This window comes from Protopterus annectens, chromosome 17.part0 (assembly GCF_019279795.1).
Source record: "Protopterus annectens isolate FY-2018-M chromosome 17.part0, PAN1.0, whole genome shotgun sequence".
Lineage (NCBI taxonomy): Eukaryota > Metazoa > Chordata > Ceratodontiformes > Protopteridae > Protopterus > Protopterus annectens.
In genome coordinates, this window is record NC_056751.1 from 399,108,577 (window position 1) to 399,252,755 (window position 144,179).

Sequence of the window (144,179 nt, forward strand, 5' to 3'; positions counted from 1 at the left end):
CTAATCAATGCTGAATCTAAGATGACAATGAGCTCTGGATGATATTCCTTCTGCAGTTATTTTTGCTATGTTGAAGGGCTTCCTGATTGCCATCCTCACACTGTGATCAAAATGTGGGTCTTGATGCAGCTATTATAGATTTTGATCTATTTTTAATAAAGATTTTTACTATTTTGTCTGCTAAACTTGTAAAATGAATATCATACATAACTGATGTAATGATAAGATAATTACATACTGAGAAGAACAGGCACATCTTTCATATGCCTTTTGTGGTATTCATCTTTGTTTCAGTGCTGATTATTTGCTGACATATATAGCAATGCTAGCCAAGCTGAAGGAATTATTTCATGGTAGTATAGAAACAAACCCAGAACATAATCATAATGGAATCCCTAAGCTTTAATTATGCACTTCCCCATTTGACAGAAGGGTATTGTTTTTAAAGAGATCAAAGCAATATATAGATTTTTTAATGGTATAGTTAAATGTTATGGCTCTGTACTCTTAAGGTATGCTTAGTTTTATTACCCTCTAATATCTTTGGTGTTATAAGTTCAAAGAACTGTCAACGTAATACAACTCACCTATAATCATGATTTAGTATTAAATTTAACACAGCTAGCATTAAATTTCTCTTCTAAAATGTGAATTAAGAAAACAGCTTCACTTGTTCTCTGCATCTGGAAGCAATAAAGGCCCAACGTTTTGTTTAGCTACTTACATTTTGTACAGTTAGAATTCTTAGCCATTTCAGTATGTTATGACATCACAATGTACTGCAAACAAAAACCATTAGACACTGAACTGTGTAAAGGACATTGCAAATCTTTACTGGAGCTACTAGAAGTGAATAGGAATCACAGTATTCTAAAGGTGTCTCAAATACTTTTTGACAAATTATTTTCCCTAGGTGAGACTAAACTTTAACTGAAGTAAGGCAATGCAGTGTTTGTCAAGTAGGCGTTACATTTTCAAATTTTCTTAGACGTCTTTGTATATGAAATATGTGGGATGCTTTCTTTTTCACACTGAAAACGAGAGAGCAAAGTGCAAACTCACTGAGATTTTTTTAGCCTGTTCTTGTTTTACTGCTTTTTTATGCTCATTACGTTTCTTCATTAAGGCAAACAGAGCTATTTGTATATTTGTAGCAGTAGAGGTGTGTGTGCGTGTGTATGTTTTTAATATATAGGTATCAGGGCAACATTAAACATACATACATATGCTGTCAGTGAAATATATTGAAGAGCCTTTCCTTTATAACAACTAACTTTGGAACAATATTAAACAAAAAAATGTTACGACAGCAGATGATATGTTTTGAAGAAGTTCAGAGAATTTATGAATTCCCTGAACCAAAACTAAAATGAAGAATATTGACTATTTGGATATCTGGTACACAACTAATTAAACTATTAGAAAACATTCTAATGAACAAACTGAAAAATGATTTGATGTTTGTTTTTGAAATTAGCTGTTTGTAACTGGCTTTAGAATTAGACAAGAGCATAGTTGCTTGAAAAGTTTTTATAAGACAAATCCAGACTTAAAATCATGTCCCCTAAGGCTTGTAAGAGAGATTAGACTGAAATAATCCTAACAGAAGACAGGAAGACGTTATTAGTCACTGAAACTTTTATGGTGTCTTTCTCTTGCTCTCTGCAAGGCAGGTTTGAATAGTGTCAAACTTCGTGAAAACATAAAATTTTTGCACATAGTGGTCCTTTAGTTATACCTTGTGTGTGTGTGTGTGTGTGTGTGTGTGTGTGTGTGTGTGTGTGTGTGTGTGTGTGTGTGTGTGTGTGAGAGAGAGACAGAGATCTTCATGGCTATGGATTAATAGATACTCCAAAACCACTGAGTCTTATGACCATTCATACCTTGCCAGTATCCTCCCTCAGGCAGCATCTCCTTTCTCCAGGAGGGCCGAACCAGTCCCTCCTGAAATAAATTTGTGGATACCTGTCTAGTCAATAGTTTATGTTTAAAGAATGATAATGACTCATATTGCTTAACATTATAGCTTTTAGTCATTTATTTTGAATATCATATGATATAATAATTTAATTTTATCACCCCATATATTTTCTCAAACATTAGAAAAACACCTTTATAATTAAAAGAATATGCATCTGCCATTAATGAGACAAGGAGAGTACAATATATTCATGGATAATGTTTAACAATTTACAAAATAAATAGTTATGTGGCACTGTTAGTCACTAAAATGTTTTGATTTTTTATATTAACATTGCTTACTACTATTAATGCTAGTTGTAGAAGCATTCTGCAACTAACATCAACATTGACTATTTTGGCTATTCTTTCTCTTAATTTTTGTTTTATTATATCATGCAGGAAATACCAAATGGGCATTTATAAATTAGAAGGTTTTAATTTGAACTGCATATCCTGTTAGCAAAGATGAAATTAGACTCAACATCAGCAAACTAAAGCAATATGGAACGTCATTGTGCCCACTGCATACAGGTTACAAGCACAATAATGACTGTCTATTGCATTGCATTGCTCTAGATTTGGAAACCACCAACAAAATGTAATTATTGAAAACAAAACTAGATAAGGTGAATAAATAATTTACACAGAATTAACATAAGCATCATCATCAGCAGCAGCATCAACCCCACCTTCCTCCCATTTTTTCTACATGGGGTTGGCGTGTCAGATCAGCTGTTGCTATCTCTCATGTTTCAGTCCACTCTCCTACCTTCTTCAACAGTCAGATTTGACTGCAATAGTTCTTCCTTCATGGAAACCATCCATCTCTTGGCCGGACATCCTCATCTGTTCTTACCTTCTAAGCGCCTGTATCTAGCAAAATGCTATCTGAGTGGCTTCAATGAAAGAACAATTTATTGATATTTTGACATTAGCAAAAATCTGAGCAAAAATGTGAATATACCAGAATATAAGCAAATAGAAGACTGTAACTCCTTTTTCTTCTTCCTGTCCCACCAAAGAACTGTAGTTCATTGGTGGAACAGGAAAGAAGAAAAAGGAGTTACAGTCTTCTGTTTAAAGAAAGAGATAAAACTAACAAATCAGCAAGCAAAGAAAGAAGGCATTATAGATCATATTGGAGATTGAAAATGGCAACAAAATCCAAACAAAGCTATCTATATAAAAAGTGACTCCTCGGTGGGATGAAAAAAAGATAACCTGTGTTTTTCAATATCAGATTGCAGTAATATGGTAGGAGGGGAAACAAGGAGATAGTGAAAAGGAAGCCCCGACCAGATAATGACTGCTTAGAAATTATTTTGGAGTTGTTTACCTCTCTTGATTCTACTACTGCTTGCTGTTTCTACTTCTGTTACAAATAGGACGTGCATATAATATTGTTTCTTTTCTGGTGCTTTGTATGTCAGTATGTATTATGACAAATTAATCTGGGAATTGCTTACAAATGTTGCATGGATATAAAAAGCAGGACACACTATTGTCTATAAGAAGCACCAAAATACAAAATAACCTGTCACTTAGATACCACCGTCTTGTGGAATGGTCATTTTCTGTTGTTGAGTTTCTTACCAGCTCATGCCACCCTTTGACCATACAAATAGAAATAGTTCTGCATAAGTAAGGATAGGTTCATAGGTATATACTAGGCTAAGGACTTGTCTTTATAAGATGAGCCATGTAATCCAACCCAATTGTGTTCCTATGTATCATGGACATTTATTTGGATAGGCGTGTTAGTTAGGAAGTTTCTAGAGGTTGTGTGTGGGATGGCATATTAGTTTAGCCATTATTGTCTGCCTCTGTCTATCAAAGACATGGAGGCCAGACTTGAGGTGAATTTCTGATTTCCCATCCATTGGTCAAGGTTACGCTTAAATAGGATTAGGAATGGACTCTGCTTCAAATGGATGGGGAGCCTATTCAAGAGCATGGAGATCCTCAGATACATATCTGTCATGCTACTATGTTTTATTTATGTCACAAGCAAAATTTAAATCCTTGGATCTAGTGGTTCTGATGCTGTTCATTTTGCAGATGTTCAAAAGATCCATCAGAACTGGCTCTGAGGATGCCTTTTATGCCAGATAGATCACCTCTCAGTAACCTGTAGAGAAAAAGTAAAGAGGTAAGGCTTTGGAGCTAAATTGTCAATCGGCAAATTCTCTATGTCACTCTGCTCAGTGAAGGTGGCCCACTGACCACCAGTTCAGCAGACTGGTGTGTGCTGCCTGTGATAACCCTCCACTGGACCAGTAATCAAGGAATCTCAATCCTCACCACTGGCAACAGTGGTGGACATTCACTGAGATACACACATAGATGCATAGAAACACACAGTATTTCCAGATGCCACTCTCTATACACACACACACACACACACACGCACACACACACACACACACACACAGCTGGAAAAGGCTGGCACAGATTTACTAGCTATGCCCTCTTCTGCTCAGACTATAAGGTAGTTTCCACTGCCACCAGGCACTCCTGCCAGCTGCCTTAAGGCCCTTAACAAATGATGTCCAATCTTACTGTGTAATATTAATACAAATAAACTTATGTAATATTAATATTAACACAAATGGTAGTTTTACCAAGAGCAAGGATGTTAGGAGTAGCCCACACAGTGTCATCGAATAAATATGCAAGTACTCTCAAAACTTAAATATCTCTACACATATCAGCCACAATGAAAGGTTTAAATATATTTAATAATAAGAGAACAAAACAACACTAAACATATATTCACAGTGGCATCAGAGTTCAAAACCACAGGAATTAGTTAAAACAACATTGCAAGACAGTCTCAAATAAATAAAGAAAAATATCTAAACTAAGCTTCACTATATTCTTGACTGAATCTAACAGAATTATACTATACTCTAAGAACTTACTAACAGAGCAAGGCAGATGTGTTGAATGTATCAACTAGTTGTTGTCAGGTCCAAGACAGAATGTAGAATGTTCTGTCTCACTAAGAGGCTTCTCAGATTAATATCTAAAATATTACTGCTGGGATGGTTTGCAGAACGAAATCACTTCTTGTCATCTGACTCCTAGTTCCTAGGCAAAACAACCATTGATGGCAGCTGGTAGCATTTAGCATCCACCTGTAAAAATACATAGAAAAAAGGCTTTGCTCAGATCTTTGGCAGATGTTGGAAGTGTAAAACAATCACATTCCTTCATGCTTTCAAGACTAGTAATTAGTTCACCCTAAAGACAATACAGAAAGCTTCCTAGCACAGACTTTATGTCTCTTGCTGCATTGAGAACTGAAAGATACCATCTTTTATGGCCTAGCCTATTAAGTAATTTAATTTAAGATATTTTCCTAAAGACATAGCTGTAGAAGGCCTTGTGATTGTCTCCAGCATGTGAGACTGTCTGACCTTGTACATGGCTTTGTTCAACTTAATTAGTCCTCTTAGTTTCCTGATAAGTTTAATTAGAGAGCATCTTTCATTGTGGTAGTTGCTTTTCCTGATTTTAGCCATGACTTTTTTCCTTTTGTTATGTACCCTATTAGGGTTAGTATTCCATCAGTGTGGTTTGTTTTGGGCTTACATCTAGCATGTACAGAAGCCATTTACATGATTGTGCAGGGTCTCTGTGAACAATTCCATATAGGTTGCTGTGAACTCTAGATTGGGAGGGCAACTGAATTTTGGTAAACTATCTCTTAATAGGATGCAATTTGCTTTGGAATAGTTCCTGTTACATGGTTTGCTGAAGTTAGAGTTCTGTTTTTAATTTCAAAAGAGATGGGAGGGTGCTCTCCCATATTGGTGAATACCAGGTCCGGTACATTTGAACCTCTAATGGGTGTGAGACTATCTGGTCAAGAGTATTTGTATTAATGAAGCCCAAGAATCATTGTGCCTGCAAGTATGAGGCAGTGCATGTTTCCCAGTCTATAGAGGGGTAGTTAAAGTCACACATGAAAAGGGTATTTAGTATAATGGAGAGTGTATCTAGCAGGTCTAAGTATGAGCTATGACAATCTAGGGATATAGATGAGGACGTATGGCTTGCTAGGATATGGCATGAAAATATGTCTATGGCAATCTGCACATGCATACATTTTAGAACATTGTCCTGTTTAACCATTGTAGAGTTATGCTTGCTGCTAAAATGTATGGAGACACCTCCACCTTTTGTCCCTGTCTGTGCAGTTGATGGTCTAAATGTGTGGAAGGCACTGAAGCCAGAATACTTTCTGTGAATTTAAACCATGTCTAGTCTAGGTAACAGCACTGATATCTATATTCTCCAGAGTGAAGAGGTCTTCTAAGGTGTAGAGTTTCTTGTTTAGGCTCCTGGCATTTATTTGGGATTTATTTGTTATATTAGTAGGTTTGGCAATTTGACATTGCCTAAAAAAGGCTTTTAAGGAGTGGATAAAGTTTTAGACTATATTCAGAACCATGTCCCTCCATGCTGATAAATATAGAATCCCTGTTGAAAGACTCCAGAGACTAAACCAATTATTGAAGTAAGTCATTATCTTGTTGTATGCCCACATGGACTAAGATAGAATTGCAATGGTACCTGTGGTGTGGTGACTTGAGTGCCTGTGTAATTTGGCTGATCCTGGCTCCAGATAAGCAACTAACTGTCATCTTCTCCTTGTTCAGTCTGATGAATGAGGCATCTGTCTGTCATACAATGGAATCCCATATGACAAGAGTCATGGGTAATGTGCTGGCTTGCCTTATGGGCCTTGTTCTTGGGGCACCACTGGGTGAAGTGACATTCATCTGCAGAGAAATATGACTGTTTGCAAATTCCCTGTGGGCAAAGAGAAGAATATGTTGCCATGCCCACAACTTCAATAACCAATGCACAGGGGGAAAGCAATGCTCATGGTTCCCAAGGGAACATGAGACAGCAGGCAATATGGTAGGCATCAGCAGCAGGCTGACCGGAGGGCATGTCAGTGGCAGTAAAAATGCAGTGCACAATGAGCAGTGCCTTTATAATGGGTGACTGTGGACCACTACCCCTTCACAGTGTCTAGGGAACATTACCTAAAATGTATACTGGAGCATAAATGTGACTACAGTAGCCTGCAGGATTTCCGGCATGCTGTAGCACACTTCTCCATGTTGTAGTTACATAAGTATGTACTGCACACTGAGCACAACACTCATACTTCTTCTGTCTCTATGCATTTGGTTATTAAAGCTGTGAGCATGGCAGTGTGTGCTTCTCTTTGCCCACATGGAATTTGCAAACAGCCATATTTCTCTGCAGCTGAATGTTACTTCAGCCATATGTCCCCAGCCAAATGTACCACAGGGGAGTGTCTCATTGCCTAGGCACCTGAACCCACACAGGTCACTATAAGTGCAACTTGAAATATTGAAGCAGAATTTAAATACTCTGTAGCCCATGCTTGGAACTGACTCCCTCTCAACATAAGAAGCAGTCAGCATAAATACCTGTTTAAGAAAGAACTTAAACTTTTTTCTCCTGATGACTTTGCCATGCCCTTGTCAAACATCCACTTGAACTAGTCTCCTCTCTTCTCATCTTTCTGCTTCTCCCTATAAACTCTTTTTCCATCTTGTACTTGCTCTAGCAAACTGTATTCATACTGTACTCCTTTGTGTAATATTCTCCAAACCTTTTAATTGTTATTTGGCCTATGCTATGTACTGTTGTTCTCAAATTTTGGAAATTGTACTTGTTAACAGTTATTTTACCTATGCATTGTACTGCTGTGCCCAAATATTTGACTTGTACTATATTTCTGTGACCCTCCTTTAATATTTTGTAAATGTCATACTTACTTGTATTATTTCTGGAGCTTTTCTCCTCAGGTCTCCACTGAAAATGGGCCCCTGGCTCAGCTAGACTAACCTGCTTAACAAATGTCTATAAATAAAAGCTTTTTTTCTTACCTTTTGTTGAAAACCTTGTATCTCACATCTCTCAGAGTCTTGAACAAAATACCCTGGGTAGATGTAGTCCTATGCTAAATATAGCAGACTTGCTAAAGAGGGATCTAATCAAACAGAGCCAATACCGGAGCCCAAGTCCTCTGGTTAGAACTTTAGAAACGTTTAGTGTAATATCTGAGTGTGAGTTGGGTAGACTCAAAGAACGGGAGGAAAAAAACATTATCGAGATACTGGAATGCTTCATTAAGCAGGTATATACTGCTATAAAAAGTACTGAAGAATAAATTCTGGAGTAGAGTTCACTACCACAGACTAAGGCACCAGACTACTGGAACGCAGGGGTCTATATTAGAACATCGAAGTTTCAGAACTTCGAATGTTCTAATATCGACACCTACTAACCGAAAACTGATAAGCCCGAAAATCGAAAACAGCAAATTTTTTACTAGGGAAAAAATTTACTAATCCAAAACACATACACACAACACAAACACACCAAACAAGCAGCAATCCACACACATACACCTGACATTTTACATCTAAACCTACACTAAACTGTACATACACCACTATTTACCCACTTACCTTAACCCAAACCCTAACCCTAAGGTCCGCCACTATCGCACACACACCTCACCCGCGCCCTAACCCTAACTCACCTATCCCACCCTAACTCTCACATCCACACATTCGCACAATTACCTGACCCGCGCCCTAATCCCAACTCACCTATCCCACCCTAACCCTCACGTCCACACAATTGGACACTTACCTAAACCCGACTGTAACTTTCCACTACAGAGCTGAAAATAGTGAAGCGACAGGAACGGACAACCGAATTCTTTCCCCAGGAAAGAATTTGGTTATCTAAATTTTCGCTATTTTCAGCTTTCGGTTAGTAGGTGTCGATATTAGAACATTTGAAGTTCTGAAACTTCGATGTTCTAATATAGACCCGAATGCAGCATTAATCAACATAAAAACTGCTACTAATGCAATGATATTTCTCAAAGCTGTGTAAAACAAAAAGAAAGAGACAGCGTGATCAAAGTAATGTTTTAAAAGTAATTCAGGCAAACAGGAACACAGATAACTCGGTTTCAAGTTCTGGAAGATGTCAAGAGACATTTCTGAATGCCACTGATATGAATGGAGTGGATACTGTGACAACAGAAAAGGCAGATGTACCTGAATGCAAAAGAAAAATGAATCAGAAGCCTAAGAAACTATGCATTAATATAAAGACTATTAACTTTAAAATAAAGCACATAAATTAAGCAGAGTAACTCAATGGCTGTATCCAGAAGCAAAGAAGATTTATTGGTAAACTTAGCCGCTTTCACAGTTCCACAGACTGCTTCATCAGACGTTAAACATCATAACTTGAACTGCAATTTATATACAAGCATCAACAATCAATCAATCCACATTTAAAGGAAACATTTAAAAACCAATATGAAGGAAGATAATGTTAGAAATCAGTAAAACAAAATATATACCCTTAGATACAAAAAATACAATTTTTATAATCTGATCCTAATAATATCTATATGTTATCTAAATGATACTAAGAATAAAAAATTCATCTACGTAAGGGTCTAAATTTTAATATAGGCTTTAAGAGAACTTTATCATTCCCTTTATTGGCTCCCATTCTAATAATACATCTAGTCTCCCTTTCTTCTGTTTTGTTGACAATGTCCCCAAGCCTTTCGCTCTCCTCCACCTTATCCATAACAAACAATTTAAAATGGTGCTTGTTGTTATGATTCATGACATGTTTAGCTAACGCATTAGTAGTTATTTGCCTGGCTATATTATATTGATGTTCCCTTATTTGGTCTCTAAATGTACGGTTAGTTTTCCCTATGTAAAAGGACCGACATTCTACAAAATACGCAAGATAAACTAAATGCATAGTGTTACAGTCAGCATCCACTTTAAAAATAAAATTCCTGTTCATGTCTGGATGTAAAAACTAACCAGTATCATCAATGTGTCCACAAAAATGACATTTCTGACATGGTCTAGTGGTCCCTATAACCATAACCACATCCGGCCTTAGGCACAGGTGAACTACGCAACCGCCTAGGGCGCTGTACTGGCCACCCTAGTAAAGGGCACAGTTTGTGTTCATTTATTTATTTTAATTCATTTACTTTTCTTCAGCATGCAGATATATATATATCTGATGAAGTTCAAATGTAGATGAAAATGCGGTGAATAAGTTAAGGCATTTATGTGTGGACTACAATCCTTGTGAAGATAATTTTTTGTACTGTTTTTATTGTGGATTAATAAAGAATTTGGCTGACACTTTTGCTCTATCTTTGGAGATTGCCCTTACAAGTACTTTCATCTTTTTAGGTTTCAACAACTACCAAAAAAAAAAAAAAAAAAAATCTTCTCTCCACTGCCTTTAAGGAGAAATATATGCGCATCATACGAATGTACGCCAACACTGGTGTAAAGACGTTCTATGGTGGTGTGTGGAAATTAAACTAGCACTTCAAGAGAGGGATTCATTCTGTGTGTATGTGTGTGTCTGTTTCACTTAAAAAGGAGGTAAGTGTATTTATATGTGTGTGTCTGTGTAGTTTAAACCAGGTTTCTGTATACGAGAGAAAGTATGTGTGTGTGTGTGTGTGTGTGTGTGTGTGTATATGGAATTTAAATTAGTCATTCTTTTTGAATGAGAGATAAAGTGCACGTGTTACTGTGTGAGAGAGTAGGTGTGCGTCTGTGTGCTGTATGAGAGAGTAGGAGTCTACAGAATTTAAGCTAGTTTCTGTGTGAAAGAGAATGTATGTGTGTGTTGCTTTGTGAGAGAGTAGGTGTATGTGTGTGTATTGCTATGTGAGAGAGAGCAGCTTCATGTGTGTGCAACATACCTCTCAACTGCCCTCATAAAATTTGTAGTTCTGTGATTTACCACTTAGTCACCTAAGATAATGATTATATATATATCAACGAAACGTAAATTCGCTAGTGCACTTCTGCGAAAGTGCATGTTGTCAAAAATGCACTTTCGTGTGAGGATAAAAATAAGAAAAAAAAAAAAGAGGTTGTAAAAACATGCAGTTTGCATGTAATCTTAGTTGTACATCAACATTTACTGTTGATGTACAACTAAGCAAACTAGTGCTGAGATCGTGGTACAGTGGGGATAAGGGACTATTCCCTTTTCCCCACAGTAGTGCTATCTCAGAGTGAGAATATTAAAGTGGGGGGTGTGGGGGTGCAAGGCGGCTTGCCCCCTGCAATAGATTTTTTTTGTGTGTTTTTTGTTTGGGATACCAATCTGGCGACTATACTTCAGCGAAAATGCAGTTTCAATGAAGTGCACTTTCGCTGAACTGGGGTTCTATTTTTCTTTTTCGAACAAGTGTAATTTCGATGAAAAAAAGTAGATCCATATATATATATATATATATATATATATATATATATATATATATATATATATATAGTTTAAAAAAGCAGCTTGGTTGTGTTTACTTTAAGTGTGTGTTTGTTTTTTTATACAAGTTTACATTGTTCGAATACTGAAATTAGTCATATAATCAATTCCAACAATTGGCTTAAGTATTTCAACAATTATATATATATATATATATATATATATATATATATATATACATTTAAAAAATTTCAACAATTGGCTTAAGTATTGGTGTCATTCAAAGGGGATCCAATGCCTGTCACCCTGGGATGACATGCTCGACAAGCCACGATGCTTCGCTAGGGACGACTTGCACCTGTCACCCCTGGGCTTTCGGATATTGGCAAAGGCTCTTGCTACCCCCATAGTGCCTTTTTTAGGCAAGGCTCAAAAGACAAACCCACCCTCATAGGTATCACAAGGGATAAGAAACTAAGAGTAATGCTACTCAATGCCAAAAGTCTAAACCTCAAGATGCAAACACTTGAAACTCTCCTTAGCATGGAGAACATTGATATATGTGCAGTAACAGAAACCTGGTTCAAGGCTCCCAAGAGCACCCCAGCACTACCAGGTTATACCTCATACCATGCTTTTCGGCCCCAAAACTTGGACCGAACCACAAAAGAAGGGGGAGTATCAATATTCGTCAAAGAAACCCACACCTCCAGGTTGGTGGCACAGCACGAAGCATCAGAGACTATCCATGTGCAGCTAACAGTGGGTAGAACTGCCTTCCAGTTTATAGCCTGCTACAGACCATCCTCCCAAACCCAGGAACCCCACTCGGCCTTCCTGAGAACACTGGAAAATATGAAGGTCTCTCCAAACACCATTATATTGGGTGACTTCAACTACCCAAACATAGACTGGGAGCATTACTCTAGCTCCAACACCCTAGCCCAAAGGTTTCTAGAATTTATAAACTCAAATGCTATGGAACAACTTGTTACCACTCCCACAAGAGGGGAAAACATACTGGACCTGATCATCACCAACATGGGGATTCTATGCTCCAGACCAGAAGTGTATCCCTCACTGGTAAGATCAGACCATAAACTAATCTCACTGGATATTCACATCCTGACCCCACCCCCTGCCCAGAAAACCACAGTGAAAAACTTATCTAAAGCAAATTTCACACTCCTCAAAACCGAGGTGGAATCCTTCAAAGACCCCGGGCCTGTGGAAAATATGGCCCAGACCGCAGAATCCTTTATAAACGCATTCTATGAACACCTTCAGGAATGCATGGATCATGCAATCCCAAATAAAACCAAGACTCAATCCTCCAAAGGCAGACGTCCTGTCTGGTGGACCCCAGCCATAAAAACTATACAATAGGAGGAAGCTACTACATGATAGAGCAAAATCCCAAAAAGGGAAAGCATCTCTGATCAGTATTAGCAAAAAACTACGGGCACTCATAAAATCATCTAAGGCCAGCTCTGAGAGAAAAATTGCACAGGACACTAAGGATAATCACAAGGCTTTCTTTAGTTATGTTAGGAACCTGGGTGGGAATTCCCAGATATGCTCAGAATTAGTCCAAAATGACAAAAAATACACCGAACCCACAGACATTGCCAACAACCTAGCTGACAGGTTCAGAGCAAACTCCCCCCCTCCCCACTAAAAGGGCAAATATCTATCCCAGCAGAGTGCTGCCCCCCTGACATCTTAGATGCTCAGGTAAGAGCCACCCTCTCCAAAGCAAAAAACACAGCATCAATGGGACCAGACGGTGTCCCGGGCTGTGTCCTACATGAACTCCAAGAAGAGCTACACCCAAACATAAAACTACTGTTCAATCTCAGCCTTACTACAGGATATGTACCCAAAGAGTGGTGTACAGCAACAGTGGTCCCTCTCCACAAAGGTGGTGCCTCAATGGATCCTGGAAACTATCACCCCATAAGCCTGACTAGCTTGGTCTGCAAAGCTATGGAAAGGATCATCATGGACCTCATAAATAAAGATATTGGGGACCTACAGACACTGGATCCTACCCAGTTCGGCTTTGTTAAGGGCAGATCCTGCCTATTAAACCTGGTCAATTTCTTTGAAACAGCCACAAAGGCCATTGACGAGGGGAAGGTGGTCCACACAGCCTACCTGGACCTCAGAAAAGCCTTCGATACAATATCCCACTTGGGCATTATAGATAAGCTCACTAGATGTGTTGCAAACTGGCTCAAGGACAGAACCCACATGGTTAGAATTGTTGGAGCCATGTCAGACTCCAAACCAGTTACAAGTGGCGTCCCACAAGGCTCAGTCCTGGGACCTCTCTTGTTCGGTATATATTTCTCAGAGGTACAGGCCAACACAGAAAGACTGTGGCTGACCAAGTTCGCAGATGACTGCAAACTGGGCACCATAATCGACTCTCCAGCCGACACAAGCATCCTCCAAAAGGGCCTCATAGAAACAGACAACTGGGGCCAAAGCCATGGCCTCAAGCTAAATGCCAAAAAGTGTATAGTCATCCCCTTTGGCAAAAACAAAGTGCCCACAAATTACCACATAGGTGGTAATCCATTAAGTACAGAAGAAGTAATTAGGGACCTGGGGACCCAAGTTGATAGCAATCTCTCATTTGACAACCACGTGGCCAAAGTGGTTAAAAAACATTTTATATAGCCCACCTAATCATGAAGGGATTCACATCTAGATCAGGGGAGGTCATCGTTCCTCTTTACTCATCCCTCATCAGGCCCATAATTGAGTACAATGCCCCTTTTGGGATGTACCTTACCAGACACCTGCAGCAACTGGAAATACCCCAAAAGTACCTCACCAAGAGGATCAAAGGGCTCAAACAGATGCCATATGCTGCCTGGTTAAAGAAACTCCAGCTCTACTCAGTGGCATACCGCCTGCTCAGAGGCGATCTGTGCCTGACGTATAAAGCCATGTCCAACCCGGAATTAATAGACATGCTGCACCTCAAAAAATCCAAATCCTATCGAGCTATGCACTCGAGAGACTTGAACCTCAGCACGGAAATAAATAGGACATGCTGGAGGGACACATTCATAACCCAGAGGCTCCCTTCACTCTGGAATAAAATCCCAGTCCAGGTTAGGCAGAGTCCCTCATTGACTCTCTTCAAGAGGAATCTTGATGAGTGGATGGGAGATCGTAGGTTTACCCTGGGTATCACTTCTGTGTCACTGTTAAACAGAGCCACAGTATACTAACCTCAAAAAAGGGCATAGCAAAATTAATTTAAAATGGGTGGTGAAAGCCAAACACACACTGGCTAGGCTTATAAATGCTCTAGGGCAGATAGCCTAGTATGAACCTATGAACCTAATACCCATGTTTTTTGCAGGCCATTTTAATGTAGGAATGATCTTAAGCTAAGCAGTTTTATGTTACTGTTTTGGTAGATCAAAAAAGTCACAAAAATGTGTTTTATTGATAACAGCAAGACAGGTCATGATACACTGTTTATGGTACAATGTTTAGAAAAGTACAAAAAAGTTAACCTACGGTGTCTTTTGAGCACTGTTTCAGACTTCATTTGAGCACAAGCTTTGGCTGTTGCTGTATATGAAAGGCCTATGTGTGCTGATATATTAAATAAAAATACCCTGATAACTGAATGTTATAGTTTTTTAACCTGTTTTATTGTAGGTTGAAAGTTTAAGTGAGTCTCCACCAAAAAGCCCCTTATTTATTTTGTTTGTTATCAATGTGGCCTTTTTTAGCAAGTGGTAAGGTTAGTAAAATACAGTGTTACAACCCTTTGTAAATTTAAAGAAAAAATGTATTTACAGTCCACATTTTGGGTCAAGGGTGTGTACTGTTTCACTGAATGGAGAACTAGTCATGCAAGGCAGTTTAATGTTAAGCTTGCTTATTCTCTTTCCAGTCATGGTGTCAGTCTAATATTTTGCAGTCTTGTAGGAATCTTTAATTATTCAATTTGTCGGTGATGATAGAGTATATTCTAGACTGTTTTCCTTAGATGGAAGTGGAACTGCCGCCATGCCTGTCCTCAGAAGTCTAGTTCAGTCAAAAATTTGTCTAGCTCAATAGATTAAAAGCCACATTTTAGTTTGGCACTAGGAAGTATGCAGCCAGCCCCTTAAATTTATCAATTATGCTTTCCCAAGGTGGAGAGAGCATTTTTGATGTTGATGGACCAGGTGATGAGATGTATTGTTGGACAGAAGCAAGTGACCATGAACTTCTTAGTCATTTCCTATTGCAATATTACCAACTTACCAATTTTTTAATGTAATATAGGCAATTAATTTTTCAAGGGCAGCAGGCACTGAATTTGTAGGTAAAACACTGAGATGTAAAGTTGTTTGCCAGTAGCATCCTCTTCATTAGTTACACATTTCTTTAATGTGGAATTCAAATGATTTTACTTCTGCAGAGATTGTGCATGTGGAATTATATTGGTGGATTGTAATGACAGAAGTCGAGTGGTCCTTTATTGTTGAAATTTTCTGAAAATGGGTAGTTATTGGTTCATACATTTTGTTTCAATTGCTTATTAAAAGAATGTTTAAAACTACAAATTTAAAAAATATTTTAACAAGTGGTTCTGTATTATACAAGGAATATAATTCAATACAATCAGGAAAGTTAATCAAAAGATAAATACATGTATGCATGGCCCTAAAAAATGTGTGCAAGGAGTCTGTTTTGAAAACAGCCCAAAGATAAACTTAATTCTCCAAAAAACAGATGCATTTCTATGATTATGGGTTTTCATGCCATTTCAATGAATGTGAGTTTTGCCATTTCAATGAATGTGAGTTTCAAAGGCAGAAAGGTTTACTGCTCATGCCAAGTCTGTTTTCATTGTGAGACTGGATTGTTTGTTTAGCAAATGGCTATATGTGTTTGTGCTAGTTTATTTCAATATCTGTAATCATTTTAGAAGCAAATAATAGAACAGTATGCATGTTAACTGGTGAGGTAACCAAATAATGGAACACTGGAATGGCTGAGGAGGCGGCTGCTGCTGGAAGTTGCTGCAGGAGGGGCTGCTCTGGGGTGATGGTTTATTATCCTTCCTAGGACCATATTTGACCATGATCTGGCTCTGGTATTTCAAGTACAAAATACATATACAAAGGTAGCTGCAGTTTAACTACATTACAAGGTATCTTTTTCTTCCTATGCATTTAAATAATTTAAGGAAATGATTGGAGTGGCTTTCTTGGGGAATGACCCAGTGGGTGTGGCTCAAATAAGGGTGTTTCATGAGTGTGGTATGGGTGGGGCTTAAGGGGCTCCAGAGCACTACTTCGCCTAGGGTGGCATTTCGGCTAAGGCCAGCCCTGACCTTAGCATTGCTATTTCTTATTTTAGGATAACATCTCTGGTTCAATCCTCAGCTGGGGTGCCTTCTGTGTGGAGTCCACATGTCCTCCCTGTAGTTGCGTGGGTTTCCTCCAGGTGTTCCGGTTTCCTCCCACATCGCAAAGACATGCTGTAGGTCGATTGAACACTCTAAATTGGCATGAGTACATGCACGTGTGTGCCTTCTGTGGAAGGTTGGGCGCCGGGCTGGCGATTCAACACCGTAAAACTCCACTATCAATCATGAGCAAACAGGTGGTCCATTGTGGTGACCCCTAGCTGGGAAAGGCTGAAAGAAGAAGATTCTTAAAAGTAAAAGTTGGTTGTGATCCCACTATATCATTAATTTTTTTATCTGTTGTTAAAACAGACCAAGATTTTTTATATATATCTAAAACTTAGTTGACATTACTAGAGTAATATACTGGCATTTTCACTAAATTGTTCTTAACATGTTGTCTAGTGCTTGCCATGCCATGTTCAGAAAAATAGGGTCTGGCTTGTGTGCTTCTTAACTCTTTTGCCTGTGTCAAAGTAGCATCTACTTTATGTGACTGATAACTTCTATCTATAACTTACTTGATAGATCAGTCATCTCTTCCTCAAAATTGGCATCATCTGCACATAACCTTGTGACCCTCATCCCCTGTCCTTTAACAATGTTGTTGAATATATGTGTGGGATGCATCCTTGTTCTATGCAATAGATTATTTCTGAAATGGCTCTTTCTATGAACTCTAGTATTTATGCCCTTCACTGTAGCTCTTGTAATGCTCATATCTAAATAATTAATCTCTTAAGAGAAATCCATAGTAAACCTAAAAAAAACTGTGCTGCTATTAATATAATCATAAAATACTTTTAACATATCTTGACTACCTTCCCATAACAAAAATAAATCATCCACAAACCTACGACATAGTATAATTTGTTTCTGAAAAGGATCTCTTACAATGTATTCTTCTTCCCACGTTGCCACCAGGTTGGCATAGATATTGACACATGACGTGCCCATAGCTACACCATCCTTTTGTAAATAAAATACACATGCTCATCCAGCTCTTGCCAGATGTTAATTTCTTTCCACTCAATCCTTCTAGTGCATGCCTGGATCTTATCCGGATATGACTCCATAAAAAGGTAGACCATTATCAGGGTCTCCTTGCCCGTCCCTCATTGAGGGAAGCCTCATGCTTTCATGGGTGCTGCCATCATTCAAAAGTGCCAGAACTAGAATGAATAAAATAAGAGCAGGGCTGTGATTCACAGGTTTAGAACCAACCCCTCTGGGGGTGTGACATCACTTTAATCAAACCTAGTTAACCAGCTGGGCATTAGACCAGGCACTGTTATTATTGTCAAGTTTAGAGTAGCGAAATCTATTGTGACACAGAATTAATTAAAGGAATACATTACACATTTCATTTATGTGGTAGATAACAAAAATGATCAGTTTTCTTAGTCGCACTTGCAATTGCTGGGCATCGTCTTAGCTACCTTTTTTGGGGGGGTTGCAGAAATACCTGTTCTTGTGTTTGTGATTACCTGCTTTTATTAAGTGTTGAGTGTCTTGAGGCGAGAAGATGTGCCAGCTGATATTAAAAGGGCAGAGATTGTTATTTATTCATGCAGTAGTGCAGCAGTTTTTTTTTGGGGGGGGTGCATAAATATACATTACTATGATATTACTATGTGTTTGATTACCATATTTTATTAAATGTTGAGTGGTTTGAGGTTAGCAGGTGTGCCAGAGGATATTAAGATGGGTAGAGATTGCATTTCATGCGTGTACTGTCATACATATGACTCCATTTTGTTTTATCCAATTATGTTTAGCTTTAGACATATGCGAGGCTATCTGTGCATTCCTGTGGCATGTGTGGGACTGTTTCCACAATCTGCAGTGTGTTCACATCAAGCAGAGGCAGCCAAGAGCAATTTATTTGCATAAGTGACTGTACACACCCACGTATTACTGCAGCTCCCAGAGATAAATGTAGAAGAGCTTAATTGCATACAACATGCATCAATGGAACAGAACTTACATGAAAAAGTTTAACACTGCCAGATTAACTTGTGGTTGCTTGGGTTAGGAGGCAAATGAATTAGGAAACTTCTTAAACTAAGAAAAATTAATAAAAATATTGGAACTTAATATGGAACACTTCAAAACTATGTAAACTTAATGTTACTTTGCAGAAATTATTATTTTACTGATATGTTGAGCATATTAGCATAGCTTTAGTGAAGAGTTTAGAGCCGTCATTAGCAAGTGGAATATTATTACAGTAGCAGTGGAAATAATGAATAATCATGGAGAAAAATAATTTACTTTGGTGTCATTTACTGACTGTGCTTACATATGTGTTTTAATTGTGAAGTACTGAAGTTGTAAGGATGACGTGTTCACTGAACATGCATGTCTTTACTTCAAGATTTCTTAGGGTATCACTGAAGAATGAAAAATGACAGTGTTATGAATACATGACAATGGTTGGGCTGGGGGAAAAGCTGAATTTGATTAAAAAAATATGGATTTACAATTCTGAATGTAAACTTGGGGACTGAGTGCCTTTATGGCATATGATATCCTGGCATTAAACTTGGGGACTGAGTGCTACTTTCCACAGGCTGCTTCATAAATAGAACTATGTTATCATCATCATCTTCAGCCACAATTCTGCTGCTGATATCCTCTGAATTTATTGCTACAGTGGAATTGTTATTCCTGCTGCTGACCCTGCAAAAATTATTTGAAAACATTGCTAATACAAAAATCGACACTACTGTAGGCTTATTAGGGAGGTGTGGGGGACACTTACCATGCACACTGCCTTCATTGTCATTCTGTAAAGATGTAGAAGGTTCACCTATTAATAGTAATTGTCATGAGTTTAATGTAATCATTCCATGTCAACATTCAATTCCATATATAAATATGTTACTATTTTTAAACCAACCTTCCTAAGCTGACAAGGTTGCTGCTGCTGAAATTGGTAACAGCCAGTGTCCATACCACCTCTGATTATTCCAGTGCCATCATCTTCTATGTCATAGTCATCCTCACGGATTCTTCACCTGGTGTTAATGGGAGAATTATTGAGTTTGGTATTGTGAATGGAGATCACAATACAGTGAGGAACAGGGAATTTACCCATTTCCTCACTGTAGTGTGATCTGGGAGTTGGCATATATAATTTGCAGGGGGTGTGGGGGCATAGCCCCCAACTTGAGGGGTGCAGTGGGTTTGCCCCCCCCAAAACAGTAAAAAACTTGTGCCATTGACATGAAAATCTAATGGCAAGTTACACTGAATAGCTTGGGTGACTGACATCACCTAAAGCTATTTCAAATTACGTCAAATGCTGATAACTGACATTCAACATAGTGTAGGACTTGTGATGTCATTTCCAACATTATTGTTCGTTGATGTAAGCAAACAAGAAAAGTGCATTCTTCATTTCAATAGTAAACCATATATATATATATATATATATATATATATATATATATATATATATATAATTTATTTATATGGGTCTTCTTCAGTAGACCGAAATAACACATGATCGAAATTTAAAATACCGAGCCCAAATGAACGAACGTACAGAACACCGAACGTTCACATGAGCAAAATGCCATTTCACCATCAAGTTCCCCCTATGCACCACTAGAACAGTGGATTTGTACAAGTCCACCTTGTAAGTTTAAACAGCAAGTACAAAATGAGTGTAGTCTGCTCACAGTAAGATTGTAATACAGGGAGGATCGGAAAATATACCCATTCCTCACTGTAGTGCGATCTCAGAGTTTATATATATAATTAGTGGTGGTGTGGGGGTGCAGCCCCCCACAAGGGTAGAAATGGATTAACGGCAGTTTATGAAATTTTGTTTGTTTATGGTAGGTTTTGTTAATGTAATATAGGTACTATGGATTTATGGGATACTTCAGTTTACTGAGTAATGGCGCTGCAGGAGGTTCTGGTGTTGGGAGATGTGCTTATTTTGTAGCTGTATTGTAGTTTATCTTGTATGTATTACAGTGTAGTAGGTAAGGTTGTTATTTAAGTTTATTATCAGCAAAATAAGAGTAAATAATCTAGTAGAGGTTGTGGGGAGTATTTTTGTGCTTACTGATGGCATTGCGAATGTCATGTAGTATTTTATTCTGCTTTGTGTGGACTACTTGTATGTGTCAGTGTTCTGTAAGTCGCTGTTTTGATAGTCAGTTTTGTGAACTTTCAGTGTAGAGTAGTTTAGTTCTTTTGGGCTTGGTGTTTCGACTGTTGATGATGTGATATTTCAGTCTTCTGAAGTAGACCCATACATACATACATATATATATATATATATATATATATATATATATATATATATATATATATATATATATATATATATATAATATATATATACATATATATATATATATATATATATATATATATACACACACACACACACACACACACACACACACACACACACACACACACACACACACACGTGTCCTTAACCTGAATTTTTATGATTAGCCATTTACTGTCAGTACGTTTTGAGGCATTATTTATGGCTAGTACTTGGGATGAGACGTTGGTGTTTTGTTTTTTTTAACCCCTACCCCTTTCTCATCTGACTTTTGGATGCAGATCATTGGAGGTATGATAGTTGTTAACTGTCAACTTAAGACTTCTATTTTGTTTCAACCAGAAAAAAAGAATAATGAAACTGAAATACGTATATCAGCCTGTTAAAAGTTATATGACAGTGTATGACAGAATTGGAATAATCGGTTAGTTTCTAAAAGGAAAAAGAAACAAAAATAAATCAAACAGCAAATAGCCATTTATTGGAATGTTATTGAAAACATTAGCATTACAGTCCATTTTTAGTGGTGTGGGTGGATATGGTGCACTTCTTTTGACCGTGGAAATTTTTTTTTTTTAGGTTATAGAACTTACTCTAGGATATCATTATTTTATATGAACTGTGCACTGTTTCTTCTATATATGCTTGGAAATCCAGTACTGATAGTGAGTTGACTTGCTGAAGGAGGAACTTGATACATCTGGTACAGTGAAGTTCCCTATGAAGCTTTAATAAGTTGGATTTTTGTTAAAAATCTTGTGCTTCATACAAAAATAAGTATGTAATTCTTCAATAATCTGTTAATCCTGACTCATTTCATGAATTATCTGACAGTTCCTGCAGATGATTAAGGCACTGAGCTGTTAACAAGCTACTTCTTGTACCCAAGAACAGAATTTAATTTCTTCTACCATTTCTCTACTGTGCAACTTTGAGCAAGTGATTTACATTAGGCAATCAGTCTGTAGACCACTTTAAGCCCAGACAAAAACCCTATTCAGAAGTTCCCTTTAGCTTCAAAGATGGCAAGACAAGATATAGCATGGAGAATTTGATGTTGCCCATCCAATTATCTGGGTTTGCCTTGAAGGTGGCAAGCATGCTGCTTTACTTCACATGTAGTGAAATTTGTTAGAGAGATAAGGGATACATTGGGATTTGACTCCAGTATGCCAATATGTCACATTTATCTGCTGAAAAAGGTTAGTTCCATTAACTGGAGGTACCATTAGTTTTGCAAAGGAGCAGGAGGCCAAATAAGGTTGGATCTTTGTGGCTCCAAAGGCTAGACACAGATCTCCATGGGGGAGTCTGTAAGGGACAGAGTAAGGGCTATCAGTCTGTAAGAGACAGAGTAAGGGCTATCAGTCTGTAAGAGACAGAGTAAGGACTATCAGTCTGTAAGAGACAGAGTAAGGGCTATCAGTCTGTAAGAGACAGAGTAAGGGCTATCAGTCTGTAAGAGACAGAGTAAGGGCTATCAGTCTTTACGAGACAGAGTAAGGGCTATCAGTCTGTACGAGACAGAGTAAGGGCTATCAGTCTGTAAGAGACAGAGTAAGGGCTATCAGTCTCTCCTAATAACTAAGAATTTTGAGGCCACTGATCTTTTTATTTATGAATCTCTTAGGTCTGTCAAGCTGTGGGATATGTTTAGACAAATACATGCCAAAAGGTGCATAACATTAAATAATGGTTCTGATAAGATACAAGTAAAGAGGAATTCAGACTTCTTTGGATCTAGTGGAGATGCATTTGGACATTAGATGAGCCAGATAGAAGGCTTTCTGAACTACTGTGGAGATACAATGGTCAAATGATGAGGAATTATCAATGGATCCCTTACAACAGTGTTTGACTGGAGATGTGCATCACCTACATGGTAAGTGAAAATGGTTTGCTTACCAAAATAAAGTATGCTACATATTTTAAGTTTCATTTGAGATCATTGTCCTTGCATCAATTGTTAACATGGTCTAAATGATGTTGGAACAATTGTGAGTCAAATGAAGGTCAAAATAACTACACTCAATTTACAGTTTTCTGCAAACATAGTTAACCATAGGCCAAGAGTGCTGACCTGAAGGTCTGAGAAACACATGCCAAATAGGAGATAGACCAAAACTGAGCCCTGTAGTGGACTAATGGTTACATTTTTACTTTCGGTAGTGGCACCTGTGACTCTAATCACATGGGTTCTGACAGACAAATAATTAGCTGTTGGCTGCACAATAGAAAGCTTTATAAGTTTATCAACAATTCCTGCATGAAGAATACATTCAAAGACCTTGGCCAGGTCTAGACATGCTGTATGTACTGCATAGCCACTGTCCACTGCCATGTTAAAAAAAGACTGAAACTGCATTTCACTAGACTTGATATTACTCCCAGGTCAGACTTGAAAAGGAACATGTATGTCTAGTGGGAATACCAGATTAACAAATGTACATATTGCTTCATTGGTAAGTACAAGGCTAGCTGCCCTTGTGGATCATTTTACACCTAGCCAGTTTCCCTTTCTGTTCTCTAATTTACCAATCTCATTTGGTTATAGGTTGACTTTACCCATCCCATGGTCAATAATTGTATATATTACCCCTAATGAGAATAACTGGGAGTGTGTGAGTGTGTGTGTGTGTGTGTGTGTGTGTGTGTGATACAGGGAATTCAGTTTATAAGATGTTCACAGAACATTTGGCTCATATTTTTGGCCTGTTCCTCTTAAAATGTGCGGTTTTCAGGCAAATCGATGAGAACAGAATTCATTAAATAATGAAAGCCTTTTAAGTTTCAGTCTTTCTATCTTTTATGGAAACATACAGTAACACAAAACACTATTTTAGCAACTTTCTCAGATTATAGAAGCAATATTTAAAATGTGTCCCTGGTTTTGTTCCTTTACCCTCTCCAAATAAATTTTGGCTATTTTCCAGATTTCTTTTGCTGTGAAATTGAGACATCTAATTTTGTCAAGTGGATGGTGTAGTGGTAGTGTTGTTGCCTCACAGCAAGAGGTTCTCTGGTTTGATTCTTGGCTGGGGTGCCTTCTGTATGTCCTCCCTGTGTTTGTGTGGGTTTCCTCTGGGTGCTCTGGTTTTCTTCCACATTACAACGGTATGCATCTGGAGCATTTCTCCCTATGCCTCTGCTGAAAATTGGCTTTGTTCCAAGTTGGAATTTTCTGGTATGCAAATGTTCAGAGGAAGAGAAGTTTAGTGCTGCTTATTCCAAGTCTGTTTGCATTGTTAGTTGTCAATCTCCTCTCCGGTCCAGCTGGTGAATCTGGGAATCTTGAGGCAATGCTACAACTGCCTCATGTACACAGACTACCCTCTCCTCCTCTCAACAAATTCCAACACATGTGAGAGATGCAACCATATAGCCAAACTGGAGGCTAAGCTCTCTCAACTCAGTACTGGCGTAACCAGTCAGGAGAAGGAAACCAAACTCACTACAATTCCAGTCTCGCATAGACCTACCACGACAGCAAACCAAACACATAAACACACAAAAACATACTCGGAGGCTCTAAATAAAAATCTGCCTAAGCAGCAGAGACCTCCAAAGCAGACACCCAAGCAACCGCTAGGCTTGTAAATGCCCTCGGGCAGATAGCCTAGTATGAACCTATGAACCTAGTATGAACCTATAAAACAAAACACGTGCAACACATAGCTCACAAAGCCAGTGTGCCGAACAGTCACAGCCCTTAAGGCTAAACAACACACCTGATACACTTGTAATAGGTGACTCTGTCGTCAAGCACACTGACGTCCTGCTCACCAGGCTGAACAAGGAGAAGGTCATGGTGAGCTGCCTGTCGGGTGCTGGGATCCGCCACATAACACAAGCACTCAGGTCACTCCAAGGCAAGTACAAATATGACTCAGTCATTGTCCATGCTGGTGTGAATGACCTGAGACGTACCTCCCTGGACTACATGAAAAGAGACATAGAGGAGCTCTCTGAGCATGTAGCCCAGGCCGGTATGATCCTGACCTTGAGTAGCATCTTACCCTCACCAAGAATGATGCCACAAGATGAAGACAAGATGATCAATTTCAAAAATTGGCTTAAGTATTGGTGTCATTCAAAGGGGATCCAATGCCTGTCAGCCTGGGATGACATGCTCGACAAGCCACGATGCTTCGCTAGAGACAGCTTGCACCTGTCACCCCTGGGCTTTCGGATATTGGCAAAGGCTCTTGCTACCCCCATAGTGCCTTTTTAGGCAAGGCTCAAAAGACAACCCCACCTCCATAGGTATCACAAGGGATAAGAAACTAAGAGTATTGCTACTCAACGCCAGAAGTCTAAATCTCAAGATGCAGGCACTCGAAACTCTCCTTAGCATAGAGAACATTGATATCTGTGCAGTAACAGAAACCTGGTTCAAGGCTCCCGAGAGCACCCCAGCACTACCAGGTTATACCTCATACCATGCTTTTCGGCCCCAAAACTTGGGCCGAACCACAAAAGGAGGGGGAGTATCAATATTCGTCAAAGATACCCACACCTCCAGGTTGGTGGCACATCACGAAGCATCAGAGACTATCCATGTGCAACTAACAGTGGGTAAAACTGCCTTCCAGTTTATAGCCTGCTACAGACCACCCTCCCAAACCCAGGAACCCCACTCGGCCTTCCTGAGAACACTGGAAAATATGAAGGTCTCTCCAAACACCATTATATTGGGTGACTTCAACTACCCAAACATAAACTGGGAGCATTACTCTAGCTCCAACACCCTAGCCCAAAGGTTCCTAGAATTTATAAACTCAAATGCTATGGAACAACTTGTTACCACTCCCACAAGAGGGGAATACATACTGGACCTGATCATCACCAACATGGGGACTCTATGCTCCAGACCAGAAGTGTATCCCTCACTGGTAAGATCAGACCATAAACTAATCTCACTGGATATTCACATCCTGACCCCACCCCCTACCCAGAAAACCACAGTGAAAAACTTCTCTAAAGCAAATTTCACACTCCTCAAAACCGAGGTGGAATCCTTCAAAGCTCCCAGGCCTGTGGAAAATATGGCCCAGACTGCAGAATCCTTTATAAACGCATTCTATGAACACCTTCAGGAATGCATGGATCTTGCAATCCCAAATAAAACCAAGACCCAATCCTCCAAAGGCAGATGTCCTGTCTGGTGGACCCCAGCATAAACAAACTATACAATAGAAAGAGGAAGCTACTACATGACAGAGCAAAATCCCAAAAAGGGAAGGCATCTCTGATCAGTATTAGCAAAAAATAATGGGCACTCATAAAATCGTCTAAGGCCAGCTTTGAGAGAAAAATTGCACAGGACACTAAGGATAATCACAAGGCTTTCTTTAGTTATGTTAGGAACCTGGGTGGGAATTCCCAGATATGCTCAGAATTAGTCCAAAATGACAAAAATACACGAACCCACAGACATTGCCAACATCCTAGCTGACAGGTTCAGCGCAAAAATCCCCCCCCCCACCAAAAGGGCAAATATCTATCCCAGCAGAGTGTTGTCCCCCTGACATCTCGGATGCTCAGATAAGAGCCGCCCTCTCCAAAGCAAAAAACACAGCATCAATGGGACCAGACGGTGTCCCAGGTTGCGTCCTACATGAATTCCAAGAAGAGCTAAACCCAAACATAAAACTACTGTTCAATCTCAGCCTTACTACAGGATATGTACCCAAAGAGTGGCGTACAGCAACAGTGGTCCCTCTCCTCAAAGGTGGTGCCTCAACGGATCCTGGAAACTATCGCCCCATAAGCCTGACTAGCTTGGTCTGCAAAGCTATGGAAAGGATCATCATGGACCTCATAAATAAAGATATTGGGGACCTACAGACCCTGGATCCTACCCAGTTCGGCTTTGTTAAGGGCAGATCCTGCCTCTTAAACCTGGTCAATTTCTTTGAAACAGTCACCAAGGGCATTGACGAGGGGAAGGTGGTCCACACAGCCTACCTGGACCTCGGAAAAGCCTTCGATACAATACCCTACTCGGGCATTATAGATAAGCTCACCAGCTTAAATATAAACCCCTATGTCACTAGATGGGTTACAAACTGGCTCAAGGACAGAACCCACATGGTTAGAATTGCTGGAGCCATGTCAGACTCCAAACCAGTTACAAGTGCCATCCCACAAGGCTCAGTCCTGGGACCTCTCTTGTTCGGTATATATTTCTCGGAGGTACAGGCCAACATGGAAGGACTGTGGCTGGCCAAGTTCGCAGATGACTGCAAACTGGGTGCCATAATCGACTCTCCAGCTGACACAAGCATCCTCCAAAAGGGCCTCATAGAAACAGACAACTGGTGCCAGAGCCATGGCCTCAAGCTAAACGCCAAAAAGTGTATAGTCATCCCCTTTGGCAAAAACAAAGTGCCCACATATTACCACATAGGTGGTAATCCATTAAGTACAGAAGACGTAATTAGGGACCTGGGGACCCAAGTTGATAGCAATCTCTCATTTGACAACCACGTGGCCAAAGTGGTTAGAAATACATTTTAGATAGCCAACCTAATCATGAAGGGATTCACATCTAGCTCAGGGGAGGTCATCGTGCCTCTTTACTCATCCCTCATCTGGCCCATAATTGAGTACAATGCCCCTTTTGGGAAATACCTTACCAGACACCTGCAGCAACTGGAAAGACCCCAAAAGTACCTCACCAAGAGGATCAAAGGGTTCAAACAGATGCCATATGCTGCCCGGTTAAAGAAACTCCAGCTCTACTCCGTGGCATACCGCCTGCTCAGAGGCGATCTGTGCCTGACATATAAAGCCATGTCCAACCCGGAATTAATGGACATGCTGCACCTCAGAAAATCCAAATCCCATCGAGCTACGCGCTCAAGAGACTTGAACCTCAGCACTGAAATAAATAGGACATGCTGGAGGGACAGATTCATAACCCAGAGGCTCCCTTCACTCTGAAATAAAATCCCAGTCCAGGTTAGGCAGAGTCCCTCATTGACTCTCTTCAAGTGGAATCTTGATGAGTGGATGGGAGATCGTAGGTTTACCTCGGGTATCACTTCTGTGTCACTGTTAGACAGAGGTACAGTATACTAACCTCAAAAAAGGGCATAGCAAAATTAATTTAAAATGGGTGGCGAAAGCCACACACACTCTGGCTAGGCTTATAAATGCCCTAGGGCAGATAGCCTAGTATGAACCTATGAACCTATGAACAGGTAGTTGCCTTACTTTTGATGGAGAAGGCTGGGTGTTCTACTCCCACAGTATGCAGATGGATCACTGGTACTTGACTGTGTTGTACTTTAAAGGGAGTGGATGCTACAGTCTTATGAATGTCCTCCTTTGGAGGAATTACCTAGTAACTATGCGCCTGTTAATTTGTCATCCATTCACTATTGCAATATTACTAGCTTATCATTTTTTAATGTAACATAGACAATTTATTCTTCAAGGGCAACAGCCACTTTATTTGTAGATGAAACAATGAAATATAAAGTTGTTTCCTAGCAGCAATCTCTTCATTAGTTAGAGATCCCTTTAATGTGGAATTATTTAGATGACTTACTTCTGCAGACATTTTGCATATTTACTGATAATTGGTGGATTGTAATGACAGAACTTTGAATGGCCTTTTATGGTTGAAATTTTCTGAAATGGGTAGTTTTGTCAATATTGCTTCACACATTTTGTTTCATTGCTTATTAGAAAACTGTTCAAAACTACAAATTAAAAACCCATTCTAAAAACTGGTGCTGTATTATACAAGGAATATAATTTAATACAATCAGGAAGGTGAATCAAAGAATGCATACATGTATGCATGGCCCTAAAAATGTATTGAAAACAGCCCAGAGGAAAGTGTGAAAGGCTCAAAATCATGGACAATTTTTAAGATTTACTCTTGTTACCAAAGCAATGGATGAAGGTAAACAATTCATACCACATTACCTTGATCTGGCCAACCCTTTTGACACAATCCCCTACTCAGGTGTAGTACAAAAGATGAATAATGTAGGAGCAAACACTTGCATCACTAGCTGCATTGCCAGCTTGCTGATAGGATGCAGGAGATCAAAACAGGGGAAGAAACCGGTCATTAATGGAGTCCCCCAGGGCTTTGGCCAGCTTAGGTTTCAGATGACTGCAAGCTAGGAGCAGTTATTGAATCCCTAATGACTTAACCATCATGCAGGAAGGTTTGTCCCAAATAATAACTGGTGTCAAAATCAAGACAATGCCCCCTGAGAACTGACCCAATTATTTGGAGTTTGGAAACTTGTGTGTACAGTGACCTAATTTTTGACCAGCATGTGCCCAGAGTCATAAGAAAGCCTTTCTATATTGCACAGCTTATAAGCAAATTGATTGTGACTAGATCTAGAGATGTTGTTGTTCCGCTCTACAAAACTCTCATTAGGTCAATCATTTTGTATAATCCTCACTTTGGCATGTATCTGTCCAGCCCCATGCAACAATTGGAATACCTTCAGAGATACTTTACTAAAAGGATACAAGTCCTAAACAATATGTTTTGCATGAACCACCTCAAAGATTTATTATTATACTCAGTATCCTACAGAGTGCTTAGAAGTGACATGTCCTGCATACAAGGCATCCTCCGACCTAATACAGATGGACCTACTAAACATCAGCAAGTTAAATGTCATCAGAAATACTCAGTCCTGGTATCTAAACTGAATGTTATGGAGAGCTGCATATATATCACAGAGACTACCACTGTTCCAGAACAGACTCTCCATAAAAATAAAACAAAGATCATCTGTCCATATTCAAATGCAACTTGGATCTAAGGATGGGTAATAGAAAATGTACTCCAGGATTGCCCCTCATGCCACTAATGGACAGAGACAGTTCTTAAATGCTACATCCGTTACATGGGTCCCCTCAGATTATCTATGGTGTAATCACTGTTATTCTCACTAGGGCTAATATACAATTATCAGCCATAGGATAGGCAAGACCAATCAGAAAGTGTTAATTCAAGCACCAAAAGAGAACTGACAAAGCTTAAAATGTCCTCCAAGTGAACCTATGTTGTGGTAGTAAATAGTTATAAAAAATTGCCCTTTTTAGATCACTAAGTGCCTCTCTCACCCTCCACCCCCCTCTCGTCTTCAACAGCTGCTGGCACCTATGTCTAGTGCAATAACTACTCACCAATACTATCCTGTAATTCAACAGGAATAGTAACAGAACCAATATAATACAAATGGGAATGTAAATTAAATGAAAAAAAAAACAATATTATACATGATTAAACACAGGCATTGTGCAATCTGACAAGTGATGTGACTTTTGTGACATATCAATGGGATGCCATAGGTCACAGTAACCAAGCTTTTGCAAGTGTGGTACAAAAAAATGTATTTGTGTTTATATACAGACTGCTTTCACAAATAAGATTCATGGTTTGTGCTGCAGCTCTTTAGATACACATCTATAAAAGCCTGCTTTTCACAAATATACAACAATGAGCATCTTGTGAGCAGAGATGGCACCACTGAGATGTGAGGCAGGTCTGGGACAGGATGCACTAGGTAGAAATGAAATGGGTATGTCACCATGGGCACCAAACTCCTTTGCCTTAGTGCTGATATATATTCATGTGGACTTACAAATGATGGTTCACTATACCCTATGTAAAATACTGTTTATATCTAATTACATTCTTGGAAAGCAACTATTGTTTTACAAAGCAGGATATCTTCTTTTTAATTCTTGTATTCTCTAAACTCTGTTAACCATAAAACTTGCTATTATATGTTTATCCATTTTCTAACCATGTAGCTCCAAAAGGATTATGCAATATACTCAGTTATTAAATGAATTCTTAAAGTGCCTTTTTTAAGCATTGCAAACCTGATAAACCTTCCAAAATTGCAAAACCAACCCAAGAAAATCTAAAGTTGTTAATGCTTAATGCCAGGAGTCTAAACAACAAAGTCTGCTCCTTACAAGTTCTCCTCACCTTGGAGTATGTAGATACCTTGGCAGTTACTGAGACATGTTTAAAAGCCACAGAGAGCACTCCAGCAGTGCAAGGGTATAATGTCTTCCACCATACCTTTCAACCTCTTAGTGCAAGAAATCCAGACAAAGCTAAAAATAATGTGTTTGTGGGGGGGGGGGGGACAAACACCCAAAAATAGAGACAGATTTTAAATATTGCTCTTATACGCTTAGAAAATTGCTAGAATAACATGTTTTGCTTTAGTATACATTTTATGAAGGATACGAAGTCTGAAACTCAAGTATTTGACATTGTTTAGTGATTTAAATATTCAGTGATTTGCCAGTAAACCACAGATTTTATGAGGAACAGACCAAAAATATGGACATTCTGCAAAAATCTGGACCCTTGAGATGTATGCCTTCCACACATTTAGACCAGCTACTGCACGGGAAGTGGCAAACAGTGGAGATGTTTGAATTTACATCAAAAATAAATACACCTCAATGCTGGTCTAACAGTGTGATAATATTGTGTTTCTCCATGCCCAAATTACCATAACATAATTCCTAAAACTTCTTGGGTTAGCTGGGGTCCATGGTTTTATTTTTATTCAAGGTAAATAGCTTTATGGCCTGATCTGACCAGTGAGGTTATTACTCTGGGGGTGGTGTTGGAATATTCTCCCATGTTTGTGAGAATTAGGTCAAGGATTTTAGTGCCCTTAGTGGATGTCTGGGCTATATGGTACAGAATGTTTGTGTTGACAAAGTCCAGGAATCTCTGGGCATTCTTAACTGAGATCATGTATGGTTCTTAGTTTAAAGTGGGGTATTTGAGGTTGCCCAAGGATATGGTGCTAGGATGAATGGGAAGTGTCACCAATACATTAAGGTATGCATTGCTGGTTTCCTGGGTTATAGCAGAGACCTTTAGCATGCAAGAATATTGTATTGGACTTTGCCCAAGGCAAACTTCTTACTGTTAGGTGACACTTGCAAAATTTCAAGCCTCCTCCAAACTCTGAGAACACTGCTCTCTATGAGGAATTGCTCATGGAAACAATGTACAGTCATGTCAATGGCTGCATAGAGACTTTGTCTACCTGGAATAAGCACAGGACAAACTCATAAAACAAGCTAACCTGGTAGAATCCTGAAATCAATGGGATGTATAACAAAGGGGAAAAAATCATGGTACATGTTAGGAAGTGCAATAACCAGCAATGTAAAAACTCCCTGGTAAGTCTACACAAGCAGCTCAGGGGGATGGGCTTAATGAAGTCTACCTAAGCCAAATTTGAGGAGAAAATAGCCTCCCAGGACATGGATAATTACAACACATTCTTCAGCTATGTCTGCAACTTCAAAGGCAATATACAACAGTATGCCAAACTAATTGTAAATGGTGCCATCTATATTGAGACTAATTTCATGAACTTTAATCAAACTTTGACTTAGGAATGGGGTCCATTCCCATCACAGCATTAGAAACCCAAAAGACTTGGAGAAATTAAAAAAAAGATAGATGACATATCAAATCTACTGGCTGACAAATGTAGCTCTAATTTGACTCCCTTCTCTACCCTAGACATCCCTCAAGAAATACCCTTGACCAAAACTCACCATACTTTTACTAGGAGATCAGGTCCTCAATCACTCTACAAGGCTAAGAACGGTGCATCAGTGGTCCCCAGTAATATTCAAGGATGCTTCCTTGATAGCATGAAATATCAGCTATTAGAACCACTAGAACTGCTATTTAACTGTAGCCATCAGACAGGCTATGTGCCAAGCAAATGGAGGACTGTATGTGTTATCCCTCTTTACAAGGATGGGCTATCTATGGACTCAGGAACTGCAGACTCATAAGTCTGACTAGTCTCATATGCAAAGCCACGGAAAGAAGTATCAAGGAAATGACAACAAATGACACAGGAAACCTTCAGACACTGTATCTATTTTAGCTTGGTTTCATCAAGAGCAGATCATGCCTGCTCAGCTTGGTGGACTTCTTTGCGAATGTCAGAAAAGCAATGGATGAGGACAAAATGATGCATACTACCTATTTTAACTGAGCCAAAGCATTCCACACAATATCCCACCATGAAATTGGGTATAAACCCCTATGTCGCCTACTGGATAGCCACGTGGATCACATATAGAACCCAAGAAATTAGGATAGAAGAACTTACCTCCACAAAGAGGCTAGTCACTACTGGAGTCCCTCAAACTCAGTTCTGTGGCCACACTTTTTCGGCATCTGCTTCTCTGAAGTCAAGGCCAATGTCAAGGGCCTCTGGCTGACCAGGACTGCAGTTGATTACAAACTAGGCACTGTCACAAATCTTCCAAAGACAAAAACACTCTCTAATAACTTAATTATGTTAAATCTCTAATTTGTAATTTTCTGGAGCTTTTCTCCCCAGGACTCCATTGAAAACAGACTCCTTGTGGCCCAATGGACTATCCTGGCAAAAAAACTATAAATAAATAAAATAAATAAATACTCAGCCCTCATTATACCAGTTTTTGAGTATAACATCCCCTTTGGTTTTTACCTGACCAACATATGCAGCAACTGGAATATCCACAGAGCTTCCCCAGAAAAAGAATATAGAGTGTAAACAAAATGTCCGATGCAGACTACCTCAAAGCCTTATCCTGTACTTAGTCTCTTACAGACTGCTAAGAGGTGATCTATGCCTGGCATACAAAGCGTTCTCTAATCCCACCCTGATGGACCTGTTCACACCTACAAAACAAATAGCATTATAATTACCTAATCTAGGGACCTAAACATCATCTGCAACATAGATGGGATATGTTGGAGGACAGGTATGTGTCTCAGGGACTACCTTTTCTCTGGGACAGGCTTCTCATCAACGTGAAGCAGAATTGTTCCCTAACCTAATTCAAGCATAACTTGAATCAGTGGATGGGGAATTGGAAAGTTACCCATGGTCTGGCACCTATGTCTCCAGTAGACAGAGAGTCAACCTGTAAAATGCTTGACTACCCAAGCCCAAGGCTATATATGTCCCTTTAAATAACCCTAGGGTATCCAAACATGTCAGATACATTTGGGATACAAGGCTAGGTAACCATCTATGAGCCTGTAATTAGCTTCCTGCAGATATGTATAGAGCTTCTCTTCCTCCTTGCTCATTGTAATGTCATAGCTTTTACTTTTTCTCAGTTCATCCATCTCCCTGGACTCTGTATCCATATCACTACTTATTTCTTGGTTTGTTCTCTAAACACCTGGTGTTATTCCCTACAATTTCCACAGCTAAACCTGCTTCTTACTCTTTTCTTATTCTACTAATGATTTTACTGTTCTGCTTGTAACATGTGCACCCCAACATGGTGAAAAGTTTGTACACAGTATTGCTTTTTTCTTACTAGTTTGTATTACCTTTGTGTTACATTACAGGTTGCAATTGTTACATTTTTAATGCTACTATTTTCAATGCAACCCAGATGCTCTACCCATGTAATCAAAATGTAAATACAATTAAAATAAAAAGAATTGAGCATCTAATTAGTTAATTAATATGCTTTGATGGAAAATGTGACAAACTCCAAAGTATTTATTGAAAATAATGTAACATGACACATTAGTTGAAATAATTAGTTTAAATAAAACATAAAATATGTAATTATGTGACTCATTCTTACCGTAACCTTAAATAAATAAGTTAAAATTGTTATTTACATTTGCTGAGTGGCCTCAGGAAATTCTTGCATGTGCCTTAATAAGGTAATATTAAACATCTGTTTTAAATCAAATATATCCATCATTCTGTCAAAATCCGCATGTTGCAGTAGCATCATATCTCACCCTAATATGCAGAATCATTTACAACAGTTAAAGCTCTTGTTTTTAAATGTGGCCATAGACCTTGTTAATTTTTATTTATGAGCTTTTTCAGCTCCATGTTCAGAATCCTTCTAAGAATCAAGATTGACAACTTGCCATTTCACACAATAAGTGAGATGCTGCATATTTTATCATACTATTACAAAGTAATTCAAAATTACCATTTCAGCTTCAGTCATACAAAACAGTAAATGGACTATTAATAATAAATGTATTGTATTTTGCTATAGACGTATCAGAAAAACAAAATGAGAGAGTAATCATTTCAGCTATGATGCAAAAACATTTCAAATGTGATGCTGCACTGTGTGTTGTTTCCAGTAATAAGTTATTCTTGTTGCCTAAGACATATTCATTCTGTAGGTACACTTTAGTATACTACCAGAGAAAAATAAGCTGTTGAAATTAGTACATACATATATAGTGACCTGATCTGTTAAGTTGACAGCATATGGTCAACTAGGCATCTGACTGAAAAGTGTCAGAGATTGCACAAATCCAGAGGTTGGAAAAATTTGTTTGTGTGATCTTGGAGTTAGTATTTATAATTAGCAAGAGGTGTGTGTGTGTGGGGGGGGTGCTGACCTCCACATGGGGTTTGTCTCCCCCTGGACAAAATTATATTTAATCTAATATTTTAATACTGAAAGACTGTATGTACCAAGGCTGTTTCTTGGCAACCATGTACTAGTGTATCGACATCTGCATTTTTGACATTTTAATGTCGACATTCTGCTAGTCGACAATGGGCGTTTTCACTCATTAGTGGTACACCTATATAAATATATATATATATATATATATATATATATATATATATATATATATATACACACACACACACACACACATATATATATATATATATATATATATATATACACACACACACACACATATATATATATATATATATATATACATACATCTTTATATGCGCACACACAATATGGCATAGTGCACAGCTGTATATAAATGTAATTCACCTGTAACAGCAACTACTGATGACTATTCTTTAATAATAAATGGAACAAAAAAGATGTCATGGTACCATTTACATAATCTTCAGCAGTTGAATGCATTTATCTTAATCAGCAAGTCACATCTTCATTTCGATAAATTAGGTTTCACTTGTTATTGCAGCACATGCTTACCACATTGTAGTCTATCTCCTTGAAGGCAAAGGCAAACAATAATCCTATCAAGTTTGCTCTTTAGATAGATTTAACTTTCTACCTTCCCTCTATAATTTCCTGTAGTAGCACAATTTTGTTTCGACTATCCCAGGTTTAGATCTTCACCTATTCTTTTTTTAAAGTATAGCCATGAATTAGACTAATCCTAAAAAGTAAACTTGTGTTACTGTGAGATGTTATTTTAATAAATAGAGGACAGCATCCTTCATGAAACAGAGTAGAAGATTATTATATAAAAACATTGATCTTTGCTTTCTGTGGCTGCATACAATTGAGCTTGTGTGTGGAGTTGAGCTCCTTTATGGCCTTTGGCCCCATTCCCAAGGATAGACTCAAAAGCACTGCAAACACCTCTGTGAATGTTCTTTGAAGAGCTTTTCAGTGAAGTTTATGTTACAAGTTTCAAATAACAAAAACAGTTATGTTATTAAATCATGACTGAATGAATAGAGCTGTGCACACTATATACCTATAAAGTGCCATATGCACCTATATCCAGTTCAGTGTTTCAAAGACTACATTCTTTCATGAGGAAAAACAAACTGAATTACTAGCTTATAAATCTGATAGTTTTAAAACTTAAAGAGTTAGGATCCTAAGTGTAGCAGCTACCAATCAATCTTTGAAAAAGTTATTTGTAAAATGTAACCATTTTAAGCAAACATTTATTTAAGCTGAATAAACTGTGTAGAGGTGGTGTTAAATAAATTACAGGTTTCTCAAATAAATAATCAATATATAACAAATATTAACCAGGATATTTTACATGCTACTGTACTCTAATTAATGTGGCCTTGATGTACGTTTCTAACAGGCAACTACTGATTGCCTGCATGGTTAGAATATAGAAAGGTGAGTACTGCTAGCTATAAGAGCTTCTCCTGCAAAGGCTGCAGATGTGGTAAAAGGGAATGCCCCACTTATTTCACTACTTTTTTTATTTTAATGATAATAAAGAAAAGCACCACTCTGATCCACTGACAGAAACACTTGAGCACAGAGTTGATGTCATTCATTCATAAAACAAAAATAGGTTTTACACCATAGCCAACTCAAGATTTCAGACTACAGAAGCCTTTTAAAATAAACTGATAAGATATTGATGCTGTCACTGTATTCAATATCAGTAAACTATTAGCACTTATCAAGGGGTTCCTCCACTCAATGTTTTTCTAAGCTACTTGTTCTGGCAAGGGTAGCAGTTGTATCATGGTGACTAGGACAAACCAAACTTTTGAATCCAATTCACTCTACAGCTCATCCTGGGGATATTCAGGTGCTTTCAGTCCTTTGACATAATCTTTCTGACATGTTCTGAGTCTTCCCACAGGCCTTCTCACACTGGAAGAAAACTAGGAACCAACCTTACTAGGTACAGAAACTACATTAAGAGTCTCCTCTTGACCCAGATGTTTAGTGTCTCTACTCTGAGATCATCCTGGTTTACTGAGTTCCTCAAACTGTCATGGAGAGTGAGTCCAACAACTCTGTGAAGAAAGCTCATTTCTGGTGCTTTCACATATGATCTCATCCTTTCTGCCACCATGCAAAGCTTATGACCATTGTTTAAGATTTGGATGCAGACCGGCTGACAAATTGAGAACTTCATCCTAGGAATCAGCTCCTGCTTCAACACTATGACCGGGTAGAGTGCCTGCTTGCACTTCTGCATCCATCCACTGGTCAGTCTCCTACCCTCTCTTATGAGCAAGGTCAAAAATACTTGCATACCTCCCCTCACATGTATGTAACAATACACTCATTCCTAAGACTGAACCATGATATCCAATTTGGAGGTATTCATTTTTATTCACACTGAGCAGTAAACTACTCCATTGCCCACTCTGTATCACAGTCATTTGAAACCAATTGGAAAAAATGGATCTAACCTCACATCTTGAGCTGGGCACTCTCCAAACCTTGGTTACACCTTAATATCCTGTTCATGAAAATCACAATCAAGAGGAGAGAAGTGATGCTATTGGTGGAGTCCTATGCCCACTTTGTTTAGCTTAATACATAAAATGTGGCTACATCTGCCACTCCACAAACCTACAGACCAAATGGCACATAATAGCAGTCCTAGAAGCCTATACTACTGTAGTATCTCCCACAAGATGTTCCAGGTTATGGTGTTATAAGCCATTTCCGGGTCCACAAAATATATAGACAGACTTGGAGAACTCCAATGACCCTCTTGTTATCTTTGAAAGAACAAAATGTTGATCCAGTGTTCTAGCCAAGGCAGAATCTACATAGCTTATCCTGAATCAGAGACTTAAATATTGGATGGTCTTCTTTACAGTGCCCTCACAGTGTCTCTTCCATGAACTCTGAGGCTTTTAACCACTCTGTGTTTGTGACACACAGACTGTTCTCTCAATTTCTTTCTTTCTTTTTTTTGAAAGAGGGACCAACACCCCAGTTTGCCAGTGCAACAGTTCTGTCCCCACCTTCCACACAACTTTGAAAAAAGATGCATTATCTGTGATACCCTAACAACAGCCAGTGTTTTCAGCATTTCTAGCCATCCATTCACAAGCTCTTGCAACTGCAGAGGTATTTAATGACTGCACTGACCTCCTCTACAGAAATGGACCTAATCTAACAAACTGTTTCTGTCACTTCCTCACCAATAGAGAGTACATCTATAAAATTCAGGTATTTGCCGAAATGTTACTTCCACCTCTTAATAGTGTCCCTGGTTGATGTCAGAGTTTCTCCACCCTTGCTGAGAATAACCACAGTGAAGCACTGGCATCTCCACCTCAGCTGCTGGATGTTTTCTGAGTACTTCCTCGAGGTTATCCAAAAGTCATTCTTCATGGTATTTACACATATTTCCCACATCTAGGCCTGCCTTAGTTGTTGTCTTCACAGTATCTATTGTTACATCTATAAGTATATATCAGTCCAATCTAGACCCCCTTCCCACCAGTACTGCATAGAAGACCTTTTTTGACTTGATTGTTTTCCTCACCACTGGTGTGCATTATGGCAAACATTGATCACCTTTCAGAGACAACTCCTTGCTGCCACCTCAACTACTGAGGTCTTGAACACGGTCAATCATTATATGGGAAAGCTTGTATGGACATGAAAATTGAACTTTTTGTGCTCTGAAGCATCTTCTAGGAATTTTCAGGACACCTTCACTACCATGTTTGCATCTCAGGGATTGCCCCATTATTACTACATCCATCTAACCCTACCTACCACCAAGTGGTGTTCAGCTAACAGCTCACCAGCACTCTGCACCTGAGTATTCAGAATGCATGGCCTCTGGTCTGATTACACATCTATAAATTTGATCATGAACCTTTGGCACAAAGAGCCCAAGTAAGATGTATACTGGTGAGAAGCCTCATGTCTGACATTGGTGTTTGCAGCTTTCAGGTCTCTTGACATGATCTTGTGAACCAATATCATGTACTACTTTTTTGTGTGTAAAGAACTTGAGGTCTATTATGAGTTCTTTGTATTTCTTTCATCTGGGACTACTTCCTATAACCTGATGTTTTTCTCCTTTAATGGCCTCCAGAACTCCACATAAAATGAAGTGTGTGGCATGAACAAAGCCCAGAAGAATGGAAACATTACCTGTTTCCATCTTTCCATCTAGACTATTTGGTAAGGATATACCCAGCATTCTGTTTGCTGTTGTTGCCACTGCCTTCTTACTCTGCCCCTTAGGGCCCTCATATTTAATTCTCTTATTCATGAAGATTACTGTTTCATCTGAATTTTTTCCTTCTCTGTCATTCCTGGAACTAATGTCTACCCCCATATTCTAACACTTCTGCCACAGGCTCATGCATCTGCGATATCAGCATTCTTCTCCTTCCCTGCCCCTATATCACTGTCTGCTCCTCTCCTGTATTCCTACCCATACTTCTTAGATTATATGATAATGATATACATGATAATAATCAGAGCTCATTTAGTGCCCAGTGCCACTCTGTGAGCTATTGCTGGCTCATCTAGTGCCCAGTGCACTCTTTGATATAGCAGCCTTCATGCCTTAGTTGGGTCTGTTCTTCCCTGATCTGTGCAACTGAAATCCAAAAAAAGACATTCTACTGTTAAAAACTGTAGCACTGTTTGCTGCATTTGTAGCAAACTTATACCAGACAGAATGTGCTGCCTACAAAAGTAGTGCCAGAACTGGTGAATCAGCATCTGCCAGTAATACTTCCTAAATCCTTGTACCCAGGGTGGCTATCTGCTTCGCCACATCCCAGCTATGCTTCTGATAATACTAATAGTACTATTACTACTGCTACTACTAGTAATAATAATAATAATAATAATAAAAATAATAATAAACCATACTTGTGGTCACCTTTGTTTATTCCTTTGCTTCAGCTACATCCTTCTAGTTCTTCTGTGCAATACCTGAATAACTACCACTTTTCTGCTTCTGTGACACCACTTTTACTGTTCCATCTCAGTTTAAAGGTATGGTAACTGAAATGCACCTAACTTCTGTATGATAGCTGTTTTTTTCTGTGCTAAGCCTGTCTTTATTACAGAGCTAGTCATTCTGTCAGGTCTTCTCATTTTTCTTCAAGACAAACTGTTTGCCCCTGCCAGCTGTTGCAGTGATTCATTATACTTTAAAATCATATCCTTACTTAGTGCACTGACTGTTGGCACAGGTTGTAATTTTGAAACTTTGCTTTCCAATGTCCTATTGTAGTATTTCCCTGTTACCTCCCTGGTTATGCTTGCTACCATCTCAACCATCTTCCTTAACAGGTTATTGGTACTGTGATACCACCACCTGTACTACAACTTGCATCCACCTTGGTCACCTCTTCCTATGTTTAAATCCCAAGACCCATTTCAATTTGATAACATTGCCAAAACATGTAATTTGTTTGGCATCTGAGCCTCTAGCCACAAAATCTTTTCTTTCTTTACATTTGTTCTAATGTCCTTCATTTCCTACCCCATGCCACTAGCCCTCCTGTATGAAATGTTGTCCCCTCCAATTAATTCACATTAATTTTATTGCCCATGCTTGCTGTTTCCTTAACTCCAGTGTATGTAATTCATTCCCCATCCCTCCTGTACTGTTCTTACAAGCCCTTTAACTATCCTGTCTCACTGACCTGGTTGATTGTCTCTCATTTCCTATTTCCTTCCTGCTTTCCTTGTGGTGTTCTTTTTCTCCTTTTTGTCTTTTTTTTCATGGCTACATCTCCCATTTTCTCCCTTCAGCTTATTTTTGGTACTATCAAACAACTTCTTCTCAAGTCCTCTTATCCCCTGCCTTTTAGCCCCTGTAATTTTTCCATCGCCGCCATACCTATTGGTTTTTTGGTTATTTTCTCTTCTCCAGGCCCACTCTGCTCTTTCTTCCTTGATTAGCCAGACCTCCAGAAATTGGATATCCCATATTGTTCTCTGAATCTCCTCCAGTCTCCTGCACACCCCTGATCCTCTTCCACCCAAACCTCCTTGAGTCAAGAACTGTTCCACATAATGAGAACATTATCAATCTCTCTCTCTGTCTCTCCCCCCATCTCTTCTAATTCTTCTCATACAGCCCATCCTGCTACGTTCATGCGGTCACATTTTTGGATCTTTAACTTTTCATTTTTATTATTGGTATTAGGGTTTTATTTGTTTATTTTATGTAGATGTATCATTTTACAAGTTCCTTGCTAGATCTTTCTACCTCTCAGACTTGCAAAGCAAATGCCAGTCAAGTGAAAATCTAATCAGCAAACACAGAGAGACCAATCATTTTAAATGAAGTTACCTTACCCAAGAAAGATGTGAAAACATCACACAGCAGCACAGTATTAACTGAGGCAAATTCACAAGTTTAATAAACAATCAATTCACACCTCATTCTGTTCAGATACAGGTAGCAAAAAAGGTCACATACAAATGCACATACACATGCATGTGTGATTACTACCATAATATTGAGATAGGAATTAAAATGACAAATTGTGAATGTTGAAACTTTGATTAGACAGGCAGGAACCTTGAAAGTAGCATATGCATGTATGTGTGTGTATATATATATATATATATATATATATATATATATATATATATATATATATACGCGTGGGTCTACTTCATAAGATTGACAGACCATTCGATCGACATTCATTTGGTCGAGAGCTCATTTGGTCGACAACCAGTATTCAAGGCAAAAACCTGGGATTTGCCCCTGTCCCCAATGTTGTGCAACCCTGGAGTTGATATATATATAGTTGGGGGTGGGGGGCTGTGCCATGTTTTTGTTTAAAATGTGTAGTTTTTGTTGTATTTTCATGTTTTAAATGGAAATAGTTGGGGGGCTGTGCCCCCCACACACCCCCAACTATATATATCAACTCCAGGGTCGCACAACATTGGGGAGGGGGGCAAATCCCTGTTAAGTGCCTTGAATACTGGCTGTCGACCAAATGAATGTTGATCAAATGGTCTGTCGATCTTATGAAGTAGACTCATATGCACACACACACACACACACACACACACACACACACACACACACACACAGGGAATATATAGGCCTCTGAGGTATGATATATGCAATATCTTCTGGGTTGGATTAAAGGATGCCACAACTCGGGGAATTAAATTTTCCTATATTACAGTACAAGATATTCCATAAGGCACATCAGACCTCACTGAATTCCATTTATCTAGGTTTTATGGTAGCACAACTGAATGGCTGGGGAGGTAATAATATATAGAATTTAAGTGTGAATAAGGTAATATAAACTAATACCTATCCTGAGGTATCTTGGAGTATTCCTCCTTTTCCAAGATACACAAAATCTGTGTTAGCATATTTTAAGTATCAAAGGTATAGTGGGAGTGGCGTTCTATGATGGCTGCACACTGATCAACATCTTGACTTCAGATCTCCCAGTGTGAAAACAAACTGAGAAACTGCAGTCAGAGGTACTGTCAATTTAAGTAAAAGTCAGTTACTGGCTAGTAAGCACACTGAATGGATGCCTGCAAAGAAGAAACTGAGAGAGCCTGAAAGATAATCAACTAGAAAAGGTGAAGAGAAAATACTGAATGGGTAGACTATTCGAGCTGTTCAGCAAAAAGGAGTTCAAGCAGCAGATTTAGTGCAAGACATGACTTCCAGTAATCTAGAGTAAAATAAGTCAAATGTGTTCAGAGCTGATTAAAATAAATGAAACCCTGAAGGAGTTTAGAAACTCAAATAACAAAAGGCTAGAAAAATAGAAGAAGCTTTAAACAGATATACAGATGAGCTAATAAACCTGCATAAATCAGAGGCTGAAATGAAGAAGAGGCTGGCTGAGTATGAGACTGCTCAAGAAGAGATGTTTCAAAAATGGTAGAATTAGAGGGCAGAGCATGCAGGAAAACCTAAGATTTTCTGCAATACCAGGAAAACTAGAAGGAACAGACTATTGATTTTATGAAGGCACAAATAAGCAGTTGGACTGGTATTCCACAGCAGGAACTGTTAATTGAAAGGGCACACCATCTGTATGCTCCAAATATGGCCAGAAGAAAGACCTTTATTAGTAAAGATGCAAACCTACCAGCAGAAAGAGTTGATCCTGACAAAACTGTGGCAAAGGGGCAAAGTATTAAAAGTTGGAGACAGTAGAATGTTTGTGGGAAATTATTATTCAGTGTGCATCAGGCAGAAGAGAAACACATTTATTCCAACTATCAGGGAATGTCAAGAGACAGATGTAAGATTCAAGCTGCTGTATTTAGCTGTCTTCAGAATATTTTTTTCCTGGGGGATCAAAGTCATTCTTTGATGCAGAACAAGCTAAGGAGGAAATGTGAAAGTTTGTCTAACAAAAAAGGAGCCATCAAGCAGAAGGGGACTCTCTCTCTCATTCTTCTGATAATAAAGCGCTCAGAGAGACTTTACCAGTGAAACCTTTTCCATTGTTCCCAAGGGAAATGCTCCAGAAACCAAGAAAAGCACAAGATTTGACCAGGAGAATCAGGAGTACCTTGCAATTGAACCAGAATCTGAAGCTGGGAAATGCAGATGAACAGGAAGAAGACCACCAACATGGAAATTAATGAATAAATGGGAGAGTGCAAAGCATCAATCACATTTATGAAATACAGCTGTATAAAAATAAGTGGAAAGATTGGACTTTTGCTGGCCTTGTTAAACTTGTCTGGAACTGACAGACATTTGTCTCACTTAATGTCTTTACTGTTTGGAAGGACTCTGGGTGGGAGTCACAATATAAATTGCATATTGTATACTAAAGTATTCTAGTTGTTCTTGTATGGGATGACGTTATTAGAGTAAATGTGTGCTTTTTTACCCTTCCTTTTCTCTTTCTTCTTTTTTGATATTAGGAAATGTAGGCATTTCAGTGCAAAAAGAGAAGAAAAGGTAAACAAAGGCATGTTTAAATTAATAGGCTGTAATCTTGATTTATTGAGGTGGCTGTGAAAGTATACAGATCAGATCATAACATATGTACAGCTAATATATTTTCTCTTGCTTCTGCATGGGTGAATGTCTGGGCTGCATACTTTTCAACCTTTTAACAAGCATAATCTGCACAAAGCCAACAATAATGGGGGGACAAAAAAACAAATATAAGGACAAATTTTAAATTCTGCTCTTATAAACTTAGTAAGTTTCTAGAATAAAAGGTTTTGTGTTACCATACATTTTAAGAAGGATACAAGTCTGAAACTCAAATGCCTATCATTATTTAATGATTGCGGTGGTGGTGCTGCGGTAGCGTTGTTGCCTCACAGTAAGACGCTGTCCAGTTCGATTCTCAGCTAGAGCGTCTTCTGCGTAGAGACATGCGTGAATGGGCATACCTTCATTGAAGGTTGTGCATCAGGCCTGGCAAGCTGGTATGTAAAAATCAACTGCCTATCATTAGCGGACCGGAGTTACGCTGTGGCGACCCTTAACCGGGAAAAGCCGAAAGACACAAACAAACAAATTCCTCACTGATTTGCCACAAAAATCCAGAAAACCACAAATTTTATGAACAACAGACTAAATATAGGAGGCAAAAATCTGGACATTCTGCAAAAATTTGGAGAGTTGAGAGGTATACTGGGTTGGACCCTTGACTTGGTCTGATAACAGGTTTTGAGTGGAAACAAGTAAATATGAGAACACAGTAAAAAGTTTTCCTTTAGCAAAATGTTTCAGCTTGTCTTTTAGGCTGCAACGGAGGAATCCATTCATCCTTTTTCTTTTACCTTTTTTGTGGGGATAAGATGATAACAGGACAACAGAAACAGAACACTGGTGTCTTCATGGCTAAAAGTTAACTATTTCTGAAAGTAGGTGGGTAGTTTTCACATCTGGAGTAGGGGGAATAAAGATTAAAAAAATAATGGACAACAATTAGTGTAAGTAGAAGCACACAAAATAATGTACATCACAGCATGGGTAAACTCATTTTCATGCTAAGAGCTTATGCTAACAGCTGTCTATTTGGCAAAGATGTTCCTTTTAGGAGGGTTATAACTATGTAGATTTTCAAATATTGAAGTTTAAGTTAATATGCTATGAGGGGTGTTCTGGGAGTGTGCTTTGTTTCTTGTTTGAAGGTTTTTTATTAAAACAAAAAGTCTTGTAAAATGTGTCATAGGTTCCATTGTTGATAAGAAAAAAAACTGTAAAAAGGATTAACCTGCCAAACATTAATAGGTGCGTTTATCACAAAAGCTGGAATGAAACATTTAAAAAGGCTGCATATATAATAGGTGGGAATAATGAATTCTTACCATAATGATCACTCTTTCCATATTACTTTGGAATGTCAGTGGTCTCACAAGTATAGGCAAAAAGGAAAGAATACATAATTATATTAACAAATGCAGAGTACAGCTAGCAGTGCTACAAGAAGACGACACATTTCAAAATAACTGAGCATGTGAATTTGATAAAGGATTTCATGGATATTCTGCAGAATATCAGAAACAAAGGAAAGGAAAAGGGGAGTAATTCTATTAATTGTCAGAGAAGTTCCAGTAGTGATAGAACTGGAAATATAAGTTAATGATGGCAGATTTGTAGTAATAAGGGGCTACTGGCAAGTGATGAGGATTACACTGGCATGTATTTGTATTCCCACCAAAAACTGCTATTTTGGAGTTTAAAAAACTTTGGGAGAAATAATCAGCTTTCAGCAGGGAATACTACTTACAGGTGGGGAGTGGAATTTAATTTGCAACAATAAGGATGTATCCGGGTACTTAGAAGGGAAAATACAAGAAAAGAGGGTAGATTTTTGAAAAAAAATGAAAATATTTGGTATGTGAGATGTGAATTCAGTAGCAAGAACTCAGAGAGAACTTACATATTATTTTCCAGTTGGGCTAGACTTGACAGAAATCATATTTCACAGGAACGTTTATTTAATTGAAAACTTTAGTACATATCCAATAACTATTTCAGATCATACACAAATAATTACTGAGATAAAAATGCAGGGCAATGAAGTAAAGATGAGACAATGGTGCTTCTCCACCTACTTGTTAAAAAAGAAGAATTTATGGAATGGGTATTGGATATTACCTGGGAGTTATTAGGGAAGATAGAAAGTACTCCAGAAGTTATAGCTAGTGAGTGGTATGAAATGAAAGTGAAGTTTAAAAATAAAATAGAAGTATAAGTAAGAGAGATCTGGTTAAGAAGTGCTAATAATTATTTAGAGTGGCTGACAAAGGTTAAAGTATTACAAAATAACGGAAATCTCACAGAACAAGAGGAGGTGCAATTACAAGATGATGAAGAGAAAATAAGTAAGCACTTGGAAATATGCATGAGATTACAAAGATTGCTTTTAAGCAACTGTTTTTTGATAACTTCAGAGCACAAAAGCTTTTGCCACAAAGCAGAGCAGTGGGAAAATCAAGAAAAAGCTTAAATGGAAATATTTATGAAACACTTAAATATGACAAGGCCAGAGCTAGATGAGGCTCAACAACTAGCAGTTAAGATAGGAAGAAATGAGATAAAAATGATGAATTATGACCAATCTACAGGAAAATCTCCAGGAACAGATGGCATTCCGGTGGATGAAGGAGAAGAAAGTAATACAAATCTGGAAGGTTTTGCTTAACAGTTTTTAAAAGGTGGGGAGGCACCAACATCCTGAAAATAAAATCTGTGGTCGCTGTAATACCTAAAGACAGTAAAGACCCATCTGATCCAACTTCATATAGGCCTATCTCAATTCTAAGTCATGATTATAAAGAGTATGTCTATAATGGCTCAAAGAATGGAAAAGGTGATGCCAAAATTAGTAGATATGGACCAGTATGGTTTTGTGAAGGGGAGGCAAACATTTGACAACATTAATAGAACAATGATGATCCAAAGGGAAGCAGAATGTAAGAAAATACCACTGTTATTTGTAGGCCTTAATGCACAGAAAGCATCCGCCAGAGTAAGCTGGGATTTTATAAATAGGGCAATGGAAGTATTTGCATTTTCTGATACAGTAACAAGGTTAATTAGAAGGATACATGTGGGATTGGTGGCACAAAACCAAAGTGGGAGGATTCTTCTATGATAAGTTGTATCTGAACAGAGGAACCAAGCAGGGGTATCCTCTTTCCCCTCTGTTATTTGCATTATATCGAGTACTACTGACAAAGAAAAAAGGGATTCAAAAATAACAACAATATAATTGGCACAGTGTTCAAGAAAAGTTGGCATTATTTGCAGATGATATTATTTTGTACCTGAAGGAACCACAAAAGTATATCTTAGTGTTGTAGAATATTCTGAGACAGTTCCATGTTTTTTCACAATATAAAATTAATGAAGATAAAACAAAGGCAATAACTATAAACTGTGTAACCACACATGAATTGGTCCAGCAATATTCATATTAGACATGATAAAATGAAGTATTTAGGAGTAAGGATAAAAAAGGATTTGGTTGTGGCAACTAAGGATATGCGGGAATAGATTAAACAAATGATAATACAAAAACCTGAGAAACTGGAAGCTCTTGCCTATGGACATGAACAAGAAGATACAAGCAGTAAAATGTTTTTAGTCCTTTTAGTTTTATACACAGGTTAGGCATATTTTTATCAGCCAGAGGAGAAGTTGTGGGCAGTAATTAATAAAGAGTTGAAGAATTTTATTTGGGAGGGGAACAGGACAAGAGTCAAGTGGTATACGTTGATCCTCCCAACAGAACAAGGAGGTTTAGGATTACCTGATTTGAAGGGATATTTCTGGGCTACACAGTTAAGGCTCTTATACATAACATAAGCAGAAAGCTACAATTCAAAGTGGAAAGTGGTGGTGATGATGATGATGAAGCAGGGGGTAATTTAAGAAATAAGGAAATAATGGGATTTTGGACACAGATCCCAAAAGAGAACAGTCATACAGAAGAGTATATTCAGAAAGTACACTAAGAACTAAACCAGCATGGCAGTGGAGAATGGAGATTCTGTCAACAGGGATGACTGCAATTAGGGATACAGATAATAGGCAAGAGGGGGCTGGAATTTACTAGTGGAAGCTTACAAAGTAACCAAGGTTTTGGGAACACATAATTAGAGAAGGAAAGGTAATAGAATGGGAAGGGAACAAGAAGGCATTTGGATTTCAGTCTAGTGATTTCCTTCCCAGGCAGGAATTTATATCAGAATATAGTCAATAAGAAAGCGATAGGGGAATTCTAAGTGAAAGACCTGCATTGGTTGAGTTTTTCATTGAATTTAGAACAGAAGTTGTTGTTAAATGACATAATTAATATAAAATATTGCAGGATAACTATAGGAATCAATCAGAACAGGTCAGAAAAGATTGGAAAAACAGATTAGATATGCAACCCACAAAGAAACAATGGGAGGACATATGGATGGCTCCCAAATGTGCAACAGTTTAGAAGGTTTATGATTTTTGCCTGGAAGTGTTTGCATAAATCCTTTTATATCCCAAGCAAAGTCCAAAGACGTTTTCCTCAGGTAGATGGCAAATGTTGGAGATGTGATGAGGAAGAAAGAAACTGGGAACATATGTGCTGGAAGTGTAATGAGTTGGCAGGCTTTAAACAGTCCCTACAGCATACTCTGTCAGGAATACTGGGTGAGAAAATAAGTGTTATAACTAAGGAAATGACCTTTATGAGCTGGGATACAGGATCTGAATGGTCTAGACATAGTAAGGCCTTGTTAAGTTTAATTCTGGTGGCTGCCAAAAAAGGAAACCAAAATCTAAACCAACTATACTTAAGTAGTGAATATTTTAACAGAGATAAAAGAACATGAAGTGAGATATTTAGAAAGGGTAGGATTAAATTACATAGAAAAAAATGAAACTGTGGGAACAATACATACAAAAAATGTTTTGGAGGAGGAATGAAGTTTAAGAGAAGGCAAGAATTGAATGATTTATGTAATGTTGCTTAGATTATACATCACATGTATTGTTATATATCCTATAATGTTTATAATTGTGAACTCGTTAATATGGTTTGATTATTTTATATAAATGTAAGTTTGTCTATGTGACAAGTGATAATTCAATAAATGTGTTAAAAAAAAAGGTATAGTGGGAGCATGGGATGACCCTCTGCAAAAGTGCTTTAAAAGTTACTCCCTATAAAAATTATTTAAAAGCTTATCAGTTAACTTTGGAATACATCAAGTTTTAACCTGAAATCCAAACTCAAGATCTGAAGTGTGAGTGCTCACATTACCTGGGCTGGAATTCATAGAAAATATCTGCACTAATACTCAAGAAGGTCACTGCTTGAAGAGCTGCAGAGGTAATCAGACATGTAGTAGGCATTGAATAACACTGCCTGTGAGAGAAAACGACCACATAATTAGAAAAAAACATAACAATAATGGCATAAACAGTGCTAGTCTACTCTGTGGCATGGGAAAGACAAGATATTGCAGATGAGTCAATGCACACCCTCATTCGACACAAGAAGGGCAGCATAATAGCCAGCAATTAAACTGATGTAGGTTGGCATAGCAAGGGCCCAGCCCTGTTCATCACATAAATAGATAAGCAAGTAGAAAAAGAGAGAACAGCAGACAGTAGTAAACACACAAGGGCAACTGTAATGCATGATAGGAAGGAATGTCATTTAAATTTTATAGGAAAAGAGCCCATTTCATGAGCTTTAAAGATGGCTGGGCAGGGTGTTGAGGGACAGCTGCTGATGAACCTGAGATTGATGGGAAAGTAGCAGGGAAAGACAGACAAACACAGAACACAAATTCAGGCAGACAGGGGTAGTACGCCCAGAAAAGGAAGGGAAGATACTAGATGGACACAGACATGCAGAGTGTTAACAAGTGATGATGGAGATGATTGAAGAATAAAAAAATAAGGAATGACACACCAGGAAGGGAAAATACTGCAATAAGGATAGAGTATGGTCCTGGCAATTGCATGCCTGGCCACTCCAGAACGCAGCAAACTCAGACATAAGTCACCTGGGTAACTAATGTTAATGGCCAGCTGCTCTCCCAGTAGCACAGGAGCTAGGCCATTTCAAAAAGTGCTCCATATTGCTAAGATCGGCATCTAGTTGACAGGTCACCACAGCAGACACCAGCCTCTGCAACTGATGCCAGGACATGAGGGAAACCCCTTCTATTCCCTTTCAGAAAAGAAGCCTTCACTGTCACCTTCTAAGCAGATACATATGGAATCAGTGATCCCCTACATGTCACCTGCAGCAGGAGGACCATTGTCTCACTGCTGAGAGACAGACCTGGTAGCCATTAATGACCTAATGCTAGAGGCATTGTCTAGCAACGTCTCTTCCACAACTGGGTCTGCAGTATGCTGATACAATGAGGAAAATGATTACACCCACATGCTACAAACACAGCTGCAGCTGTATATTTGGCAGGAATGGGCACTGCACATACAATGCTGCTGAGAGTGGTGATCCTACCTGCTGTGGCACCCAATCAAGTTCAGCAGCTGCTGCTTCTCCATCTCTGAAAAACAAAGTACGTACTGTTAAGTACATGCAGCAGTTAAGAGACTAGAGCACAAATTTACAGAAAAAATGTTTACAGTCACTAACAGTAAATCATAACATCAATTAGATTTCAGGTGCCCTCTCTTGAACTTATGCCTCTCACTAATGAAACAGGTTGAGATGTTGCCATTTCATGTCACCGTACTGATGCCAGTAATGCTCAGTATTTACCTAATGCAATGTAGCTACCCACTACAAAGGTCCACATAATTGCTTAGCAGATGCTCCCTTGAAGTTCCTGTACAAGAAGAAAAGAGGAAAATACTGCTCCACCTGGCACATCATGTTGAAGTCCTACATTCTTCAGTACCTGAAGCAGCCATGGTCACTCAATGAGGTCCCTTCCAGGAGCAAAATAGTAGCTTCATGTGCACAGATGGGGAATGTGTAGGTAGATTAACTCCAGTTCCAACAATAGCAAAAGCAACACACAAAACTCACAAAAACTACTTTGGTGATAAGAAGATTTCATCTTTCTCCACTATTGTATGACCTCAGACTCATATCATGGTCAAACGTGTCCCAGGCAAGGTAATGGATCAAAGCCCCCCCCAGCAGGCACAGACACTGATAGATATTTGCTAAACAAAACAATACAATCCCAGAATGAAAACAGAATTAGGATTAACAGTAAACTTATCTGTCCTTGAAAACTCACATTCATTGAAATGGCACTGAAACCCACATTCAAAGAAAATGCATCTGGCCAGTGGCAGATTAAGTTTATCTCTGGGCTGTTTTCAAACCATAGAACCATTGCACAAATTTTCAGGACTGTGCATACATACATGCATGTGTTTTTGATTCACCTTCCTGATTGTATTTAATTATATTCTGTGTATAATACAGCACAACTTGTTAGAGTATGTTTTAAATTTGTAGTTTTGAACATTATTTCAGAAACCAGTGAAACAAAATATATGAACCGATAATGACAAAACTGCCCATTTCAGAACATTTCAACCATAAAATGCCACTCAGACTTCTGTCATTAGAATCCACCAATATCAGTCAATATGCATAATCTCTGCAGAAGTAAAAGTCATCTAAATAATTCCACCTTAAAGAGATCAGCAACTAATGAAGAGGTTGCTGCTAGCAAAAAACTTTATATTTCAGTGTTTCATCTACAAATTTAGTGCCTACTGCCCATGTTACATTAAAAAAATGATAGGCTGGTAATATTGCAAAAGGGATGGCAAACTGATAACAGGTTCATAGTTACTAGGCATCTCATTCAAAGGAGGATATGTTCAGGAGTACAGCACCACCACCACACTCCCTTAAAGTTCAAACAATTCATCTACATGGTGTGGGAGTAGAACCCACAGCCTTCTGCATCAAAAGCAAATATGCTACCTTTTGTGCTACTAACACTGCTTTCAAATTCTATAGCATAAACAGTGATGACCATTTGCTAAACAAAACAATTGCACATTGAAAACAGACTTGGGATGAGCAGCAGTACACTTCTCTTCCCTTGAAGCTCACAATTCCTTGAAAATGCATTGAAACTCATATTACTTGAGTAGTCTGGTAATTGGTGTAAAGGTTTCAGTTTCTTATCTCCTGTAACCAAGGTATAGAGTTTGATCCTGAGTAAATTAACTAATCTGCCATCCATACCTAGAGCATTTCACACACACACACACACATGCACACCCCTTACTGATACATTTACACTTTATTCTCTGGACAGAAGAAGCAGGCAGCAGGAATGTCTTGTGTGTTTAAATTCCACATATAGACACGGAAAAGAAGAAGCAAGAAATACCAGGTGTGTGCGTCAACATATACAGGAATGTAAATCTCTGTTGCATGCAGGTGGTATTCTTAAAGAAAAATGCCCTTAAAGAAGACATAATTTCTTTTTAATTAAAAAGCAAAAGTTGCGGCAAGCCTCCTCCAGCCAGCGAGCCCCTCCCAGTCTGTGGGCCCTAGGAAATTGCCTAGGTCACCTAGTGCTGGATCCAATTTTGCTCAGAGTTGGTATAGACAAGTCTGAAAGTGTGGAGGGATTGCCTGCCTACAAGAAAAACTTCCTCAAAGTTTGCTTAGTATAGTTTCAGGGATATTATTTATAAATTTTGATGTTACTCAGATTCCTGTCGCTCTGCTGACATGACTGTTTGTGACCCACATCTCCTATAATAGAGCTCTGCCATGGAACTAATACATTTCCATTGCATTGCACCATAGTATTAATACATGGTCATAGCATTACACTTTGATGCTATGTTTCATGGTCATTGTGATGTGCGCAGCTAGTGTTAGTATGTTTGGTTAGTGCATTGCATAATGGGATCACTTCTCAAACACTGCGACTAATTAACTTCATTAGCCTACCTGCCATACCAACTGGCTTTTGTTGGCATAATATAAGGCATCTGTGATACTCTGGGCAACATTACTCAGTACCACCATATAACTGTGAAACAGGGAAATTTCAGTAAAGATTCTGTAGACTTCATGCTTAACAAAGTTAAGAAAGGAGCCCTGTATTGCAAAGTATCTCATCAAGAACAAGAAACTCATTGGTGGATGTCAGTAACAGTGAGATAGATGTTATGGCGTGCATGTAACATGGGAACCCATTAAACCATGTACATGTGAAACCTTGGGAAAGACATGCTGCAAGGAGTATGGGTTTCAAGGGGGGTATTGTGAGCAATAGGTAGGTAGATAAATGGGAGGTGGCTTGTATAATTATATGCATAAAGGCAGAAGAGGCTGTGGCCATGGCTATAGTACGTAAATGGAGGGAAGCTGTATTTAGCAGTGACAGTAACTGATAAGCAGGTACATAAACAGAGGATGGAGGTTATGCCCATGGCTACTGTACACAAATGGGGAACAGGCTGTGCACAGCACTAACTGAAAGTGATAACCAGAAGCATAAAGAGAAGGTGTCAGTGGCCATAGATATTTGTGTCCACACAGCATACCATACACATACAAACTGACTGACATTTTTCATTCACATGTGTACCTGTACTGCCATTGTCACTCAGAGGATCCAATTCCTGAAAAAGTTTACTAGCCACAAAAATAAAGTAGTAATGCAGGCCCTTCACACAAACAGCATGTGTCTACCGGACAAAGTGTCTGCAGACATGCACCATCAGGACTAGTTCTGGTAGGCACTGGTGAGGGATATAAATTCTGTGGGTGGTCATAACAGATCTCTACAACAGATACAATGAAGGGCTAATAATAAAAGTCACTTAAAGGAAAAGGTATGGGACATTGTGACTGACAGGTTTCACCAGAGAGTGGACTACCAACACTGAAGCAGTTCCCTGAGCCTGAGTTTTTGTCTCACTTGCTGTCCAAGTGGAGCAGCTCCTTGTATATAGGGCTGGCATCCAAATTGGAGCCAAGCTGACAACCACACATATCAGTAAAGGCATCACAAAGTTAGTAACGTCCATTACACTACAGTATAGCACACTCCAATAAATGTTTGAAAGGAAAGAGGAACCAAGGCTGACCTGCATATCTGCTCTTACAAGCACCTCTACTGTGTGTCTGCAATAACCTACATGATAAGAAATGTCAGGCACTGTATTGTTTAGCTGTCTTTTTATGTATAGTAGCATGCATGAAACAGGAGGTTATAGGGGCATATGCGGGTGGGCAAACAATGTTGTCATGTAAGATCTTGTTTCCACAGGTGCCATTGAGGGAGGGTCTATTCCGATCAACAAAGGCTTAATGTTGGCAGGGCACCTGTGGCTAATGATAATGGCAACAGGAAAGTAGCACAGTCCACTAACACAGTGGCAATGTCTGTAAGTTGCAGTGTGGGGGGATCACGTATGTTAATCCTTACAAAGAGCCCAGCAGAGTTACAGTCTAAGCACACAATCACAGTATGTTACTTACAGTCCCACTTAAGACCCCAGGGCATACACTGCATCAGAAATGCATATCTCTTAGGGGATGCTCTCTGGAACAAGTGCAAGTAGCAAGCACTACGTTTTGCACCAGTACACTAACAGAATTTAATACATTAAATCATTGAAAGAAAATATACTCTCTCAAATCGAACAAATGCTCAACTGGGAGAGCTTGCAATCTGTGAAATATTAAATTTGTCAGTTGGTAAAGACATTATATAGTGAATCATCATAGGCTGACAGAACCAACTTTTACCAGCAGCAATATTGTTTCTGGACAAGAAGATGCAGACACTGTCCCAGCACTGCAATATGACAGACTTACTGCTGTCCTTCAGTATGCACAACAGCCTTCAAAGCAACCAGTGCCAAGCAAGAGGAAGGTCTAAGCATTATAGCAGAAAGGCTGAACACTCAACAAAAGGAGCAGGCAGTACACCAGAAGATCCAAGGGCTACAAATGTCCATCCACTGAATGGACGTAAAACTTGATGACCTGAAGAACAGGAGTCATAGAAACCATCTGCAGTTTATTGGGCTGCCAGAATCTATCAAGGGCAACAATCTAGCAGACTTCTTACAAGAACTGGGTAAGACCCTTTACCTTGGATGTGTCCTAATAACTGAAAGGGTGCATAGAATTACCCATCGTCGGCAGACAGCTACCCTCCCAAGACATTTTATAGTGAGATTTTTAATTTATGTAGATCAGGAGATGGTGCTTCAAAAAGCAAGAGTGCTGGGCCCATCCTTCACAATTGCAAGGGCACAGGTGAGAGTCATGTCAGACTATAGTAATAATCTATTCCACAAAAGGAAGGCAATAGTGCCAATTATCTGCAGGGTCAACGATGGGAAAGACCTGTCAGTGCTGCATTTTCCAGACACTCTACACCTGGCCCACATGATAAGGCAGTATGCTTTTTGCCAGGGAAAGCAGATTTTGTTGAAGGCAGGCATCATCTGCCCATATGGCTCCATCCTCAATAACACCAAGTGGAACAGAAGTCAGCAGGAAGATAGAGCACTTTCATAATACTTCTCCAATCAAAAGTCCACAGCATAAGACGCAGAAAGCTTCACCTACAAAATGAGGAACTCTCAGCAATCACCAGTCAAGGAAGCAGAAGCTGTTTGCAACAGTTTTTAAAACTAATAGATATGCCCTTTAGCAGACTGAGCAGCACAGGAGGAGATGGATCGATTCCCTACTCCGGATTCAACACCAGATGAGTTGTTTCACATGGAGACAAGTTCAACTCAAGTTTCTAAATCTGCCAGATCAATAACTGCTAGTTGAGCTGCTATTTGATGAACTGGTCTGGTTGCCTGTGCAGCGCAGGATGCAGCCAATTCTTCTGCTTTCAAAGTTAGGTTTTTAAGAGAGTTATCACAGGTGAAAGGAGACAATGCTTGCTAGGGAATTATCTTTCCATAAAATGTTTCTAATAATTTGCATACATTCAACAATCTGTTTTGACTGTTTATAAGTAGTTAGAGATAATTATGCAAAGATTTTTTTTAATGTTATTCAATTGGCCTAATGTTGATCTGATCGATAGCTAAACCAGCCTTGACAATGTAGTTTTACATCCATCCTGTGGATATGGAGCATATGGGTTGTGCAAGATAAGCTACTGATCTGACCCATGCTCTGAACTCTCAAATGTATTCTGCTAGTGTTATTCTTCAGTGGAGAGGCAGGGATCTTCACTGAATATCAATCATAGGGGACATTATGGTGCAAGTATCATTGGGAAGGGAAAAATGCGATTTAGTCTTTCTCATCTGCATTTAGTAGTACGACTTAAATGCAGGCATTACTCTCTTTGGGTGAGTTACTGCAGATGTTTCGAAACCAGTTCTGTCCCAGGAGCACTGGCCCGTATGAGCTACAGTAAGCCACTAAGTGGGGGTATTGTTACATAGCCCAGTAAATTCTATACTCCTCATTATATACTGTATAAATTCAGACCACAGTGTCATAGATATGTTGACAGCTAGCAGCTTACAGAGCTAAGCTAGTGATTCTTGACTGACCAAAGTAAACAACTGAGAGAAACATAAGCATCCATGTAAAGACAAATTAGGATTATCATCATGAAACATTAGAGGCCTGAATGCTAGGCCAAAGCTTCAAGCTTGCTTACACAAATTAAAGGATATTTATGCAGGCATTTGTCTTCATACAGGAATAGGGGATAGTTTGTAAGCACTTGGTGAGGGTAGTCAATTTCCAGTGGTGTGTCTTTGGCCAAGAGAGGAGTAGGCATAGTTGTGGCACACCATGCGAACTTGTAGTTGATAGATTCAACTAAGGACATAGAGGGTAGATGGGTGATTGCCAAAACTTGGGTTAATGACTAATTTATTCTGCTAAGGAATTTTTAGGGTCCTACAGAAGATAAAAGTTTGTACATACTAGTGTTTCAAAAAGTGCTCATCAAGCATGGGATGTAGGGTTTCCCAATCATTGTGGCAGGAGCTTTTAAGGTTGCCACAGACTCAGTAATAGACAGGCTGTCCCCTGGCAAACCTAGGCTCCCCAGAGTATTAAGGGGTTGCAAGATTTTGTGTTGATTAGTATCTTTATGATGCATGTCATATTACCCATCCCCATATCTAGAATTCTCTTACTTTGCTACACAGCACACTCAGCCAGCAGGTTAGATTTCTTTTTATTACTGCAGGGCTGAATCATTTAATGGATAGCACCTGTATGAGTGAGTCACCCTGTCAGATCATAGTATTGTTACAATGGATCTCTTACAAACCTTAACCTTTTATGCCATTTCACCATGTAGATGAAAACTTGACCTGCTTTTCAAAAAAGGACTCACAGTACAACAGAGTAAAAGAAGATATAAAGGATGTTGGCGCACATGTGGTATTCACAGGGAATCCGTTTTCTTACACTGGGGCAGGTTTAAGTGGTATATTAAATATATAGCTTGGCAGGTGCAAGAATATAAGACAAAATTGTAAGTGCTGCAATTTCAATACAAGACTGTCAACTATCAGGACCAAACCATCTTTAAATAAATGAAGAACATGAAACAGGAAAGCAAAGGTATTTAAACAGATGCTTTACAGGACAGATTGGAAAGGATCAAATCTTATTACTGGGTAAAAGCTACTACATCTGCCAAACTGGTTCCCAATAAGCTCAGGCAGTGGGAGAGACATCAGAATTACTGAGGTATAAACAGAACAAGACCAGGAGATTTATAATTTCAACACTATAGTGGACTATTTTGCCAACTACTATAAAAATATCTATACTAAAACACCCACCAGGGAGTTGGATATATATATATATATATATATATATATATATATATATATATATATATATATATATATATATATATATATATACACATATATATATATATATGTTACTAGCTAGATTACCATTGCCTAGCTTAAATGAGGGTCAGAAAGAAAAATAGTATATCCCCATTCAATCTTACAGGGTAGTTTTAACCACTGAAAGTCTTGATTCAGATAAAGCCCCTGGTTCAGATGGCATCCCCATGGACGTTTATAAGCTATATAGCCACATGGTAAGACCACTCTTACACAAACTCTTCCTCAAAGCCATACAAGCAGGAGAACTAAAATTCTCATGTCTCTTGATGACAATTCTGCTATTCTTGAAACCTTGCAAGAAACAGGGTACCCTAAGCAATCATTGTCCAATTTCCTTATTACAATCAGATATGAAGAACTATGCAAAGATTTTAGCAAGAAGAACCGAGAGCATCCTTCATTAATCCACTCTGCCCAACTGGGCTTTATGAAGGGGTGTCAGAGAGGACCTGACCTGGTTAGGGTATTGCTGAATTCCTAGCAATTCGGTAAACACAGGCAAGTAGCATGGGTGGCATTGTACGTCAACTTTCAAAAAGCCTGTGACATTATTGAATGGGGCTATATCTGGCAGGCTTAACATAAATATGACTTTCCAATGGAATTTTTTGCAATGTATCAGGTACTATAGCATTACCCATTACCATGTGTTTTAGTCAATGGTTGAAATTTACCAGTCTTTTCTTTGAAAATGGATACCAGACAGGATTGTCCACTTTGCCCATTCTGTTTATTTTAGTAATGAACACACTAGTGCATTTTTTCAAGCAGGAGCACCCATATTTAGGCATCCCTATAATGGCAGAGCATTATTTAACCTTTATATGGTTTGCAGATGATGGAGTTAATGTGAATTGCTGAGCTTTCAACAGAACTGAAATTAATCTAGCATATCCTTATTATATTTGGGAAGGACTCTGGCTTGCAGATGCATAAACGAAAACATAGCCTGATGTCCCTTAATCATCCCATTTCAGGGTTGTTTGAGAAACTGTCAAAATATGGAATTCCCATTATAAACCAGGTACTCTGTTTAGGATTTTATACATTTAGAGAACTTAAGCCAACATTAGAACACAATTGTAATGCTCTGCTAACTGGGTCAGCTGCTACACTGAGAGGCAGTAAGTGAGGGATGAGAAGATGAGATAAGGAATGATAAACTAGGGATAAAGGGGGATGAGAGGGCTGCAGGGTTCATGCAATGTGACCCTTTCCTGTATGTCAAAGGAAACCAGTCAGTTGTCAATCTCCTCTCCGGTCCAGCTGGTGAATCTGGGAATCTTGAGGCAATGTTATAACTGCCTCATGTACACAGACAACCCTCTCCTCCTCCCACATAACACAAATACTTGCGAGAGATGCAGCTATTTAGCCAAACTGGAGGCTGAGCTCTCTCAACTCAGGACTGGCAAGACCAGACAGGAGGAGAAGGCAACTACACACACCACAAAACCAGCCTCACATAATGCTACCACTCCACTGAATCAAACACATAAACACACAAAGACATACTCGGAGGCTCTGAGTAAAAATTTACCTAAACAGCAGAGGCCTCCAAAGCAGACACCCAAACAACTGCTACCTCAAGACACCCCACAAGCAACACATAAACCACAAAAGCAAAGCAGTCACAGCCCTTAAGGCAAATACAACAACACAAACATACTTGTCATAGCAGTCACCAAAGCTTAAGGCAAATAACAACACAAACATACTTGTCATGGGTGACTCCATAGTCAGACACACTGACGCCCACTCACCAGGCTGAACAAGGAGGGTAAGCTGCCTACTCCCGGGCTAGAATCCGCCAGGGGGTCACAGCTGCCTATCGGGGGCTAGAATCCGCCACATAACACAAGCACTGGTCACTCCACAGCAAGTACAAATATGACACAGTCATTGTCCATGCTGGTGTGAGCGACCTGACCTCCCTGGACTGCATGAAAACAGAGAGGAGCTCTCTCTGATTATGTAGCCCAGGCAGGTATGACCCTAACCCTGAGCAGTATCCTTCCTTCACCAAGAATGATGCCACAATATAGAGACAAGATGATCAGCTTTAACAATTGGCTTAATGTCTGGTGTCATTCAAAGGGGATCCAGTGTCTGTCTGCCTGGGATGACATGCTTGACAAGCCCACCTGTCACCCTGGGATTCGGATATTGGCTAAGGCTCTTGCCCCCCCATAGTGCCTTTTTAGGCAAGGCTCAAATTCTAAACCTACCACCCTAGAAAACAAAAATGGGAAGAAATTGAGGGTAATGCTGCTCAATGCCAGAAGTCTAAATCTCAAAATGCGAGGCCCTTCTCAGTATGGAGAACATCGATGTCTGTGCTGTAACTGAAACCTGGTTCAAGGCTCCTGAGAGCACCCGGCACTATTAGGTTTTACCTCATATCATGCGTTCGGCCCCAAACCCGGACCACTCCACAAAAGGAGGGTGTATCCATATTCATAAAGGATACTCACACCTCCAGGTTGGGTGAAGCGGAAACCATCCAGGTGCAACTAACAATAGGCAAAACTGCTCTACAAATTGTACCATGCTACAGGCCACCCTCTCAAACTCAGGAACCCCACACAGCCTTCCTGAAGACACTGGAGGGTATAAATGTATCTCCAAACACCATCATATTGGGTGACTTCAACTACCGAATATAGACTGGGAACATTACTCAAGCCCTAACTTTCTAGCCCAACGGTTCCTGGAGTTCATAAATTCAAATGCCATGGAACAGCTAGTCACTGTTCCCACGAGAGGAGAAAATATACTAGATCTCATTGTCACAAACATGGGGACAAAATGCTCCACACCGAAGTATATCCCTCATTGGTGAGATCTGATCATAAACTAATCTCACACTGAAATCACCCCCCCCCCACCCCAAACAAAAGACCATAGTGAAGAACTTCTCTAAAGCAAACTTCACACTACTCAAGACTGGTGTGGTATCCTTCAAGGCCCCTGAGTCAGAGGAACCACAACCCAAAGCCCTTACAAATGCCTTCTATGAACACCTCCAGGACTGCATGGATCAGGCAATCCCAAATAAAACCAAGACTCTTTCCACAAAGGGCAGCGTCCAGTCTGGTGGACCCCAGCCATTAACAAACTTTACAATAAGAGGAGAAAGCTATTACATGATAGAACAAAATCCATAAAAGGAAGTCACCCTGATCATTATTAGTAAAAATTACGAGCACTCATAAAATCAACTAAGGCCAATTTTGAGAGAAAAATTGCCATGGATTCAAAGGACAATCATAAGGCCTTTTTCAGCTATGTTAGGAACCTGGGTGGAAACTCACAGATATGCTCAGAATTAGTCCAAAATGATACAAAAATCACTGAACCCACAGACATTGCCAACATACTGGCAGACAGGTTCAGTGCAAACCCCCTCTCCCCTAAAGGAGAGATAACTATCCCAGCCCAGTGTAGCCTCCCGGACATCTCAAATGCTGCTCTCTAAAGCTAAAAACACAGCATCAATGGGACCCTAAATGAGGAATTAAACCGGCAGCTGTTTAATCTCAGCCTTACCACAGGATCAACTGTGGTCCCACTCATAAGCTTAACAAGTCTAGTCTGCAAAGCTATGGAGAGGATCATAATGGAGCTCATAAACAAAGATATAGGGACTTGCAGACATTGGACCCGCACCCAGTTTGGCTTTGTCAAGGGAAGATCATGCTTTTTTGAACTTGGTCGACTTCTTGAAATAGTCACCAAGGCCATTGATGAGGAAAGGCAGTCCATACAGCCTACCTTGACCTTGCAAAGGCACACACAATACCCACTCGGGGTGTGTAGAAAAACTACCAGCTTAAATGTAAACCCATATGTCACAAGATGGGTTGCAAGGACAGAACCCACAGGGTTAGAGTTGCTGGGTCACAAGTGGTGTCCCACAGGTCCTTGGCCCCTATTGTTTGGCATCTACTTTCAGAAGTACAGGCCAACATGGGAGGACTTTGGCTGACAAAGTTTGCAGATGACTGCAAACTGGCGCCATAGTGGAAAGTGCATCGACACTGATATCCTTCAGAAGGGGACTCACGAGAATAGATAGTGGTGCCAGAGCCATGGCCTGAAGTTTAACGCCAAAAATGTATAGTCATACCCTTCGAAAACAAAGGTAACCCCAAGCTACCATATAGGTGGCAATCCACTAAGCACAGAAGAGGTTATCAGGGGGGGACCTGGGGACAGTGACTTTCTTTTTTTTGACACATCACTAAATTGCTCTAAAAGAGAAGACCTTCCTTCTACCCTTGCCCACCTGATCCTGATATCCATCAGATCAGATATCGGTCAGGTCATTGTTCCCTACACTCATCTACCAGACCAATGATAGAGTACAATGCCCCATTGATGTATCTCACCCGACATCTGCAGCAATTGAGAGACCCCAAAAGTTCCTCACCAAAGGAAAAGGACTCCAAAATCTGTCATATGCTGCCAGATTGAAGAAACTCCAGCTCTATTCAGAGGTGACATGTGCCTGACATACAAGGCCATGTCCAACCGGAATTAATGGACATGCTCCACCTCAAAATCCAATCCCCCAAACCACCAAACCAGAGCAGCAAGCGAAAAAAACTTTTACACGGATATAAATAGGACGACGCTGGAGGGATAGATTATCACTCCAGAGACTCTATGCTGTGGAATAAAATCCCGGTCCATGTGAGGCAGAGCACCTCGCTGACTCTGTTCAAGAGAAATCTAGACCTGTGGATGGGAGATGAATCATCTCTGGTCACTCACTGCACAGACACAACAAAACAAACTAATGGGTTTTTTTTTTTTATAATAAAGTGCGTAAGCCACAATAATTTGGGCTAGGCTTATAAATGCCTTAGGGCAGATAGCCTAGTATAAACCTATGAACCTATGAACCTAAGAAGTGTCTATCTTTGTCAATATCTGCAGTATGGCCAAACTCACAACAATAACCAGAATAGCAACTGACTGTTTCAACCCATGACATGTATATGGTACCAGAACAATCAAACCATTTTAGAGGGTTGACCTTCCGAATGTTATAACCACATGCAGTCGCATAGTAATGACTCCAATGAGAAGGATAAGCTAGGCTGGGAAAAATTAAGCTTTCCTATAGATAAACACATATAAACACTGTGGTGCAGCGGTAGCATTGTCGCCTCACAGCAAGAGGTTCTCCCATTCGATTCTCAGCTGGAGCACCTTCTGTGTGGAGTCTGCATGTCCTCCCCACAGTCGAGTAGAGTTCGAAAGACATGTGTGAATGGGCATGCCTTCGTTGAAGGTTGCGCATCAAGCTGGCACCTTGGCACCATGAAAATCTACTGCCAATTATTAGCAGACCGGAGTCCCGCTGTGGCAACCCCTAACCGGGAAAAGCCGAAAGAAAAACAACAACAACCTATAGATAAACACATATGGTCACATATTTTGAGCAACATTTGGGTGGACAAGACTATCTCACATTTAGCAATCATGGGGTTAAAAATGCTACACATATGGCAACTGATCCCACAATTTACAAGACTAAGTCCATGAACTTATGGGGGAAAATGCTGGCGATGTCAGTCACACTGGCAGTAGATTAACTGCATATTTTATGTCATTGTCTGGCCAGTCAACTCTTCTAATACTGAATCATATTGACTATGGGATATGCAACTAGGTCCGCTCTTCCAGACACCTCCAACATTATGTTCTCATTATTTGGGGCATGGTCTAATACTCACTTACTGCCAGCCCTTATCTTGGAATGGATTATCACAGTAATTGCCATAGTCATTGCTATTTTATTCAAACACTAGCAATATGGGCCAGATTTATAGGATTTGAATAAAGGGTTTGCAATGCATATTACAAAAGCACTGTCACATTACAAGACTCATCAGAACACCACTAAACCCCAGGACCTCTGGTCTATCTTCCTCTATTGTATGCACCACAACCTATGATATTTCAATGATTTGTTGCTTGCTTGTATCAAGTTAGTATAGCATGCATCACAGTATACAGTGTAGCTATGAATGGAATGCTTAGTTTTTCACGTTTTTAACAAACATTAGTCTCATCTCTTACCTCATATTTACTAACAGTATGAAGAATTTTCAACAAATCACCACTAGTAAGGGGTGGTACTTCTGGCTGTGGTCCTTTGAAAAGCAAACTGTTAGCTGTTTGTGTTGTTGTCTGCACTTGGTATGCCTTCTGCTTTTGTTATACTACTACTGGTTTAATATCCAATATTAATATGTAGTGCATTACTGAATGGTATGATACGCTGTTGTTCTTCTAATCTAATAAGGTTATGTACTTTTGTAATGTTTGTTTTATTGTGCTTGTTTATTGTAAACTTGTCTATATTTCTATATTAAAGATGGTTTACTAGTAAACAAAAATGCATACCACCTCTAAGGTACACAAGCTCACCATAGTGGATAGATGCGTGTTGGGGGTCTTAGCTGCCACCATGACTCCAGAACGATCCCTGATGTGGTTATAACACTCAACATTAACCATCACATGTGCAGGTTGATGAGCTAGGCACAAACAATTACTACTCTTGGCACTGTTGAGATTTATTTACTTATGTGTTTTGTTTACCCAGAATGTCCAGCTGAGCACAAGGAACTCTTTTCACTGTAGGCCCAATGAAAGAAACTTGAGCATAGAAAAATATATTAGTAGAACTGTGATAAATAGTGCAGACAAATATACAAAACCAAAAACATTCTAACAAAATATAAATATGACAAAGTCAAAATTCTATATACTGTGCATGAATTGCATGGTAAAAATACTGAAAAGTGTTAGAGGCTATAATGTACATTAAGAGCAAGACTGTACATTTTGTGTAGCTAATTGCTTCCTACAAGAATATAGCCATCAGGAAAGCAGAGTTCCTGTGTATCCTATCATATCATCTTTACAGGAGAACTCCCTGTATTCCTGAAACTGGTACATTATTCACAGTTTAATTCTAATTTCTGAAGTCCTGGTAAAGCTACATACATAAAACTAAGACATCTACAAACTGACATGATTTGCTAAGCATGACTGTGAAATGGTCAGAGTTACTAAGGAGTGTTCACAAAAAGTTACGAAGATTAGGAAAGAGTACCATATTTATATTAAAAATGCAAAAATAGATTGTGATACTGTTGTGTTGTAGCCGGTGAATTCAAGTAGTGGTTAAAATTACATTAAAACATGCGGACGAATGTGAAGACATTCCTGTTCTGGTAAAGCAGTAGCAGTGTTGCTTATATTTTCACAATTGCATTAATTTCATAAAAACTGTGCAAACTACAAGTGAATACATTTTGCCTCTTATACAAAACATCAAGGCTTTCAATGTTGCCACTGATGCTTGCCATCTAACACAAACGGTTTTGTAGAGTACTATTGTTTAGAAATAATTTGCATATATTCAACAATCTCACTAAACAGCAGGATGCTATCCCCTGTTGTCATACATCATTGGAAAGCTCTTGGACAGATGACCAGTTCCATCACTGATATCTAGGACAGAGGCAACCCTTTGTTTGACCATACTACTAGTATTTTTGCCAAACAAAATACAATTTTCTTTCATAAATATGCAGTATAAAATCAGCATCTACATATAGACGTTTGATACAAACACCAATGAATAGTCCATTGTCTACCACAGAGTTTTCATATTTTATATTTCTTTAACTCACACCATTTATCAGATACTATAAATCTAATGAAATATATTTTCATTAGAGAATTCTGGAAAAAAATCTCAGGAAGTAAGTGATTTCCTGGCTTAGAAGATTTCAGGAAGCAAAGGTGTTTGCTTCCTGCTGTTCATGATGAAGTGATTTAACCATAGTTCAGATTAAAAATCACATTATAGTGTAAAACGTGAAAGAAATAATCCATAAACCCCTTTACATTATGTGCATTATATACAGTATGGTCTTACAGTATCATCAGAAGTAGAAAGGAATAAAAAGGAAGTCAATTGCTAAAAGTAGAGTGAATACTCAGTAATAGAATTTTACCCTCAGAAAGAAGCAGGAACATTACCATTTTGAATTTGTGATGGAAAATGAAAGCCTCATAGTATAGATGGTAAGTGTGCTCCACAGATTTCAGGATGGCAAGAACCAGCAACACAGTAACATGGAGCATAGAGATGGTGAGCACACAATTTTGCTGAGGTCACTGATGGCAAATGTTGCCTCCACATATGGCTCCATGAAATCAATTTCACCAGTTGGTCTGCTTTAATAGGTCATGCATTCCATGCTCATGAGATGTTCTAGATGTGAGAAGACCAACTCCAGTTTGTCCAGAGTCAGACTACCCATCCTCTTGTTAAGTTAGCATCACTGTTACCTGTTGGCACACAGTTTCTTGCTGCCAGTTACGGCTGTCATCCAGGTGGTTATAATAAGTCTCTGCAACAGATGCAGAGTGGGTCATCCTTTTTAACAAAAGGGATATTTTATTAGGCTACCCTTTCCTTTCTGCCTGTGGACACACAGAATGCTGTTCCCACTCATGGCGGTCAACCTAGTTGTGGGCAAGGGTGTTCATCAGGATCAGTACATCTTGCCCTTTTCAGGGTGCAACATCATGATACACCTTCTGTACCTGAAGGTGTAATGTTGCACCTTGCTTGTCATGGATTCCATCAAGCATGAATACCACAAGCCAACACAGTGGACACCATCTGCAGTAGTACTGTAGCACTGTGACCACTTCACTAAAACCTGTGAACTCTGACTCCACCATAACCGCCGAGAGTATGTGGATACCATGTTCCCTTCCTGTGACCCTAACCCATATCACAATGATGTGCTCAGCTTTCACCATGCCCCACCCAGCTGTACAAGTGATGACTGTGCTCTGCCCCACCAACTTTGGTGATGTCTGATACAGCTCATGCCCCATCAATACATTGCCCTGCATAGCCTGGGTGTGAGAAGACATGCATCATTTTATTCTGTGCTGTCTGTGACATGGCCTACAGTTATGGATCAGATACCACCTCCTTCCCAGTGCTACAGTGTGTTGCACCTGATTCTGCCTGGGATATGGAGCTACTGCAACACATTCCTCTCTTGACTCTCCACCCTACCCATCAGTTGCCATGACTGGTATGGAAAACCCTGCAAAAACTGTCATCTGCTGTTCCACCTTTTTGTGCAATATTATGCCATTCAGCATGACATATGCAACAAACAAACATCTTGCTGCAGATGTCTGGAATGTATTGTAGTGCCCTTCTTGAGATGTCTAAATATTAGAAGCATCTTTTCAGTAGTCTGAACACACACACTACAACATTTTCCATTCAGTCATGGACTGTGTTGTAGATCATTTTCTGTATGGACTAGGTGTTGTGGATGAGGGGTATCTACCAGGGGCCCAGGGCATATCCAGCTCATCTGCAATGCACAACATACAACAAACAATAGATTATGTAAGACCTACTGCCTGTTTGCTTGGTACTAGTGCATCTAAAGGCATATCTGTATAGCATGTCTGTGCACCTATCAGTCAGAAGACTGTGAGGCATACCATGATAGAAGCATTTTTTACAGACTGGATCTGTACTAAATGGACAGATCACGTAAACTTCCCTGGTGGCAAAGAGACACATTATAAATAATGCTGTGAGCATTATACACCACGTGGCATTTCAGAGATTAAAAGCCCCTTCCTGCTGATGAAGTGCAGGCCCTCTTGACCAGGTGGGGCTTGATGGCAACATACACAACCTGTGGTTCCAAGGACCTCCGAGGAATGACACATGCTGTAAACTTCATGCATTGTATGACATATGCTGTAAACTTCATGCATTGTATGACACATGCTGTAAACTTCATGCATTGTATTGGCTCTCTCCCTTGCAATCCAGGAGAACCAGATATGCCCCTTTCCATGCTGTAGCATGATGTCAAGGAATTACTATAGCTTTGAGAACTTGATGCCTGTGATAACATTGTGTCCCATGTAGGTCACAGAAAAGTCCTTCAATCTAAGCTGTGTAAGGCTGCAAATACATTAGCATTCACAGGAATGGGTATACCCTGCACTTCCTTCACAGAACTGGTCCACAGTCTTCTGTTGTGTGAGCTGGTGGTATGTCAGGCTGTCTGTACCTCCTACATTAGCACAGACAGCTGTGGCATGCACCACTGTGGGCACAGGTTCTGAAAGTGGCTATTAACATGTAATGCTATACTGCTGCTGCTCTTACTGTTACTAATTTTAGCATTGCTCCCATCATGCGCATCACAAATCTCAGAGTTTTTATGTTTGTGAATGAATCTAGCATTTTGGATGTCATTATCTGCATAACTTATGTAGCTCATTTGCATAAAGTTCCTCATTGCCGCAAACTGAATACCATGTGCTGCATACTATGTTATTTTGATTCTTGTATGATTACACTGTCTCTGTCTTAAAAATGCCACACTCTATGTGTTGCCACTGTCCATGCTAATTTGTTCTGTGTAATGCGCTACACATCTATGAATCTTAGCCCAGGCCCTGCAACTGAAGGAGCCCTTTAATACAAACAGAATAAATTAAACCCCTTGTCTTGTAAGTTTAAGGACCAGGTTCTGAGATGAATAATAAAACCGCAATTCCCAAACTGAGTTTCATGATCCTATTATAACACCTTTTCTCACATGGTGTCAGGGTGTCACTTCAACAGTGACAATCATCTAGAGCCAAGGTTCACACTGAACAGTACTTTTTTTATTTACAGAAATCAGTCCCTGATTTACACTACTTACCATTTCCCATTCTATTTAAGTTTCAAATATTACTTTACATGGATTTCAACAAGCTGCAGTAATGTTGACAGATACACACTGAAAAGGGCATTAGGTAGCTTTTTTTAGGTTTTTATGAGTGGAGTACCCAATGAGTGGTTTTCTGCACTAGAAATGAGGTTCGTTTTAGCCATTTGTTATGCAATGTCACTTAATTTTGTTATCTTTCAGTAGTAAAGAAAGTATTATATCACAAATTGTTAGCTTTTTAGTTTAGCTAGCTCTTTAATTAATTCAAATTTTGTTTAGATAGTTAGAATTTCAAACTGATTAACTATAATATGATTTATGTTACTTTTCTTTTTAGTTTTACTTCTATTTAAATTAATTTTATTTCTGTGAGGTCAATATATGTGGGTAATATTTTTTTTGAATGGCTGTGGGTTCTACTATGAATAGTCAACATTCACAAAACCAATGATTCAAAATATGGGAAAATTATGTCAGGAACGCAGAATGGTGAAAAATTTAAATGTAATTGTTATTGCAAGGGGCAAGCCCCCTGCACCTCCCATACTGCTCAGACTTACATATACCAATTCCATGACTGCACCAACATGAAGAAGGGAGGAATCTCCTAAAAGGGGTGAGTCATTGCTGATGAACACTTGGGTATTGCGCTGGCAATGAATTCCAGTGGAAAGCAATGATCAACATTCTGACTCAAATGAAGCTCATGGAATTTCACATCAACCAACTGAAGGAAAGCTGTGGGTGTGGATGCGTATTTTGTGCAATGTGTGACATTACTTTTTACCTAGAAGTAAATGGGTGATGTGGCTTGTTGTATATCTTATTTTGCTTTGTTTTGATTTTCTAGGTTTCTGTTTGCAGATTTTGGATGGCAAGTTGTTTTAGGTTGGATATGGTGTGTGTGTGTGTGTGTGTGTGTGTGTGTGTGTGTGTGTGTGTGTGTGAGTGTATGTAATGTGGTGTTAGTGAATACAGTAAATATAGTAGATGTTGGGCAAACAAGAAAAAACATATCCTCCAGATCCACTTTTTAATCATATGTTTCATCACACCACTACAGCTAAATCTTCTATTGGCATATTTGTTTGTGTGTACACACACTTACATTATATATAGGTGCAACTCAAAAGGTTAAAAAAAAAAGTTTTTGTGGGTGTAAAATAAGAGAACGCACAAATGAGTGAACGCACATTTGTATGAATCACATATGGTTGGAAGTAGTTATAAATAGTGTACATAAGTAGGAATGTACAGGAAAATTAATGTTTGAATAAAAAAGTGGTGGTTGTAACATAAAGCCTGCACCACCTTACTCATGTGTGTTAACCATAACCCTGACCTTACCCTACACATTACATTACTAAAAGCCCTTTCCCTAACAGTACCTCTACCAAGACAGTACTTGATCCTGTTTTTGTAGCTGAGGTTTATTACTTAGGCAGACCTGCAGTTTGTAGGCATTCTTTGTGGAATTTGCCATGAGTCGCAAGATGTAATGGAATATGGGGGTCAAGACAGATGTACCTAGAAGATGTTTATTGTCCCTGGTGAGATGATATGAATGTGTACAGAACATTTTCATTGCTGATCAGAACTTACAGATTATTTTGCTTATGTAGTGTTTAAGAGAGACTCAAGGTTTGATCTATACACCAAAGTATTCAAAGTGTTTGATCTCCTCTACGAGCGACTTGGATTGAGAAAAAAAATGGAAGAAAGAACTTTACAAATAACAGCATTTTGTGAGTTCGCATGAGCATCAATTTAAATTTTTCTTGATGTTGATAAATATTTTAATTGATGTTGACAAATGGTGAACTATTTAGAAACAGAGGACATTTTTAAAGTTAATTACTTAGCAATATTACCATAGTGAATATCAGAATTGGAACTCGCATTCACAGAAAATATAGTTTTGGGAAGGTAGTACTACTGAGATTTGACTGATAAAGACAGTAAGAGAGGATCTGTAACTGATACCTATAGGATACTACTAGGGTACAGAATGGGTAGATAGAAAGTGGAATTGAAAAGGACACACAAGATTCTCGAAAAACTCTGATACTTAAATCATTTCTAAACCAAAGGTGCAAGTTTTTGGAAATTCCAGGTGTTGTCAGTAGGTGAAGGATTATCTAGTGAAATATTAAGTCAAAGGCCTTGGTGAGGTCCATGACTATAGCTCTTGTTAAATTGCTCGAGCTTATGTTGTTATATATTTCAATTGTGAAGGTAAGAAAGGGAGCTGTAGTGCTGGATCCTTTGCAGAACCCATGTTGATTATGACTGAGCAGTGTGTCTGATTTTCAGTCCTCCAATTATGTCTTACTTTATTATTTTTTGATAGTGGTGAGAGGCTGGAGACTGCTCTGCACTGGCCAGGAGCGGTGGAAAATGAGAATTTTAGTCACTCAGCAAATGGAGGCTGACCTCCAGAGGGTGTGAAACATTCGTGCTGAGGTAATTATGTTTATTATGTATTGCAGGGTATGCATATGACTGTACTACAACTGTACATAAATCTGTAATACGGTCAAATAGTGTGAGGTCAGACACCAGGTTTTAGGAATTTTAGTCATCAATTTATGATAGAGAACTGCATGGGAGATGGATGAAATAAATTTTGTGGATATTACTTGATTCTTTATTATTTTATGGATATGACAGATAAAATTTGGTGGATTCTTGCATCCATGGCATGCATAATCATGGTGATGGCTGAGATACCATCATGCTATAATGTGTCAGGGTTCAATGGGGACATAACCATGGTGATGGCTGAGATACCATCATGTTATAGTGTGTCAGGGTTCAGTGGGGACATAACCATGGTGATGGCTGAGATACCATCATGTTATAGTGACATAACCATGGTGATGGCTGAGATACCATCATGTTATAGTGCCAGAGGTAAGTGGGGACATAACCATAGTGATGGCTGAGATACCATCACTCTATATTGTGTCAGGTTTAGTGGGAACATAACCATGGTAATGGCTGAGATGCCATCATGTTGCAGTGTGTCAGGGTTCAGTGTGGACATAACCATGATGATGACTGAGATACCATCATGCTATAGTGTGTCAGGGTTCAGTTGGGAGCATAACCATGGTGATGGCTGAGATACCATCATGTTATAGTGTGTCAGGGTTCAGTGGGGATATAACCATGGTGATGGCTAAGATACCATCATGCTATAGTGTGTCAGGGTTCAGTGGGGACATAACCATGGTGATGGCTGAGATACCATCATGTTATAGTGAGTCAGGGTTAAGTGGGGACATAACCATGGTGATGGCTGAGATACCATCATGCTATAGTGTGTCAGGGTGGAGTGGAGACATAACCATGGTGATGGCTGAGATACCATCATGCTATTAGTTTGTCAGTGTTCAATGGGGACATAACCATGGTGATGGCTGAGATACCATCATCCGATTAGTTTGTCAGTGTTCAATGGGGACATAACCATGGTGATGGCTGAGATACCATCATTTTATATTGTGTCAGGGTTCAGTGGGGACATAACCATGGTGATGGCTGAGATACCATCATACTATAGTGTGTTAGGGTTCAGTGGGGACATAACCATGGTGATGGCTGAGATATCATCATGTTATAGTGTCTCAGGGTTCAGTGGGGAATGTTGGCAGTTATTGTAGGCAAGGTCTGTCAGAACCTTTAACTCATTCCTCAGTTGTGTTTGGATTACTTTGCATAGATATTTTAAGTGCAAAAGATTTTAGCTTTACTGATTTCTTGCAGGAGTGTCTGAGGAAGCAATATTGCTATTTTGTTTGTAATTCTACAATGCCATATGTCCCAGTTTTCAATGTAGACATAAGCCATGGTATAAAGCATGCAGTGGTGATTGATTGTAGACATTTTCTTAAAGGGATAGTATTTATTCTACACAAGACATAGTGCACTTTGTTGATGCTAGAGAGTAGTACTAGGGTCAGTCTGGCACTAGCTACTATGGACAATTTTAGTGCAGAGAAGGTGTTTGGTTATTTATAAAGCATTCAGTTGGGAATTAGTCTTCCTGAAGGCATTGCAGTAACAACTGAGATGGTGTTGACTATTGTATTAGGATCTCTTATGAAGAGTTGGATTAATTGGAGTAGTTCTGTACTTTGAAAGAGGAAGGACATGGTTTTATGACAATCTAAAATGTTACTGTTTCCTGTAGTGGAGTTTAGGTATGCTAAGCATCTATTAACTGGGTTATACTGAGTGAAGCAAATGATACCTAAAGAAGGATGTCCTAGTATACACAAGAATCACCTATGATGAAGTGATGGTAACTATTTAGCTTGAGGAAAATTATGGAGACGGTGAGCTCAAATGCAATATGATTTGTTTGAGGGGTGAGTAATAAACAGTGACTACATCAAATTTTAGGTAGCTTCTTATAGTGCATGTACCGCAGATTTGGTAAAACTATAACTAAATGGTATGGGAATATGATTCGAACACAGAACATTATTATGCCACCTAACATTTAGCCAGGGACACTGATGTTGTTACTGAGGAAGAATCAGATAATTTTAACTGGTTATAGCCCTATTTCTGTAACTGCTGTAATCCATAATCCTATGTGACTAAACTTATTTGAGAGCTTGAGGCATTAAACATATTAGTTTCACTCCTTTTTGTGCTGCTATGGGTGTTGTCGAGAATCCTGATTTGGGGGTCACAATCTCCTTTAATAGTCCTGTAAAACACAAAGGAACAGTATGCTTGAGTTGTATGGGCAGAGCAGTTCTGGTGTTAAGAGCAGTATGCAGTGAAGGGGTTAGGTTGATTTGGTTAAAGTTTGGGGAGGGGGGTGCTTTTCTACCAGAAATGATAGGAAATACTAACAGAGAGTTTTCAGAAATGAAGGGTTGTGTGAACTCTTCAGCAGATTCCTTCATGTACAAGTTTGTTTTATATTGTTTTGGTAGTTAACATTGCTGTGAGGAAATGAAGATATGTGACTTATTAATGAAAAGATACTAAGTTAGGCAGTTGCAGGTTTTGGGGGGTACAGATATATAATGGAAGTTATTTATTAATTGCCATAGCGGGTGTTTTTTTTTTTTTTTGGTGAAATGGCTGCTCATTTATTGTTACACCTCATAGGATTAATATCATGTGATGGGGTAGGTACGTAACAACTGTTGGTAGGAAGTGAGCATAGAGGTGATTGGAAATTATGTAGAGTGACCTCACTTGGGAGGGAGGCATGTATGTGATGGGAAATTATGGGGAGGGATCAAGTATAGGTGTATTCTTTATGTAGTCAACATTGAAATACTGTAGGTTTGCCTGCAGTGTGCTGCAAAACTATACAATGGGTTAAAATAACTACAGTAGAGTGATTGGGTTCCTATCAGCTCGTCAAAACTTCAGCAGTTCGAACACCATATATTCAAACTGTGAAGTTCGAAAACTGATTATCGCGAAGCCGCAGGACACCAAATTTTTTCCAGGGAAAGAATTTGGTGGGCCATTTCTGCGGCTTCACTATTCCCTCCACTGTGGTGCGAAATGTTGTAAAAGCAAGGTGAGGCCGATGCCAATAAGGAGATGAAACAGGCTCCAAAAAGACTCCAAAACAAAGACTTACAGGTACCAACCAACTCCAAAATTCCACAAAGAAAACTCTGTACCAAGTTAATATCGAACACTGCTTTATTGTTGTAATTGACCTAGGTTGAACTTCTTCAGAATACTTTCTTTCATTTTACTTCACCCTTTTATACACCATTGATTATTCAATAATCCTTCAATTAACTAATTAATTTCCCGCCATATTTCTTAAAACAGTAATGGTTTTCTTTAAAAACATTTTCTTGTTTAAATACATGCATTTGTGCATCTCTACTTTAAATATATCCTAACTAAGTATTTATGCATATTTACACATTTAAAAATGCTTATAAATAGTCCAATTAATCTTTTATATATATACTTATTCTTACAAATGTATATATAAAACATTACTACCAATAAATTGTGCATAATATACACTAATAATGTTTTATATTCAAACAAACATATATATATTTAAAACTCATAAATTTTTATATTCCAAATAATATATATACTATATGATCTTATGTAAAATATGATAAATTATAATGAAACAATGTCCTAGTGGTATGCATAATTATTGTTAGTTGACTTTGTGTTGTTTTTATGGAATACCAATTGTATATGTTTTTCTTATTACGTGCAAGTGTTTTATATATGTTGTTGTATTTATATTTATAGTGTGGTGCGAAAGTTATGGACCAGGTTAAGGAAAATGTGCGAATGGACAGGGTTAAGGTGAGTGTGCGGTAGTTACGGACCTTAAGGTTAGGGAGTGGGTAAGGTGAGTGTGCGATAGCTACAGACCTTAGGGTTAGGGAGCAGGAAAGGTGAGTATGCGATAGTTACGGACCTTAGGGTTAGGGTTTGGGTAAAGGTAAGTGGATAGATAGTAGTGTATGTATGGTTTAGTGTAGGGTTAGAAGTAGGGTTTTGTGAAGTGTATATGTGTGGATTATTTATTTTGGTGTGCTTGTGTTGTGTGTGTGTTTTCTTGGAACAGCGATTTTTTTCCCTGGGGAAAAAAAAAATCGCTGTTCTAAGCCTTCGATGGTTTTGCACTTCGAGGTTAGAAGTTCGAACATATGATGTTCGAACTTCTGCCATTTCATCGAAGTGATATAGACTCAAGTTATACACTGCATTTCTGCAAGGTCTTAATTTCATTATTTTCTGGTGTTCTGTGCTGTGATATTTAATGTTTATTTGTCACTTAACAGTTACTTGTTTAATGTAAATCTAGGAAACCTGTATTTAGAAGTGGTCCCACATGTTTAATGCATTGTTTTTTTTTTTTTGGGGGGGGGGGTTCTCTCTCCTGCACAATTTTTTTTTTATTTACAGTTTTTGGAACTGAACTTTGAGAAAGGCATAAATTGAAATGTGTTAAGTTGACCAAACTTTGATAAACTAACTAGAATCTTAAATCTATCCTTAAAACATATTAAACATTATCTTAGAAGCAAAACACCCATGAGACAACCATTTCTACATTTCTTAACTTGGCGTGCCCAACTAGGCAAACCCATTTTCAGTGAAGTCTCGGGGAGAAAAATCTCCAGGACAAGAAATTAATATATGTTAGTACACAATGACAATGGGACATGCTTAATACTGTGAAACTGAAGTATGCTTCTTTTATTGTTTTGGTGGATGGTATTGCAGTGTAAATAAAGGTGAGGGTTCAATGAAATAAAGACCTGTATGTTTTGTAAAGTCTAATTACATCATAGAAGTTTAACCAGAAACATGCACACACACACGCACACACACAAATATATATATATATATATATATATATATATATATATATATAAAATAGATATGTATATACGGATTCACTTTAGAAGCTCGAATTCCCAAAAACTCAAACTTCATATGGTCAAGATCATAAGATCGATTTTTGGAAACTCGAACTCCTAAAATAAAACGTAAAAAAAAACAAAAAAGTCATACATCGCTTTTGCAGGGGGGCTTTGCTCCCCCTGCACCCCCCACACCACCCCTACTTAAATATACCAACTCCGGAATCGCGCTACAGTGGGGAAAAGGGAAATCTCCCATTTTGCGCTGTATGCGGAAGTGCAAAATGGGAGATTTCCTGTTTCCTGTCAACATCGCAAAAAAAATGAAAACATTACTTACACACAGAGTGTACAAGGATCCTTGCCTCTGTGTGCAAGTAATGTTTTAAGGTAAGTAAAGTGTTATTTTTTTAACACTTTACACATTCAAGTTACCGAAAGCTCGAGCATATGGTCTCGACCATATGCAATTCGAGCTTTCAGTAATTGATTATGTAAAGTGGTCCCATATATACACACACGTATGTGTGTGTGTGTGTTAGTTGTCATGACAGCAAGCAGTTTTGTTTTGTGGTGATCCGGTTGCTTATTTGTTGTTGCATCCCACGAGATTATCATCTTGTGATGAGGTAGGTATGTAAGCAACTGTTGGTGGCAGGTCGGCATATGGAAATTATGGGGAGTCTCCCCAAATAACTATATTTATTATATAGTCTGCATTAAAATACAATCAGTTTGGCTATCATGTGCTTAAAATAAACACCAAATGGGTTAAAATAGCAAAAAAGCTGTCATATACCAAATTACAGGATGTCATCAGTTTCAAGATAATACTTAATAGTTGCTTATTGTATATCTTGCAGTACAATGTAGGAAACCTGTCTCTGGAACAGCTTAATAAAGCCACTTTGACTATAACCTCAGATTAAAAAAAACATAAATAGATGGATAGAGAAAGAGACAGAGAGAGAACATGTAAAAGAAATATAACACTGTAGTCAGCTTGTCAGAAAATGGCATTACCTACAAAACAGACCTAATTTTAAATAATTATACTAAAGAAGGTTAAACTACCTAAAACAAAACTAAGCTATAAAATAAAGCTATTCATCACTATACTACTAAAATGGCATACTTTCATTTCACTGATGTTATGTGCCATCGATCTTTAGTAGTATAATACCCACGTTTGACAAAGGCTTGACTATTCTCTAAATGTGTGGTGTGTGTATGTGTGCGGACACATGTGCCAATTTGTCAAGCTCAAAAAATGCAACACACAAACATAATATGAGATTAAGGATCAATGCAGTGGCATCCTAAGTGTTTTGACAAAAGTATGTTACATCTTTACGATGAAAACAAATTTTCATATCTCTGTAAGTGCTATTATATAACTGTAAATGGAAAAACTGTTCAGCACAGATTATGCTTTATAGTGGAAATGACAGAACTGTTCAGTACAGATTAATTTTTAGAGTGGAAGCATTTATTAGATTCTCTCAAACTGGATTTTAGAATAAACACAGTCAAGACTAATTACTGAAATGTTTTGTAAACAGTTTATTACACCTCAGTAACCACTCAAGCTACAAATATCTTGTCAACAGCATTTTTTTTGATTCAGGTGTGAAATTTCAAAGGAGGTTACTGAGGCATTTCAAGAAGTATGAGAATTGGGATAATATTAACAAATAGCATATGAACAATATTTAATATTTATTTACTTCCACTACACAGCATTAGTGCAGTTGCTTTGTCTGTTATATAAGATTTAAGTAAAAATATTTCACAAGCCTCTATGTAACATAATTTTGCAATTATTTTTAATAAAATATGAATAATCTTTATTAACATAACATATAAATCATCTCCACAGTTTACAAAATCTTTGTAACAATAACAAAGCCAACAATAAAGATCTCAAACTTTATATTTAAAGTTAATACAAAATCCAGACCACATCTTCATGTCAGTGTCTGGATGTAAGCATTTAATTAAGCTATAGTGTAACTTAAAGAACACCTTTAAAGTCAATTTTAGTAACAGTTTCCAGTGTACAAACAAGAGAAATAAAAAGTAGAAACTACTGTATGCAAATAAAAATAGGCAGAACCCAACTGAATCTTGCTAGAAGGCAAACTACACAGCCAGAATTTGACATCAGAGAAAACCAACTGAGGCACACAGATCACCAAGGTTACACAATCCTTCATAGCATTTGTACCTGCAGATAGTACCATAATAGATGGTTGTAAGTAGCCAAAGGGCTGTGGCAATGCCAGCACAGATCAATAGCCAACAGTCCCCACTTCTGCAACACTGCAGTTTTAAGATGCCAATGATGCAATAATTTAGCAAAAACAAATCTTGCCAGGAGGGGCCATCTGACATCACACCCAGCCATAAGAAACCACAGCCACTCCTGCTGGGTAAGGGAGCAGGTCAAAATACCATTTCAAAGATCCAAGTCCTACATAACTGTGTACTATCCTCAAAGAACCTTGAGTAAAAAAAACATAGCTTTAACCTAGTTCTTGTATTACAGGGATTACTTAAATTAACCTTGTCTAGCCATAAGTCACAAAATAAGGGAGAAGCTGGGAGACCCTTCTTCCTTGCCACCATCAAATGAAAAATATCCTTAAGCTGAAAAAAACTGTCATCAGTGGCTTGCAAAGAAGGGACTTTGGCTAAACTGAGACCAGGATTTAAAGAGGCCCAACTTATATCTAATATGTCATTAACAAAGAGGACCCCTGCCTCAATCCATCTATCCCACCAAACAGCCTCCCCTGCAACTTGGATATATGGGTTAAACCATAAAAATCCATTAACCATAAATGTCTGGACCTTCTTAGGTGAAAACCCGACAAGTATCTTTCTCAGTCGACAAATCTAAACAATCCTGGTCCCAAATGTTATATGAGGGTATGCTTAATCTTGTGGGTCAATTCAAAAAATGATGGGTGAGTTCAAACTCCAGCCAGATTAGACAAGAGGAACCCCTTAATCTTGCATAAATGGAAGACATAATGTCCTTTCCATAACTCACCAGGTCTGGAACTCCAAATCCCACACTCTTCCTAGGAATATACAGATTCTTCCAGGAAAACCTAAGCTTCTTGCCATCCCAGATGTAATCAAAGACAAACTTTTGTAGTTTTCTAATCAATGCAGTGAACACCAGGTTGGGCAGGTATCTTAGCACAAACAGCACACTTGAGAGTAGAAAACATTTGATAGCATGTATTCTAGTAAGAAAATGAAGGTGAGATTTTTTTCCACCACATGACCATCCAAAATGCGTATTCCACAATAAGGAAGAGACTAAAGTCATCCCACCCACTCACATCCCTATGGAAACAAATACTCAAAATACCTGCTGCATGCAGGCCACATGTATTTTCCCCTTCTCTTAAACTTGAGGGGGTTGCACTGATAAAATAGAAAAAAAGCAATCTTTTTACTGTTGACCACTAAGCCCATGGAATATGCCAAGAAATCCATCTGCTGTAAAACCAGGTCATCATGAATCCTAAGGTCATAAATCCACAGAGCACAGTCATCAGCAAACCAGGATGCAAGCAAATAACATTTTCACCTCATCCTAATGGAAGTACCTTGAAATTTCACTGAGAGATGCCTATCAATTACAGAGGAAACCAGTGCAAACTGTAGGGGGGTACAAGGGCCACTCCTGCCTGGTCTCTCTACTTAATAAAAAGGGTTGTAAGAGGAGACCATTTGTGAACATTTGGGCAGAAGAATGTGTATACAGCAACCTCACTCAAGCTATAAATTCTGGAAGGATCCCATAAAATCTCAGAATCTCCCATAAAAATTATCAGTTCATGGTATCAAAGGCTTTATTAAAATCAATAAGTGGTGCCCTTGCATTGATCCCTTTCAACTGCCATATCTTCAGTAAAGTGGCCCAACTATGGAGAGCATTCAAGACCTCCCCATCCCCCGTGATAAAACCCAAGTGATTTCATGGTACTATCTTATCTATTATCTTTTCTAATTGCATGGCCATAAGTTTGGCAAAAATCTTTTTTTAACACATTTATTGAATTATCACTGAAGGCATAGTCAAACATATACATATATAAAAGAAAACAAACCATAACTATCATCATAAGTTATTTAATTCCTGACATCCATTAAATCTCATTCTTCATCCAAAACATTATTCTGCATGTATTGTTCCCTCAATTATTTTTTCTGTCTAAATTGCTCCGGCCATTTTCTAAAGATCACATTTTCAGTTCACTTATCTCTGTTAAATTATTTAGTATTCGAAAACAGCTGGTTTAGATTTTGATTTCCACTTTCTAGTAATTGTTTTTTGGCAGCCACTAAAATTAAACTTAGCAAGGCCTTACTATGTCTAAGCAATTTGGATCCTGTATCCCAGCTTAAAAAAATAATTTCCTTAGTTACACCCATTTGCGCGCCCAACATTTCTGACAGAGTACACTGTAGGGAATTCCCGAAGTCTGCCAACTCGTTACACTCCCATCCCGCATGCTCCCAGTTATCTCTTTCTTCCCCATCACACCATTAATGTTTGCCATCTACCTGAGGAAAAATTAGTTTTCTTTTTCTGCTTTGGATATAAAAATACCTACGCAAACACTTACAAGCAAAAATCCTAAATCTTCTAGACTTTGTTGCATATATCTCTTCACATTGTTTCCTTGAGAATTGCTTATCCAGGCTCTCTTCCCAATCTTTTATATCCTCCTCTGGTTGATTCCAATAGTTGTTGTGCAATATTTTATATGCCCTGCTAATTATCTCTTTTTTAACAACAGCTTCTGTTCTAAATTAAACTAAAAACTCTACTAGAGCTGGTCTTTTACTTAAGATTTCCCTGTCCCTCTTCCTTTCTATTTTCCTATATCAAGTCCTGATAGAGAAGGCAGTCTCTAGCTTGCAGTTCAAATGTCTTCTTGGCCTGTTCCCATTCTATTACCTGTTCTTGTCTAGCTATTTGCTCCAAATACTTTGGTTTCTTTACCAGTTTTCTCCAATAAGTTCCATCTCCCTCTTGTCTATTTTCTGTACTCCCACTTGTGGTTATCTCCATTATTGTGTTGGCTTAGTTCTTAGAATACTTTCTGCTACCTTATGGAGATAATATTCTGTATGGATGTTGTTCTCCTTAAGGTTGTGCAACACAAATCCCACTATCTCCTGGTTTCTTGAACCCCCCCCCCCCCATTTCATCATCATCCCTTTCCACGAAGAATTAGAGCTTTACGCTTATGTTAGAATGTAAGCCTTAATTGTGTACATCTAAAATATCCTCTCAAATCAGGTAATCCTAAACCATCTTGTTCTGTTGGATCGATCAACTTACCCCGCTTGACCCATACCCTCTTCCCCTCTCAGATAAATTCCTTCAACCTTTTAATTATTGTCCACAACTTCTCCTCTGGTTGACAAATGTATGCCTGACCTATTTATAAAACTCCAAGTCAAAAGGAACGGAAACCTGTAATACACTTGCCATTAACAGTAGAGTCCAAACCAGACAGACAAAAAATGGCAAAGTTACATCCAAAAGTTTTATTGCGAAACACAGTTGCAAAAACACAGTTCCAAGAACACAAAGCTTTCGGATTACTCCTTCTTCAGTGTGATAAAGTGCATTCAAACATATTGTTATTTAAGTTAAAATCAAATAACCACATGATGATAAAACAGCCAACCGGATATCAGAACAATCACATTAAACATACTGTTATTTAAGTTAAAATCAAATAACCACATGATGATAAAACAGCCAACCGGATATTAGAACAATCACATTAATTAAAGCAATCTATGAAATGCTTTCTTAAAGAAATAAAGAAATATAAAGCTCTTGAGGAGAGACAGTAGTAGTAATAGATAACATTAAAAAAATCATTTTTTTAAACATAACTGTTTGCGTTTTAAGACAGGCTTAATTGAAACCATAGAGTTAGTACCAGGGGTGCTATTGACTTGTAATTTAATGATCCAGTTATATTCTTTCATCTCTAAGTCATTATTCTTATCAATCCCCTCTCCTACTGGTAAAACAAATATCTATGACCCTAAACATAAAGTTATGAGTGTTGCCAGATTCTATGCTATGTTTAGCAATAGCATTTGTTAAAACAGATCTTTTAGTATCTGATCTATGTTCTATAATGCATTCATGCACCTTTCTAGTTGAATTTCCAACATAGAAGCTTGGACACTTTTCACAGGTCTAGATAAACAATGTTGGTAGTATTACAAGTAGCAGTGCAAACAAAAGTATACAGTTTATGTGTAACAGAATGTATAACTGTATTACTTTTTCATCTAATGTTGCATACTGAACAATTCATACAAGGATAAGTACCTTTTTTGTTAAACTGTAGTCCACCTTGTGTCCTTTTCGTAGGTCTTTACAACATAGCTTGTTTTTTTAGATTTGTAGAATTCTTATATGCAAATTTTGGACATGATGGAATAATAGTATTTAGTTCTGGTAAAGCTGTTAATATACCCCAGTTGTTAGTAATTATTTTTCTGACCTCAGTAGTACATCGACTATAACTAGTGGTATATCGTAGATAGTTAATATTATTTCTAGAAGTATCATTTCTATCATATGACACTGAAAACTAAGGTCTGGCTTTATTCTTTCTTTGGTTAAAATTTTCTTCTTTTCTTCCATCATTAATTTGGGGTCATAACCTCTCGGTTGAAGCTCATAGGTCATATCATGTAATTGCTCCATACATAGATTATCCTTGGTATTCAATCTGCTAGCTCTATAATATTGGATCTTTACTATACCTTGGAATGTATGATTGGGGTGCATGCTCTTCCTATGTGAATATTTATTTTATGGGTGGGTTTCTTATGTATTTGCATATCCAAAATACTATCTACAAGACTTAGATGTACATCTAAAAATGTATTTCAGTTGATGAGGTCGTCATCTCAAGTCTTTAGAATGATGTAGTAGTATTTAGATATGTAAAAAAGACATTCAAATGGTCAAGTGTACTTTCCCAAATAAAAAACAAATCATCTACAAAACACTTATAAAACATGATATGAGATCTAAAAACAATAGGACCATCATACACATGTTTTTCCTCCCATTCATTAAGAGTTAAATTAGCATACATATTTGCGACGGGAGTTCCCATCACAATACCTGTGATTTGACAGTAAAATTCATCATTAAAAATAAATATATCATTGTTCAGTACAATATCAAGCAGTTCACACAATGTTTCTATCGCTCTACCCTCGTATTCACTGTATCTACATAAGATGTCCCTAATAGCATTAATACCATAATCATTAGGAATGACAGTGAAATGTAATTTAATGTCTAGTGTCACAAAAATACATGTATCCATATTCACATCCTGTTGCCAAATAAAAAGCTTGTTTAGAAAATCACCCATGTCTTTAACATAGCTCCTTACACAGGGTAAAATGGCACTTAATACAGTTTGTGTACGATTGTCCTATTGTTTTTTAGATCTCATATCATGTTTTATAAGTGTTTTGTAGATGATTTGTTTTTTATTTGGAGAAGTGCACGTGACCATTTAATAATTGTATTAGAGAGCTCGAGAATGATTTATACAAGTTACAGAGGCTTGTCTGGCAGAGGACACATATGGAGGCTAGTTTACATTTCAATACTGTTCCTCAAAGCATGCGGATACTCTGCATGCCGACATATGGCAACAGCCATCCGGAGCTCCTGAAGAAATGGCAACAGTTAAATATAGACTTAAGTAACAGTTATATGAAGCTTTTGATTGAATATTTCTTACCCATTGAGACTGACTTGACCCAAAAAGTAGAGGCTTTGAATAAAGATCTACGTACACGATTCAGAGGTGCAGTTTTTGAGAGAAAAATTGACAATATGTATGCCCTGGTGGCCATTTACAGTGATAAACTACAAAAAGTAAAATATCGAAAATTACAGCGTGATTATAGGGATTTCACATCTGGACATGTGTTTGTTTAGCCTAGGAATAATCAGTCCAATGATTCGGAGATTCCATCTATACATTCCATTCATACTCACCCAAACACTCAAATTAATGAACATTCAGTCACTGATACTGTTTCCTTAAGTGATAATAATAATGAAAGTGATGTAGCGGCCACATCATTGAACGGAGGTTTTAAATCGAATGCCTCCTCAGGGTAGCCACTCCTCCACCGAACCAACAAGCTCTGACGACCCACAATGATTCCAACATAATGGGGGCCAGATCCAAAGCTTCTAGCAGGATTTTGGAACATTTTTTGCCTTTTCCCATGCAGTTTCGGGAAACAGCCAGAACCAGATTAGCAGTTGAGGGCGCAGAAAAAGAAAGTTTTCAGGAGGTAAGATGATGAACCAGGAACCGAATCAACTTATATTTAATTTTTCAAGGTTTGAACTAAACTCTGCAGATCTTCTTTATTAAATAAAGGTTTATCCTTTATTCCGTCGCAAGGTAGCAGACTTAGCGAATTATTAATTGACTTGAGATTGGACGTGCTATTTCACTTAAATTGATGTTTGGTGATGATAACAAGCTAGATATGCAGTCAATTAATAGATTCAAGCGTAAAAGCACTTTCATACCAAATGTACCTGCTAATGTAGAATGTTTCATAAAAATGTGAGAGAAAGATTTTTATTTTTCGCAGCAAACACGTAAATGTTTATATTTTAATTTAAGTAAGGAAGAACAGAAATCTTTATATTCTATGTCTAGGAATGCTGAACTCACTATAAAACCCGCCGATAAGGGAGGGGGTGTGGTATTGTTGAATACTTGTGATTATAATAAGGCCATGCTAGAAATGCTTAAAGATACTAATACCTATATTAAGATTAGTCGGGATATCTTTACTAAAATTGTTAGAAAGGTATATGATGATCTGTATGACCTGTTAATGTGGAGACAGATCACTCAAGAACTTTATAATTATTTCATGATTGATTTTCCATTAATTCCTTACATTAAAGGCTTACCCAAGGTTCATAAGAATGTTTTACCCCCTCCAATGAGACCCATAGTAGCTGGAGAGGGATGGGTATCTTCCCATGTAATAAATGTAGTTTATGTGGCTTTACTACTGATGAACAATCTTTTGTTCACCTCACATTAGATTATGTGTATACACCAGAATTTCATGTGACATGTACTGGTATGAACCTTATCTATCTAGCTACCTGTACTGAATGTACAGCATTTTATGTAGGAATGACTTCAAGGAAATTAAAAGACAGGATGTATAATCATATATATGACATCAGGAAAAAGAATCAACTCAATGCACTAGCCAAACACATTGTTGTCCATATGGATCATAGTTTTAAGTTTAGAGTTTTACAGCTAGTTACTAATAAGAGGGGTGGTGACAATATGAATTATTTAGATTCAGTAGAGTTATGTTGGATTTTTAAGTTGAGAGCGCATGTGAACCGGATCTTAATCAATTTGTTAGTATTAAACCCATTCTTGCTGCACTTAGATAGACAGATAGTTTAACAGGGATACTTGATTTATATGAATTATGTCTATAGTAGTAATATCTATTGTATTTCTATGGATTAACATAATTGTAATTTTATATACAGTGATTTTTTGTATATTATGATTGTATCTGCTTTATTATTTATTTATCTATATGTTTATCTACTTATTCTGTATATATATATATATATATATATATATATATATATATATATTTCCATTCATTCCTGTTTTTACTTGACTAGATTGAATTTGTTATATGATATTTACATATGGTTTTATGGGTACTGGAAAAGCTGTATAGTTGTAAATAGGTTTTAATATATTGTATAATGTAGCCATGAAAATTAGTGACTGAAGTATAACAATGAGTTAATTTTATTGATTGATTGATAAGTGATGTGTGTTAATTGAATTAGATGGATGAATATGTATATATATCCTGGAGTTTGACTAGCTTGTTGAAATCTGATGAAGCATGCCTTGGTAGCATGTGAAAGCAGTTATTTTATGTCCTTGGAATAAATATTGTTTATGCTTCAGTTCGTGGTGGTCCTTTTCCTGTTTTTTATACTACTACTACATCATTCTAAAGATTTGAGATGACTACCTCATCAACTGAAATACATTTTTAGATGTACATCTAAGTCTTGTAGATAGTATTTTGGATACGCAAATATATAAGAAACCCACCCATAAAATAAATATTCACATAGGAAGAGCATGCACCGCAATCATACATTCCAAGGTATAGTAAAGAGCCAATATTATAGAGCTAGCAGATTGAATACCAAGGATAATCTATGTATGGAGCAATTACATGATATGACCTATGAGCTTCAACCGAGAGGTTATGACCCCAAATTATTGATGGAAAAAAAGAAGAAAATTTTAACCAAAAAAAGAATAAAGCCAGACCTTAGTTTTCAGCATCATATGATAGTAATGATACTTCTAGAAATAATATTAACTATCTATGATATACCACTACTTATAGTCGATGTACTACGGAGGTCAGAAAAATAATTACTAACAACTGGGGTATATTAACAGCTTTAACAGAATTAAATACTATTATTCCATCATGTCCAAAATTTGCATATAAGAATTCTACAAATCTAAAAAGCAAGCTATGTTGTAAAGACCTACGACATAAGACACAAGGTGGACTACAGTTTAACAAAAAAGGTACTTATCCTTGTATGAATCATTCAGTATGCAACGTTATATGTAAAAGTAATACATTTATACATCCTGTTACACATAAACTGTATACTTTTGTTTGCACTGCTACTTGTAATACTACCAACATTGTTTATCTAGTTACCTGTGAAAAGTGTCCAAGCTTCTATGTTGGAAAATCATCTAGAAAGTTGCATGAACGCATTATAGAACACAGATCAGATACTAAAAGATCTGTTTTAACAAATGCTATTGCTAAACACAGTGTAGAATCTGGCAACACCCATAACTTTATGTTTAGGGTCATAGATATTTTATTTTACCAGTAGGAGAGGGGGCAATAAGAATAATGACTTCGAGATGAAAAAATTTACTGGATCATTAAATTACAAGCTGATAGCACCCCTGATATTAACTCTATGGTTTCAATTAAACCTGTCTTAAAACTCAAACAATTATGTTTAAAAAAATATTTTTTAATGTGATTTATTACTACTGTCTCTCCTCAAGAGCTTTATATTTCTTTATTTCTTTAAGAAAGTATTTGATAGATTGCTTTAATTAATGTGATTGTTGGCTGTTTTATCATCATGTGGTTATTTGATTTTAACTTAAATAATAGTATGTTTGAATGCACTTTATCACACTGAAGGAGTAATCCGAAAGCATTGTGTTCTTGGAATTGTGTCTTTGCAACTATTTTTCACAATAAAACTTCTGGATGTAACTTTGCCGGTTTCTATTTATAAAACTAAAGGGAATAAAACATTTTCACTGCTTGTCTCTGCTATTCATACATGAAAAAAATCTAGTTTCTCTGTTTTTGTATTATCTTTTGTTTAGTCTCTGCCGAAATATCATTAGCTGCCATAGCATAATCCCTTTACTCCATACTCCTAAATACATTTTATTGTGTCCCCATGAATATGGTAATTGGGGACCAATTCATGTGTGGGTATATAATTTACAGCTACAGCCTTTGTTTTATCTTCATTAATTTTACATCCCAAAAAAGCTGAAACTGTCTCTAGATGTCCCACAATACTGAGATGTCCTTTTTGGTTTTCTCAGGTACAAAATAAAACTGTCTGCAAACAAAGCCACCTTTTGTGGATTGCCATACCCATTATATCCTTGAATTTCTGAGTCCCTTATTTTCTATGCCAATGGCTCAAAATATAAAGCAAATAAAGAAGAAAGAGGACACCCCCCACTTCCTGGTTCCTCTGTTCAAACATAACTTGTCAGAGAGGAACACTCCCACTTTAATTTTTGCTTCTGATTCCTCATATAGCCTTGTATCAGGGAATGCAAATGCATCCATGCCCTACTCATAAAATCCAGGTATACTCTGTGGAATGTTTTCTTTGCTTCAAGACCCACCAACAAAAGCTGCATTTTCTTGCACTGTGCTTTCTTCTGGATCATAATTGTTCTATTAATATTGTTAAATGTTTGCCTCCCCTCCACAAAACCACATTGATCCATATCTATTGATTTTGCCAACATCTTTGCTATTCTTTTAGGTATTATAGACATATCCACTTTATAATCATGGTTTAAAAGTGAAATGGGCCTATATGAAGCCAAGTCTGTTGGGTCTTTACAGTCTAAGTATTACAGCCACCACAGCTTTCTTCCAGGATGTTGATGCTTCCCCTCCTTTTAAAATACTGTTAAACAAAACCTTCCAGATCTTTATCACATTCTTCTATCCTAGCCATACCTCTCAACCATACCAAATTACTCAGTTTTTTCTGAGTTTTAGGGTCCAAATGAAGGGCTGCCACAATTCCCGAGTGGCACCCCTTCATTTCTGATTTTTTTCTTTTTTTTTCCCATTTGTTGAAATTCCGTGCAGTTGGAGCTGATATCATGTGCGCGATGACATCCACGCCATCAGGGCTATCAGCAAGTCGGAATTCAGCTTCCAGCTGCAAATATGCAAATGCGAGTGAGCGGGAAGCAGCAGTCTATTTGTTGTGGAGTTAACAGCCGGGAAATCAGCTTACAGCACTCAGCAATGGCATTTGGGACTTAACAGATTAAAGGAATCAGCATGTGGTGTTAACAGCACTCGTAACTGCCGGCAGCATGTGGAGAACAACACTCGTTTTGTTCAGCAGCTCAGAAACGGCTTTTCAGCATGCAAACAATGGGGAATGTGTATGTCTGTGTGTGTGTGTGAGTGTAAAAATGCCCCCCCCATGTAATACACCTGGTGGTTAGAGGTATTCAGGCTCAAACCCTGTACCATTGGTACAGGGTAAAAAGAGCCTAAAGTCCATAGCCACTACCATTTCTGAGCTTTAAGAGTTGAGAGCTATGGTGAGAAGTGAACAGAATGTTGTATTCCCCATTATTGGCTTTGTTGTTTGTCCAGGTTATTTGTGCTAAGAGTTGAGAGCTATGGTGAGTGAGAAGAAGTGAGAACTGAATTTGTATTCCCCCATTATTGGCTTTGTCCAGGCTTTTTCTGCTAAGAGGTTGAGAGCTATGGTGAGAACTGAGAACTGAATTCACTAAATGATAGCCATTAAGTTTCAGTCTTCCTATTTTTGTTAGGGAACTGCTGATTTGGCATAGTGGTATGTTGCTCTGACTGTAGTACATAGGGTCCTGGGTTCAAGACATGCCAGTGAAATGCATGGTGGTAACACAACATTTTATTCTAGCAACTTTCCCTAATTATACAAGCAATGTTTAAAATATGTCCCTGGTAAGTCCCTAGCCACCACTACTTGTGAACTTTGTCCAGGTTTTTTGTTCTAAGAGTTGAGAGCTATGGTGAGAAGTGAAAACTGAATTTGTATTCCCCCATTATTGACATTATTTGTTTAGGTTTTTTGTGCTAAGAGGTTGAGAGCTATGGTGAGAAGTGAGAACTGAATTCACTAAATGATAGCCATTAAGTTTCAGTCTTCCTTTTTTTCAGTAAACTGCTGATTTGGCATAGTGATATGCTGTTCTGACCCTAGTGCATGGGGTCCTGGGTTCAAGACTTGCCAGTGACATGCATGGTGGTACATTTTATTCTAGAAACTTTTCAAAATTATACAAGCAATGTTTAAAATGTGTCCCTGGTTTTTGACCTTTCCCCCCCTAAAAAAAACTGAAGTTGAAGATAAGTGTGAGAAACTAAGCAAGATGCCTATGGCTTACACTACTGTCATTCTATTTATAGGGTGGGTGTGGAACCAGACCTTTATGATGGAACTGTTCTGATTTGGGCAGTTTTGTCATTATTGGTTCAGCATTTTGTTTCATTGCCTACAGTACAGCCTACTGGAAAAATGTTCAAACAGTAAATTTAAAATGCGCTCTGTCTAACAAGTGTGCTGTATTATACAAGGAATATAACTTAATAAAGTCAGGAAGGTGTATCAAAGAAAAGAACACATGTATGTCTCTTGTTTTGTGTGCAAGGGGGTCAATGATGTGAAAACAGCTCAAAGGTAATCTTTATCCACCACTGGCCACATGCATTTTGTTTGGATGTGGTGTGTGGGTTTCAATGCTATTTCAATGAATGTGAGTTTCAAGGGCAGAGAAGTTTTAATGCCCAGTCTATTTTCACTGTGAGACAGTATTGCTTTGTTTATCAGATGTCTGTTAGTTTGTGAATTGTTGTGCTGCAAAATGTAAAAATAAAATCCAAATAATCATAGTAGAAGTAAAGCAGTATGCACACATTAATGTTTATGGTAAATGGGGTGAAATCGCCAAGTAATGGGACATTGGAATGGCTGCAGGGGGACCCTGGTGCCATATTTTGGTTGTCTGTTCTTCAGTTTGCATTTGACAGTTGGTATCCCACAATTCCATTGGAGTGGGTAGAGTTACGTAATTATGTATGTAAATTAGATGTTAATCAGCATACAGATTTGTAACTATTTTTCATGGGCCTTGTCCAGATTTTTGATGTTTCCAGGTTGACAGGTATGATCCTAGCTTCCAAACTTCTACAGGAATACTACCTATTCCTGGAGACTTTCCTGCACAATGATTGTATGTTACTTTCATCTCTTCCTATCTTAACTATTGAACCTCACATCTAACTCTAAACGTCTTCCATAAATATTTCTAACTGTGCACTTTCCTGATTTCCAGATTTCTCTCCTTTATACAAATTTTCATAAAATTTCTAATATATCATTAATACCTCTACAGGGTCTCTGGTTATTTTTCTTGTTATAGGCTCCTTAATTCTGGCAACAATCCTCTTTTCTATTATCTAAGTCATTCTGCTCAAAGATATTTTTTGTTCTAGAGTTTTTATCAAAAACATTGCTTAATAGCAATCTTTCTTAACTCATGCATGCATCCATTCACACCACCTTTTTCCTGTTTTTGCACATGGAGTTGTGGTGTCACTACAACAGTGACAATCAACTAGAGATGAGGTTTACTCCACCAGATGGCTAGCCCTGCCATGATAGTTCTTTCACACCACACACTCATATGTGTGCACACACCTATGGCCAATTTAGAGTGTCCAATCTACCTACTCCATGCCTTTTGAAAATTTTAATTCATGCAATATTACCCAGATATTCCTTCATTTTCTCTTTAGCACTCTGCAGTTGCTCCTCTTCTTTTTCTGTGAGATTCCCCCTATTCTGCAATACTTTCACTCTTGTCAGTACCTCTAAATAATTCCTGTTACTTCTTAACCATATCTCTTTATCTCTTTCTTTTTTTCTGCCTTATTTTTAAACTCCACTTTCATTTTATCCCACTCACTAGCTATAACTTCTGAAGAAATTTCTATCATACTAACTCTCCACTTTCTACTACCATTCCTTAAATTCCTCCCTCTCTAACAGGTAGGTGGGGAAGCACCACTGTCTCATTTTTTTACTTTATTACCCTTCATTTTTATCTTAGTTGTTATTGGCATATGATCTGAAATAGTTATTGGATACATGTTGAAGCTTTCAAACGTAGGTACAAATCTTTAGTTCCATATCAATCAAAGAGAAAGGCCTATAACTTGATGCCTCCAACGGGTCCTTATGTGGCTTCTGGGTCATTATCACCGCAGCCTAACTGATGGAGAGAAACACTGAGATGAGACTGCATGCTGAAACAAATGCCATAGGTGGCCAAAAAGCAAACCATGATACCCTTGTAAAAGTCAATGCCTAACCCATCCAGTTCAGAAGCTTTCCTACTTGGTAATGGCATAATGGCCTGCTCAATTCTCAAAGCTGTAAGGGGGTGAGGGTCTGTCAATGAATGCAATGCCTCAGATGGGAACTTCAGGTTGCTGAATGATATCCATCCATGAAATACCTTCTTACCCTGCAAAGCATGGCAGATTATCCATCCCTGTATACTTTTTCAGGAGGATGCCACTGATCCAGCTGGGGTCAATCTGAACTACCCCTAGGTGATCTTCAAGCACCAAAATTTGTACTTGCCTAACCATTTCAGTGCATTTCCATAACAGTAAACTGTTAGATGTTATCCTTTTGGCCCAGTGAAAAACTTGTACCTCTCCCATTTCTTATGGATATGAATAAACTGCAGATTTAGTTTTGCAATTATTAATGTAAATACGAACAGAAAATTATATTGCCTACATGTGTCACTAGGATGATCCTAGGACAATGCCTGGAGGTATCAAGAGAGTAAAATATCTTTAAGACTTCTGTCTCAATGGCATATAGAAATGTAGCACACATTTTTCCAGGCTTCTCAGATAATTGACTTACAGTGAGAAAAGAAATAACATTTCTGGATCCAATACTTCCATCTTTCTGTTAAATTTTGTGCATCCAAAGAATTCTATAACTTTTCTAATTGCAAATTTTACTTCTGTACTTCTAAACACATGCACTCTTTAAAGTTAATTTATTTTTCCATGTCTACAATATATTTCTTTAGTTTAGCAACTATTTATTTACTGTGATAACATGTGATGCTTGAGAATTTATTTATTTATTTAAATTTATTGACCGGGAGTGACGACTGGACATAGGTCCATTTTCAGTGGAGGCCCGGGGAGAAAAGCTCCACAGTTAAAATAAACAGACAGAAGTTACATTGGATTACATAGTGATTAACAATTTAACATAGCAATTACTTACAACATATTTACACATGGAAAACATAGTACATCAGTAGACAACTAGAATCTTTATCTGTGAAGTACATAACAGACATTAAGAAATGTTACAATGAGAAGTTTTTGCTGTATAAGTACTAGGCTTATGAGCATCTGAGCTTGCTATAATCAAGGTAGTTAGTGGAGTGGAAAGAAAGGTAATGGTTGGATGGGGTGGATGATATTAGAGTGGGAGTTGCAAGGGCATAGCCAGCATGTTTTTAGGTGCGCTTTTAGTAAAGTTTTGAAGTGGGTACATGATGGTACGGAGGTAATTGTGGGTGGGAGTGAGTTCCATAATTTGGCTGTAGCGCAAGAGAATGGTGCTTCACCAGCAGAGTTATTGGCTTTAGTGATCTGCAAGTGATTTTTGTTGCTGGATCTTAGTGGTCTGGTGGTGCGATAGGGTTGGAGTAGATTCTGGAGGGATGGGACATTTAGTGGATGGTTTACTAGTTTGTGTGTGAGTGAGAGTTGATACAACTGAAGGAGGTGAGGGAGTTCAAGCCAGCCCAGTTCAGCAAGTGAGAGACAGTGGTGACTATGGTAGGATGCCCCTGTGGCGAATTTGGTGATTTTGTTGTAGCAGGTCTCTAGCTTGTTTAGATCGCATTGCCTTAGGTTGGTATATATTGGAGAGGCATAAAGTAGGGTGGAGATAAGATGGGAATTTGCTATTGAAATCTTTGCTGCTTTGGTGAGAAATTGCTTATTTCAATTAATCTGTCACTAGTTTCTGAATCATATTGTAAGAAACTGATGACCTACATTCAAACCTTACAAAACCTGCAGCAGGTAAACTAAATGTGTGACAATCTGCAATGCTTGTTTTCAGTAACATGAAAAAATGCAAGAACTTATGAACTTTTTCTATGCAATGTACAAATAAAATATATAAAGTTTGTAATAGCCTTTAGATGGGAAAAACAGCAATTATTTATATGATTACAAGATCTATTCCAAGCTAGGACATTTATATCCTTAAAAGAGCAATTATAATAGGTTCATAGACTAGTACTAGGCTAACTACCATTGTTGCCATTTTAAGACTAGCCAATTACCCCATGTGAGAATCAAACCCTGCAGCTTGTATTTGTAAGGTAAACACTTTAACCATTATGCCAACCTCCCAAGCCACTTTTGCAAGAAGAGAACTAGAGAGTAGTAGCAAAATAAATGCATTACAAAGTAAATGTGAAACTCTAGTTACTTGTCCTTGTGCTTTCCATATAGGAAAGATGTACACCAAACAGAACAATGAACAGATTGAGGAGCTTTCAGTGTACAGATCTATCAGTTTATCGTTTATGTCCCATCTATGATATCTTCTTGGTATTCACTCAGTGTAGCTTACAGCTAAGTAATTATTTTGGTTAAGAGATAGCTAAGAGAAGGTCTAGCAGCACAGTTTTGTTTTTTTTTTTTCATTTAACCTATTTATTCAAAGTGATTATTTTCTGTTTTTCTTGCAGATTTATATTTCTGCTAAATACACTGACTCATTAAGTATTTTATTTGTTCACCCTTAAAAAGTTTTTGTTGGATTATCTGTTTGCTTAATTATGAATTCATAAAAGGGCATTTACTACTAAATGATGACAAACTGCTGGTGTTCACCTCTGATTGTCCAGACTGCTCTGTTATGCACTGCCATTAATGTTTATAATTGTTTAGCCAATTATCAATAGTTGGCACAGTAAATGGGAATTCTCCAGTCAGGTAATACCTTTCGATGGTAGTTTACTTCTTTGAGTGATTACAGATGGCGGTAGTGTAGCACAATATTACCAGCCTTCCCTGGAAATTAGTGTGAGTGAGTTTGTGAGTATTTATGTTTTGTAAATGTAAGAGTCTATTCGAAGTGCAGTTACTTAGGACAAGTGAGTGCAGGAAGAAACAAACCCAGAGAGAATGGCAAGCTATGCCAAAGACTCTACTCAGTGTTAAGTCTATTCTTGGGTGTGGATTGTATAGGTTCATACTCAGGGTAACAGTGCTTTTTACCTGTATGCTCTTGTGGCCAAGCTGCACTTAGTCTTGTACAGACACATATCTGAAAGCCTTCTTATACTTTAATCTGTTTATTACCAATGGTGTTACTAAAAGAGGCCATATATCTGATGGCCATCAAATTTTAGATCTATATCATTTGCTTGTGCAGAGTTGACTGGATCCAAAGAATGCAGCCTCAACCAACCATAACTTAACAACATGAGAAATAAGCAAAACATAGCACCGACGATGTGGCCTATCCTCACAGAGACATGTATTCAGACTAAATTAGTGAGAAATTGCATCACATGACCTGCAGATTACTGTAGCGAGCTCATTTGCATTAACAAAGCATATCCTATTTACAATGGTATTTATTCCATTTTTCTAATGTGCCACACTTTTATTGCCATTCCACTACTTTCACTCTTTGTTCATTCAAAATTCCATTATCTACTTAATCTAGCTCAAGGTCACAGGAGAAATGGAGCATTTAAGTGAGCACAGGACAAAGAATATATTCCTGGATGGCATTTCAGGCCATTAAAGCACATTGAAAATACTACCCTTTCAATCAGTTCCTTCCCTACACTAGGGAAACAGAAGATCTAAACCTTATCCAAAAACAATGGAACAATCTGCATCCATGTTGCTAAAATCACACATAATATACATATATTCCATATGAATCAATCTAGTCAAGTACAGTGCTTGGTGAAATCCTTTTTTTGCCAAGAGTGGTGCCTAGGCATGAGGGAAATATAATATATTTTCAACAATTGTTTAAATAGTTGGTGCCATTCAGTGAAGCTCCAGACTACATCACAATGTAATGAGGTGAGATGATTAGTAGTCCAACTTAGATCACAAAGTATGGCCTGTACCTCCCATTCTAAGGCTTTTGCATACTGGCTAAAGTCTTTGCTGCTCCATAATTCCTTTTCTGGGCAAAGTTCAGTTAGATATTTCAATGTAGCAAATACACCAAAACCCAACACTCCACATTAAGGGTGTTTTTTCTCAGTGCCAAAAGTTTCAACAGCAAACTGCCTACTCTTGAGATATTTGTGCATCTGGAACACATCCACATCTGTGCAGTTACTGAGATGTTGTTTAAACAGAAAGAAAGTGCTCCCAATATACATGGGTTTTGTGCCTACCATACCTTCAGGTCTGAGGCTAACTGCAATGGCATCTTCATATTTTGTAAGAATCATATCACCTTCCGGCAGATTCAGAGAGCCCCACAGACTGATCTAATAGCACTCCAGATCACTCTAAACAAGACAAATTACAATCTTACAGTCTGCTACAGGAGACCTTCCATACCCCTTGATGATCATGTTACATTCCTAAAAGTATTTAATGAACTCCCCTTTAACATGAATTCCATTATTTTTACAGACTTCAACTATCCCTTAATTAACTCAAGCACTTATTTCTCCAGTGTAAATGATTCCCAGCAGTTTGAACTTAATAAACAAATAACACCTCCAAGAGTAAACAAACCAACTACAAGAATTAATATTCTTGATCTGGTCTTCATGGATATACATGTACTACTCCTGTATCTCTTTCTTCCCCACATAAGTATGACATAAACCTGTGACATTTACCTTCAAAATCTCCAAATCCCATTTGTCCAATATCTCAGGCATTTACGGGATTTCATACATTTAAATCTCATCCAGTTCTATGACAAGATTTCAGATTTCAGCCTTGGCAATACCATTTCAAAAACAAACCCCTCTGGTGATTCACAAACATAAATAACTTTTACAGCAAAAGAAGAAAAGTCCTTAAGTTATACAGCAGTTCCAAAACTCCTCGTTTCAGGGAGAGTATCTAAAATACTACTAGAAAACTTAAAATGCTATTAGTACTAGGTTAGCTAGAAAACTTAAAATGCTATTAGTAGTAGGTTAGCTAGAAAACTTAAAATTCTAGTAGTACTAGGTTAGCTAGAAAACTTAAATGCTATTAGTACTAGGTTAGCTTCCAAAGAGATGGGTAATTACAAATACATCTCTTGCTTATTGAGGAAATTAAGGAAAAGTGGCCAACATTGTTCAGAACTTTCTCAAAACTGCATAACCCATTCTGATCAAACTGACGTTGCCAATCTACTAACAAATTTAGTGGCAACTCTACAGCTGAAACTTTTATCCAAACTCCACATAACACTGCATTTCTTATATCGCTCATCACCATGAAGGAACATCTACTAAATGTGATATAAAAGGCCAAAATCACTACTTCCACAGTCGTGAATACATACCAGAATGTTTAGTAAAACAGTAACACAGTAAAACAGTAAAATCTGCTCCTCAAAGAAACACAAACCTGTCTGGTGGACAACCTCCATCAACAGGCTTGACAACAAAAGGAAGAAACTGTTGCCCAAGGGTAAAAAGGAATAAATTCCAAATCGGAAAAAGTCTTCTCTGCCTCAACAAATTAGATCACTAGTGAAAACCTTCAAAGCCAATTATGACTTGAAACTAGCCTCCAAAACAAAGGGAAACCACAAGTCCTTCTTCAGTTACGTTAGGAACCTCCATGGCAAAGCCTACATTTGTTCCAAACTAGTACTTAATTGTACCACTTACACTGATCCTGCTGACTTAGCCAACCTGCCGGCTGATAGGTTCAGTGCAAACTTCACCCCCTTATTGCCCCCCCCAAGGCTCAGTCAACATCCCTGATACTTGTCCCACACCTCACATCTCTGTAGAGCAAGTGTTAAAGGCCCTAGTCAAGGCACAATACACAGCTTCCATGGGACCTGATAGTATCCCAGGCTGTATTCTTCGCCATCACCAACAAGAACTAGCTTCACCATTGAGCACAATATTCGACCACAGCCTAACTACGGGCTTCATTCCAGCAGAGTGGAGAACTGCCATTGTCATCTCTTTGCATAAAGGCGGTGCCACTCCAGCAGAGTGGAGAACTGCCATTGTCACCCCTTTGCACAAAGGTGGTGCCACTACTGATCCAGGAAACTATCACCCCATCAGCTTGATAAGAATGATCTGTAAAGTCATGGAGCGTATTATTATGGATCTCATAAACAAATGCATAGGCAATCTCCAAACACTTGACCTCACCCAATTCAGATTTGTCAGGGGCAGATCTTGCCTATTGAACCTAGTTGACTTTTTTGAGATGGTCACCAAGGCCCTGCATGAGAGAAAGTCAGTACATACAGCTTGCCTTGACCTGGCCAAGGCCTTTGACACAATCCCCCACTCAGGCATCATCAAAAAGCTAACACAACTTGGTGTTAATCCCTATCTAGTCAGATGGCTGGCCAACTGGCTCACAGGTAGGACCCACAAGGTCAAAATAGGTGCTGCCACCTCTGACAGCAGACCTGTCACTAGTGGTGCTCCTCAGGGAACTGTCTTGGGACCCCTACTGTTTGGCATACACTTCTCAGAGGTCCAAGCAAAGAAAGGACCTGTGGCTGACCAATTTTGCGGATGACTAAGTTGGGTGCTCTCATTTACTCCCCAATTGATATTAACATACTGCAAGAGGGTCTCTCAGCTACAAATAACTGGTGCCAAAGTCATGGCCTTAAGTTAAACACAAAAAATGTATTATCATACCATACAGCAAAAACATGGCCCCTACTGATTACCACATCAATGGCAACCCCTAAGCACACAACCTGTGGTGAGATGCCTGGGTACTCAGGTTGACAACAATCTCACATTCAGCCATCATGTGATGGCTGTGGTCAGAAAAGCATTTTACCTGGTTCAGCTTATAAGTAAAGGGATGGCATCCAGAAAAAAAAGGAGGTTATTACCTCTCTGTACTCCTCCCTTATTAGACCTACGATGAAGTATAGTGCCCCAAACACCTGCACCAACCAGAAAGGCCACAGAAATACCTCACAAAGAGAATCCATGGCCTCCAAAACCTATGCTATATGGACAGACTGAAATCACTATCACTCTACTCAGTACCATACAGATTTGCTCAGAAATGATCTGTGTCTTGCTTACAAGGCAATATCGGACCCTGCCCTACTAGAGATGCTCCATATCTGTAAGTCTAACTCCTCGTACGTTGCCCGCTCGATAGGCCTAAATCTAATATGCGACATCAACAAAACTTGCTGGAGAGACAGGTTTGTCTCCCAGAGCCTGCCCCATCTTTGGAATAGACTTCCCATACATGTCAAACAGAGTACCTCACTGGCCCTCTTCAAACGCAATCTTGATGAGTGGACGGGAAACCATAAAATTGTCCCAGGGGTTCCACCTTTGTCCCTCAATGACTGGGGTGACAGGTGCTAACTGAGGTTTCTTTTATGGGGATAAAATTTTGGTTAGGTTTATAAGGGCCCCAGTGCCATTAGCCTAGCAACCTTCTATGAATAAATAGTGCCAAACATGCCCTCACCCTTCCACCCTTCATATGATTTAATTTATGCCTTAGCTACAGAATTTGTTCCCAAATTATGGTACACTGTACAGATGATGCCCCTCCATAAGGGAGGCCTGAAAACAGACTCCAGTAATTATAGACCCCCTCAGCATGACAAGCCTGATAATCAGAGCTGTGGAATGTATTACAACAGACCTCTTTAACTATGATTTCCAAATCTTAGATTTGGCCATTAACAGCTTAGCTTCATTAGAGGGAGATCCTGTCTTCTGAATTTAGATGACTTCTTCAAGAGAATCACACAGGCTGTCAGTCATGGTCATGTTGTACACACAGTTTATCTTGATCTGGCCAAGATATTCTGCATTGTACTCCATACGGGTACTGTAAGAAAGGTAAGTGCTTTAAATATGAATTCTGATGTACAAACCAAATGAACAGGTCTGAAGAAGTCTTTTTACCACAGACAAAAGCACTTAACTTTTGTTTAAATTTTATGGATTACTTGTATAAAAAACAGTTTTGCATGCCATGTTTGTTTGCTTTATCAGTTTGTGGTTCAGTCATATCCATTACATGGATTCTGATGTGGTACATGGGATTGTAAACTTAGTTAAAAGACAGTTTGTGTGGCAAGTGCTGCATCAGAAATTATGAAGATAACCAACAAAGTCTTCTAGGGTATCAATCACAAACCATTATACTGAGTGCAAGTCCCTATATAACATAGTCTATTGCCAATTGGCTCACTGGTAAGCACCACTCAGATCCTCCAAGAGGCCTAACCTGGACAAACATTTGATGTCAGGATCACAGGAACAGGATAAGCTCATGGTTAGTTAGTGGGGTGTTTTAAAAAATTCCCACCGATTCAATGTATTGCAAACACTACTTATGTGGGCATCCATTTCATTCAGACTGTATTATGAATAAGGCTAATGATTTTGTTGGTAAAATATTGAATATCAAGTACAAAAAAGGGTACTTACGTATTATCGCAACCAGATTTTCGCGGTTGCGGTAATACGTTTGTTGGCCAAAAAATGGATTGTGGGACTAAAAGTAAGACAGAATTTGATGTTTTCTTTAGCTACAACGTATTTTGTCCCAAATTAGTAGTGTAAATTAATACAGAAATGTGAAACTTGCTTTGCGTCCATCAAAATTGGTTGCACTGCTGTCTTAGTGCTGTCTTAGTGCAGAAGTGAATTGAGGATGCATGGGAAATGCTCGTTCGTTTTTACTGTGTGATGGATTACTATGAAATTGGATACTAAACTTTTTCCTGAGAAGAAATCTGGAGCAACACATTTTTTTGGTAAATAACTAGTTTTACTTGACATACTGTAGGAAATAATTGAAGTTAAATGTAATAGCAATCTAAACAATCAAACAGAGATGAAGGTCTTGATGATGGAGGCTAAAGTTACGAAGAGCATTCTTGTAGTATTTGACAGAAACTGAACTTTTTGTGGGGGATAGCAGTTATTGTTGCAATGTTTTGTGCATGTTTTGCATAGTATTCATGTGGATGTCTTCCAGATGTTTTTGAGCAACATATCTGTAAATATTTTATTGCTGATTAAGGAAGCATACTTGTAGATGGTTCACTTGCTGGGTTACACTTTTTGAATGGAGAGAAATTGTCTGCTATGGCTGTCAAGATTGCATCAAATAAGTCTTTCTTTAGTGCAAGCTGTGTTTCACGCCAGATATATTCAATTAGGTAGGAGTCCAAATGGTGCCTTGCAGTGCCTCTCTGTTTTTTGTTTCTCCAGCCGAGTGCTCCTCCAGGCGTCTTCTGCAGTTAACCCCTACTGCTCCTCTAGGCGTCAAATATTGATTGTTCATATTTGCATTAATAATTCCAAAACCATGTTACTTACAAGGTACCAGGATATTTTGTCTTGAACCATATGTGATGGCAAACACAACTCTATTGATATTTGACCTCTCTCAATGAGAATTTTCTAGAACTGTAAGGTGATAACGTAGTTTTTAAAAGCTTAAGCCACGCCCACTAGGGGTTAAAGGTGCACACTCAAAAGAGCTGCTCCGGAGTGAATGAGATCCCCACATTCTCTCTATGTGTTGTGTATGCACTCCTGTGTTTGGATCTACAAAGTTGTAGCTATGGTTTACTTTTTCATGACTGAAACCAGCTTCTTCTAGTTGTTGAGTTTGATATGCCCGCCATGAATCTGAATAAATAGTAGTGCCCTGTTTAATGTATTCTTTGATTTTATTAAATAGAGTTGCGGCTGTTCTATCAGGAACTTTTACAATAAAAGTCTCTCTTGTCTCCCTACATATCCCTCCAAATACCCACTGTTGAGGGAGAATACGGCCAGCATTACTTTTACGTCTAGTAAAAAGAGTCTTGTCTATTTCCACAATACACCCTGGCCCTCCGATTTCTTTCTTGTCCTTTTTCTCCGTTTCTAAGACACAGACATCACATAAGTAGTTACTCCAGTCTATGACTGCCTTGTCAGCCATGTCCAGTTCTTCCTGACAGAAACTTATAGATGTCACCTGCTTTGCCCAACAATAAATGAAGCGGACAGTGGTGGTAAAATTAATTCTACTTCCTTCAAAGAAATTACTCACTCGAACTCCTACGTGTTGGTAACATTTTTCTGTATTGCATTTCCAAAAAATCTGCTTCCCATAGTATAATGTCATTGAATGTCTGGAACAGCATTCTTTACTTGTTGATATAATGCCATATTGCTGGAAAAGTGCTATTGACTCCTTTTCTGTCTTAGGTAGATCCCACAAACGCATTGTATTTATAAAGGTTGTTTTTTGGGGGTTGGTTCACTACCACTGAATATCTACATAGATCATCTTTACTAATCTGAAGTATAACTTTGACAACATTTACAGGCTTGCGGCTGGGGATATGGAACGTGTATTACACACAGTGGCTGTGTAAAATGTATTTACAGTGACAAGATGTTGGAAAACAGCATAGCTTGAAAGAAACTCTCATTCCTTTAAATTTACAATGTTTTTGCTACCTAAACAATGTTTTTAGATGAAGTTGACATTGTCAGTGTGATTTTGCATACATTTCTTTTTTCATTTCCGCATTGGGAAGCAAGCGCTATTATCGTGAAAATCTGGTTGCAATAATACGTAAGTACCCAAAAAAGCAGTAATTTAGTATTTCCAGCTAACCTAACACTCTGCATGTACATCATGCATGTGACATAACTTTGTTCACGGTACATTCACCTATTTACGTTTACATTCTTGGCAAACTCTGAATGTACATTATGCATGTGACATAACTTTGTTCACAGTACATTCTGCTATTTACTTTTACATTCTTGGCAAATAATGTGTCCACAGTGGCATTTGGATATCCTTGATAAACTTTAGCATGAGTGCAGTACAAGGACAGAGAAATAGACAAAGAAACAATTTTCTAGCATTTCCCGCATGTGGGAGATTGTAATATTTCTGCTTTGTACTTTAATCCATACTGGGGGCTACCTGAGTACACAGTGCTGACAACACTTTACTGATCTGTTTTTGCACAACACTGACAGCATTTGTTTCTTAATGAACTGGGAGATAATACAACCATTGCTTTTTGTACTGGCATGATTAGCTATTTAGAAGGTGACTGTTTACACAGCTGGAGATAACTTTTGTGTAACATTTATTTCCCCACTGCTTTTGACTTTAGTGTTTAATTTCTCATATAAGTTTCTAGCTAAAAATTGTAGGGTTTCTAGTATATGTAATGCACCATTCAGGCACAGATGTTATATCAGATTAGTGAAACTGTGCAGTATAAAAGCTAAGTGAAAATTCTGTCTTTATCCAGTCATAGTTTGTCAGCTCAAGTGATTATTAAGTACCTCTGTCCACTGCATTCATCCATGTTTTGTCACCAGCTAGTCAACATAACAGTAAATCATAGTATGTTTTCTCACCAGCTAGAGTCGGACCATCATTTAGAAAGTGAGTAGATATAATCAATATGATCTGTAAGAAAGAAAGGAAAACCAGCCTTGGCTAAAATTCCTTTCCAGTAATAAAAACTGTACACAGGTCTCTACAAAGAAGTAAACTGTGCAATCAGTTTTACTCTAACATTCATTTCTTTTTTTTAAATAAAGGGATCGGTTACGGTCAAGGAAGTTTATTGACACATGAGAGGGTATGTATAGCGAATCTTTGGCTGGTATGGTACAGCTGTGGGGACCCTTTCGTTATAGTTTAATATTTGCTTTTCCAAACTGTATTTCCAAGGCAAATCTGGAAAAGCTAATAACAGAAACGTAATATTTTGCTTCAAAAATATCTTTATTGTTCCAGGTCATATCTACTGCTGCTCCTACTGTTCTGTCAGAAGACCTATAGGCTACACTGCAATACGTTTCAGTTGTTTTTTTTTTCCCCTCCATCTGTTACTTCCCTTTTTTGTTTGTGTTATGCACACTTTTGCCACTCTCTTGCCTTCATTACCTGGTTTGGTTTATTTCAGAGACATCCATTCTTAATTTTCATCTTATGATCCCTCTTAATTTTATTGCATGAATTTTTTTCATAGACTAATTATACACAATTCCATACTGCTGTGAAGTAGTATCATGTTTTCTGGATGACTCCATTGTTTACAAAGGCTCCTCCCACTTCAAAATACAAAGCACAATTCTACACTGCCACCAACATTAAATGAAAACAGTGGTAGCTGTGAAAGTAACTTGAGAGTAAGGACAGAGCAAGCATTGTGCTGCCAGTGCAACATGAAGTCTTATAAATCAATGTAATTTACAAATCTATGCACAGCTTTTGTTGTATTCTCATTGAAACCCATAGGGGTTTCTAAAGGTCCAGGAAAGTTTCTGAGAAATGCAGAGATAGCTAGATAAATAAAAAGACCAAGAATAAGAAAGAATTTAGTCATGATGGTAGAGACAGTAAGAAAAGATACAGGATATGATCATTTGCAGAAGCTGTACATGGTGATGATAGCACAGTTTCACAGCTGAGACTAGTTCATAAATAGAAGTATGGCCTCTGGAAATGCACCTACATGTATAGCGATAATAAGTCATCTAAACAAGACTAGCTGAATTTACATTGCTTCCACTTCTAAATATGTATTTTATCTCACCACATTTTTTCTCATAGAAACATCAGATCTTTCCCACACACAGTAATCAGGAGTTTTCATGCATCTATTATATGTTTGCATACTAGTGACAGATTCCTTTAAAAGTTGTAGATTCAGAATTTTATGGCTCTTTGGGGGGCCACAGTAGTGCAGCAATTAGCGTTACCGCCTCACAGAAAGAGGTTCTCTGTTTCGATCCTCGGCTGGGGTGCCCTCTGTGTGGAGTCTGCATGTCTTCCCTATGGTTATGTGGGTTTCCTCTGGGTGCTCCGGTTTCCTCCCATATTCCAAAGACATACTGTAGGTAGATTGGACACTCTAAATTGGCCCTAGGTGTGAGTGCGTGCATGTGTGTGCCTTCTGTGGAAGGTTGGGCGCCAGGCTGGCAACTCGACACTGTAAAACCTCCACTGCCAATCATGAGCAGTCAGGTGATCCACTGTGGCGACTGCTAACCAGGAAAAAGCCGAAAGAAGAAGTCTTTTTATGGCTCTTGCTAAGGAGACCAACATTCATCATAAAAAATTCTGTGAAGATATGGCAAATAAATAGTGTGTTCTACCATGCAAAATGGAAAAGACATAGGACCTGACAAAAAGAGACTTGATGTCAGTGTAAGTGACCACTTACACTGGGAACAGGCTGAGAACAGGTCTTTTGGATGTGGTCCCCCATAGTAAGCCTGTTTATAGATAGGCCTTACTCCAAAGTAAGTCACTTACACTAAAAGCAAAGTCTTTTGGAATTAAGGCCGACTTGCACTGAAAGCAAGCTTTTGAAATCTGGCCCATTATTTTTACAGTGCCTTATTAATAAAATAAATCCACGCTACATTATGCAATCTTTTCAAATTGTTTACCGAAGACTAGACAACCATTCAATGAGACGATGGAATTCTGTGAGCTAAAAAATAATCTGCCAATGTAAAGGACATATCTGTTATACTCTGTTAATTTTTGGATCAAAGAAGTTGAAATTCTTCAGATGTGTGCCACACATGATAAAGCATAACTTTTTAAATATTGTGAAGTAAACTTTTAGATGTGGTGCTTAACTTAGCAATGCATTACATTACACTACTGCAGTGTTCCCATGTTCATTACTGATTAATACTCTTACAGTAAATTAAAAAAAAATGGAATTTAAGTCATTTTCTGTTTTACTTATTTCCTTATCAGTTTGTCATGTATTTCTTCTTTACTGTTTTCTTTCAGAAAATATTTTGCGGGCATGTTAACACGATACCTGTTGCATTTAAATTTTGGCACATTTGCCACAGGGAGCAAGGAAACTTTCTTCTATAAGGATCATATCAACTTACTTCTAAAACAAGCAGGAACAACAAGCAAAGCAACCAGTGCAGACTAAATTCACTGATGAAATGGCAGTCTGGCATTTATCTCTGTATAGTTGCAGTCATGTGGAGAAGTGAAGTATTCCCTTCAGTGTAGTTTTACAAACAGCAAACATTTGCTGAATTCATCAGGAACTGATTTATGTAAGCCGACAGAATGAATATGCTTACTTCATACAAAATTTCAGGAGCTAGCTACAAACACTATCCATCTAACAATGTTACTCCACACCTCAGTCTTTTAACCTTCTCCCAAGTAATTAGTAGATGAGCACTAGTTACATATCTGCCCATTCCAACAATCAGTAAAAGCACTAAAAAAAAACCACTCTTAATAAAGTTTATTACTTGCCTTTTTTCCCAGACAACACAAGTACTCTTCATCCCAAACTGCAGCTAATTTGCAACAATTAGCTTTTTACCCAGTTTTTCTAATCATTTCCATACAGTTGAGTCAACCACTCATCAACAGTTACTATAACCAAAACTACCCAGTCCCTAGCTTCTATGCAACTGGCATTTTCTTCAATACTTCTTCATCAGAAGAGTGGGTATAGTCTGTCAATATCCTATATTTTGTAAATATTATTTAAAGCTTCCAGCAGAATCCAACCCCTTACCTACCCACACTATATATCTGCTTAAAATCTACTCCTAACTCAACATCCACTGAATATCTCCTAAATAACATCAGCTACTCAGTTCCTCTAACTCTTCTCTTCATTATAAACATTTTCTCCCCTCAACACACTTCATCCAAATCCTATTCACAATAACCAAACCCTGTCTTGTTCTTAGATCTTTAACTACCTCCTTCTCTCTACATTTCTCCCTATATCTTGTTGGCCAACTCTTAATCTCAAACCATTATTTCTCATATCCACATGCTAACACATACCACTTAATAATCCAAATTCTATTTCATTTGCCTTACTATACAAAACATTTAACATACTGTACATCTCTAAAAATTTATAGCCCAACTGTATTCTTTACAGAGCAATTAAAACCCTATTAAACTTAAAAAGATTATTCTAAAATGGCACAATTAATTAAAATACAAAATTGGGATATTCATACTAACTCAAGTCCTACCCATGCAGTAAATTCCACTAACCCCCTATAGTACCCAACTACATACAGACTTAAAAATACTACCACCCGTACATACAAAAACTTGAAAATCAAATTCATGAATCGAGACATCTAATCAGCCACATTTTAAACATGAATAGCTACTGAAAAAATGCATAATGTAGCTCTCACAGAAACATGACTAAAAGATTGCATCTGCCCATCTAGCTACTTTGGATCAAACTACACTATATTATTCAACAACAGACCAAGTAAAAAGAGTTGGAGGAGGGGTTATGTTCCTAGTCAAAAACAATACCTGTATCAATGTAATTTCATCTCTTCCCTATCCCACATAAATAACAAAATAAACTGGATTCTCTAGTCCATGTCAGTATAGGTAATCACAGTAACATAGACATATCAGTTGTTTACATTCTACCCATCCTCTCCCTCTATTACCATGAAAACCTCATCTGAAATGTTGATAAAGGACTGCAACAAAAACAGTATCTGTCTGGGTAACTTCAATGTTGATGCTTTAAAGATTGAAGCTATAAACCTTAATAAGTCACTACAACAACATACTCTAGAACAGTTAGTTAAAAAAAAAAAAGAAAATCACACTACACCTAACTTACTGTCTGGGCACTGATACAGGGATCTCCATTTTACTGAGTACCCACTGTCCTGTACTATCTACTTGGTCTTTCAAGTCCTCTACCCCCCCCCCCCCAAACAGTTAGAAAACCAAGAAGGAATAACATAAATACACTTGAAAGGAGATAAAAACATCAGAATGCAATAACACAGCCAAAAATATAATGTAGAAATTTATTAAACTAAAATTTAGCACTTTTGTCTTTCTACAATTAAGATGCAAATAACACAAATCTCTTTTAAAAATGTGATTGAAAGTAACAGTGAAATCATATGAAAATACATTACCAAATCTAAATATCGATAAATATCCAAACAAAGCACATAACCCTCCCTCATCTTATAAAATATTGATGGGATCTAAATAACAATGTTTACACAACCGTAGGCTTGATTTTAAGTACACTAGTTATTGAAGAATAATCATTTAGACAGAGGAAATATTCAGCATCAGTCTTCAGCTGCCATTTCAGCTCACATTTTTCTAAATATATCTTCCATGCTACCAGAGGATTTAAAAATACCCTTTCAAGTACATGAAAACCATCTGGATTAACATTAATGTGCCTACACAGAGCATTCAAGACAGGCAGCAAAGTGTAAAGATGTCTCATCCCTTTTTGTGGATGATTTAAAACTGTATAGTTCATCACATGAGGAGCTGAAAGTACAACTGGTCAAAACTTTCTCAGATGATATCAGAATGTCATTTGGCCTTGATACATTTCTGAAAGAACCTATAAAGCAGGAAAACTGCAGCACCAAGAAAACATCAGCTTGGGACAGATATGTGATAGGTTTACCTTTAATACCACGAATTACATTTGGGCGACTCTTGAAAGGTCGAACTACCATTTGCAATATAGCATATATGCAACTCCCATATGTGCGAAAATCTTAAGGACGAACGTACAAAGCAATTCACATATTAAACAATCACGCATATGCAAAACGACCTTAAGCAATGTCGCATACGTCATAACGTATCTCCTGCATCCTGTAAAACCCTTCCTGGTCCCAGCCTAGTTTGATCTGCATGTTGATAGTGGCGTTCAGTAGTTTAGGATAAATAATTGAATCGGACGATCAGAGGACTATGGAGGTAACAATATCTACAGTTTATTTTAAACAGCAAGTAAAAAGAATCTGCATAAATCAGGAATAGAGTTTCAAACATGTGTAAGCTTTCATAGCTATCCTGAGCAATATATGTGCAGAATATATGTAGTGGCATTGAATTGTTATTTCAGCTAGCCATACCATGGCAGGCTAACAGTTGTACTACACTTGTAATGTTGATATGGCATAACAAGTGGTATAAAGTGTATTATATGTTCTGTTTGTACGGTGCAGTGCTTTGCAGTAGTGAATATGTATTGCATGTGTTACAGTCTGGGGAAGGAGCTTCGCAGGACTATGCACCAGGCAAAGTGAATTCAGTATACAGCACAAGTAGGACTCAGAAGGGACGGGAATTGTTGCTAGTTAATGGGTATCAGTATTACCAAGAAAAGGCTGCTCAGGTCAAGCAGTACTGGTGTTGTACAAGGAAAAATAAAGAAAGGTGTAAGGGTAGATGCGTTACTGAAATAGATGTACATGGCTATAGGCTGATGAAGAGCACGCCACATTACCATGCCCCCGATGTAGGTGCAAGGGGTGGTTATGAGAGTAAAAGAACATTTGAAACATTGTGCTGAGCAATCTGTGGAGGACCAATGAAAATAGTTGCAGAAGTCCTAGCCGGTATGTCAAGTGATGTTGTCAATGAGTTAACAAATACCAGTGCCCTTAAGCAGACCATTGGGAGGCAGAGGTACAGGAAGAAATTGGATATGTGCAATGGCTTCTGTAATCTCAGGAAAATGAGTGCTGACATGCTACCTTTGAAGAATGGTTCCTTTATTATCAAAAACATAGTGCAGATAATGAAGGTGATGCCAATGTTGTTGTTATAACCACTAGGGATAATTTGAATATGCTTTGTGAGTCAGAATACCTAATGGTGGATGGGACCTTCCCTATCAGCACTACTGAATGTAGACAAGTGTATACTTTACACTGCGCACTGACAGATGTAGTGAACAGAAACATGGTACATGTTGTGTATGGGATATTGCCCAGCAAAAGTGAAAGATGTTATGATGCATTTTGGAGGATAATTTTGCAATTGGGCAGTGAAAATGAATTTAGATTACTTCCCAATATGGTGTTAACTGATTTCGAAAAGGTTGCAGTGAATTCCATTCAGAATCATCTGCCTAACACATTAACCAAAGGTTGTTGGTTTCATTTGTGCCAAATTGTGTGGAGAAATATACAACGCTTACATTTGGCAGGACACTTTGGAAGCAGTATATCCTTTGCAATGTTGTGCAAGGAGATACCTGCATTAGCATTTGTTGACCCTGGGGACATATGTAATACATTCCTTGAAATCGAAGCTGACATGCCAGAGGAGGGTAAGCCTTTGTGTACCTTCTTTAAGGAAACCTATATATATGGCAGGCCATGGACACTATGGTATGAGGGGAAACACAAGTGAAAGAGTGCCTCCTTTGTTTGATTGCACAAGTACGACACCTGTGGTATGGGCTACCCTCATAGCCAGAATGCAGTTGAGGCTTGGCACAGGCGGCTACGTAGTTTGTTGGGTAAGAAAACACTTTACATGCTTGACACACTACAAGCTGTGCAACTCGAGCAAAATCATGTTGATGATTTGAGACATAGGCTGTTGTTATGTCTGCCTTCCTCACCAAAACATAGGAGACTGTTGGATAAAGAAGCATCTTTTACAAGTTTAGTGAAACGTACTGAGTTCACTCCTAGGGGATTTGTTAAATTAGTTGCAAAATACTGCTCCTTCTCATGACTTTGAGTATCCTTGCACTTGGTATTTGTGGATCACATCACTTTCCAGGGGATTACTGACACAGAATAGAATTCAGGAAGCTATACATTGCTTACTGTGAATACGGGACTTTATTGTGGCACATTCATTGAAGGAATCACTTTTGATCTTTGCTGTTATGTGTATGGCTTGACGCTAAACACAGGGAGATGCGTGTGGTGGTTATATTTAAAAAAACAGAGAAAAAAAGAGAAAAAAGAATTCCACTATTGATTTTAGATATTTTTGAATTTTCCCGGTTATTTTTTGCTTATTAGAGTTGTCGTTTTGCATATTTGAACTTGTGAGATTCACGGTATTAAAGGTAAACCTATGTGATATAAAGGAACTTGAGCAAGAGGGAGTGTATAAATATTTGGGAAATGATGAAGGACTGACAAAACATGGACAAATGCAAATAAAACTCAGTAAGGAATATTTTAGAAGACTAAATTTGATACTAAAAACAGCCCTAACATCTAGGAACAAAGTCAAAGCTATAAAACAGTTTGTTCTTCCTGGTCTAACTTCCAGTTTTGGGGTGATTGACTGGCCAAAAATGATATTGGATCATTTGGACAGGAAAACAAGGAAAATGCTTCACGCTTATCAAATGATTTATAAAAATCAGTGTACACCAAGATCATACATTCCTCATTCTGAAGGAGATATGTGTCTCCTCGAAATGATTAAATGTATAGAGCTGCCATTGTAGGACTGCGTACATATCTGCTGACCTCACCAGATTCAAACATAGTGAAAGTTTCGAAACATGAAGAGAACAAGTCTATGATGACTTCTCTACTTAGTTTAGCATGTACATATCAGTGTCAAGTAAGAATAAAAAACAAACCAGAAGTAAACAAAAATCAGGCAACAAGTGAATGTGCCAAAAAAAAAAACAGAATGAATACAAGGAGAAGGATCAGATGAGAAGGCAAGAAATGTGGAAAAGGCATAAATATAGTTACAAGTACAGAAAACTCCTCACACAACCTCATGTCATTCAGAATCTGATGCAGGAATGGTTAAGGAGAGGTGAATTTAAGCCAAAAGATAAAAGATTAATATTGACAGCCCAGGAAAGAGGACTATGTAAATGTTGGTTTACAAAGCCCATTGAACATGGGAGAAATGGATAAATGTAGGTTCTGTAAAACAGAACTGCAAACAGTTGCACATCTTGTTGGTGGGTGTGATACACTAATGGCAGAGGGCCTGTATACTGAAAGGCATAATAATGTGGTAAGACTGTTGCATTAGGGATTGTTGAAACATTACAATATTGAAATAGCTAAGAAGCATTGGAAACATGAGCCACAAAGCATTACAGAAAATGATAAAGTTTATATCACATAGGATTACCCATTACTGAACGTTCAAAGAATAGATTTGAGAAAACACGAGTCCATGAAAAGAAGACAATAGTAGCACTGATCATTGAAACTGCTACACACAATGATTACAGTGTCTTATGTTCAAGAGAGACACCAAGTCATAAAATACCAGAATATGTAGGCAGACGTGAGGGCAATGTGGAAGAATGATACCCAGACAGTTCCAATAGTACTAGGAGCAACAGGTCTCATAAAAAATAATTCAGAGTCTTATTCAGATATGCTACTGATACATGTAACTCCATATGAGTTGCAGGAGGAGTCATTTCTTTGCATGTTGTGGGTGCTGCAAAAAGCACTTTTGGCTAAGATCAAAGATTGAAATAATACTAATTTCATGAACTTTAATAAAACTTTGTCTTAGGAATGGGGTCCATTCCCATCAATGTATTAGAACCCAAAAATACTTGGAGAAATTGAACAGGCAAAATGCATTCACAGTATTTCTTTTCTTACAACCATATTCAGGTTCATAGATTATTTCCCTAAAATGCCACTCTGTTTTACCAATATAAAAAGTTGGGCATTTTTTACATGTGGCCACACAGACCACACCCTTATTGTGACAATTATAATATCCATCAAACACTGTCACACATTCACCCTTAATAAAAATATATTCACCCTCCTCAATGAAACAACACTGCCTACATTTCCCACATTTAAATGCACGCTTCTTAGTTGTAGCTCCTACTGATGACTTGTAACCTTCTGCATTAATATTTTAAAATGAACTACTATCTGGTATACAACCCTCGGTTGTTCACCAAGATGACCAAAAATTTGCCAATTTCTAGCAATGATGTCTCTAATAGGTCCACTAGACAATGAGCATATCATACCAAATGCCCTAGGGGATGTTGCTGATGCTCCCTGGAAGAATTTAAAGCAATATCATAATTTGCTTTTCCCAAAATAGGGGAACATATACCACTACATCTTTTAGCCAATACTTCAATCTGTATCTTTGATAATATGGTCAGTAAGAAAGGTTATCCTGTGAATTTATCAATAAGTGCCCAATTTCATTTTAAAATACATTGTCTGACACCATTCTAGCTAACATAACCATTTGTCCTTTCACCAGTCCCCTTTTTTAAGAATAAGAATGGCAACTATCATAGTACATCAATCATTGTGTTGTTTAACTGTTGTAGGCAACACACTCAAGTGCGCTAGCCGTTTAAAGCATTTACAGTGTTTCCTGTTTAAGTTTCTGTTGTTTCTGCTAAAAAAAAAAAAAAAAAAAAATATCCTTGTTTCCCACCTTTTCTAAACTAGAGTAGTCCAGATTTCAGGTTTGCTGAATTCTAGGCTGTGGTATAGTTCCTGTGTTGCCCATATCCTTACTTGGATAGGAGAAAGCTTCTCTGTTCACCAGTGAGAGTGGGGAGCTTTGAGCAGCCTATCTGTCTCTGGAGGAGTGGTCTCAGCCCAGCAACTAGTAGCTTATTGGCTGTTTTTGGTGAATTCCTATCTCTTTCTAGCTTCCTACATTAAAACCCACATTTGCGTGGTTTTGCACGATTTTGTGCATCGCGCAGCACCATTTAAGCAGTCTTAAACTATTCCCGGCTCCACAAAGTCTGCTCTTCAATTTTTCCCTTAGAACTAGTCAAACTCTAAAAGTAAGCACAAGACACACTAAAAAGACACTTTGAAACAACAAGTCCGATGTCAAACACAATATGTTCTAAGATAGAAAAAAGTCTTCTATACTAAAGGTCACCAAAAAACTGTGAAGCTTCTTAGAAAACAACAAATAATAATAAGAATAAAAATAAAGATGGCTTTCAAGCTTATTGCATGTGGCTTTCCTTACATTGCCACTTCATAAAGACCACTTCATATTATACATTATATCTTTATGCATCGGACTCTTGGTATCGGAAAGTGTCTCTCATGCTGTGTTTCTTCTCTAAAAGTAAGCACTCAACATTCCTTCTACAGCCCAGCATTTGCTCAAATTTCTCAGTAAAGCACTAACATACTATAGCACTACACCCCCTTATACTATCTAGAAGTACAAGGCTCCCTATTCATCCATTCTGAACAATCAACAACAGTTCTTTAAACTATCCAGGCATGTCCAAAGTGCAGTTTCAGGTATACTCTCCAGTCCAGCTGGTGAATCTGGGAATCTTGAGGCAATGTTACAATTGCCTTATGTACGCAGGCAACCCTCTCCTCCTTCCAACAAACAAAAATGTATGTGAGAGATGCAACTATACAGCCAAACTGGAGGCCGAGCTCTCTCAACCCAAGACTGGCACAGTCAGTCAGGAGGAGAAGGGAACCACCTGCACCACACAATCAGTCTCACATAGACCAATCGTATCAGCAAACAAGACACATAAACTCACAAAAACATACTCGGAGGCTTTAAATAAAAATCTGCCAAAGCAACAGAGATCTCCAAAGCAGACATCCAAGCAACCGCTACCACCTAACAACTCTCACGTATCACATACTTCACAAAGTCAGTGTGCCACACAGTCGCAGCCCTTAAGGCTAAATAACACACCAAATACACTAGTAATAGGTGACTCTATTATCAGGCACACTGACGCCCCGCTCATCAGAATGAACAAGGAGAAGGCCACTGTAAGCTGCTTGTCGGGTGCCAGGATCCGCCACATAACACAAGCACTCAGGTCACACCACAGCAGGTACAAATATGACTCTGTCATTGTCCATGTTGATGCTAATGACCTGAGACGTACCTCCTTGGACTACATGAAAAGAGACATAGAGGAGCTCTCGGATCATGTAGCCCAGGCCAGTATGACCCTGACCCTGAGTAACATCTTGCCCTCACCAAGAATGTTGCCACAGTATAAGGACAAAATGATCAATTTTAACAATTGGCTAAGCTATTGGTGTCATTCAAAGGAGATCCAGTGTCTGTCAGCCTGGGATGACATGCTCGATAAGCCACGTTGCTTCACTAGGGATGGCTTGCACCTGTCACCCTTAGGCTTTTGAATACTGGCTAAGGCTCTTGCCACCCCCATAGTGCCTTTTTTAGGCAAGGCTCAAAAGACAAACCCACCTCCATAGAAAATACAAGAAACAAAAAACTAAGGGTAATGCTACTCAATGCTAGAAGTCTAAACCTCAAGATGCATGCACTCGTGGCATTCCTTAGTATGGAGAAAATCGATATCTGTGCAGTAACAGAAACCTGGTTCAAGGTTCCAGAGAGCACCCCAGCACTACCAGGATTTAACTCATACCATTCTTTTCGGCCCCAGAACTCCGACCAAAATACTAAAGGCGGGGGAGTATCCATTTTCATCAAGGATACCCACACCTCCAGGTTAGTGGCACTGCACGAGGTATCGGAGACCATCCATGTGCAACTAACAGTGGGAAAAACTGCTTTTCAGTTTGTAGCCTGCTACAGATCTCCCACCTTGTCCCAGGACCATCACTTGGCATTCCTGAGAACATTGGAGAATATGAAGGTCTCACCAAACACCATGATATTGGGGGATTTCAACTACCCAAACATTGACTGGGAAAACTACTCAAGTCCAAACTCCTTTGCCCAATGGTTCCTGGAATTTATAAACTCAAATGCCATGGAACAACTGGTCACCACTCCCACAAGAGGGGACAACATATTGGACCTGGTCATCACCAACATGGGGGCTCAATGTTCCACACCAGAGGTAAACCCCTCATTGGTAAGATCAGACCATAAACTAATCACTATGGACATCCACATCCCGACCCCACCCCCCAGCCAAGGAAACCACTGTGAAAAACTTCTCAAAAGCAAATTTCACACTTCTCAAGACTGAGGTGGAGAACTTCAAAGCACCCGGGCTAATGGAAAATACTACCCAAAATGCAGAATCCTTCACAAATGCATTCTATGAGCACCTACAGGAATGCATGGATTGTGCCATCCCAAGTAAAAGCAAGACTCACTCCTCCAAAAACAGGAGACCGGTGTGGTGGACCCTGGCCATAAATAAACTTTACAACAGAAGGAGGGAACTATTACATGATAGGGCAAAACCCAAAAAGGGAAGGCATCCCTGATCAGTACTAGCAAGAAACTTCAATCCCTCATAAAATCATCAAAGGCTAGCTTTGAAAGAAAAATTGCCAAAGACTCTAAAGATAATCACAAGGCTTTCTTTAGCTACATCAAGAATCTGGGTGGTAACTCCCAAATCTGCTCTGAGCTGGTGCAAAATGGCACAAAAGTACACTGAACCCACTGACATTGCCAACATCCTGGCGGACAAGTTCAGTGCAAACTTTACCCCCCCTCCCCCCAAAAGGACCTGTGTCTATCCCAGAAGTATGCTGTCCCCCTGACATCACAGACACACAGGTGAAAGCAGCCCTCTCCAAAGTAAAAAAAACACAGCATCAATGGGACCGGATGGCATCCCGGGCTGCATCTTACATGAACTCCAAAAAGAACTAAACCCTCACATAAATTCACTGTTCGAACTCAGCCTCACCACAGGTTATGTACCCAAAGAGTTGCATACTGCAATGGTAATCCCGCTCCACAAAGGGGGCGCCAAAACAGATCCCGGGAACTATTGCCCTATACGCCTGACTAGCCTAGTCTGCAAGGCTATGGAGCGCATCATCATGGATCTCATAAACAAAGACATTGGGAACCTCCAGACACTGGACCCTACCCAATCCAGCTTTGTTAAAGGCAGATCTTGCCTCCTAAACCTAGTTGACTTCTTCAAAACAGTTACCAAAGCCATAGATGAGGGAAAGGCAGTCCACACAGCCTACTTGGACCTCACAAAGGCCTTCGACACAATACCCCACTCTGGTATCATAAATAAGCTTACCAGCCTAAATATCAACCCATTTGTCACAAGATGTGTTGCAAACTGGCTCAGGGATAGAACTCACATGGTCAGAGTTGCTGGTGCCATGTCTGACTCTAAACTGGTTACAAGTGGCGTTCCACAGGGCTCTGTCCTGGTACCCCTCTTTTTTGGTATATACTTCTCTGAGGTAGAGGCAAGCACGGGAGGACTGTGGCTGACCAAGTTTGCAGATGACTGCAAACTGGGAGCCATAATTGACTCACTGGCAGGCACAAGCATCCTCCAGAAGGGTCTTACGGAGATGGATACCTGGTGTCAGAACCACGGCCTCAAGATAAGTGTCAAAAAATGTATAGTCATCCCCTTTGGGAAAAACAGAGTGCCCACAAACTACCACATAGGAGGTAATCCGCTAAGTACGGAGGAAGTAATTAGGGATCTGGGGACCCAAGTAGATATTAACCTCTCCTTTGACAATCACATTGCCAAAGTGGTTAGAAAAACCTTCTATATAGCTCACCTAATCACAAAAGGGTTCACATCTAGATCAAGAGAGGTCATTGTGCCCCTCTACTCATCACTCATCAGGCCCATAATTGAGTACAATGCCCCATTTGGGATGTACATTACCTGACACCTGCAACAGCTGGAGAGACCTCAAAAGTACCTCACCAAGAGGATCGTGGGCCTCAAACAGATACCCTATGCAGCTCGATTAAAGAAACTCCAGCTCTACTCAGTTGCTTACCGCCTACTCAGAGGTGATCTCTGCCTGACGTACAAGGCCATGTCTAACCTGGAACTAATGGACATGCTCCACCTCAAGAAAACCAAATCCATTAGAGCTACACGCTCCAGGGATTTAAACCTCAGCACAGTTATAAATAGGACATGCTGGAGGGATAGATTCATATCCCAGAGGCTACTCTTGCTCTGGAATAGAGTCCTGGTCCATGTTAGGCAGAGCCCGTCGCTGACCCTCGTCAAGGGAAATCTTGATGAGCGGATGGGAAATCGTAAGTTCACTCCTAGGATCACTTCTGTGGCCCTGCTGGACAGGGGCTAAGGAATCTAGTCTAAAAGGGAGGCGAAAGCCAACATATTCTGGCTAGGCTTATAAATGCCCTAGGGCAGATAGCCTTTACCTACCTATGAACCTAAGAGTTAGAATAGGTGGACTTTCGGTAGATGGTAGTAAGATCCTTAGATATGGAAAGCTCAAGGTAGCATAACTTATCACTAGATGCTTCAAAAGTAAAGCTCAAAAAAGAAGTGGTCCCATTAATATATTCAGTAAATTCCTCCAGACATTTCCTAGGTCCCCACCAAAAAGAAAATGCCCAGGAATCAAGTATATATCCCACACTGCTCTGTATATTTAATGTTAAAATATACCTTCTCTCCCATTCAGCCATCACAACATTAACATAGACTGGGGCACAAGCTATGGACATAGCTACAGGTGGTCTGATGATAATGCTTGCATTCAAAGAATATAAAACTGTTATTTAAAACCACATCCCTCAAGGTAATGAATACATTGATCCTCTCAGTAGGGAGAGATGTAGTATTGGACAAATAATCATTAAACCACTCCAAGCTCACCTCATGTGGGATAACTGACAACAGATCTTTCACATCAATGGTAACAAATAAATTCTCCCTAAACAAGTCATCATTAACACATTTCAAGGACTCCCATAAATCCTTAATGAGTAAATTGATGAATCAAGAACCTCCTTTAATGCTACATCTATAAAATTTGCTATGTGGCAAGTTTTTAAACCACTTGCATCCACTATGGGCCTTAATGGGTGGGGTGGGGGGGTCCATTAAAATTTTTATGTGCCTTGGGAATTCTGAAAATGGAGGGAATAAATGCATTTTAGCACTGGATAAATCTCTTTGGTTATGAAGTAAAAGCACTAAACATTTTCACTTTAAGTCCTTTGCTAAAATGCTTCTCTCAAGTAAACACATCTTGCATTTTCTCATTTCAAAAAGAGGTTTTTGCTTTTTGTCTTTGGATAATTGCACATTTCAGCATCAGATAATTGTTTCCTGTGTTTAACCTCCTAGGCATGTTGCTTGCCTTTGATGTAAAGATACTCAGTTCTGTGAGCAGAATTCAGATATTCATTGCTGTTCTGTCTGTTTGCTATTAGCCAAACTTGTGGCTGAGAAGAGTCACTGGTAACCAGGCAGCAGAACTGGTCCAAACAAACAAAAATGGTTAGCATCACCTCTAGAATTTAATGTGATCTGAATCAACACTCCGATATAATGAAATAGTATTATATATACAGTAAGACATTCCCTTACATTGCCTGAAGATCACCTTTCTATTAGGCCCGCCTCTAAACATACACATCGCTACTTTGAAGTCTCCTGGGAGAATGACACCTTTAAGAGCATGGCCTTACTATAATGATATTCCCAGCATTCCCTCTATAACCCTCATAGTACCACAACTGAAGGGGTTATTGCATATATTTGGATAATCAGATAAAACATATTTTTCCTTCTACACCTTTTTACAATGCTGTCCAGTCCCACTACTGAACTATGCATTGCTCCATTCATTACATTTTGAAATGACAAGAATACACTACAGTGTGCTTTAAGCTAAACAGTAGGACTGTTTTTGTCAAGATAAACCATGTCATAACTCACACTTTCCATCCATCAATTCATGACCTCTTTCCAGTTTTTGCACATGGGTTGAGGTATCACATCAACAGTGACAGTCATCTGAAGCCAGTGTTCACACTGCTGGGTGGCTAGACCTTCCATGGATGACTGACCTTTCCAGATGGTCCAAAAATAAACACACACTCCCTCCCACGGAATGAGACTGTCCTAAGTACAGCCCCTCTCTACTCTGTCTTTAAACGCAACTTCTCAAGTTGCAAGAAAGCCAATAGGAAAATAATTATAGAAGAAAAAACTTTTTTTATGCCTCTTCAGAAGAGTTTGGTGATTTTTATTCCAAAATCCATTCAGAATTAGCTCATTCATACTTAAACCACCAGTGGCTGGCATAGGAAAATAGACTGTGATGGCAGTGGACATTCCTTAGATGCTATTAGTATAGGCATTAGCATATGCAGTGGGCTCTTAACATACCCACATGGTAGAAGGTGAAAGTTAATAGTGAGTCATGTCTTCAAAATGCCTGTTTTAATCAGAGTTCAATTGATGTGTATTCCCAAGAAACAAATTCCAGTCTGAAGGACTTGAAGCCTTCCTGTCAGTCAGAAAGTAAACATTTGGGCAGGTAATAAAACTTTTCTGTTGAAGTGAAAGCACTCCCCTTGAAGATGAGAAGACATAAAAAAGATGCTCTTTTACTTCAGGGGGAAAAAAGAAAACAAAAAGATATTTTTAAACAGTAGCAAACTACTTGACACATTTGTAGACTTGTAGTAAGCAAAGTGCTACTGTCTATACTACACCTGAAGAGCTGGAGAGCTTTAGTCCTGACCACAAATGAAAAACTAGCATTCAACTGCACTGTTGATGACTGATTATGTCACCTAAAACCTTGCACCCAGTGTTTCTACCCCCTTTGTCCCACCTTCCTGGAACTCTGGGGTGTATTTTTTATTTATTTAGAACTCTATCACCTCATACCAAATCCCACATAACACAAAGTAGAGCACATCAGTATCTTAGTTACTCTCAACAAGCCCAATTATCACATAATTTCTAATGAAAGATTCCTAATAAAACACTATGATGCTAAAACAAAGCCATTGTGCAGCGTCAAGCTTAGAGCAGCTAGTTTGCACATTAAACAGTTATAGCACTACTATCAAATCTTAGCACAGTCCAACTTAGTTTAGTGCCAAACCCCAGAGACCACCCAAGGGGACCTCTGTATAACCAACAGTAGCCCACCCAACCACAGGTCTGGACAACACGGATTATACAGTTTCCAAATGTCTTTATAAATAGCTTAGTAGATATGGCATCTTGAGACAATGAAGCAATTGTCTCATGTTCACAGACAACCATTTAATCTCTAAAGAAACAAACACAATATGCAAGAGATGCACATACACAATTCCACTGGAAGCAAAAATATTGCATACATCTACCCCCCAGGAGTGTCCACCACCACATAGACCAACCTATGCTGAGGCACTAAAAAGCAATCTTCTCACACCTCAAAGACCTCCTAAGCTTGTAAACAGCAATACCTACCCTCAGCAACCTCTAAAGCAATCATCAAAAGCAAGAGTGAACACCACTCATAAGCCTACACCCAGTGCAGCCCGAAAACCAAAGCCCATAAAGTAAGCCAACACATTACCCAAGACTTTTGTTGTAGGCGACTCCATTGTATGACACACAGGTGCCCCACTCACCAGAATGAGCAAGGAAAAGATAATGGTTAGCTGCTTATCGGAGCCAGGATCCACCAAGATACGCATGCACTCAAGTCAGTATACCACAAGTACTAGTAAGTTTCTATCATAATCCATATGGGCAGTAATGACCTGAGTCATACTTCCCTGAACTATATGAAGAGAGACCTTGTTGATCTCCCTGAATGTGTGTCTCAGGCAGGTATATGCCTTGCATTAGGCAGCATTCTACCTTCACCAAGGATGATGCCACAGTATGAACAAAATATGATTGACTTTAAAAACTGGCTTAGTTTCTTGTGTCTTTCCAGTGGGATTCAATATTTGTCAGCATGAGAGGACATGGTTAACAAACCATGTTGCTTTGCAAGGGATTGTCTGCACCACTCTCCCCTAGGCTTCTGGCTTCCAAATATTGGCTAAAACTTTATCCACCCTTAGAGCCCTTTTTAGAAAATGCCAAATTGACAAACCTACTGACATAGCAAATAAAACCAAAGAGGACTATGGCTAACTAAGTTTGCTGATGACTGCAAACTGGGAGCCATAATTTACTTTCCGGCTGACACAGACATTCTCCAAAAGGGCCTTACTGAGACGAACACCTGGTGTCAAAGTCATGGTCTCAAGCTAAATGCCAAAAAATGCATAGCCATCCTGTTTGGGAAAAACAAAACACCCATGAATTACCACATAGGTGGCAGCCCCCTTAATACAGAAGAGGTAATAAGAGATCTGGGGACCCAGGTAGATAGTAATCTCTCCTTTGACAATCATATTGCCAAAGTAGTTAGGAAATCCTTCTATGTAGCCCATCTAATTACTAAAGGGTTTGCATCTAGAAATAAAGAGGTTTATAGTGCCCCTCTACTCATCACTCATCAGACCCTTCATAGAGTACAATGCCCCATTTGGGATGTACCTCACAAGACACTTCCAACAGCTGGAAAGACCAGAAAAGTACCTCACCAAGAGGATTACTGGTCTCAAACATATGTCCTATGAAGCCCGACTGGAAAAACTCCAGATGTACTCAGTGGCATATCACTTACTCAGAGGTGATCTCTGCCTGACTTACAAAGCCATGTCCAATTCAGAATTGATGGACATGCTCAACCTAAAGAAATCCAAGTCACTGTGAGCCACTCGCTCTAGTGAGCTAAACCTTGCCACAACAATAAATAGAACATGTTGTAGGGATAGATTCCTGTCACAGAGACTCCCCATGTTTTGGAACAAAATTCCTAACTACATTAGGCAGAGCCCCTCACTAACACTCTTCAAGAGAAACCTTGACGAGTGAATGGGTAACAGAAAATATACCCCTGGGATCACTTCATTGACTCTTCTTGACAGAGGCTCAGTTAATTAATCAATGGGGCGGCAAAAGCTGACACACTCTGGCTAGGCTTATAAATGCCCTCGGGAAGACAGCCTAGTACCTACCTATGAACCTAAGAAACCTAAAGGTTTTACTACATGATGATAGGAGCCTAAACAAGAAACTCCACACCCTGGAAGCTCTCCTCATTCTGGATAATATAAATATTTATGTTGTTACTGTGACATGGCTTAAATCCACAGAAAGTACTCTGGTAGTGTAAGGCTTCAGTGCCTTCCATAAATTTAGACAATCAGCTGTACAGAGACAAAAGGTAGAGTAGCCTCAATCTGTATTAGCAACAAGGATAACTCTACATTGGTTAAACAGGATAATGTCCTGGAATTTATCTACATGTGAATCACCATAGAAAATGTCCCATACCACATCTTAGCAAGCTATAGGTCACCCTCTATGTTCCTAGAATCCCATAGCACATACCCAAGTCTACTAGACACACACAACATTAACCTCAAATATTCTAGTCAAGGGAGACTTTAACTACCCCTCTATAGACTGGGAAATGTACACTGTCTCATCCTTGCAGACACAACAATTCCTGGACTTTAACACAAATAACCTTGACCAGATAGTGCACAAACCCACCAGTGATTCAAACATACTGGACCTGGTACTCCTTAATATGGGACAGTGCTGCACCCTCACCCCTTCCAGTCTTCTTCCAATAGAATCAATTAATGCTTTGGTTAAAAATGTTTTACTGTCAAAATTATCTCCTACCAGTTACAAGCAGTTCTCATGTGGTGCCACATTACTGACAACCACTGTAAAACAAGGCATGTTATTTCATTCTTTTGCACCTCTCCAAGCCCATCATAGCCACATACTACAAAAAACAAACAATACCTAAAACCTGAAAGCTAATACAGCTACTTATTGCGCTTCTATCTAACTTGAACAAATTATGCATCTGTCTTTCCCTATCATCAAACTTATCATAAGAACAGCATATACTCTTGGATCCGATAATTGTTACACCCTCACCATAACAGCATATACTCTTAGATCCAATAATGGTTACACCCCCACCATAACAGCTTATACTCTTGGATCCAATAATGGTTACACCTTCACCATAACAGCATATACCCTTGGATCCAATAATGGTTACACCTTCACCATAACAGTATATACTCTTAGATCCAATAATGGTTACACCCTCACCATAACAGCATATACTCCTGGATCCAATAATGGTTACACCCTCACCATAACAGCATATACCCATGGATTCAATAATGGTTACACCCTTACCATAACAGTATATACGCTTATATCCAATAATGGTTACACTATCACCATAACAGCATACACTCTTGGATCCAATAATGATTACACCCTCACCATAATTTAATCACCCTTTAGATCTGTAACAGGTGAAAAAGTTGTTTATAAAATTGTTCCAATCTGCTGAAACTTCCTTCCTGCAAATCTTCACTTTTAGCCAACCTGAATTATCTTTCAAACTAAACTTAAAAGACTAGTTAATCACTTAATTACACATGCAGATGTTTTATGGATACTGGTAAGGAAATTAGCTCTAGTAGTTGATAACTGCTTTACAGGTACTGATTAAGAAGCAGACCTAATTTAATTAGAATTCTTGTCAACTCACATTATACATATTCTCAAAGAGCTAAGCAAAATGTATGTTCTTTCTATTACCATGTACCTTGTTTTCAGCATCATGCAACTTGTAACATTTTAAGTTTTGCTATCTGTACTGTTGTATGTAACTACTGCTCTGCCCTGACATTATTTACAAATGCAATTTGCTGTACAACCAGTAACTCTGATTGTACCTTTTTGTATAAACATATGTTAAATTGGCTTCATTTAAACTATTTCTTTATTGTTCATTTTAAGCCCAAGTTAAGACTCTCTTCTTCTCTTATTTGGTTATCAAACAGATAGAGAAATAAATAGAAAGACACAAAATAAATGAGTAGGCAATACAGAAATAGCTTTCAATTAACTGAAGTTTCTGGATCCTCTCTTGAGCTAAGCGTGTTATGTGCATCTGCACAGACATACCATGAAAAGGAAAGACTGAAACTTTCAGTGCATTTGAAATGTTAGCAGAAAATAGTATGTGGTGTTTAAAGTGATGGAATTACTCTAGATATAAAAATGGCTGTACCATTTCATACATAGACATTTTCCCACAAACACCTGATAAACAGTAGGCTATGTTTAAGATAATGGTGGAAAGAATTGGAATAGTGTGCAAAGTGACTGGGATGTGATGGTCATCTGGACCTGAGGCTGTATAACAGGACTGATAACATTTAATGTAGATTAACTTATATGGGTAGGCAGCATATCAAAAGCGTATGCCCCACAGCTGTGTGGTTTGCAGATTATCCCTGATGCACTTACAAAGTTTTATAGTTCATACTAGAATATACTAATTTTTACATTTATGGGTAGAATCAACATTAGTTACTAAATATAGTATAGAATCACCATATTATTTTTGCCTGAGTAATTACAAAGATGGGACACAGCATGATGTACAAATGAAATGTGCAGTTTGTATTATTAATAATACTTTCACATTTAATAAATGAAATTCCCAAAACACCCATGTGGTAGGCAAAGCCACAGATAGAACAACAAATTAAAGCTAGGAATTAACTGTACAGTGGCAGGAAACTGCAAGAAAAATAAATAAATTATAGACTTTATAAAAACTACAATTTTATTGCTGCCTACAAGAGTATAGTTGTTAGGAAAGCAGAGTTCCTATGTATCCTATAAGAGTATGCTGGTCTTCACAGGAGACTTCCTGAAACAAGAATGCTTGTCAGTGTTTTAAAAATCTAACTTCTGAAATCCTGGCTAAAATGTATACCTAAAGCTAAATAAGAAAGGTGGTTATCTACAAGGTAACATGATGTACTATGCATACATTTGGAAATGGCATGGAATGTACAGCAATGGATTTATTAAGGAGTCTTTGCAAAAAGTTATAAAAAATAGATTTTCCATGCCTATATTAATAATGCAAAAATACTGGGGGTAGTGTATGCAAGCGAGTATTAGCAAAACCAAATGACATTAAACATGATAGGTACTATCAAGATATTCTGAGAGTTAAATGCTTTTTTTGGATAAAGCTGTTATGACTATTAGGTATATTTCATTACTGAATTAATTTTGTAAAAGCTGTGAGACTGACCTATGAACAAATTGTACAGTCTAACACAAAACATTTACTTACACAATGTTGCCACTAATTGTCATCAAATACAGATAGTTTAGTAGAATATTGTTTTTCAAGTCCACTATACATAGGAAAGAAACATTCTCAAATTCCTATTTAGATTTTGATAGTTGTCATCCTTACAGGACCAAGTATAATATATATAAGGGACAATGCATAAGGGCACTCAGAATGACATCAGAATACAATGACATGTTGAATGAAATAGAATTCATTACTAAGTTATTTACAAACAGGGGATATAAACCCAGGATGATGGAAAAAATTAATATATATGTGACGTCACAATGGGGTACTAGATACACCCCCTTATTAGGCATTAAAAGTAAATCTTCCTCAGGGAGAAACGTGGTTGATAATCAAATTACAAACACGAAGGTATACAGTAGATCTTGCATTATAGAATTTGGACCACATGCAAATAGGATTAAAGAAATAATGATTAAGTATTGGTATACTTTAATGACAAATGATGAATTAATTGATATATTGGGGACAAAACCTAATTTTGTATATAGGATGGGACACAATTTAAAATATCTATTTGAAACAGGAAGTAAGAGGAAAGAAATACAATCTCATTCTTACACTAACAAATGTGATACCTGTGCACAATGTAGATATATGTCTAATGAAGCTAAGATAGAGTTGATGAACTGTAATAGGACTAAAATATACCCTAAGAGAGGAAATTGTAACACTAAATTTTTAGTTTATTTGGCAAAATGTACAGCCTGCTCCTCCTTTTATATAGGTAAGACGGAACAACAGTGTAGGAAAAGGGTTTATGCACATTTGTATAGTATTAGAAAAAAAGATAAGAATGCTTTAGCGAAACAGGTTATGAATAAGGGAATTGAACACAAATTTAGATTTACTATTTTGGAAACTGTTAAATCAGACCCCAGGGGAGGTAATATCAAAGGTAAACTGGCATTCAGAGAATGCTATTGGCAGCTATTGACGGATGCTACCACCCCACTGGGTTTAAATGAATTTATTTTGGTCAAACCCATTTTAGAAATATAAATATATAAAAATATAAAATTAACATTAATAGGTTATATGAAATGAGTTAAATTAACATATTTATATTATGTACATTTTTTAAGATTTATTAATTATGTTTTAAGTTTGCTATATTAGAAGCTTTATATCTTAAGTTGTAACATACATATTACATTTATCACTTTCTAAATACACGTAGTATAGTTTGTATTATGTAGGATGTATTAGTAGATTGATTATTTATTTACATTATAAAGTATGTTAGGTTGTATTGGATTATTTATTTTTCAATCATCGTTTACACGTTGCTTATATTAATTTTTAATTATATGTACTTATTAGATAGTATTTTTTAAAGTATATACATATGTTTTGATTGTAGTAATATATAAACATTTTAGATCAGTTTGTGGATGTTATTGCTTTAAGAGTTGTTTTTAAAAAAACGTTTTGGCGCCAAATTAAGTATTTAAACAACAATGTTACAAGTTATTAATTGTTCTGAAGAAGCCTACGTGTTTAGTAGGTGAAAGCGCTAAACCAACTTGTTTGTTACAATAAAAGGATTTTTTACTGTTCGTGCTTGGTGCCTGACTATTGTTGCTACTAGCGTTTGGAGAATTATTCAGCTGCATCCTCCTGGTTCTTGGGCGTTCAGCGTTTGCTTCTTTAACGCCACTTTTTTACATTTTGGTTATTTACGCTGTTATTTCTGTAGAATATTGTTTTGAAATATGAAATTATATACATAATTTGCATAGATTCTGCAATATCACAATATCACTAAAAAGCAGTATGCTATGCCTTTTTGTCACACATCATTGGAAAGCTCTTAAACAGGTTATCAGTACTCCTACTAATAGCTTGGATTTATCTTTTACACTTAGAAACATAACACTTTTTTTGACCTTACATCTAGTATTTATCAGCAAATAAAGCACAATTTTCTTTCTATAAATCTACATATAGATATTTGATACTAGTCCTTCTTCAGGCTGTACACTTAATTGCTAGTGACATTTAACTCATACTGCAAAAAAGTATTTGATAAGAAATGCAAATGTAAACTAATAGCTTGGACATATGCTCTGGAGATTGCATTGAGTACGGTAGCCAACAGAAAGCAATTACATACTGGCCAAAGGAAGTAAGAATCTCAGTTGTATATCAGAGTCATTTGGGACAAACTTAGGTACAAAAAAAAGGAAACAGTAATGGAAAGAGACTACATGAAAAGTAATATGAATCACATAAAACAAACTATACAAAAGCAAGCTTAAGAAGTTGCTTAGTTGCCTTAAGGAGACCCTAAAGAAGCCATCTCCACTGGCATAGCGTGATGAACTCCCGACTATGACCCAGGCAGCCCAAGTTCACTTAGCAGCTCAGGTGGCACCCCTGCCTCACTTAGCAGCTCAGATACCTGCTGAAGCTGGTATGGGAGTAGACAGAAATGACAAGAGTTCGCCTCCTCACCTTTCTCTGGAAGGAGGAAAAAAGATGATGTGCTGATGAGGTAAGCAGTCTGTAAGTCCAGTTCAAACCAAGGATCAGAATGGCAGGTGGCCTAGGCAAGCAGGAAAGTTTGGGAGGTAGTTTCTCTCTAGGGCCCAGTGAAGGGATGTTCCTAGCCCACGCCTCACTTGTTCAAAATGACCTATACAGATTCATAGATAGTTACTAGGCATGTGATCCAGGAGACCATTGAGGAGCTTAGCCCAAATGTCCTAAAGCATTGTCAGCACTCATCACTAGAGGAAGGAAACCCAGAAGAATGCAGAAATAGGGGAACAGAAATGTCACCCACTCACAGGAATGATGGGTAGTCAGCAAATGGCAATGCTTTTAGTAACATGAATGGAGAACTCGCACAAAATATTAAATTAATAACCTGTGGAATGTTAGTGAATAAACTTTTCAGAACAGTTAGAAACTGTTTGAGATATAGTACTTGTGCTGTATACAATATACCATGAAATGATGAGATGTACACCAGTCATGGCACAATGCTGTTTCATCAAGAATACAATAGCTATCACATATTCTCAGTGTGTGTGTGTGTTTCAATACTTTTCTGACTCCAGGCTTACCTGAAATTATTATATATTTTAATGATTTCTGCATATTAACCAATACTGATATGGTACTGTTTTGCATATCACAAATGTAAGAAGTGGACTTTTTAAAAGTAACATATGTTGCACTTTAAGCTAAAAATAATTGTGGTGATTTTTTTATGTTAGCTTATATTTCTCTGTAAAACCATTGTTAGTTTAGTTTGGAATCTGAGTTCCTGCATTGCAGTTAGTGAGGATGCCTGGGCCAGTTTCAGGCAATTATTGCAAGAGATCAAGCAGCATGGATGGAATTCATGGAACAATCGCTTCTTCTGATTAATTGCGGGAAAGCAGCTAATTTCACTTCAGGCTTCCCTCCTGCCACTTGACTGGCCCATTTGTTCATTCTGGGGCAACAGCCATATTCAATTCCACTTAGTGCAAAGATTAAGTAAATCAGGAGTGGTGCCATCACTGGGGGACTATTTTTTTCTCTTTATGGCTCTAACTCTGATTGCATGCCCAATGTGCATTCTTCAAGATGGTTGTATGTAACATAGAGTGGGACTGTTACTCATCTTCGGGCGTGACAGCCTGGAAATAACCCTGCTTCCTAGGATAAGCACACTGTGCATATTTCTCTAGGTTCAACTGGGGAGGTCTGCACATTTTCATGTCATTGACATATTGCCTCATCACTACCTCATGACAAAGGTGAACAGGTTTAACCCCTTCACTTATCTTCCCCCAAGCTACCTCCATTTGATTTCCAACTCACTAACTGAACTCTGGTCACCTTGGATATATGGCTTTATCCATCTAAGCCAACAGAGTTGAACCACTCTTTTTTCATTATATGGAAAGATGATGTAATGAATAAATGTTTTATGTGAAACTGATCACATTTTTATAGACAGTTTAAACTAGTGCTGCTGGTACTTTGAATTGCTGTTACTTTTACTGTGAAGGTAATTTCTATAATATGTCAGATTAATAACATCAGAGGATTTCAATTAAACCAAGAACTTTAGAATGCTTTGGGATGTTTATGTTAACAGATGTTTATCTGCCACTCAAGAAGTTCATTTGTACAGCAATTTATTAGGACTCTGTGTAGTATGGTACATATTGGGGTTATTGCAGTAATCTAATATAACAAGAACTGCTTAAGAGCTGGCCTACCTCATTTTACTCTTGGTGGAAATTCTTATCCCATTTTTCAATCATTATTATTAAATCAGCACATTTTAAACCATAACAAAAATTCAGAGATTTTATTTATTTTCCATTTGTTTACCGGGTTAGTCCAACTGGACACAAGGTGACCATTTTCAGTGGAGGCCTGGGGAGAAAAGCTCCAAATACATAGTATAAAATTATAAAAAAATAATAAAAATAATAAAAAATTATATAAATATAGCTATTTTGTACAAAGAGCATAGAACATATAAAAGGAGTAAAAATCAGAGTTTTACAATTGATGCAGCATACAGTGGTTAGAATACTGAAAAACAATTAAACAAGATATTATACAACAAATATAGAATTGCTTGAACATACATTCAAAAAGAGGTTTCCATAAACAAACAAGGTCATAAACTGGAAATCATAACTATAAGGTGGCCTAAACACCTGCTTCACAGTACTATGCACTAAGTGAAACTACACAGTGCACCTGTGATCTAGGGATATTGAAAGTTAGGAACAGGTGAAATTAGTCTGGTTCTGTACAGGAACATATCCAAGTTTTGAATAGGAGATCTTTTAGTAGGAATTTGAAAGTATGTTTACTATTTAGACATCTAATGTAAGAGGGTAAAGAGTTCCAGGCCTTAGCAACTGCAAAGGAATAACGAGATTGGCCTGAGCTATATAAGCAATTGGTAACAGTCAGTAGGGCGGTATTGGAAGATCTTAGTCGATGTGCAGTATTATGGAGGGTGAGCAGACCAGAGAGGGCAGGTATTTTATTTAGGTGGTATAACAGTTGATGGGTCAGGAGAAGTTGATTGTATTTTATTAGGTTAGGGAGTTATAACGATCCTAGTTATCTTAGGGAGAGGAAGTGATGAGAACGAAACTCAGCATTGGTTACAAATTTTGAGATTTTATTGTAGTAGGTAGATAGTTTCAGGTCAGATTTATTCAGGCAGAGGTGGTACTATGGTTTGGCCAAAATCCATGTTGGGAATTTGCTAGCAGGTTATATTGAAGATGATGATTCACTAGTTGGGTGTGTACACATTTTTCTAAGATTTTTGATAGGAGAGATAGTATAGCTATGGGGCGATAATTACTAAGTTCTGTCAATGATACACCTTTGTGTAGGGGGACAACATAACAAATTTTCCAGAGAGAGCGGACAGTATGTTCAACTATGGATCTATTGATAAGTATGGAAATAGAGTAGGCAATGGCAGAGGCGGCAATCCTGAGGTAATCAGCGGGGAGTTTATCAGCAGGGAGAGTGGTTGGTTTCAATTTGGCAAGGTGTTTATGAATTAGGTCAGTTGGAACTAGTTTGAGAGAGAATTGGATGTTGGTCTTATGGTGACAGTTTTGTATTTTGGGGTATTTGTAGTAATAGTAGTAGTGGGGAAATTGTTGAATGACTTTTGGATGGAGGAGGTGAAATAGTCATTAAACTGGGTGGCAATACCATAGTTATCACCCTCAGTGTTAGGGTTTGGGGAGGTGATTTTGCCTGATTGGAGAATGTGGTTGATTGCAGACCAGAATATTTGTAGATTGTTGTAGTGAGTTTTTTTGTAGCTGGATATAACAACTTTTCTGTCATTACGTATATTTTTTTTGCTTTGTTTCTAAGCTCTAGGAAGTATTGTCGATTTGTACTTGTTTTGTTGGTAGGTCAGGTTGTCCAAGCCATGTCTCTCTGTTTGAGTAGGAACCTTGTGTCCTTTGAGATCCAGGGGGCTGTGTTGGTTTTAGTACGAATTATATGTTGTGGGGCCACAAGATTAAGGATACCTAAGAAGGTAGTATTAAAGTACTCCATGGCTTCCTCCAATGGTAGTTTTAAGAGGTGACCAATTCATTTTTTTAAGGTGTTGATGAATTGGTCTGGTAGGAAATTTTTGGAACTACAGATAGAAAGTAGGATGGGGGTTTTATGGCTTTTGTATGCAGTCTTAGTATGAATGTGGGTAGGTGATCACTGAGGGAGTCAGGTAACATACCAGATATATTGACAGATGAAGGCTTGTTGGTTAAGATCCAGTCTAATATGGATTCCTTTTTGGTGGATTTGTCTATACAGTTTGGGTTTGATAAGCTGTGTGAAGTTAAATAGGTTTAAGTGGTACTTCGGGGGGATGCCATGATAGAGGCCCAATCAGTGTTGAAGCCCCCCGGGATAAGTGTCTCCTGAGTGAGACTGGTGGAAAATGGACTCTAGAGTGGCAATATAGTCACCTGGTCGTAAGTAGACACTTATAATGTTGAGTTGTTTCTGCTGGTTTAATTTTATATTTGCAAACAGGTTTTCTGTATAGCTGAAAGTGGGGATATCTTTACATATTTGTTGGAGAGCAAGGTTGTGCCTGTAAAGTAGGGCAATGCACCTGCCTCTTTTAGCTATTCGATCACATGTAAGGATGTTGTAGCCAGGAGGAGCTATGGAGGTATCTTTGATGTGGGGCTTGAGCCAGATCTCGATTAGGAGTACAATGTCAAGGTTATAGAAGGATACAGAGGCATGTAGCTCTTCAGTTTTATTCGTGATGTTGCAGATGTTTATACTGAGTATTAAGGAGTCAGAGGGTTTTTGCTTGCAAGGGATATTAGGTCCATGTAAGTTTGTAACAGTAGGTATAGTAGTGGAGGGGCCTGAGTTAGGGTGGATGTCACCACTAAGTGCAAGTTGGTTAGTAACAGTGATCAGTGTGTGCAGGTAATTGGTGATCATATGATGTATGAGTAAACTGGGTAGTTTTTATAATTAGTTTCTTTGTAGGTGAGTTTGGTGAGATCAAAGGAGGTGTGGTTGAAGATGGTAGGTGAAATGTATATGCGATTATAGTGGTGAGTTTTTGAATAGGTTAGCATGGGGGAGTTTAAGTGATTTTGGTTAGTGATAGTAGAGTGGTAGGAAGTTAGATGGTAGCCTACGGAGAGGATTACTGCTAGGAAAATAGAAGGGGCAAGCATGGTGAGAGCTGAAGGAGGTGGTGGTAGTATATGTGCAGTTAAGCTATCTGGTTTGGGAGTTATAAGAGGAAGAAAGGATAGTGTGATGTCGCAGAGCACCACAGAACAATTTAATGAACAGGTGGTGAAAGAAAGATGGATGGAGTGGTTTGAGAATGATGCAATAGTTTGGTGGGAGGTGTTAGGGAAGTCAGGTAATGGTGGTTATGAATAAATTGGGGTATAGGTGGGGCGTGTGGGAAAAGGGGGCAGGGTGGAGAGTGAAGTGAGACCGAGCGATAGCAAGGGCAAACGTAACGGGCTGAATCCCACTCCACAAGGTAAGGAAATCAGCAAAGAACTGAAACAGTGAACTAGAGTAGGTAAGGTACTGGTTAAAATGCGATTATATTTAACTGTGACTGGCAACACCACTGTAAGTTTTATGGGCAGTAGCTAACAGTAAATCAGGAGGAAGGTCAGGGTTGACTGTTAATTAAGGGGGTCTGTTAATTTTAAGTCAGTTGAAAAGAAAAAAGGGGGGTCTATGGCAGGCCTTAGCATCTGTGCACACTACTCACTCAGAACAACAAGTAAGATACTTTAATGAAAAAAAAAATAATAAAAAATAAAACAAATCATCTTAATAGTTTTATTATTTTCATGCAGTACACTCATTTTCTTAAGAATATTCATTCTTTTAACACAACATGTATTGCTCATTTCCTGGCTTCCCTTAAACTTCACTCCTCTTTCTGATTATTATTCTGCATATAAACTTTAATCCTCCTCCAGAACATTATTGCTCAAGTATTATTCCCACAAAATCCACTTAAATCTATAAATGCTGTTCCTTTTCCTTCACTTTTCCAAAGATCATACCTCCTGTTTTTTTTTATTTCCTTTAAAATAGTCAAAACTTCCTTTATAATTGGTATGGTTTTTGATTTATATTTTCTAGCAAATTATTTTTGGAAGCCAGTAGCATTAAACTTAGTAAGGCCATACTGTAGTGATTGAAGTAAGATTCCATATGCTTGCTTAAAAGGATAATCTTAATTTCTACCATTTTCCCATCACGTCTGTAAAAGTACTTTTTACTAAATTTAAAATTTTCCAGTTTATTACACTGCCACCCCCCATCCCCCCAAAAAATGTTCCTGATTATCTTGTTCTTTCCCTTTACATCAGCATTTATCTACTTGAAAATTCTCTCAAGTCTTCTTGGGGTACAAAATACACATGCAAGCATTTCTACACCAAATATTTAAACCTGGCTTTCTTACATACTCAGGAGCTCTGCAGATTTCTTTTCATTGTTACATTTGAAAATTGCCTTTCCACTCTCTTTCCTCAGTCTTTTCTGACCTCATCTAATTGATTGTTATAGTCATCATGCAAGTTTTATATGTCCAACTAATTATCCCTTTTCACAGCATATTCTGTCCTTGACTCAACTGAAAACTCTACCAGAGCTGGTCTTTGATTTATCACTTCTCTATATTCTCTTCACCTACAATCTGCTATCAATCTCTGGTGGTAAAAGCAGTTTCTACCCTGCAAGCCACACCTCTGTTTAGCCTAATCTCACTCTTGCATCTTTCCTTAATTTTTTTGTCTGCAATACTTTGGTTCCTTTGCTAATTTCCTCTAGTGAATTCCACCCCCCATTGCCTATTTTCTCTATCCTGTTTGCAGATATCTCAAGTAGCAAACTTTCATTTCTACATCCCTGTGCTGGCTTAATTTTTAGAGAACCTTTTGCTACGTTATGAATGCTTTATTTTGTACGGTTGCTGGTATTCTCCTTAATAACTTGCATCAGGAATCCTAGTATCTTTCTATTTCTTGAAATCCCTCTATTTTTGCCATCATCCTTTTTACTTTGATTTATAACCTTTTTGATTAGTGTGCATAAGTCTCAACTGCATAGCTTTGGAAGTGAAATCAGGTAACCCTAAACTACCTTACTGTATTGATAAAATTAATTTATCCTTCTTAACTATTGTCTTCTTCCTTTCCTAAATAAATAACCTAAACTATTTTATTAATTGCCATCTACAACTTCTCCCCTGGTCAATAAAATATGTTTGACCTGTATACAAGACTTATGGGATTAAATAAATTACTACTGTTTGTATCTTACTATCGATATCCATATTCAAGAGCTTCCAACTTCTTAGTTTTTGTGTTGTCTTTTGTTAGGTCTCCTCCCATATACCTTTAGCTGATGTAACAAAATCCTTCTTATTCCATATATCTGAAGACTTGAACTTCTCATGTCCCTGTAAGTACTAGGATTAACAGCGTGTTTAGTTTGGGGGTCAGTTCATTCTGTAGTTCGTGCAAGATGCAGCCTGGAACACCATCTGGCCCCACTGATGCTTTGTTTTTGGCTTTTGAAAGGGCTGTTTTCACCTGTGCATCTGTGATTTCTGGGACACTACACTTTTCCAGTATTGTTGTGGGCCCTTTTGGGGTGAGGGGGGGGGTGAAGTTTGCACTAAATCTATCTGCCAGGATGTTGGCAATATCAGTAGGGTCAGTATATTTTGTGCAATTTCGCACTAGTTCAGTGCATATCTGCGAGTTGCCACTTAGATTCTTAACATAGCTAAAGAAGGCTTTGTAGTTATCTTTTGAATCCTTGGCTATTTTTCTTTCGAAGTTAGCCTTGGATGATTTTATGAGGGACCTTAGTTTCTCACTGTTACTGATCAGGGATGTCTTTCCTTCTTGGTATTTGCTTTTTTTCGGAACTAGTTTCCGCCTTCTATTATATAGCCTGTTTATGGCAGGGGTCCGCCAGACTGGTTTCCTTCTCTTAGACAAGTGAGTCTTAGTTTTGCTAGAGATGGCATGATCCATGCATCCTTGTAGGTGCTCATAGAGTGCATTTGTAAAGGTTTCTGCATCTTGGGCAGCATTATCCTTTAGCGTGGGGGCTGTGAAACTTACAGCCTCTGTCTTAAGTAAGGTGAAGTTTGCTTTAAAAATGTTTTTTACTGTGGTTTTCTTAGTTGGGGGTGGTGGTGAGATGTGGACATCCAGAGTGATTAGTTTATGGTCTGATCTAAACAGTGTCGGGTTGACCTCTGGTGTGGAACACCTGTCGCTCATGTTGGTGATGACCAGGTCCAATATGTTTTCACCTCTGGTAGGGGAGTTTACCAGCTGATCCAGGGCATTTGAGTTAATGAATTCCAGGAAGCGCTGGGCCTGGGAGTTTGTACTCGAGTAGTTTTCCCAGTTAATAGTAGGGTAATTGAAATTGCCTAATATCAGGGTGTTCAGTAGGACCTTCATGTTTTCCAGTGTCTCCAGAAAGGTGGAGTGGTGGTCCTGGGTCATGGATGGTGATCTGTAGCAGGCCACAATTTGCATTGCAGATTTGCCTGATGTTAGTTGCACATGGATGATCTCAGAGGTATCATGCTACGCCACTAACCTGGAGGTGTAGGTATCCTTGATGAATATGGATACACCCCCTCCTTTTGTGTTTCAGTCCATGTTCTGTGGCCGAAACGTGTGGTATAAGTTGTAGCCCTGTAGTGCTGGGGTGCTCTGTGAAGCCTTGAACCAGGTTTCAGTTACTGCATGGGTGTCGACGTTCTCCATACTGAGGAGTGCTTTCAGTGCGTGCATTTTTAGATTTAAACTCCTGGCATTGAGTAGCATAACCCTCAGTTTTTTGTTAATTGTGCTGTTTACGGAGGTGGGTTTGACTTTTGAGCCTTGCCTAAAAAAGGCAATATGGGGGCAGCAAGAGCCTTGGCCAGTATTCAAAAACCTAGGGGTGACAGGTGCAAGCCATCTGTTACGAAGCAACGCGGCTTGTCGACCATGTCATCCCAGGCTGACAGATACTGGATCCTCTTTGAATGACATCAGAAGCTTAGCCAGTTGTTGAAATTGATCATTTTTTCTTTATACTGAGGTATCATTCTTGGTGAGGGCAGGATGCTACTCTGGGTCAGGGTCATACCAGCCTGGGCTACATGAACAGAGAGCTCTTCTATGTCTCTTTTCATGTAGTCCAAGGAGGTATGTCTCAGGTCATTCACACCAACATGAACAATGACAGAGTCATATTTGTACTTGTTCTGGAGTGACCTGAGTGCTTGTGTTATGTGGCAGATTCTGGCTCCCAACAGGCAGCTAACAGTAACCTTCTGCTTGTCCAGCCTAGTGAGTCGGACGTCAGTGTGCCTGACTATAGAGTCACCTATTACTAGTGTGTTAGGTATGTTATTTCGCCTTATGGGCTGTGATTGTGCGGCACACTGATTTTGTGTTTTATGTGTAGTCTGGTTTGTGATGGGAGGTGCAGGTTGTTTGGGTGTCTGCTTTGGAGGTCTCAGATGCTTTTGCAGGTTTTTATTTAGAGCCTCTGAGTATGATTTTGTGTATTTATGTGTATTTTTTGCCAGTGCTGGTTTAGTAGGTCTGTGTGTGGCTGGAGGCGTGGTGCAAGTGTTAACCTTCTCCTCCTGACTATCTGTTCCAGTCTTGGGTGGAGAGACCTTAGTCTCCAGTTTGGCTGTATAATTGCATCTCTTGCATATGTTAGCATTTTGTGGTAGGAGGAGAGTGTTGTCTGTGTACATGAGGCAGTTGTAACATTGCCTCAGGATACCCAGATTCATCAGCTGGACTGGAGAGTACACCTGAAATTGCTCTTTGGTCATGCCTGAATAGTAGGGTGAGCTGCTTAGTTGCTTAGTTGGTGAGGGGTGAATAAAGAGCCTTGCCCTGCTGGGTAATCAAGTGTCAGGGTATATCAGTGCTTGCTATTAGGTCTGAGCAAGTGCTGGGCTGTAGGATGCTTTTTGAGTGCTTAGGTTGAGAGCTAGACTAGTTTCAAGGGAAAAACTGAAGAGGAGACTTAGTGGAGCCAGGAATAATTTAACCCCAGCTAACTGGCGCTGCCCGGTGCACAAAACTGTGCGAACACAGTTTTTACAGCAGGGAAATGAAAGAGATAGAAATGAGCCCAATAAACTACTAACTTCTGGGCTGTAACCACTCCTCCAGGGACAAATAGGCTGCTCAAAGCTCCCCTCTCTCACAGGTGAACAGAGAAACTTCCTTCTATCCAAGTAAGATATGGGCAACTCAGAAACTTGTAACACTGCCCTAAATTCAGCACTAGACTGAAAACTGGACTATACTAGCTTAGAAAGATGGGAAACAATTAATTTTTTTGGCTTTTTTGTTTTTTTTTTTTGGAAAAAATAATGCAAAAACAGTAAAAAATGCACTTAAAACAGCTTTAAATTACCAGAAATGATCAGAAAAGGCTATCACACTTTAGTGTGTGGCCTACAACAGTTAAACAATTTAAACAAAAATGACTTTTTAAAAGTGCAGGCAGTCAGATAAGTACAATATGTGAAATAACAAGCTTTTAAATCACAATAAACACTGGAAAATCAGCGTTTAGGCTGAAAACAGTTAAGTACAGCAAGAAAATACAGAAAACTGATACTTAATCATTCCAAAGTCTCTCTTCTAGAAAGCTTGAATCAGTTTAAGGCTTTCTAGAGCTTCTCAGTAGGTTAGTTACAGGAAAGATGGGAAACAAGTGCAGATGTGGTCCTCTAAACCAGAAAGTTGAAAGAGATGGACAAACTGTCTAAATGGTCAATAAACTACAATTTCTGGGCCAAGAACCACTCCTCTTGTGATAGACAGGCTACCTAGTGCTTACCACTCCCACTGATAAGCTAGAAGGCTTTCCTCCAACACAGAAAGGCTTGCAGGGCTCAGAAGCTTACCAACAGTCCTGGATACAGCAACTCTGTATCTGGACTAGGCTAGTTACAGGAAAGGTGGGAAACAAGTGCAAGTGCGGTTTTTAAACCAGAAAGTTGAAAGATATGGAAAAAACTGCCCAAACGGCCAATAACTACAATTTCTAGGCCAGGGACCACTCCTCTTGTTGGTAGATAGGTGACCTAATGCTTACTACTCCCACTGATAAGCTAGAAGGCTCCCCTCCAACACGGAAAGGCTTGGGGGGGGGGGGCTCGAAAGTTTACAAAGAATCTGGGATACAGCAAATCTGTCCCTGGACTAGACTAGTAACAGGAAAGGCAGGAAGCAAGTGCAGACACAGGCTTTTAAATCAGAAGGTTGAAGGAGATGGAAAAGCTTCCCAAACAGCCAATAAACTATAATTTCTGTGCCAGAAACCACTCCTCCTGTGGTAGATAGGTTGCCTAGTGCTTACCACTCACACTGATAAGCTAGAAGGCTTCTCTCCAACACAGATGGGCTTGGGGGGCTCAGAAGCTTACCAACAGTTCTGGATACAGAAAATCTGTACCTGGACTACACTAGTTACAGGAAAGGCAGGGACCAAACACAAATACAGGCTTTTAAATCAGAAAGTAGAAAGAGATTGAAAAACTGCCCAAACGGCCAATGAACTACAATTTCTGGGCCAAAACCCACTCTTCCCATAGTAGATAGGCTACCCAGTGCTTACCACTCCCACTGATAAGCTAGAAGGCTTCCCGCCGACACAGAAAGGTTTGGGGGGGCTCAGAAGCAACAGTCCTGGATACAGCAAGTCTGTATCTGGACTAGACTAGTTACAGGAAAGGCAGGAAACAAGCTTAGAATTTTTTTTTTTTTACAGAAAAGCAGCTAAAACAGCAGTAAATACAATTCAAATTGCAGTGCAGGCTAGCACACTTGAGTGTGTAGCAATATTACGGCAAATGCAGTTTAAATAAATGCAATTAAATTAACAAATGATTAAAAAACAAGTGCAGAAGGCAGTAAATTAGAAGGCTACTAACAAGCAGTAATAAGTGCAGAATAAGAGCAACTGAACAGATAGCACACAGAACAGCAACTAAGGCAGTTACAGTAAGAGAAGTATATATATATATATATATATATATATATATATACATATATATATTATTTATTTATTTATTTTGAGGGAGGGAACAGAGCAGGATTAAAAGGCTACAGGGGTTGTCCTTCCCAAATGCTCTCTTTGTACACAGTAGGAGTACCTGAAATCAGAATATGATCTCACTTCACTCAGCTGAGTGAGAAAATGAGATGGACCCAGGAGGAGTGTCCAAATACAAATTTACAAGAGGGGCAGGCAATTTCAAAGCCACCAACATTAACACCAAAACAAGAACAGGGAGGGTGGGTGAGGAACTAACTTTAGAGACACAGCTACAACTTCAGTTGAGTTAATACTCAGTGAGAAACAGAAATAAATAAATTAAATGCAGTACTATATGAAAAAGAGCAGATAAAAGTGTACTTAAATTCACTTATATGTCCAGTTGATTTCAGGTAGATCTTAGCTGGCCAAAGCTCAGATATTAAGCAGAAATAACCCAAAATGTACCACTTATATAAAGGCAGGACATCAGTGAGGTGAAACTAGCCCCCACTGCTATCAATGGCTACACAGAAATTTTAACAAGTACTCTGTAGAGACACAGCCACAACTTCAGTTGAGTTAATATTCAGTGAGAAACACAAATAAATTAAATGCAGTACTATATGAAAAAGAGCAGATAAAAGTGTACTTAAATTCACTTATACGTCCAGCTGAAGTTGATTTCAGGTATATTTTAGCTGGACAAAGCTCAGTCATTATCAGCTCTAGGAAGCTCAGTCATTATCAGTTCTAGGAGAAAATGTTGGTTAGAGAATATAGTTTTCTGGGCTTATTGAGTATTTTGGGGAGTTTGAGGGCATCTTGGAACTTTGTGACATCAGGAGTGAGGGGTTCTAGTAGATTCAAGATGAATTTCCCTAGTATGAGAACATCTCCTACCTCCAAATCTTCACTGACCTTATTTTGTACCATGATTGCTTCTATCACATTGAGTGGTAACTGCCATATTTTCACACTGTTAACTTTTTCTCCAACATTGATAATTTATGAAACTGAGCTATTCTCAGAATCACTCAGCACATGGCTAAATAGAATTATCCACTCCCCTGGATTGCCACTTCAGCATGTAGCTATGCCAGTGGGACTGCATTTCATGCTAAGGAAATCACTAGTGGGAAATGTCAGCATTATGGCAGTACAAGAATCATAACATTTTAAAATGAGCAGGAAAGTGGTCATGACAGACAATTTATAGACCAGTTTCCAAATGAGGTATGCCTTTCTGAACATCATGGTATATATAATGTTTTTGATGCTTTGCATTTTTTATTTTACTTTTTCAATAATGTCACATTGCTGATGGCTTTCTGTCTGATCTTCTTGATCTCCCAGAGCCAGTCTCTCTCTGGTTTAAGTCCAATGTACTCATGATTCTCCTAGTCAGCTCTTGGGCTCTTTTTTCTGTTACTAAAGCATTTTTTAGAACACTGGAGCATTTTTTGGAACACTGGAAGTTGTTTCACTGGAAGAGTCTCTCTATGGGTTTTTTATAGTCAGAAGACTGAAATGAATAGTCACCTAGGAAGAATAATCCCTTCAGCTCACTGATCACTCTTTTTTGGCTAAACTATTTCCATTCTTCTATAACCTGTGCTGCACCCAAAAATATATTATACAGGAAAAATATTCTGAAGACAGATAAATATAGCCACTTGAATCTCACACCTGCCTCTCAACATTCTCGGACTACCACTATAAACTTGTTTCTTTTTTGCCTGGTATAAAGCAAATAATTGTTTTCCACAAAAATTCTAGTATCTCTAATTTTAATACTTTCCGCTTCTACCACAGTTTTGACCTTCTCTTTTTGTAGGTATGACTGCATATTTACTAATAGGTCAATGGCCAGATTTGAAACATCAAAGTGGATTTTTCTTTCGCAAAACCATATTGTGCATCATGAAACCTAGGAGCATAACTCTCATGTTTCTCTAAATGGATCAAATATGACAGTCAAAACATTTACCTGTTATAGAGACTGACAGGACAAATTATAAACCAGTCATGTTCTTCCACATGCTATTAAACATTCATAAATAGTTGCATTTTTATATACATCATCATCATTCTCTTTCGGCTTTTCCCGTTACGGGTCGCCACAGCAGATCATCTCTTTCCATTTCTTCCTATCCTCTGCATCTTGCTCTGTCACACCAACCGCCTGCATGTCCTCTCTCACCACGTCCATAAACCTTATCTTAGGCCTTCCTCTATTCCTCTTACCTGGCAGCTCCATCCTTAGCATCTTTTTCCCAATATACCCATCATCCCTCCTCAGCACATGTCCAAACCAACGCAATCTCGTCTCTCTTGCTTTGTCTCCAAACTGTCCAACATGAGCTGACCCTCTAATATACCGATTCCTAATCCTATCCATCCTAGTCACACCGAATGCAAATCTTAACATCTTTAACTCTGCCACATCCAGCTCTGACTCCTGCCTTTTTGTCAGTGCCACTGTCTCCAACCCATATAACATAGCTGGTCTCACTACACTCTTGTAGACCTTCCCTTTCACTCTTACGGATACCTGTCTGTCACAAATCACTCCTGACACTCTTCTCCACCCATTCCACCCTGCCTATACTCTTCTTCACCTCTCTTCCACATTCACCATTACTCTGAACTGTTGATCCCAAGTACTTAAACTCGTCCACCTTTACCAACTCTACTCCCTGCATCCTCACCATTCCTCTACCCTCCTCTCATTTACACACATATATTCTGTCTTAGCCCTGCTGACCTTCATTCCTCTGCTCTCTAGAGCATATCTCCACCTCTCCAGAGTCTCCTCAACCTGATTCCTACCCTTACTACAGATCACAATGTCATCTGCAAACATCATAGTCCAGGGGCCTCCTGTCTGATCTCATCTGTCAACCTGTCCATCACCACTGCAAATAAGAAAGGACTCAGAGCTGATCCTTGATGTAATCCCACCTCCACCTTAAACGGATCTGTCACTCCCACTGCAGTCCTCACCACTGTCACACTACCCTGCATATCCTGTACCACTCTTACGTACTTCTCTGCCACTCCCGACTTCCTCATACAATACCACAACTCTTCTCTAGGCACCCTGTCATATGCTTTCTCCAAGTCTACAAAGACACAATGCAACTCCTTCTGACCTTCTCTGTATTTCTCCATCAACACTCTCAGAGCAAACATTGCATTTTTATATACATATATATTATTAATAATTTGAACTGACATGAACTTCTTATTTACTTTATTCAAAATTAATACATCATCTTTCTATGTATTTGGGTATAACACAATATTTTAGGGACCTGATGTTTCATATAATCACCAAAGTAGAAATTTGACTAAAATATCCATTAACATTTTAGGTATTGTTTGTCCATAATTAATGTACCTTTGGTCCTAAGCAATCCAGCTGAATATGATTTTAACTGAGTTTACATAATTCTAAAAATGCTTTTTATCTCTTATATTTAACAATGAACTTTTATACCTATGTATCTTTACATGTAGAGCACTTTTCAGATCTTTAGCAAGTCTATTTAAACTCTTCTTATAAAATTTAGATCAATTGATTTTAAATTTATGATTTATCTCATCTGCCTCCATAACCAGTTTAGTTTACTATCCCACCACAGTTTCTTACTAAAGCCACCTGTATTTATTTATTTTTTTAATTTGAGTATATATTTATCACAGATTTCCTTTAATTTATTCCAGCCATTTCCATCAGTGCGTATTGCAAAAAAGCACATTCTGAGTAACAAAGAATATGTCATCCATTAACATTATTCTGTCTAACATATTCAGATCACAGTGCTATCCGTTTTAGCAGGGTTGGCCTTTAGTCAACTGGTTCCCTAGGCAAAAGGGCTCCATGGCACACCTGGTGCCCCCATCCTAGTCTTCCTATACCATCAAGATTACTTTATTCTACCTTTTTCTCATAGCTTGTCTTACTGTTCAGTGTTTTC